The sequence below is a fragment of the Molothrus aeneus genome, chromosome 13 (genome assembly GCF_037042795.1).
Source record: "Molothrus aeneus isolate 106 chromosome 13, BPBGC_Maene_1.0, whole genome shotgun sequence".
Classification (NCBI taxonomy): domain Eukaryota; kingdom Metazoa; phylum Chordata; class Aves; order Passeriformes; family Icteridae; genus Molothrus; species Molothrus aeneus.
In genome coordinates this window covers 10,056,186-10,179,748 of record NC_089658.1, presented here as the reverse complement: position 1 = coordinate 10,179,748, position 123,563 = coordinate 10,056,186, and the positions used below count along the sequence as shown (strand labels likewise).

Here is a 123,563-nt window from a genome sequence, read left to right as displayed (position 1 = left end):
CTTTAGAACATCTTCCAGAATTTCCAGAGTTTAAGACAGTAGGAAGATAAAAATCTTTGGATCTAACTTTAAACCCCAGGTCTTGGGTTTTAATGCCCTGCAGCAATAGCTAAACTGGGATTGGAAGGTCCCAGGGAAAAAATACCATAGAAGTGAAGGTGCTAAATATTCTTGTGGTTAAATCCTTATCCACAGCTTCCAGACCTCAGAATTCAGCATCAGATCAAGGCTGACTGTTACTACATGCAAAAGATACAAGGAAAGTGCTGCAGTTGGAGCAAATCTTTGGTCAGCGTTGTGGTATCTGAGAAACACAGCAACATGTGTGGAAAATAAACTCATATAACGAGGCAGTAAAAACAAGAGAGACAGGGAATATTGCACTTCAGTTTGGATTTATCTTTTCAGGTTGTAAGGCTGAGATTAAAAACTGTAACTATGAATCCTTTGTCTCCCTGACTATAAGAATGTCTTTTTGGTTTTGGTAACTGGTATGGGTTATTAAAATCATATTGAAAAGACAACAGCTATTTATTCCTAGCAATTTTCAAAACAGATCTCTTCAACATCATTCCTTTTTTTGTTTCCTCCTATTCATCCAGATCATATTGAGCTGATTTAAATTTGCAGGAGGAATTGAATGGGATGCGGCAGATACTTGGAAAAAAACCCCGCTCAAACTATCAAATAGTTTGACTACTGCATAACTAATTCCTTTTCTTTTAATTAGTTACAGCAAATGTATTATATATAGCTTACTTTAGGGAAAACAAAGGCTGGGAATACCTTAGCTCAGTCAATAGTCAACTTAAAGGTAAATCTATCCAGACTCTTTTCACTTGGACAATGGAGTATCATGATACTACTGACTTATGAAGGAGATAGGATAAAACCAGAATACAATGACAACTGGATGAGTCCTTCCTTTCTGAATGGAATGGTTGTGTTAGATCTTGTTATTCATAGCTCAATAACCCTCAGCCTTAGGAGATTCTACTTGTGATGACATCAGGATGTTCAGGCTATGTTTATCATAACCTCAGATCTTGATGCAGAATTGTAACAGTACATTTTTGGTGGAGATATAAAAAATAGAGAACTGGTGTGAGAAAATACTGAGGAGACCCTTTTGGTTCATCTTATTTATTACTAGGTATGATGTTCAGAGGTCTCTCTTCTCTCGAGCAATCCATACATTTCTAGTCAAATTTTTTTTACCAAAATACTTAACCATTCAGTGATTTCTTCTGCCTGACTTTAAATATATTCTTTTTGCAAAATAAATTACTTGTAGCATCTTTTCATATAAACAGATGGTTGGATAAGAACCAGCTTTAAGACCTGGATTTGTGGAATCTGTGTGCTTAGTCACCTCCTACAGCTGTCTCCAATTAAATAGGTGTGATACATCCAATATCTACTGCCTCTGTTGCATAGTGTAGGTGTCAAAATGCTCCTGTGATTGATTTATAAAACCTGGGCTCACATATACACATATCACACCATACACTGAAACATTCCTAATGCTGTAAAATAAAATACTCAAAAGGCACAAAATTCTAGCTATCCATCTCATGCATTCATCAGGGGGGAAATCATGAAGAAAACAATAATGATAAAGCTTAGTCTGTATCATGGTACATACGCATTCAACCAAACCAGTGTTTATCAAAGTAAGCTCTTGGCATCTCTGTATAATTCAGTGAGTCCAGGATTTCACCCAAGGTTTAATGTAAATTCCTTCTTTATGGTTCCCTATTATTTACGAGTGTTGAGATTTAACTTGACGTTTTTTCAGTGGCTTTCACTGTACAAGGCAGTAAAGCAGATTGGTACAATCAATGCAACAAATACAAAATAACAAAAGGTGGGACTGTGTATGGCAGAAATGCTACTGGATTACTGCTGTGTATTTATTATTTTATGTTGGGAAACAGCTGGAGTAAGACCTTTCCTAACATTCAGCTAATTATACGGGCTATTGTTACATGTGTTCTAGAAGCAAAATAACCTACAAGGAAACTGCCCTATTCCCCTGTAAAGCTGTGATCCTTGTAAAGTTCAAAACTTACCAGCTGACTCAGAGTAAGAGCAATTCTCTGTAATGATTGCTTTATTTATTACTCATCTTTCAGAGACAGAGACACCACTTAGTCCCAAAAATGTAAGGTTTCCCAGCTGTTTGCCATTTGAGTGGTAGATAAGCATTTGCTAAACTGAGGGAATCTAATAAAAGGGTGTCGGTCCTAGGGAATCTGTGTTAGTAATTGGCTTATAGAGTGAACTCCACCACATTCCCTCACTTTTTCCATTCCCTCACTTACTGATAATGAAGTCCATGATATCCTACTAATTCCTATGTAAATTCAGGCCAGAATAGTAATTTCATAATCTGGTAAGGGTGTGAAAGAAGGATGTGAAGTGCTAGGATCTGAGTGCAGTTCAGCATATCAAGTGCAGGGTTAGAATGAGCATGTCAGCATCATTCCTGAGGCATCTGGTGTAGGCATGGACTGGTAAGCCAGTTTTTCTAATTATGAAAGGAAGAAAAGAAAGTGTCAAAATACCTTTGTATTCAAAGGGCAAATTGAGGCTATGTCAAAACTGCGTTTTCTTTCAGAGCTCCCTCAAGAGAGTTAGGCAAGAAGGGACACTATTGATTTCAAACTGGCTGTAATTTAAAGATGCCTAGACTGAGGGTTACCAGATAGTGCTGTTTGTTTATTTGCAATATGAACCATTCTGCTCCTCTGTACGTATAGTACTGTAGATTGCAGGAGTGATCCCATCTTTCTGGGAATAGCTGTCCTTGCAAGAGTTGAAATGCCTGCCAGTGCAGCTGTTGCTCTGTTAGATGATTATTTACCTGGCTTGTGGCATCAGCAAGGATTGAATTTTGTCAGGGACTGACGAGGGTCAAGCGTTCATATTGTTCTGATCTGCATCCCAACTTCCTGCCTTATTTTGCTTGTCATAACTATCACATTACTAAAATAATTTCTACCCTTTTAACAGTAATGCCAGTTGCTAGTTTTTCATACCTTTGACAAAGACTGTCCATTTGCAACTGAAGTATTCTCCACAAACTAAATATTACTGTTCTGTGAAGCTGGAATGTGGAACATTTGGGAGGTGATAGAAAGAGTGGGGTAAAGAGCTGTGACTGAAGAATCTGTGTATTCCTTCCTCACATGTAAAAGAAGAGGGAAAACTTGATCCTCTGATAGGAATTTGTCTACTGTAGTGGTAAATTGCCTTCATCAGCCTTTTATGATACTGGGTTGAGTGCAGCATCTGTCTAGCTTGTGTACCTCTTGCCTCTCTGTTATCTCTCTCATGCTTGACAACGGGTTATTGCAACAGAGGCCTTTTCTGGAGTAGAAAACTTGTATTGACATGGCTTTGTGAAAGCTTTTCTCACACTGACTATGTGTATTGGCTGAAGTCACTGTGCTAAACTCCACCATGCTGAGGTACAAAGTGTGGTAGTCCCTTGACACTGCAATCAACTGAACAAGTTTTTGTGGGTTTTTTAATCCAGTTGATTGAAAGTCCGAGAATAAGAAGATGAAAATATTAAAGGGAAGTTACTGAAAAGCTATTTAAAAAAAAAAATTTGACATGCAGTTTTTTGCTAGTCAACCACATTTCAATAAAATTCTTCTCTGAAGATCATGCCATTGTTTGTTTGTTTGTTTCATAGCATTGTTAGACACGAACAATAAGTTGGCAGTGCTTGGTATGAATTCTTGGTCTCTAAAAAGTCGTTGATGAATGGTTTATCAAATTGAACATGTGTTCTATAATCTTAAATTACAGATTCATTTTTTTTCTTCAAGTAAGTGTGTTGTGCCCTTCCTCATTATTCCTAATGGTGACTAACCCTTTTTATATCTTTTACTGATGAGAAACCTGTGGAGGAAAAGACAGCTCTCTCAAAGTGTCCTGAAATTTAGGGGTTTGTTACAATTCTGACTCTTCTGTGAGGATTGTGAGGTTCTATCGATAATCCCCAATACCAACATGATTTTGATAGCCATTTCTTCAAAAGCAAAAAAAGGTATAGGAGTCTCACATTATACAGATGTGGAAAAAAATGTGCTAATGTGAAGAAGGACCAGCTGTGTACACATGAGTTGATGTAAGGGTTCATGAAAAATGTTAATTCTGGTTTTTCCAAAATTCTGTGTTTGACTTTATGATCTTAATTTTCTGTTATTTTCTTCTGTATCATATTCTTCTGATACAATTGATAATTGTAATTGCTGATTTACACAGTTGGCACAGCATCTCAAATGTAGCAGGGGATGTCTCAGAAAAAAGGGGACTTTGTTCCAGTACCAGTCTTTCAGCATTCACTAGTGCTGCTTCTCAGGAAGGTTATTGTCTGAGTACACAAACTCTGTACACTTCCGCATGAAGGCAGTGATGGGTTTCCTGAAGTATCCCAAGGGGCTGGTAATGTACTGGCAGGTGCTGGCATGTGGAAGAGAATGGAGAACCAGCCATGGCAAGAGGAAAATTAGGAGCATTAAAAATTGTGGAAGAGAAGAAATAATGGACAAAAGTTGGTGAACTCTCAGGAAGAGGGAGAAAGATACAAGACAGAACAGAGGAAAGTAAGGAGGTCCTAATGTATGCAGTATGTCAGAAGAAATGGGAGCTAGGAAATAGGGGAGCCTTGGAAATCACTTAAAGATACAGAAAGAGATGGAGGAATTTCTCATACAAATCCTCTCTTCTTCTGTCTGTTGCTATTTCAAAATATATCTAAGAGAAATAACATAATTTGGCAAATCAAATATGTATTAGGCTGTAGTGCATGAAATCTTTCATTTCAAAGAGTGTATTTTGGCTTTGGTAACCTTGCAGTGAAGGACTTCTAGGGATGGAATGATTGCTGTACCCCACATGGTGGTGAAGCTTTGTTCACCCAAAATATAAGATGCTGATAGCTAAAAGAGATAAGTTATTTCTAAATTATCCTTTCTACCTTTATATGGTGTGCTATTTCAAGTTTTGCAGGCCTGATTGTGTTGCTTGTGCTTTTCCCTTTGTGACACTCAGCTCCAGCAAAATGACCTGGCACTACTGGAACAGTGCTCATTAGAGTTGGTGCTGAACAGGGCTAACCCAGTCTCTCTTCTAGTTCTTTTGAAAATAGGGCTGATATGTGAGAGAGAATTTTTTTAAATCTATTTTTGAAATTATTATTTTAGCTACACAGAGAAGAAATCCCTTCTTCTCCATGCTTGCCAAAAGAAACTTCCACCCTCTTCACTGGTCTCTGGTTCCTGGCCTAGATGTAAAGGTTCAAGGGAAAAAATATGGCTTCATTAGGGCCACACTATCTGCAGTAGAATCTTTGATATTGAGGAGTGGTCCTTTATTTTCCTTTGTGGTTTGGGATCCCTGTTCCTTTGTGACTTGAAATTTTGTTCTTTTCTATTCCGTGTAAAGAAACAGATGGTCTACTCTGCAAAACAGTGCTATTAAGTCATACTTAATCTTTAAGATTGCAGATACTGGCCTGCATTTAGCAGAAAAAGCTCCCATCAGGATTGGCACAAAGATTTCCATTTAGTGCCTCTGTGGAGTTGAAGATTGATATGTAGGTTCCAAAAAATTTATCTTACTTACAGTCCAGTAAACCAAAGTGGTATTCCTGTAAAATGCTGAGGTCTAAATGTAAATTAGTCTTTTTCCTGTGAGCTTTATTTCTTGTGGATTTATGAGCAAAACTGAAAATAGAGATTTTTCTTTGTTTTAGTGTTGGCCAGTACACCCAATTTTACGATAATGGTGCATTGGAGTATAATCAAAATAGGTGTCTAAAGAACTAGATTGCTTCATGTTTCTTAGGGATTTTTTTTGTGAAAGAGGAGATTTTGGGTTTGAGTGTTTTTCAGTTCCTACCCCGCCCTTCTAAAAGATACTTACACTCTCCCTCTTCAGTTTCGAGAAACACCCCCAGGGCATCCTTTTTATTTGAATTGATTTTCTGGTTGTTTATCTTTTTCAATCTGGTCATGAAAAGCACATCTGGTTCCTATTTTAATCAGTATTCCAGTGGGAGCAACATCATATTATAGAAGGCTAACAATGCTAAAATAATAATCCGTAATGATGCAACTTCTGGTAATTTAAAACTGTTTTATCCACTGTTTGTAGAAGTGTGTTAATGATGTTAGCCAACTGATCTCTTTGTAGATTAAACTCACCCTGGGTCCTCATGACAGAGAATATCTGAATCCACATAGGTGAACCCTTTGAACTGTCAGCAATTCCTGAAGTGTCTGAGCATTTCAGTACTTATAGAAAGTGCAGAACTGACCGTTGTGCAAACTGAAGCAATCACTTGACAAAGAGGTTCGGCAAAACAGCCCCAGTGCTGGTTTAGATGACTTCTGCCTTTTATTTGACATAGTTCTGCCTCTAGAGGTGACAGAGTTGGAGGTCTTGCTCTTGTTTTTCCTCACTTTGTTAGTTGATTCAATACTCAGCATACATGGTTAGACTGCCAGAAAGCGACAGTGGTTGTTTATTACAAAGCTGTGTGCTAGCAGATAAACTGAGATGGCTTGCCAAACCGCCTTCAAGTGGTAGGACTTGTTTTCTGTATTTCCTGTCTTGGTTTAAGCCAGCAACAAAGAGGAAAGACTTCTACTGTTTCTCTAACTAATGCATATTTAGCAGTTATGTAAAAGTGAAACTTTGTGTCTCTGCAATTTCCACAGGAATGGTCCAGCAAAGCAGCTACCCCCAATACTTCTGCTGACTAGGTGTTTGTTGAAGTGTGGACCTCTCAGTCATGTTCATAATGGCATTGCCACTTTAAAGTGTATAATTCTGAAGCCTTCTCCAGACTAGAATTCCACAAGATAGCAGAATAAACTGAAGAGGCTGTCCTTCAAAAATAGCTTTGAGAGATGGGGAAAACTCCTATTCGTTGGGAAAAAATCCTCTGTTATCAGAGCTGTCTAAAAATTTCATTCAGCCTTCCAAATATTTATTGGAACTCTCTCATTGATACACACCTACTTCTACCTTGGCTCTTCAGCAAAGTTTCTCAATGAATAAGGTTGTAGCATATCTTAAATTGGTAAGATCAAGTAAGGAGTGGAATTCTTGACAGGATGATAGAGTTATACATTAATTATTTTAGAGATGAATTTACATGTGATAGTTGATATTTGTGACCTTCTTTCTCCTCTAACCTGGTGTTAGGAAGAGTTAAAGCCCAAAATGAAAAGAAACATTAAAATTTTGCAAAATCAGCTTTTAGATAGGAATGGTTATGTTTTAGAGAACAATAACTGCAGTCACTGTTAGTGGAATCCTTCTTAAGGTCTGTGCTCTTGGTAAGAGAGTGTAAGGAGAAGGTGTACAAGTAAAACTCAGCAGCAGGTTTCTCTAGTTCTCTAAGAAACTCTGCTCTTAATTTGTCAACTTACTTTCCTATCTGTTGCAGTGTGATACAATATCCTGTTTTAGCTATCCCAGTCCTTTCCCAGGTGTGCCAATACCTTCTCCCTTCCCCTCCCCTTGCCTCCTGATGAGAGCTCTCCATCAATCTTGGCAATCCAGAAAGGGCGTTGTCTGATTGGCAAAAGTTCAAAAGATGCCTCTCAGCCCTGGGGTCACTGGGCTACCTAGGTGCCACTTCTCTCCTGAGCCTTCCCCGCTCCTACCTGGTTGGTGGCACACCTACCCCTTCCCTCCCCCTGTCCCCGGGGCTTAAAAGGACACTGGGACCATGTGGTTGGCATTCTGTTGGAGCTGTTACAAGATTCAGAGACCTGTGACCCTGGAATAAAGCTCTGCATTAAACCCTCCGGCAGAATCCGTCTCCTTTTCTCCTTCACCATCGCCTAAAGCCTTTCCACCAGAGGTAAAACTGAGTTCCTGCTTGCCTGGACTTGTTCCAAGTGCCAGCTGCAGCATACAGCTAGCCAAAGGTGTCTCTGGGGTGAAAACCATCTCAGTTGCAGCCTCTGGTCAAGCAGCAAGGGCCAGACGAGCCCAGGCACGTTCCATCCGGTAATATTGGGATCTTATTCCAATACCTATCTTAGGACAACTGTTAGTATCTTAACATTTCCATGGTTTTATTCTATGGAATAAAACAAGCCATTTTCCTCACAGTTTTAAGAGAATAAATTATAGAAAACGTCAGAGCAAAGCAAAGCAATTTTCAGAGGAGCTAAGTTTTTGAAGCTCTGTGTCTGACCTTCTCTGAATGATCTGTGCTCAAGGTCAGAATATCAGGTCAGGAATATCCAATGACTGCACACCAAAGCAGGGATCTGCAATATCTCTCATCACTGAAGTTTTTGGTTTGCATTTTTAAATAAACCTGGAACAAGTGCAGTGTATATATAGTACCACAGCCTTATGCTGGCAGAGGGAATATCTTTGCATAATTTTATTCCAGCATCGTGAATTATGGAGCTGGTTAAACTGGTGAAGTGTTGTATTTTCAGCTACCCATTTACAAGAGAGAATCTCCAGAAGATTATCAAACCATATTCCTTGCTCTCATTTGAAGTTATGCTACATTCCTGGTTGCTTTTGTGAACTGGATTTCATTATTTGTTTAACTTTTTTCCTGTTCTGACACTATGTAATTCCAGTATTTAATCTGTATTTTAAAAACCATTCTCATCTTTAGAATGTTTCATTTTGAAAGGACTTTCTTGAATCAAAAAATATTTTTGTTTCTGCAGAAGGAGGGGGGGGGGAGAATCACTGTACTGTCCCTTTGGCACATTTAGATTTCCCTAGTAGCCAATTTCAAGCTGTGGATAGTGAAACAAGTTTCCAGTCTGGGTTGCTCTTCAAGTTGTAGATGGTGTGCATTGTTTCTGATGTTGAAATTGTATCCTGAATACAAACCAAATTTGTCTTTCCAGATCCTTTCAAGGATTAATTTCTTGTGGTCTTCTTTAAGTGCTTCCTCTAGTATGTTTCTCATATGTATCACAATTTAAGTTCTATATAAATACTTTCAGGATACTTGAGGAATAACTGTAAATAATGAAAGGGAAATAAAGCCTTCTATATGTAGATATATGATTTCTGATATTTAGTGGTTTTCTTCAGAAAAAGAGTTTCCTGACTGCATAGCAAGAGGCATATGCAAGGAGCAGGAGTTCTGAAGAAATGACAGAGAAGGTCCTTGTAACTTGATATCATAGCTGGGGAAAGTGAGGTACAGGGAGGAGATGTTCATTTTCCATGGCTATGAAGTGATGTAGCCATAGATCTTGGAGTTAAGTGCCTCACTGCAGGAGGTTTTAGAATGAGATCAACTGCTTGGGCTGTATCTCAAGTGTGCATTTTGCTTTCTGGTTTTCCCCTCTTATCATCATATTTTTCCTTTTCTTGGTACTATTTACAGAAGAAGATATCTGTTCAATTTTCTATGTACATGTACTTAGGAACAGCATATAAATTGTTAAATAAAACACTTTTCTAGAATGGGATAAAGGCTCAGAAAGTTATGAAGTCATGGAACTTCTGCAACTTTTAAGAACTACTTTTATGTCCCACCTCACCCCCATATATTGGTCAGCTGGTTGCAGCTCAAGCATGTAGTTTTTCACAATTCTCTTCTTGACTTCATTGTCATAGCAGATATTGCCAATTTTTTTCAGAATACTTCCCCTCCTTTTCTCCCATGAAAATAATTAGCTCCACCTATTTTGAAGTATGCTACTGTATTGTTTACAGAAGCCAGCTTAATTTTTCCTTTGGCTCAAGAAGTGTTTGGTTTCCTAAAATTGTTTTTTCTGTGTGCATGGTGCCAATTTGGAGTTTTGCTGAATAAATGAGTAACTAAGTTGTATGATAAGTAGAAAACGTATTAAAAGAAGTATTTGATGTGTACTCACTTTCTCCAAGTAGATACCATGAAATATAAATCTAGGGTTTGTTTATAAAGCAAAATTTCTCATTTTCTTAAAGGGCAATCTATTCACAAATCAGTGGCATAATATAGCCTTTTCTGTTTTGTTGATTTTCTTCACTTTCTCACTACATCTGAGAAGATAGTGGATCACATAGTTCCTCTATTCTGAAACAGAAAACCCACCTGACTTCAATGATTTTCCTTAAGAACTGATGATGTGATAAAGTCACTCTATTTAAAATCCAATATTATAAGATAAGAATATTAAGAGCAGCTTTATTGTACAAAATGAAAGCAGATAAATTATCTCTGCTTTATCAAAGCTTTACACGTTCTAGAAACAGATGCCTTTTTAAACCAATACAAAATTCCTAGATATTAACTTTTCAAACAATAACAGCTGTTAGAAATCAATCCCTTTTGATTAACTACTCTTGGAATACACCAGATTTGTTTTAAAATTAAACACTATCTCAGAATGACTTTCTAAAATCACTCTGTTTTCATACTTAGTCCAAGGAAATTAATGGTAATTCAGAATTCATTGTATATTTAGCACATATTTCATAATAAGGGAAATCTTTTGTAACCTAAGTTAAAATGTCACTTTTGCATTTCCTCACCATTTAAAGGCTGTGTAATGCAGCTTTCCTATTTAATTTTTTATGGCTGTTTTACTCTATTTACAAGAGTGACAAGGGAATTAGGGCTGGTATGGATTCAGTCAATTGTTTTCCTTGATAGTTTAAATTTTTCTGGCATCTTCTTGAAGAAATGAGTCAGTTTAGGAGTTTAACTTGGACTTTCTTTTTAATTACTATTTTTTATTGCAAATAGATGAATGTGTAAATTAAATATTTGGAGATAAAGTTTCAAGTTGTAGGAGAGTGCCTGGTGTCCCAGGGCTGGACTCTGTCCCGATGCTCTGCCACATGCCGGTGTACACATGCAATTCCCTCTGCACCTGTTCCAGCTTTCTGCTATTCTGAGAATACATTTGTGGGTGTGTGTGGCAAGGAAGCTGCTTTTTAAATGGAGATGGATTTCTGGTGCCTCTGGGCAACAGTAACCAATGTATTCAGAGACTGGAATAGCATCATGCTTTCCCAGTCATGATTCATTTTAAAGGAAAAAAGTTAATGATTCTTCCTTCCTTCTGCCACTTCCTTCCCTCCCTCCGTCCCTCCCTCCCTCCCTCTGATGTTACTGCAATCTTGGACTAAAAGGTTTTGGGAATTTGGATGTTCTAATCTATAAATTGATGGTACAGTTTAGTGAGCAGTACTAGAGACAAGGAGCAACGCTGAAATTATATTCTATCCATTACCCTCATGAAAGACACTGATTTCTATTAACCAAAACCAGCTTTCTGCATTTCAGGTGATCAAAAGCAAGATACTGATTTACATAAAGAAGAGGAGGATCTGTGCTTTATTGTCCATCTTGGGGAGTACTGCAGTTCAAACTTTCCCCTCCATATAGAAGCAGCAATGGCTGCATGACTGCACTAATGAAGTTGCTAATTGTCACTGCCAGAGATACTATCGTTTGCAGGGATGTAAATCTTTGCTGATTAACTTTATTACAATGCTTTTCTTTTACTTTGACACTGAAGACAAGTACAGTCCATATTTTAGTTGACACTTTGTACTAGATTCAAGAACAGGAGCCAGTAATATACATGCAGAAGTACGTGCTATCTTTGCTCAGATATTGAGTCTGTATCCAGAAAATAATTGTGTGTGAACTAAAGTGTCAGACCCTCAAATTAATATAATCAAGTATGATTAAATTTGTGTTCAACTTGGATGCTTCCTAAGAGAGCATGTCTGTAATAAACTCTTCTTCTGCCAGTGATCTTTTAAAAGGACTCAGATTGCTGTATTAGTGGCAATAATTATTAATGAAGGATTAAGAACTATAAATTATCTTCTGGCATTCAAACAGATAGGGAGAAAAAAAGCAGACTTCCTATTAATGTGCAAGAAATACAGAAGTGTTCAAAGTCTGGTATTATACGTTGGCACTTTCAGGAAAGAAACATTAAGTAGTTTTAGGTGGTTGCTCTAAGAAAAATAGATCTCAGAAAGATTTGAGTTCCAGCTACTGCACCAGTTCTTTTCTGCTTCCATCTTCAAAGATCAGGGAATGTATTAAAGTATTGCCAGGTTCTCATCACCTGATAGTTGTTCATTCAAAATTACTATAATAATTAGAAACAGAATTTTAGCTCCTTCCTTTTTCTAAGCCTCAAATAGCCTCAGAGAATAGAAGGGCCTTGGAGTGTTTCATAATTTAATGAAAAAATGGAAGCAAGCTGAATTCCTAAAGCCTCTTGGAAGTTGCTCTTTCACTCAAAAGTCTCTTGAAATCTGAGTGGCAGTAATGGGGAACAGAATTTCTGTACCTGTTTTTTGAGGTGTGTTTTTTTTTATGCATGCATATTTGAATGACCAAGATATCACTCCCCACTTTCCAAGACTCCCATATAAAAACTTTTGCCACCATATTAAAAATTCATCAGCTTTCTCTTGCCAGTACTGTTCCTGCTGTTAGTCAGAGGGTTACATGCAGTATTTAATCAGAAAGAAATAGACAATACACGTATCTTCTACTCCTTTTATTCTTCTTTCATGCAAAAATATGCAAAGCACTTTATAGATTACTTCATGGCCAATAAGAGAGCAAATTTATTTTCTAAATTCTTTATTTGGACTTAGCCCATTTCTGTACCCTAAAATTGCTGCTCTAGATGGTTCAAATATTTTGTTAGTACCTCCCAAGCTGAAAACAAAGAGAGACTTTTTTTTCCTGCCAGCATGCAAGTGCTGCTTGGAGAGGTTCTGGAAGCATTCATCCACCGTGTAATCTCTGACAGTGCACACAGTGCTGGTGGAATTTCCTAGACAGGCATGCAACACTCATTTGCCTCATCTCATCAAAGGAGCAGGGGAACTTGACCCATCAAAATTGTCATACTTTTTTGACTAGGTAATTATAAATAAAGCCTCACTTTCAGTTGTTAATAATTCCTCATTTCTTACTTTCATTTGTGGTTATTTCATGGCATGCTGCAATAACTAATGACAGCCTAGGTACTCTGGTTCTTAAATCAAAAACATTTTTAAGAGTTAAATGCTTTCATTTACGTTGGAAAAATCCCAGCAGAGTAAAAGCTTATATAGTACAATTTGTGCATGATACTAGAGCAGACTCAGAGTTCATTCTAAGTTTCTGCATGCTAAGCATCAACTGAAATCAATGACAGCTGCACAAGAAGAGATATTGCAGAAGCCATCCAGAGCTTAATGATAAATAAATAGTAAGTATGAGATAATCTGACTCAACTTCCTTTTAATTAGAAAATTTTGGTTCAGAATTTGGGGTGAAATTGTACCTAGACTTCCATATGACTTTCTAAGGTATGAATTTACTTCTGAATATGTCCTGCACAGCAGGATCAGGTACTCATCTCTAGCAGTTTGCTCATGTGGCTTTTCTTCTACACCTTCAGTTTATAAGTCTGTTTTTGAAATCAGCTCTTTGTACATATGAGATATTTTCAACAAATTCCTCTGAAAATTTATTACAGCAAAAGTGATATTGTTTCCAGCTGTTTCTATCCAGAACTGATATTAAATACTGGAAGATAACACAACCAGATCACTTTCTCTATCTGACTTTGACCACTAGGTCATGGAAATTAATAATGTTCAAAATGTATCTCAGATTGAAGCTGCAAAGGCCAGTCAGATGTATCAACCAGCAGCAGATATTAAAGCCACACTCTGATCCAATTATTACCTTGCACTGCAAAGGAGGCAAAATCTTCTGGAGGGCAATCACAAGGTCTGGTCTGTCTGGGTGGCCTGTATGTCTTCTCTGCAGCTGATCTAGATTGAACATCACTCAAGACGCTTTCAGGTCATTCAGACAGGAGCACATTTCATTCCTTCCCACCACACATTAGGATATTGGTGAGATAAGATGTGGGTAAGATGTTAACAAAGACACTGTCTGAGTTAATAGCATCAGATTTGTTTCAAGTTTTTACTCTTACTGCCATATTTTGCTAGGTCATATAGCTGTAGGTCAAGTTTCCTTACTATTACCCAGCTGTGTGTGGGAGATAACCCTAAGGGTGATATATAAATAACAATGTTGAAAGCACAAGAGCTCCCAATTGCTTGTTCACTGAAAGCAGCCAATTCAAAGTTATTGCTGATAACCTCTAGTTATTGCTGATATTTCTGGTGAGATGAAAATACCAGCAGCCACTAATATGTGGCTGCTTAGACATTTGATCATGAAATAAGGAGTATGTTTTGCTCATATGCAGTAGATAATTTGCAGTACTCTCTGAAGACTTGACTTAAAGAACCCTGTACCTGAAACCACTCTGGAATTGAGGACAGTGCAGTAGCTGAGATGAAGCATACCTAAAGCAGCTTGGTCTGAAAGATTTCCCATACTTGCTGGGAGGCAGAATTTCTTTTTTCAAGGTGATCACTGAACTCCAGGTGGTTTTTTTACTTATTATGTGCTGTACAGTAAAATTTGGCTTCTAAGAAACAAAGTAATTGAGTGAGAATAAATCCTTCTGTTGATAGCAACAATATTGAGTCTGTGGAGGCAGAAGTCTGGGCAGCAGTGGTAGCAGCAAGAAGGTATTAAACTGCAGTAGCTGGCTTGCACAGAACACTCTAATGGTATTTGATTATTGTGGATTGAATGGACCTGAATGCCAGGTAACACATTGACCTGTCTGGAATGGGTGATTTTTGTCTGGCTAAAAGATAGAAAATAATCTCTCAGAAAAGTATCATCTAACATCAAAATATTTGACAAAAGTGCTACTAAAAGTTTTGTTTATAGTATAAGAACTCAGAAATGTTGACTCCAGAAAATGGAAATTATTCTCTATTAGTTTGGGAGTATTAAATGAGCAGAATCAGGAAAAGGAATGTGTAATGAGAGAACAGCGAGCTTTTGTTTGCAAGATATCTTAAAATACAGAAGTCTTCAGCTGTCTAAGGCAAGATCTTATATGTGACAAGAAGTCCTCTGATTATTCCCTAATTTTCAAACAAGCAATACTACCAGAATATCAGATTAAGCTAAAATAAAAGTGGCTCTTTATTCAATATTATTAGGCACCAAAGGACACTGTAGATATTAAATTTTAAAAAGTTCCAAGGATAACTGAAGTAGTTTGAAGAAACTTGTACAGAGCTGTCAAATAGAGTCACTGCCTCTGGTTCCTGAGCCACAAAATGCTTGTGGCCATGAGAGATTTCTGTGGAAATATCACTGTGTGCTTGCCATGTTCTTAGTCTTCCTTAGGCATCCGCTGTTGGTCAGAGCTGGAAATTGGATCTTGCGCTCTGTGTACCCTTGGTTTGACCAAGTACAGCTATTCTTATATTCTTCTGTTGTAGCAGGAAACAATCCAGATATCTTTTATTTTTTGTTCTGCTGAGAGAAGTCAGATTTTAAATAGAGTAAGGCATATGCAGCATTAGAATGTCTGGTGACACTTAGTCATATTGTTAATTTGTTAATTTTGATTTTTAATGTCTTCTCATCTGCTGATAAGCAGACTTGCTAATCTATACATTCTACATTTTAATAAGAAGGAACTGATAGCAAATTTTATTGATTTTTAAATTATCTAGTTCTACTCTTAATCAGAGCCTGCATGATTTGGCTCTGTAGGCTTGTTTTGAAAGCCATCTTTCTCTCTTTTTTTTTTCCTTGAGGATTTGAGAAGATTCAGAGGAACTGAGTGGTATCCAATGGTTGTTCTTTTGCAAGTTGTTGTGACCAAGTTGTTCTTTTGCATTAGAACTGTGTTAGAATGATGTGTTGGTTATGTTGCAAAATATCCTCCTATCATTGATCTTTTCTTGAACATCAAATTTTGAATGCCCATCCCCTGTTTGATGCTTTGTAATTTACTTATCTTGCACTTATTCCTTTCAGTACTAAACATCTTTATGTTTAATATTCCTTGGGTCACTAGTTCTTACTTCTTTTAAGAAATCAATGTTTCTCCAAGACTTATAGGAGCTGCATTGTAAATAATTTCAAATAGAGAAACAGGTGATACAATGTGTTGTAGCCTATGATGAAGTTGAGATGGCCATGATACACAGAGTACCACCATACAATTTCAGAAGGCTTCAACCCATACAGAGGAATGCCTCACCACAACAGAAGGCTTCAAGTGTCTGCTCTTCTTGTTCTTCAGCCACACCTTTCACCCCACCCATGTTCATGCCCTGCACCTGTGTGCCCTCTGTTCCCTGGGTGGTTGCTCAGTGCCCCTGGGCACTCCATGGCTCATTGCTGGCAGTGCTGCTCACCTGCTGCTCACAGCTGCACCCACTGGGGATGAGGCTGGGCCAGCCCCACTCCCAATTACCACAAACTGGGGACCTACAGCAACATTTGCATCATATCAAATTTTGTGTCCCTTACACAGTGAGAAAAGGTAAGTTAGCCTTACATAGGGAGGATAAGCTCTTCAGCTTTTTTTGATGACAAAATAAAAGATTGTGGATATGAATGTAGTAAAGCAGGCTCTCATCTATAGAACCTTTAATGCTTGTTTAATTCTATTTATGTAAGTTATTTAATTAGCCCATCAATACTACTGTTTTCAAATTAATTCTTTTTCTGTTGGGAAAGTAAGGAGTTAAAAAAGGTGCATCTCCAAGCCTAGGCTGCCAGTAGACGATGGCCAGTTGTGATGCAGAAAACCAGATTACAATTTCATTTACACGCTGCCATGCAAAAGAAGCCATTTGGTTTGGGATGCCAAAAGAGTTCAGATACTTCCTGTGAAAGAGTAGTTTAAAATTTCCAAAGCTGCTTTTACAGACTTTTTTTTTTTCTTGTAAGAAAAGGTCTTGTGACAAGTAGTGGCTGCCTTTGGTTCTCTTGATTCTGTTCCACAATAGGCTGTGTGAATGAGGTGTCTGTGTGAGGCAGTTGTTGCAGCTCACTTGAAAGCTGACCTGATTTAATTTTTTACTTTCTTTTCAGAATGGCTTTTGTCATCCTAAAGGGAACTTTGCAACCTTTTCACTAAGCAAACCAAATTTTTCTTTTCCTTTCATTCCTCTTCTTTTTCCTTGTTAGGAACTGAGTCCTGTTGAAAAGAAGGCACTAATTCCTTACCAGTAAGGGAGAAATCGGATAAAATGAAGGCCTGTGAGGCTTCTCTCTGTAGGATGAGAAGTTGTAAAAATACAACTGTATGCTGAAAAGTGACTGTAGAGATGGCATCTTGGGAGTGAGTGGGGGAAGGTTATGTTTATTATCTGTTAATGACTTCCAGATCAAGTTTGCTCAGTTTGTGAGTATAAAAAAAACTCACCCTTTTTTAACTGCCTTCTCTACAGACTCAATTTGGGATTTAAAAATCATGCTGTGCTAATTCTAATCCAAGTATTGCTGTCAGTAATAAAAAGTTTCTTCAGGGTATATTGTGCCTTTAGTTAAACTGTCCATCACTGTACTGTAAGTGAATGCTAATGCTGTTGATGAGAAGCTTATCAAAATCAGGATTTGTCTTGTCCTGATTAGTCTTAATTAAGTCTTATTAACCCTTTTAAACACATGTCTGTTGTATTGGTTTCTGGACTCATCTACTGTGGAGGAATGTCAAAAGAAGAGGAATAAACCCCAGAGCTATTATTTTTGCATTGCACATAAGGGTTGTTGGGTGAGGTCATAGCAGTTATAAATTAAGTCCCATTGACATGCTGGCCATCTTGATAAGTTTAAATTTCTCAAGGATTTGAGTATCTAGTACTCATATATAGCACCAATGAGAAATTCATGGGAAGAGTCAGTATTTTAATTAAGTCAAATGATGTAATTTGAAAAAATGTCAGCTTTCAGACATGTAGGTCCTTCTTTAAATCCAATTGGAATCATAATAATCATAATTGGAATCATGTTATCAGGTAAAGAGCCAGCAATCTGGAAAATGTTGGGGTGCATTTAAGTGTGACCTCTGAAGGTACTTTGATGGCAGCACCACTGAGCTTGGTGGTTATAGTAAAGGAAAAAAGGGATACCAGTGGTGATCTTGCACTCTTTCCTCTCTCTGACAGATATTCAGGGATCCAAATTGTACCCAAGTCTTGTCAACAAAGACCTTGTTACTGACTTGTCAGGCTGCAGGCTCAGCCATGCTCTGAGATGTGACTTTTCCACTGCTCTTCTCACTAGAGTGGCAAACTGGGCTGGATTCTGCCTCTGTCTCTCTTAGCCTGGTACCCTGGGATTATTTCAGGATCCAGGGAGGAGGAGAAAGTGTTCATCTTCTTTGTCATACTTTTCTCCTTTTGTCCCTGTCAGATCATCTGGCACTGTTTGGTGACAGTAACTTTTCTTTGGCCTCATGTTGTTGGTTACTGGTCCTGTTCCATTCTGTCCACTTTCTTCTTTCCAGGGACAACACTGCTGCACAGCAGGAGAGCACTGCAAGGGTTTGAGATCACTCCTGGTTTTAAGAGGCAGTAAAACATCTGTCCTCAGTACCCTGTCAAAGGGGCTCCTCGTTGTTTCTGGTACCAGGGTGTTTCCTCCTGAGCTGAGACCTGCACCTTTGACTTCTCCCTTTGTTCCTCCTGTTGATCAGCCTTTCAGGCCCTTGTCTGCCTGCCTGCTGCTGCACCTTCCCATGGAATTGTGTGCTTTGTGCATGTCATTTCTGCATGCAGTGGGAGATTTTCGTGGAGCACATGGATTCCAGATAGTGTGTGTCCAAACCCCAAATTGTAAGGTTAGATTGTAATTCGGTTTAAATCAGGACATTGCTTTATCCCTTTTCTTTAATAAACTGTCATTTTGGAGCTAAAGAGTTTCTATGCTTATGAGTTTCAAAAAGTCCTGGGCTAGATCTAGACACTCAGTCCTTTTCTAAGATCTTTTTAAGAATTCCAATTAACTGATTTGGAAGCCTTGGTACCTCCTTCCCCCTCATGCTAATTTTCAGCAATCTGGAACATTGTTCTCACACGTATTCTTCTTGTGAGTATATAAATTGTTTTGAAGCCCTATGGGATAATTGTCATTGCTGGAAAACTTTTATTGAATGGTGTTTGTCTGCCAGCATCAGAACTTGAGGAGGTTATTTCATCTTGGCTTTCATTTCAGTTCTATTTTAGCAGTTCTTTGTCTTCAACTCCATCATCTTCTCTGTGCACTGAGCTGCTGTGTTCAAAGACATTTTTTGAAATAAAATTCTTCATTTTGTGGTTCTTTTTCAATGATGTTATTTCTCATTTTAGGAGCTTTTGTATTTCTTTAAGGCAAATGAGACATGTTAGTGGTTATTTGTAATTCTTTTTTGTTCAGTGGATTTCCTGTTATGCAAAAATGTAAAGCTTTTCTCACTGTTCTTCCAAACTTTTGTTTTCCTGTCTTGATAGTTTTGTACATCTGTATCTGCTTTATAACCTGTGGCTAAGATGTATTTGCCCATTTAAGATCTGGCTTTGTCTTTGTGGATGTCTGACAACTTACTGTAAAACTGCAAGTTAGAACTCCTGCTTGCTTGTTTCAAGACCTTCAAGAAGTGAAAAATTTTGCTTTTAACACTTTTTCTGAATGGACACGAGGGTACTGAAAATCTACATAAAAATATCAGCATGTTGTTCTTGCATACCATAGTTGCAGTAATAATTTTATTCCTTTGTTGCTGTAAAAAGAATCCCAGGGGAAGCTTTAAAGCATAAGGCTCACACTGCACAAAGTGCCACGTTTGTTTGTGGAGCACAGGACAAATCACGGTCACAGAATGGTTTGGGTTGGAAGCAACCAAAGGTCATCGAGTTCCAAGCATCCATCCCGGGACACCTCCCACCTGCTCAAAGCCCCATCCAGCCTGGCCTTGAACACTTCTGGGATGAGGCATCCCTGGCAGCCTGCTCCAGTGCCTCACCACCCTCACAGGACAGAATTTATTCCTGTTATGTAATCTAAGCCTGTCTCAGTTTTAAGCCATTGCCCCTTGTCCTGTCACTTTGTTTCTTTCTAAAAGATTAATCTCCAGCTCTTCTGGAGCCCCTTTGGATACTGAAAGGCTTTGCACACACCTCTGCTTTACAGTTATTTTTCCCTTCATGGGCAGGTGGGGTGGGGACAGACAGACAGAAAGACATCCACCTTGTGAGACTGGATAAATACTCCTCTTAACCACCACAGAAATCCAGGATTATTAATGCCAGTCTGTCCAGACACAGTCTTTAAAAAACATCTGAGACAGATCTAAGTATCTGTATTTTATTGCTAGTTTTTTAGTAGATCAAATAACCTTCTTAGCACCATTTTTCATTAACCAATTCGTTATCTGTGGAGAAATCTCTTTGCATAGCCTTTTGTCTGGGAAGAAAAAGTGTGGAAAATGTACTAAGGAGAAATTTAGTCTATTAACAGTTCACTGGAAGGCTGATATGCATCCTAAAGTACAAAGAAAATACTGTGTATGATTTTTATATTTTTGTTAGATGAGGATTCAATTTGCAAAAATCTACCTAAAGATAGGAAATATATGGCAGATGAAGAAATAAGTGAATGTTGTGAATATAGAAATACTGTGCCAAAGGAATCCAAAGCCATAACAGAGGTTTGTCTTACTTACTTCTGATATTAAAAGGATCATACCATGGGTAACATGCTAACAAAAGCCATGATTCTGTCAATATTTATAAACTATAAATTGTATAGTTAAAAATGCTTAACAGAATACAGAGCATTATGGGGGAAAAACAGCAATGCATGTAACTGAAGAAAAACACAGCAACAAAGTGTTTCTTTTCTCCACTGATCTGGCAGTTGCAGTAATATTAGGTGTGATATATTTAAAAAAACTAGGCAGAGAAGCCAGAGGTGAACATCATCTTAAAGTTTGTTGTGTAGGTTAAATCATCAGAGGCTTTAAAGAGTGCTGCATTTATGTTGCAGTTTTCCTTTTATAACTAGTATTTGTGATGGGTTTTTTTTTAATATGTTTTACATGTGGGTTTTTTTCTGTTCTCCTTCCTGACATATTTTAATGCTTTCAATGGAAAATGCTTTTGCCAGAGATAAGATTCAATTAGATTAAGGTAAGGGCATGATTGTAGTAAACTGCAGCCTAAAATGTGATACACTAGTTTAATTCTTGATAAAACTTTATCACACACCTTGATTCTTCTTAAATAGTTGTACACAAAAGTTAGCATTAATTATTAAAATAACTCAGGCTTCCAGGTGTTTATGTTCCATGCCTATTGTCATCTGCAGTTTTTCTGCTTGAAATGGAGAATGATCTCCTGTAGCATATTAGATCATTGCCATCAATCTTTGCCAGAAATTCTGACCCCTTCATATACCAGTACCGCCGTTAAGTAGTACAGTACTTCATTTTGGTGAACAACAAAATCTTAGTTAAAAAAAATCTTAGTATAAATATTTTGTTATATGACTGTAGAATTTCTTAGTCCCTTCTGCTAGTCTTCTCAGTTTGATAATATCCTTTATTGAGATGTCTCCCATTTTTACAGCCCTCTTGTATCGGCTCAGAGTTGAATTCACCTTTGTGCTCCTCAGAATTCAGTGGCCAAAGTCCTTTATCTCCTACTTTCTTCATGCCCACAATACTGATAATGCTGTATCATACCCCTGCACTTGAAGAGTCATTGTCCTCCAGTTTACAAGCAGTGATATCCTTTTGGACTCTCGAACCAACCTGTATTGTGTTTAAAAACCTTTCTTCAGAAGTTTTTGCCAAGGTGGTTTAAACCAGCTGGGGCAGGGAGGAGAAGAATGCATTACTCAAGTCTCACCCATTTATTTTGTTTCCTTTTTCTGCTATGATCCACAATAGCTGGGACAGTTTTCTCTTTTCTAGACTGAGACAGACCACAGTAATGCAGACAATCTCAGCAAGTGGTTTGCCTAAAAGACAGAAACTTAAAAATACAGAAAAAAGGTTTGATTGGTTCCTCATCTTGTTATCCTTTAACCTAACATATGATTTAAAATGTCTGAAGTGAGACTGCGCTTCAGCTTGGTTACTTTATTTCTGTTAGATTTTGGGGAATAAGGCTGAATGAGAAACATAAATCAAACCTCCCAGAATGTAATGAAACTCCTCTCATATCTGGATTCTAGCTTTATATATGGACTTGGTTCCATTATGGCCCTGAATTATACTCTTTGGATCCAAATATCTATAAATCTTGAAGAAGCTTAGAGTATTTTCTGAATTTGGACATATTTCTATCTGGCATGTGTCCTTCTGAAAGTAGAAAGGACCTATCTGTTGTGTGGTACAGATTTTCAGAGCCCTTTGTTCTTTTTATCTTAAAACAAAGAGGTTTCACAAGCAAAGATTTGCTAATTAATTAAATTCTTTCCCTGACACATAGAACTTCTTTAATTACAATGTTTTTGGAGGATTTAATAAAGACTTGAGTTTCTCTGAAACCTTTTCTCAAGGGATTCTTAGCATTTCAGTTTTCTGTATATTGAAGAATTTGCACTCAACACATTAAAGGAAAACCAATTTGCCACTGCTTTTCAGCATATTCAGCATAGGGATGCCTCAGCTCGCTTGTAAAACCTCAGCAGCTTCTGTTACAACAGGCCAGCCCTTATTCAGTGAATTCAGAGGTCAGTTTGTGTTATGGTACTTTAACTGCACTGACTTCAACACATTTCGCAACATCATATAGAAGAGTGGAAAACTTTTTTTTTTCTCAACTTTCAGTGTGGCATTTTTATATTTGTCATTGTTTTTATGAACTTCACAAGGACAAATTGTAAAACTTGTTATTAGGCTGACTAATGGGATAAAAAGAAAATTTTAGACTTCTTGTGAAACTGATTATGTTTTTCTCAGCAGATTTTAGGTGACTATTCACATTATGAGCACAATTCTGTCTAAAAATAAGTTCTGTCCACTTTTTTATGGGTTTATTGAGAACAGAAATTTCCACACCATTCTCCCTTTAATGTGACCACAATGGGCAGTCATAATTTGTCCATTTATAAAAAAGAATAAAGTAGCAAATTGGCCACCATAAACTGTTAGTATATCCAGTTTTGCTGACATGTTTATTGTAGTTTGCAATATGCATGATGTTGATTTTCAAAAATGTTCCATTTTATTTTTTGAGAGTATTAATTATAAATTCATGAATCACAAAAATCAAGACTGTAATACAACTCAGGAGTTGGAAACACTACATAGCACTCATCTATGTCATCCTCAAAAAATGGGAATGTTGAAATTTTTCATAGTTTGAATAAAAGCCTAAAACCTTCTATTCATCATACAGCTGAAGCTGAGCAGGTCAGATAGTTTTTTTTATGCATTTATGGAGCAAAAGACAGCTAATGAACACGTGAGGAAATGTTTAAGAGAAGACCTAGAAAGGGACAAATATGTGAATTTCAGTGCCCCACCTGAAACCTTAAATAGCATAGAATCTCATAAAATAAACATATAACTTTGCCTAAAGTGTGAAAGTATTTTTAGTGTTTTGTTTTCATGGTATGTTTCAAAGGAAATGAACTTGACTCCAAAAAACACATCTAGGAATTAAACATGGCCCCTAATGAACAGACAAAGGAACGAAAAAAGCAGAAGACTTTGCAGCCTTAAAAGTAGAATTCAAAATATAATCCCTCTTACAAAATATTTCCTGAAAATAGGCTTGTGGAGCACAAAAGTCAATTCTGGAAACGCGAGAACTATGAAAGCAAGTCCAGTAGTCGGCACTTTCAAAAATAAATAAAACCATCAGGCAACAACTGTATGCTAATTGCATTTAAGAAATAAAAGACCACCTACATAGAAATAAAATAAATCTCATTAGTGGAGCTAAAGCAGTTAGTTGAGATTCAAACTCTGCTAACCAAAACCTTTAGGCTCACCGGAAGGAGCTTGTGAAGTCACTGCCATTTTCCTTGGGATGGGGAGAGCCCTGCAAACCCCTCTGTGCCCCTCTCTCAGCTCTAGAGCCTGGTGTGCATTTCCTGTCATGGCTGTGCCCTCGTTCCCAACCAGCCAAGCTGGTTGTTCTTGCTGGATGAGCACAGCTAAGGCAGGGAGAAAGGGCACCCAGAGGAGTTGTGTGCAAGGGGCTGATAGCTGAGGATGGTACTAAGAAATCCCATAAATCTTGACAGTGTTTTTCTGTCCAAAAAATTGTATTAATTTAACTATTTAATTTGTTTTATGAAAAATCAGCTTTAGGAAGGCATACCACTGCAATCTTAAAATCAAGAAAGTTAAACATTTTATGACTTTTAGGCAGGACAATAAATTTTGAAGGTTTTCAGTAACAATAGCAAGAGGCCTTTAGGTCCAGCTCCTGAAGCAGCTCCCAGAAACCATCCTATTCCCTCTAGAGGAAGTATTGAAAATCATTTGCAGCCAGTGACCCCTCTCTCCCTGCTGGCCATCATCGGGTTATAGATCTTCAGAAACAAAAGCTGCCCAGGCCCTCACTCACTCTCTCAAATGGCCTTCTGAAAATAAATGAAAAAAAACAAAATAATTTTTTAAATCAAGGCTATTCAAAGCTCCTCATCTGTTTTGCTGCTGACATAGTTAGATTGGCTGTGGAAAGATTGCAGAGGAATTTGACTGGATATATTTGTAGGGCCAAGGTCTGACCATATCCAACTTGAAAAAAAGCCCAATAGGTATTTTTTCCTTGACCTTTAACCCTTTGTCCCCAAATTTTTTCATTCACAGATAGTATTTGGCTCTGACTAAGTTTATGATTCAGCTGTGGAGCTTTAACTTAATCTGACAGAAGTTCTGTAAATCCTTGCTAGATGTTTTTGGTTCTGATTTTAGCTTCTGGTTTTGGTTAGACTTTTTAATTCAGCTAGGAAAGTTAGAGCTTTATGTTCCTAAATAAAATTAGGTTCCGCCCTTCATAAAAAACTTCTTATTCTTGGAGCTGCTATAGATGTTTAAAAGGGTTGCTCTGATTTTTAATTTTTTTCCCCTCAAGTACAGGGTCTTGTCTGAATTCTCTTCTAGATCGAAGCCTGAAAAGGAAGGAGATAGGAAAGAATGTTCCCAGGGACAAAGTCAGTAGAAAGTGCTTCAGCATTTAAGCAGAACAATTTCAGTCTGTTGATAATTGATCAGTAGAACACAATTAAAGAATCCTGCTCAATGTCAAAACAGCTCAGCCAACAGAAATAAATGCATGTATTTGTCACATGAGGGACAGATAAGAAACCAGAAAATGTAGAACAACGTGAATAAACCCTTCCACCATATGGAATTTGGCAAAAAAAAAGGTATTTAATAATATTCCTGAGGAATTACTGTAAGAACTTCATACAAACCTGCTTCAGTATTCCTTGGAAAATTAATTTGTATTTTACAAAAAGAACCCCACACATCTGGCTTGATCATTGGCTGATAAAATATATTTTTATTCCCACCCCAAATCACATACAGCTTGGCTGGAAAGACAGCTGCTTGGGCACTAGTTGTGCTTCAGTCTGAAGTACATCTAATCTTTATTGATTTATTTGATTCTCATGTGCCAAGTGCAGAAAGTTGTGCTTTAGTGGGAAGATAATTTTTTTTCCCTTTTAATATTAATGTGTAATTTTGGCCAACAAAAAAAAAGTTTAGAAGATGATAGCAGTTCTCAAAATGCATTAGACTTAAAATCCAATAAGTATACCCAGTGCTTTTGTATGAATCCTCCTCAGTTTGTTGCTTCTACAGGAAGCACTCCTATTGGAAATCAATCTCAAGCATTTTAATGATCAATTAATTCTGAAAGCTCCTTAATGTCTTCTCATCTGAAGCTTAAACATTTTTTCCTTGTCTACAGTTTTTCCATTGCTGGGTCTGACACCTGTGATGAATTTGGTGTGAGTGCCTTAAGTTACTTGTGAGATTTGGGCACGTTAGCTCTATGTGCAAACCCTCGCTATTTGTTATTGTACTGCTTGAACTGTTTGCAGGGAGTATGAGCTGGGTAAATCCACATTATGCTGAAATCAGTGACCAAACCTGCAGAGGCTTCAGGAGCTCCAGAGAACCTTCACCCACAGGTTTCACTGGTCAGACAATCGTAGGTGACCAGAGGAAAACCACGTGCTCAGGAAGCAGCGGTCGCCAATGTAGCAGCTCCAGCTGTGCAAGGCAGGGCAGCACTGCAGGGAGGCTGCAGAGGAGCAGGCTGGGCACTGCCCACCCTGGGCACAGGGACAGCTGTCTCTGTGAACTCAGGGCTGTCACAGGAGGCTGTGGTCTGTCGTGTCTCAGAGAATCTCAATTACTTGTGACACAAGTCCAAAAGCACAGTATGAGAGATAAGATCATTACCAGAATTAAATATCTTGTCTCTATTTTATGATATTGAATCTCAGAAGAGCATTTGATGAAAGAACTGGCTGAACTGCAGAGCTGAGGGAGGACAGATGTGTTGGCAGCATTGCTTGGCAGTGTTTCCTCTGCCAGTTCTCTGTGCACTGGGAAAATCTGTCAAACAGGGCAAATCTGTATCACAGTGAGCAATTTGCAGTTAGTTTTACATTCCTCGCTGTACTCCTTTCTGCACTGTGAACTAGCCTCTCTTATCAATTCCTAGCCTTCCATCTCAATTTAATGTGCTGCATGATTCACAGCACAGGTTTCATGACATTGTCTTACCAGTCCAGTTTTCATGCTACTGGTACTTTTTAGTATGAGCTCTTTTATAGAGGTTTGTTTTGTTGATGAACCTTATAATGACAAGAATTGGGGAGCACTACTTCAGTCCTGCCCAGAACAGATATAATTTGCAAGGTATCCTTTTTTAGAACAGGATACTCTTGTGAATGTTGTGTATCTTTAACTAGACCTAGTTGGGATTTAGCACACAAATAAGGTTCGTAGTTAGCTGAAAATACAAGTCTTTCACTTGACTGAAACTGTAGTGCAGCAGTTGCTCCAACATATCAAGATGTTATTAAAGAGACACATGAACTTGGAGAGGAATTTCAAAAGGATTATACTGACTGAGTACTCAGCAGTTGCTAAAATAAAAGTTGGCATTCAGATCATATTAACTAGAAACCAATATTCCCAAAAATGTTATGTAAGTAATTATTATATATTAGGTTGCCATATGTCTCTGTGTGTGCTGTGTCCAAGACAGCAAACGTCAAATGCATGGTCCTGATCCCCTCCTGTTGAGTGAATGGTAAAATTGCTCTCGTGCTATTTCAGAGGATGAGCATGTTCGTGTGTAAGAGACACAGTCAGCAAGTGCAGTGATGAAGACATACATGTCAGTGGGATTACCCTAATACAGGGTATTAATATGGCACCAGGCAATGATGCTGCACCCAGATGTCTAACAGTGTCTCCATTCCAGATCCTTTTTGGAAATGTTTAGAGCCCATTTACTGCACACTAAGATTAAACTCCTGATTGAGTGAATTACAGTCAGGCCTTAAGATAAAATTACACTCCATGGATAATCATAGCTTGTGCTAACCTTTATTGGGTGCAGGGGGTAACATAGTGACAAAGGATGAGGAAACGCCTGAGGCACTGAAGGACTGAGGCAGAGAAGGCATTAATAGTAAGAGCAGTTGTTCTCAGGGTACCAAACCCCCTGAGCTGGAGGAGAGGGACAGGGATCAGAATGAGGCACCTGTAATCCAAGGGGAGATTTCACTGCCACTTGACTTCAACACTCACAAGTTTCTGGGGCTGGATGGATCCAAGGGAACTGAGAGACCTGGTGGAAGGGTTCACTGAGCCATTCCATCATTGATCAGCAGTTTCACCAGAGGAGGTTTAGATTGGATATTTGGAAAAAGTTCTTCATGGCAAGGATTGTGAAGCACTGAAACAGCCTGCCCAGGGCAGTGGTGGTGATCCCTGGAGGGATTTAAAAGCTGTTTTGATGTGGCACTTGGGGACATGGTTTGTGGTGCACTTGTCAGTGCTGGCTCAATGGTTGGACTTGATGGTCTCAGAGGTCTTCTCCAACCTAAACAATTCTATGATCTGATTTACCAATCAGCGTTACTTTAGCTATAGAAGAGATTTTTAAAAGGTAGTCAGGAAAAGCCACTAAAAATACAGACCTGGAAAGCCTTGCTTAGGCAATATGCTCATGAGCTGCTGCGCTAGACTTAGACATTTTCATCAAAATCTTCTTGCTTTATTGTTTGAGATACTTGTAATACCTTTGCCCCTTGTCATTGTCATGCTCTGATCACTGGGGAGTTTTACCATTATGTAGAAACATGTCTTTAAAGGTTTAAAAAGCAAGCAAAACAAAACCCCAAATACATTTTTTGTTTGTTTAAAAAGAAACATTTGCTTCCTGTATATAGTCAGTAAATAAAAATGCCTGACTGCCCTTTTTATATGAATTGAATTCTGTAGGTTTTTCCATGGAAATTAGGTCTAAATTTTACTGGGAAAGAGATTCATCAGAAGTTTAGAACTTTTGGTTTTATTCTTTTATACTGTCTTCCTTTTATATCTGTTTCCTTTTCTTTGTTTATGAAAATATAATTTATAAGATTCATTGTCAGAAAAATTTTGAAATGTACTGCAGCCTGTGTGTTGTGGGGAAGATCCTATGACTTTGTGTGTCATGCTCAATTTAAAAAAGAAGAAGAAAAAACCCCCATAATATATTTTTATTTTGCTCATATGCTGATTACTGTTTCAATTAATCCAGCTGAACTGAAGTTTTATGCAAATATCTTAATGAAAGGACTGGTATTTACTGTATTCTACTCCATTTTTATGACAGGATAATAAATAGGAACTCACTGAAGTAAGCTCAGGATTGTATTTTGTTAGGAAGTTAGTAACAAAGCAATACCAATATTTTCTTTAAAACATCAGTGGTTATCTTACACACATTGTTGAAGATACTTTTCTGATTTTTTTACTTTTGGGGGCCCTATAACTACAGGTTTATTTGAATGCACAGTATATCTACTACATTACAAATTCGTTATAAGGTAAAAAAATTTCCAAGATGGCAATAGGGAATATTTAAGATTAGCCCATTTTATTATTCTGCCAATTGTTCAGAACTGTTTCCCCTCTCCCTTGCTTTCCTCTTTTCACATGCATCCTTGTAACTGTCCTGCCTCCAAATCGTCTTTTCATCTCCCCACCTTGTCTCCAGAGCCCATCTTTTTCCTCTTGAGTGTTTGATTTACTTGACCCAAGCATTCTCTTCCACTCTTCCTGGTTTTCAGAAATAAGAGATCTTCTCTACTGATACTACTGCTATGACATTCCCCTCTGAGGTTCCTGAAAAGATCTGGTAGTTTGCATTGGCTGTCGTTCATCTGCTGTGCTCAGATTTGGCAGAGTCTTCTCACAGAATGAGGAGCTTCTGAGAATTTGGGTTTGGCCTGAATTAGCATGGATAATGTACAGAAAATTTGAGAGATCTCTAATTTGATGCAGACTTCTGGACATTAACTTGTGCTTAGCATCACAAAAACGTGCCCAGGGCCAACTCTTGCTGTGTCTTTTATGGCTGCAAGGGCTGTGACACAACCAAATCTCCTCTTTGGTTTTCTTTGGAGAGAGCAGAGAAGTGGAAGTTTGTGCAAGAGAGAGGCCACAGGAGCCTGACTTTCCCCTTGGGAGCAGGGTTAGGACATCTTTGGGGGATCCTGATGTACAGTGCCCTTTCTGCAATCACAACTATTTCTCCTGCTGAGGAGGCAGGTTATGAACTGTGGGTCTGTACTGCCAGAGCAGTTATAGGAGATGGCAGGAGCAGACAGTGGTAGCAAGGTCAGAATTTGTCAGTAATGTCAATGACATTTTCCCTTGGTCCTACCTAGAACTTAATTTTGCTTAGTACAACTCAGTAAATTCTCTCATTAATTATTCCTTCTACATTTTAATTGTTCTTTTACATGGTCAGCAGATCATATTTAGTCCTTTATAATAGTTTTGCATAAAATGAAAATATTCTATGATGTAGATGCACAGCTGGGACTCAAGCATGAGAGTTTGGTGTTTGGATCACTCAAAATCCATTTGCTTCATTATTTGCTCATTCACTTAAGTTGTCACATCATACAGCTCATGAATAGCATTCATTTTTGTTGAAACTTTCATACCGTCACAAAGACACTAAGAAACATCCCTAGGAGAAAAGTCCTACTCAACATAATGTATTCCTAATGCTTTACTTGGCCTGCAGGTGCTCCTCCAATATTATCATTAATTACAACAGTAATTATCCTACTTGTGGAGAAGAGAAAACTTCAAATGTTTAGCAAGGCCCTTCCAATTTTTTGAATGCTTCAGTTTAATCTTCCTTATTTACAGAACACTCCAAAAAAAACCAATGCCCAGGACCTGAAGAGGAAAAGCATTGAACAGCCCTGCAAACACTGCAAGGTACCCTCCCTCCACTAAGGCAGCTCATTGCACACCTCATCTCTCTTTTAATACAGTAATGGGAAAAGAAGAGAGAGACACTGTAACAAATCATCATCTTTATTTCAGTTTCAGTTTTCCCTGTCATTAGGTTTTAGTAAATCAATATTTATACTGAAAGATATATTTAATATGGGGGAAAAAAAGACTTTTATAATCAAAGAGTTTTCTTTTAATTGCTTCTTCAGAAATACATTTTGATAATAGCAACTGCTCATTACAATACAAACCAGAAAAAAGCATTCATGTACTGTGGCATGGGAAGTACTGCCAGTTCTACATGCTCTACATAGTTTCTTTAAAATTTTTACGTTCTTTAGGCCTCAACAAAAACCAAAGCTCCTCTTCCAGGTTTGGTAGCAAACAGACTGTTATTCTCCACTGCTAACCTTTGGCCATCCGTTTGGTAATAAGCTTTTTTTACATTTTTTAGGAAAGTGTTCAGCTTGTCAGTAGGCACCATTGACACAGTGCAGCCACCCCATCCAGCTCCAGTCAGACGTGACCCAATGGCCCCAAACTGCCTAAAAGAAAATAACAGGGGAAAAAAATCATGTAAAATAAACCAAAAAGAGGTACTTTGTCATATATAAAATTTTTATAGAAAACTTAGATGTGTTTTGAGTATTCCCATGTCATCAGACTTTTCCGATGTTCACTTTCTTGTAAGTAACACTACAGCAATTTGCAGTTACTCTTTTGGACCAAAGAAAAGTACTGATGCCTTAAACTGCAATATAGTAATTTCTGTCAGCTCCAAAAGTCCCCTTGTTTTCTAAAGCTTCAGCATCAGCTGTTTTTAGGATCACAGCACAGCTGAGATGAAGAAAGCAGGAGAAGAAAGGAATTGTGTTAGCAACATTCATAAGACATCAGAAGTGAAAACAGAAATACATGACAAAAATAACAAAAGAGGGTTCATAAACTAATTGCACAGGATGTAGGCATGCAAGCCATTTTCTAATGTGGCAAAGACAAATAGCTCTATTCTTCCAGGACAGATCTAAACCATGCTGAAGATTCACAGGCTTCTGCATGACTGCTGAGCATGCCAGTCAAGAAAAGGAGAGTTCAGAGACTCTCAAAAAGTCATAGAGTCATTGCACTCTGTATAAATAAACTCACATAAACTTGTGTTTATGCTGAATGGACATAGTTGGGTATCTCTCTTTAGAGGAACCTCAAGAACTTAAGACTGACAGCAGTAGAGGTAAAGTATGAATGTAGTCCCAAAAGAAAAAAATGCTCTTAATGAGGAGTGTGAACAGAAAGAACAATGACAAAAAAATGACATGCAAAATATAAACCATTCCCAGCCTCAAGACACTGGCCTGCTAGAAATGTCCTAGAGCAAATCCCATGCCGTTACACTGCAAGACTCAGATGCCATCTCATTAGAATTTAGCACTGTTTTCAGTAGTTTGCTTACCTGTGTTCCTGATCTTTACTTGAAAAATGTAGGAAAAGACCATATAATGAGTTACTTTGGGGCTTTTCTAACTTAATGAGAAAAGAACCAGTCAGATTTAGAAAACTCATCTGAAATCTTATTCTTGTGGGAGATATAATCTGACTTACAAACAAATACTTTTGATGTGTTTCCAATAGCCATGCATAGAGAGATTCACCAGCCCTAGAATATGTTAGAGGGAGAGACAATATCATGTGAATAGCATTGGAAAATGACAGCTCATTTGGAGTGTAATTCTTCCTGTGTGCATTTTATGTTAAATGAAACTGGTGTAGTGCTGGGTTAGTAGAGGTTTAGGTCATATTTCAAGCAAGTACTTGCATATGTGTTTGATTCTAAACACACATCTCTTCTTGAACAGAAATACTTTCTTCAGTGTGTCTGTGTGGTGCCACCCTTCATATTGACTCGATTTTATGTTCATTCTGCATTTCCTGTTGGTGTTTTATTTTACTTATTGTTATTCCTGTAAGCCACTCATTCTCTGATGCAATTTTGGTAGTTTCTAGTCCATGGAGTAACCTCCTAAAATGAGCAGGATCCAATCCAGTATCAGTTGTAATCAATAAGGATACTCCCATTGACTTTATAAGGCCCAATCCACTTTTCAGAGTCTGTTAAATCAATTGTCTGTACTCATTTCGTCTGTTACCTCAGACAGAACTTCGTATTTCAGATGGTGTCTGGCTTTTATTTTGGTAGGCAACCGAAATCCCTTCAGAATTGTTCTGAACCTTTTATTGATTTCATAATTCTCTGTGGTCATGCTCATGCCTCATTTTTACTGAGTCATTTTCAAATACTTAGTAGAAATAAAGCATAAAGTAGACAGAAAATATGCCTGTTGCAGAGCTGAAGTCACTGTGTTTCAAAATACTGTGGCTTAACAGTGTCAAATGTGGTGATAGCAGCCACCTGGGGCTGCTGAGGAACCTGATGGGCAGTGCTGCACCATCTGAAAACCAGGTACCTGGTACCACATGGATCCAGGAGGGAGCACCTAATTCTATGTCTGCAGGAGATGTGGTTCCTGGGAGGTTTCTAGATCAAACACAAGGAAGTTCTCTTTGGAACAGGTCTGAAACTGCCTCATTAAAGTTTTAATCAGTTCAGTACTAAGCTGGACCCCTCTTGTAAAGTGGGATTCCTGGCCAGACACTCCTCTTGTGCACTGGGATCTTTTTGAAGAGGAGTCTGAGCAGACAATCCTGTGGATGGGGAGCTGCCCCACGCAGTGGGAACTGTGGGTTTCATGTGTGGGAAAGGCCCCGTGTGTGGCTGGGCTGTGCTGCAGTGCAGGGCCAGGGAAGGCAGCGAGCAGGATCGTGAGGCTGGACTCCAGGCCTGGGGCACTCAGCCCCCAGTCCCAGGTTCTGGCCTTTGCTTCTGGAAATGTTTGTGTATCTTGTTCCAGTCTTCACTGGACATAAAGAGAATTAGCTTATGGGGGTGTAAATGAGTAAAAATATGAATAGTGCAGCAAAGGAAAGAAGAATAAAAGAATAAAAGGAGGGAGTAAATAGGAAATCCCATAGTTTGGTATATGGAAACAGCAGGCAAAACATGGTAGTAGTCCATTTTAAAAATAACTGTGCTTTTAAGAGGTAAAAAAACCCCAGAGCAATATTGTTAATTTGAAATACTTAAAATTATGAAGTAGCTTTTCAGAAGGCATGGAGTTAACACGGTAAGATTTAAATATATAAATGGAGAGGATTGTGCTTATTCTGCTTTGTAATTTAGTTTGCATTTGGATAGCATCTTTAACTGTTTCTGGATTTGTTGAAATTTCAAATTATGCCATGACTGCAGGCTCTGCTGCTTTAAGAAAATCATCAGTGGAAATGGTAAGAGTCTTGATAAAATGCAGAATTGTGTTGGCTATCATAATGTACCTGGATGTAATGTACAATCTGTATCTTTTACAAGCGGTCAGAGAGGATTCATCTGTCTGTCAGGTAAGAGGCATGGCTGGGAACACAAAAATTATCAGGATTTATAGCACCAAAAGATGGAGAGTAAGAAAATGAAAGTAAGTTATGTGCAACACTAAGGACTGAGAGATTTTCAAGAGTACCTAACTTACTCAGGAGCTCACATCAGATTTTTTGTCCCTTAACTATTTAGTAATCTGCTGTGTTACCTGCTTTAGAAGACCAACAGGTAAACCAGCTACTAAGAGCATGAGGAGGGTTAGAGAAAGCACAAGTCTTCAATCTTTGCAAAATGAAAAAAACAACTGACCAACTCATGGTTACAGTTTTCAGCACTACAAACCACAGCAAGTATGGATCCCTTTCTTTCTTGGCAGAGGTTATACAGTAAAACATAAAGATCTAGGCAAAAGAGAAAACATCTGGATATGCAGATTATTCTTCAGAGTTTAAACCTTGTAAGGAGAGAGCAGCAGTAGACTCAGGCAATTCTGTGGAATGTATTTTTGGAAAAGCTTTTGAAAGTTACAGGGTGGCTGTATATCATCGTGAGTAAAGAATGTAATTTATGTAGTTCCTGACCATTTCTATAATCACATCAGCCAAGTCTTCCTGGAGTGACTAGTGATTTTATGTTCTTTAGATTTTTTAATGTACAACTTAAGAAAAGTTAAGACTTTTTTTCCAAAAATTAGATGGTGGCTTAGGCTGCATTCATCCAGAAGAGCTATACACTTTTAGAAATCTAATTACTGAATTAGAAAAAGATTTAATACTAAAATTCTAGAGAGGAAAGATACATTTCTTAGGAAATATTCTTGATGGGACAAGACTGCAAAGAATAATGAACAAACAATTTACTTTTTTCTGTGCAAAGAATACAATACAAAAAACCTGGATGAAATAATTTTAATATATAAATTTGAAGTCATTCAACGTGAATGGCACTCCACTGTGGTACTTAGCTCTGCCATCATATACTGTGGGCTCTTCTGCTGGTAAATCAGAAATCTGATGTAACATGGGCACATCACTTTTTTCCTTTACTATTTATATTTTGCTCCCTGGAACTGAAATGCTCTGATGAATTTTAATTTAATTTAGAAAAAATCCTAACTGCTGCTTTCCTTTTGGTGCTGTGGCTGTCCCCCTGCCTGAGCTGGCTGGAGCTGTGTCACCATGGAAGCACAGAGCTCAGCACAAATGGGGGACACAATTTCCATTCCTTTGCTGAGCTTCCTGCTGCCAGAGGCTGTCACTGCCATGCTCGCTGCTCTACTGGGACATGGCACAGGTAATTCTGTGTTTGCTGGGACATGGCACAGGTAACTATGTGTTTGCTGGAACATGGCACAGGTAACTGTGTTTGCTGGGACATGGCACAGGTAACTCTGTGTATAATGGAACATGGCACAAGTAACTCTGTGTTTGCTGGGACATGGCACAGGTAACTCTGTGTATAATGGAACATGGCACAGGTAACTCTGTGTTTGCTGGGACATGGCACAGGTAACTCTGTGTATAATGGAACATGGCACAGGTAACTCTGTGTATAATGGAACATGGCACAGGTAACTCTGTGTTTGCTGGGACATGGCACAGGTAATTCTGTGTATAATGGAACATGGCACAGGTAACTCCATGCTGCAGAGCACATCTGGCCAGGCTGTACCTGCTTGTTGTCCCCTGCCCAGGGCAGGACAGTTTCCTCCCAGCTTTTCTGAGAACAGGCCCTGTCAGAATGGGTTCCTCAGGTGTGCCAAGTGCATTCATTGGATGGCACTGACTGAGGCACCAGCTCTAGCCAGTTACTGTATCAAAAGCAATGCAGATGTTAATTTAAGGCTCCTGCCCTGCCAGTGGTGCCTCAGAACAGGCAATGCCAATGCCTTGCACAGGATCAAGACTTTGTTGCCCAAGATCTTTGATAATTCAGTAGAGCTCAGTCTCTGCTTCCAGCTGGCGCTGGAGATGGTTCTCCCCTCTCACATTCAGATCAGCACATTCAGTTCCCTTTGAGCAGCTAGGATAACTCTGGTGGAACTGTCCTGCTGAGTGACTGTCACAGCTTATTGTATGATGTGATCACTATGTGATACAATAAACTGAACACAGCCTGGGAGTTACACCCTGGACTGGGTCCCAAGAGAAGAAAACTTGTTCTGCTCAGTTGCTATCAGTCTGTCCAGTGGCTATCAGGTTGCTTTGTGTTTTAGCACAAAAGAGCACATGTATCCCACATGCAAAATAATCTGTCAATGTCTGGAAGTCTTCTGTTCAGTTTTTAGATTTGTACCTTTCTGCCTCAGAAAGACATTTTGACTTTTGCACACATTCCATCTTGTCTGCAAAACAAATCAGACCCACCTAAATAATCCAGTTTCATACTCTATTGATTTACAAACCTGATAAATGGGTACTGCAATTTAAAAAATCCATGAGTGCAGAAGAAAAAAACATATGGTAAATTGCATGCTTGTAAAATTAATATTTTCATTCTAAGCCAGACTAATTTCTAAAGGTGGTAAGGTATCAATTATTTAATTTTTTAAACTTCAAATTGAAACTTTATTTTCTTCAAGACTGAAAAGATGTAGAGAGAGGGTGGGATATCTGCTTCTAAAAGACAGTGAAACAACATTTCTTGACCCAGGCCTGCAAACATTTCCCTTCTGGCAGGGCCATAATGCTCTGGCTTAGGGCTGTTTCCCAAACTAAGCACACCCTTCTCCAAGGAGAAGAAGGAACAATTAGGGGCACAAGTTAGGAGGGTGGCATCACCAGGGAGCCATTATGGGACTGTGGGGAGCAGGTGGGACAGGGTGGCTGGAGCAGAGGCAGGGATAGCCCAGCTGGGCAACTGTTTATTTCCCCCAGCCACTGTTAAAATGATCACCAACCACTAAATTCCTTCTATAGGCACTGGATTTAGATGAAAGGTAGTCTGTCCTGTGATTAAGTATACCAGAAAAAGAGAAATAAGGAAGGACTGAAATGTGTCCATTGTTCGATGCTGACCCTGCTGGAGGGATGAAATGCTGTGTAAGATGTGAGTACTAAGTGCTTGTTTTTACTTTGTGGATTAACACACGATTGTACCAGATCTCATTGTCCCCTGTAGCTGAGCCATGGAAACAACAGCCTGATACCACAACAACCTGTGTGGGGGAGAAGAGAAGGGACAAAATGGCACTCAGAGAATGTGCTTTGGAATTGAGATTGTTTCCTCACGACCAAACTGAGTTAGGAAGGGATCACAGCTGAAAGATTAATGCTGAGGCAGGGATGGGGACTTAATTATATGTGGAAAGCTCAGACAGCACAGAGAGAAGCAGAATGTCAACCCCTGTAACAGCACACTTATTTCTTAAACAGTGAAATGCTGTCCAACCTATCTGATACCCTGGACAACTTATTTTTTAATTGAAAAAATGCAAATGGCATTTCACTACATTTTATCATAATTCCAAGACAACCTAAGATTGTAGAACAGCTCATTTATGCCCTGGAACTCCTGTGGCAGCAGTAGTGAAATGGTTAAGAAACATGAGAAAGGTAGATTTAGATTAGCTATTGGAAAGAAATTCTTTCATATGAGAGTTGTGAGGCACTGGAATAGGTTGTCCAGAGAAACTGTGCTTGCCCCATCCCTGGAAGTGTTCAAGGCCAGTTTGGATGGGGCTCTGAGCAGCCTGGTCTGGTGCAAAGTGTCCCTGCCCATGGCAGGGGAGTTGGAACATGATGATCTTTAAGGACCCTTCCAACCCAAATCATTCTATGGTGCTATAATTCTAAGAAACAGAGAAAAAGTAGCAGTTCAGATAGAACAAGTAAGATGATGTTTTAAGAAAACTACTTATGACTTCTTTTGCAACTTAAAAAAGAGTAGCCAACAGTCTAACGTAACACTTGTGACGATGAGTCAGTCCAAAAGCAAAATCTGTAATAAAGCCATAAACCGTGGCTTTCATCTGAAAGTATTACACAGATGTCAGCAGGGAAACAATTGACCATGTAATGTCCCTGCAGGAGATTAATTTTGTAAGAAGAGACAAGAATACTTTCATTTTAAGATTGCAATAGCCAAGGATGTGATGTTTTCTCCTCAATTCGAACCGTATTCTCCACAGGCGATTACTCTTCCTTGTGGTCAGAACTTACAGGCAGATGTCGACCAGGCGGTCCAGTTCAGGACAGCTGCACTCATACATCTCCCTGCAGCTGATATGGCTCTGCTTCATTAATTCTCCCAGCAGCTGGAGTGCATTGGCAGGTGCTTCACTGCAAATCTTCTGGAATTCCAGCACTCTGGCAGCCTCACTGTACACGTGCTTTGCACGCTGGTATAACTTAAAGGTGGAAACTACACAAAAAGAAAACTGCATTATTATTTGCTACAAAAGCAACATACAAAAACATAACAGAATTGTGGGTTTTTAGCAATTTATCCTTTATATGAGAACTCTCTAGGCTGAAAGTCTTTTGCAAAAGTTCTCCTACATCTTCTTTAAAAGCCCTAATAAAACATAATGTTTAGAGGTTATCAAAATGCAATGTACACATATTTTTTCATTTTGACAGCTTCATGCACATGCTCTGGTTATTTCCTGTGCCACTGAACAGGCTCAGTCTCTCCTCTTACTTTGCAGAGGCAAGGCAGAAGCTTAAGGGTTGGCAGTGACAGCATTAGGGCATTAATCTAAAGCTTTCAGGTTTTCAAATAGCAGCAGAACAGAGGCAGAATAGCAGCAGAACACCTGGAGGGTCCCCAGTGCCCTGCAGGCAGCTGTCAGCCAGCACTTGCTGGCCCAGGGCCTTGTGTGTGGCTGCTCCAGGCCAAATCTGCAGCAACCGTGGAACTGTGCAGATGGACCTTTACTTGGAAAAAAACAACCACCAAACCACAAAAAACACCACCCAATTTTTTATCTTTTTTTTTTCTTTTCTCAACAATGCAGGCTCACTGTGACTGTAGTTAATACTGGATTAAAGGTACCATGAAGAGAACAGGTGCTTTCACTTTGGTTTTCAGGGTTCGTTTTTGGTACAGGTTACTTGCCAAAGTGTTAGTGCTGCCTGTGTGGATGTGAAGAGATGCCAAGCCCAGACAGGTTAGTACTGACTTACTAATATCAAAGACTAGTGCAAGGATTTTGGCTAAATTTTTTCTATTGTGCCATGAAAAAGCAGTTCTGCTGGGAAGGGTCAGGGGGGTGTCCAAACCTGTGTGGCCATCAGCGTAGAGACCTCCACCAAGCCTGAATAATGGGGCACAAAAAGGAAGGAGATCGCTGTGGTTAAAGACAGCACAAGCCACCCATATTTACAGGAAGGTTTGGTTTGCAACTAATATTTGAGAATTGATCTGCTGTTCCCAAGCTCATGCTGTAGTCCATTGTTTTCCTCTCCCAATATAGTTCTGTTTGCTTTAATACCATGGCTACTATTTAGGAAGTATTGTTCACCAGAAGCATGCATGACATAATTTAATTTATGACTAAATTGGTTTGTGTGAGCTGTTTGGGTGGTAAATATTAATGGACTTTAACCTCTATATGGAGCACCTACTGCACTGTTTCCTTATTTTAGCACAGTAAAGCCTTGCTAGAGCACTTCAGAACATCCTTCATCTTCTTTTTTTTCTACATGTAAATTTAGAGAGAAGTTTCTCTCTCAATTCAACTCCTAGTCTCTCTTGCTTTCTAAAATGGCTGATAAAACCCTCAAATAGAGGTAAAATGAGAAGCAAGACCAGCCCTGTATTTAAAATAGAACTTGCTGTCTGACCCAGTCCCACAGAGTTCCTACTTGGCTGTTATGTGGAGACTGCCAAGTTCTGGAACCACTTCTGACACTTTCAGCAATCTAGATTTGCAAATACATGTAGAAATCTTCCTTGAAAGACTGGAAATAAAATTAGGTCCAGTATGAAGTCTCTCATGTTGAACACTCCAGGCAGCAATCCTTACAAACTAAAACTTCATCAGCACCTCTATAATGCCTTTTTTTTTTCTCCAGAGTATTTCACAACTGTAAATGCTGAAAATAGTGCTGAGTTAGAACTAGTCTAAAATGAGACAGAAACATTTAACATAGCAATGTTCTGCTACTGCTGATATTGCTTCTGCTCCTATTTATTTTGTAATTCAATACAGTCTGCTACTGAGAAACCCTGTGCTGTTTGTCTTGTGAACAGGCCTTCTGAAAGCATTTCAAACTAGGACAGAAATGAGAAAATTGAGTGCCCCCCAGAACCATGGACTTGAGAGTATCACACAGGAAGAGCATATTTTAGTTTCTGATTTCGTTGCTGCTGGAGTTAGTTGCTCTGTGTTTTGCAAAGTGGTGCCTCTATTTTGAAAGCTGAAGAAAGGCAGCTTGGCCTATTTTTAAGGATGGTTTCTCTTTAAATATTCTTTTCTTATGAGGCATTGTTTTAGAGCAAGGAGATTTCTAAATGTGCATTCGTTTAGGGAATATCTAAAGTTGCGTGAGAGATTGCCATAGCTCACACTCTCTTGTAAATCACCATAGAACAGTAGTAACCCAAAGAATGAACTGAAAACATGTCTGGTTTCAATTGTCAGGCCACAGACTTGCCAAAGGCTGTGATTGATTCGGAGACCACCCTTTGGCAGAGCAGTGCTCTACTGGCCAGATTACCTTAAAACCTCTGGGGTTGTGTTGTGCTCGTCATGATGGGAATTGGCAGCCACAATGGGCTCTTGATTCTGGCTGTGAGCCAGGGGACCTGAGCTGTGTGCTGGGCAGTGCTGGCTCTGGGAGAGCCTCTCAGTGGAGGGGGGAATTTGCTACCTTGACATAGCTTCCTCTGGCTCCTTCCAGGTAGAAGAGAGTGGTTGTGTGTTATTTGCAGACTCCTTTGCAGACGTTTACCAAATGGGTACCAGTTAAAGGCTGGGATCCTGGCATTAGTTGTTGGTCTGTTATAGGCAGCATTTTATTTCCAAAAAATTATGTTCGTGTTTAAAAATTTTTGTTATAGCTTGCTATTCTTCTCAGGCAGTTTTCTTTTCACGCAGAATTATCTTCAGGATAGCAAACAGCTCGGTACTCCCTAAGCCTTATTCTAAAATAATATGATTCACACATTTTCAGCTTTCAACACCAAATGCCTCTGATAATACAGAAACCTTCTTCTATGTCTTCTGTTTGGATGGGTAGTCCAAACAAACCCTCTTTACCTAACTGAAGATAGAGTACAGATGATATTTCTAAAAGTCACATCTATATTGGAATCTGCTACATTACAGCTTGTATATGAGCTCCATTGTTTCCTAAGCCATACTCACTCGTTTCCTAAGCCAGTCACAGTTAAAAGAAACAAAACCAGAGGGTCCACACCTGATTAGTTTATATCTGAGCCAAGGCTGGAGTGCTCTGAAAGAGGAAAAACAGAAGCCCTCAAAGAAACCCTTGCAGAATTGCACAGAACTGGGTTATATGGTCTCACCTTCTGTGGTGCTCAAAGGAGAGCATAAAAAGTAGGGTTAGGGAACAAACGCCAGATTCTTAAAAGCATGTGGATCCTTAAGGCTACTGTAATGGAATTAAGTAATTAATTAGACCAAAAATGTAAATATACTTCCTAATCCACTCAACTATAATAAAGGCCTGGTTTCTTCTTCCACTTCAACTTCCGAGTTCTCTGAGCTTTGTTCCTGCAGAGGATTTCTGTCAGGTCACCCATGAACAGGTAAATTGAGTTCACTTTCAAACCACCAAATGCCCTTGAAAGAATGGTGCCATTTTCCAGGGCACTAATAGATAGCACTGCAGCAAGAGCCTTCCAAGTTGCTGTGACCCAGCAGACGAATGTTAATGAAAGCTTGTCCAAAATCCATATAAAATCCCTTAACAGACAAAAATCTGGGCTATTAGACCCAAGTAATTTGTGTGTTAACTAAATATAACAGAAATGTTTACTGTGGATTTTCAACTGTATGGTCATATTTTTAATTTTAGCTTTACAAAAATTGTGCAAACCTGTCCAGTCCATTTAAAGGATTTTTTTTTCTGTATAAGTAAATGTTGTGGCTTCTCAGCAACTCCTATTATTTGTTACAACTTCAACTTCAGCAGATTCCTTTCTTTAGACGCTTCCTGTACAATTCTATCTGACCTTTAGCTAAAGACCAACCTCTCCAGGCAATATATTTTTTTCTAGTTGCTTTGGCAGCTTCTAAAGATACATTTCACTGGAGATTAATGAGCTACACATGGCTGATGGGACGTCAGAAATTTACAACCGGAAAAACTCACGGACACGCAGTTGTGTAGGGGACAGTTTCTAGCACCATTACTCACGTGGAATTGTACCCTTCTCTGTTAGGCATCCTGCTGATTGAACATGATGAGGGTGAAGGTTTCTGGCTCATAATGTATATAAGAAAATGCTGCCAGATGGCTTTAATTTGAGCCAGATTGTGAACCCCCTACTTGAAGTGGGGAACAGTTACTCTACTGGGACTGCTCAAGTAACTGTTTGCAATCCAGCTTTCTGAAAATAAACCAGGGGACGAGTCATCACTGGATTCGGTGACACATTTAGCAGACACCTGTTTTGAGATTATGATAACTACTGGTTTAAAGTGATTTTTCCTCCAGAGGAATGATGGCTTTACAGGCTTTTGCAATTAATCTGGACTATTCAGTGCCTGTGCCTAACCTGTGGCACACCCCAAAAGCCTCCATCTTTTAGGTATGGCATCTGCCTGGAGCAGCCACATCTCAGTTTCTGTGGTATGTCCCAAAATTTCTCCATGACATGGATCAGGGTAAGGCTGAACTAGGCACCTGGACCCTTAAACTGGAAAGTGCTCTGAAGTCTGCCAGTTTGGAGGTGTCATGCAGGACATCTGATGCACAGAGAGAGCTTTTTGTGCCTCTGAGCTGCCTGACAGAACACTCGAGACCCCCTCACCTACACCCATCAGTGCAGGGAGTGTGGAAACTTCCTGCACTCAGGTCACCATCAACACCCATGAATGGCTGTTCAAGTACCAGTGGAATTTGCAGCACAAATTTAGAATTCTCTTTCCAGGGGACAAATAGGAGTTAAACAGCCAAATCCACACAGAAAATGGATGCCTACTCCTCCCATGGTGTTTTCATTCTCTGGTTTAAATGTCAGAATTAGATTAATTTTTTTATATGAAGAGGAAAAATGGGTTTTAAAAATACCTCATTTAAGAAGAAAAAACATTTCATGGTTAAAGGAATACAGTGTTTTACAGGAGAATAACCTTTTGTGGCGAAGCTTATAAATACTAAATGTCCCACAATCACCACACATTATGTGTTCTGTGAAGCAGTCAAGTCCAAGCCAAAATTATGGCACAGTGCACCTTAGAAAGTAATAAATATTATTTTTCTAGAGATGTTCAGAAGCCACAAGTGCAATCCATGTGTAAACATTTGCAAGGGAGCTTTAAACTCAGGATTTTGAGTTGACCAAGGAACAACTGCAAGAAGTTTAGAGAGGATTTACACACCATCTGTACTTCTCCAAACATGGGGAACGAATGGGCTGTACAGTGGGGAACTGCAGAAATCCTTGAATACTTGCTGTAAAAGGGATGCAGAGTTGCTGTGGCCTTCCAGACCTGGCCTGGGACTTGACCAAAGCCTGTCCATAGAATGTTCCTTTGAGATGTGGAGTTTTTATCTGGTCACCCTTTCATACTGATAAAACTTTATATAAGTATACAGTACTGTCACTGGAGGAGTAGAGGAGGGGAAGCTGGACTTAAGGCTAAATTAGTATGTACAGAGCACTTTTAGATCCTTAAACATGAGACATAATGCCAATACATTATTTGTATTGTATTTGTAACGATCCCTGGGCATGAAAAGATCTCCTAAATGTTATGGTTTGTTCTTTGTGTTGAGCAAAGAAATTCAATGACACTCTGAAATCCTCTGAAGAGGTTACTTATTTAACAGTATGTTTTCTATCTCACACGAAGAAGCCAAGCATTGTCATTAAAATAGAGTGGGAAGGTGGAGGTGAAGTAAGAAAAATGTTTTCTTCAAACAGCCTCTGATATTCCAAGGCCAACATAATGCGTAATCTGTATAGTGTGTAACAAACCCAGCAGATTTAGATTCTCTCTAGGTCTGTCTTGTTTCTTCTGCATGTTTTACAGAAATCTGTTATTTAATTTTATATTGTACATGCAAAAAGGTTTTCAGCATAATCCTTTTTAATTGGTCTTATCAAATGAAATCACGGTCATGCAAGTTTAAGAGATTCTTTTCAGCAAACATCTGCAAATGGTATTCAGAGCTACAGTATAAAATTTCCTTTGACTTTTTTCTATGGCTTTTATGTCTAAATTTTTCATCTAGACTTTTTTTTTTTTTGAAATCAAGATAACCTGTATAAGCAACTCAATTTTGCAGAACTGTAGAATTTTGTTTTATAACCAGATATAAGGAGTATAAACATCTCTAAGTTAATAGTCTTGCTTCATGAAGGGGAGAGTGCATGGTCTGTGTAAGATTTACAACCTTGCAGCTTCCCAGGAAAACGCTGCAGAGTGCAGGTACATGGTTCATATATTCCTCATGTACAGACAGTACAAAGTTATCAAAACTCTTTCTATGGAGATAAAGAGCTGGCTTAAGATATCTTATTCCATCCTGGTATCTTCTGGCAGTGTAATTAGACAATAAGATAATCTCATACTGTCTGATACCACTGGGGTGCAAAACAAGTTGAAGATTCAGGACCTGGTCCTTGGTTAATATATAAAATTTACAGTCACTCCAGATGAACAGATTATTTAAGTGTCAGTACAGATAGGTATGTTACAGATCTGTATACATCCAATGTACACATTCCTGAATGTAGTCTTGGAAAGGACTGATAAGGATGTAATTTGGCTCCAAGAGAATACAGGTATTAATGCTACAGAATGGAAACAAGGAAGAAGGATTCTGTGTAGTTCTTACAGGAAGATTCTGATCTCAACTGGAAACTTGTTATGAATGCAAACAAATTATTTCATAAATTCTCTATTATTTGGTATTATTAGCAACCCTACTATATGAATCCAGGATTCATTTCATGTGTGACAATGCTCATGACTGCCTGGTATAATCCTAAACAATAATACATGGGAAACACTTTAGATAGCAAATTGTTCATCTCCACCAACATCTTCCTAGAAGAAAAAGAAGTAGTAATAGTAACAGAAACTTTCTCAGGAAAGACTGAGACTTGCTGCCCAGGGACTGTTTTAGGAAGTGATTATGTATTTATCAGTTAAGAACAGAAGCACAAGCCCATCTGTGCTGGTCTTGAACACCAGTTAAGCGTTTTCATCATTTTAGAAACAGTTCAATCAAAATCAAAGTTTACTCAATTATAAGTTAAAAGTTAGAATGAAAATAGCAATTGATGATGGTATCAATTCTTTCACTTCCCAACCAAGATTCCAGCCAAGTGTTCTGGCAAGACTTCCACTTGAACTACTTATTAATGCATAAAACTTTTATATAATACAAACATTGTACAGTAAACCCCACCATTTCATATATGCTCACCATCTTGCATGTTTTGACTAAGGATCTGAGAGTGGAGCTCCTCCAGGCTAATTCCCAGGCATTTACAAATTTCCTCTGCGCTGTAAGGCTCAGGATGTAATACCTCCTCGACAATGGTCAGCATTTCCTCTAGGCTAACTCCTAGCTTGGTTTGCACATCATGGAGTCTCAACATTTTTCTCCACTCCAAGCCTTTTGACTTTGAGAGAAGCTAAAATATAAAATAAAAAAAAAGAAAACAGAAAATATTGTGCTTTCCTGTTTAAAACTTTTAGTTGTCCGTAAGTATCTTTAAGGCCCATTTTCTCTTCTCACTTCTTAATTGAGAACCATCAGAATCTACTTTCTATCAGTAAAGAGCAGACAATACTTATATTTATTATTAAAGGTCTGTGAATGACAGGTATTCTTCCCTCAAATCAGATACTGTCTGTAAAAGCCCTACTGGCATTATTTGTGTGACATCAGATCAGTGATTTATCCTCTTCCATGGACTTTGTTACTTCAAGCACTTACCAACCTTTTACAATCCCATCTGGACAACTGTTTATACAAATGCTATGATGCTGTAACACTAGAAGTCCTTAAAAAGTTTATTTCCATACTATTAGTATTTGCTCTAACATTTCAGTTTGACATTTCCAATACACCCCTGGAATTTTCTGATGAACATTTGAGGTTGTTATTACAACCTTTTCTCATAATAGCCTTAAAAATATGAAAGTGGTCATAAGATTTGTGGGGAGAATAACCATAACCTTTCTCAGTCTCTGGAGTTTTAAGTAAAATTTAAGTACTTTCTTTAACATCAAATTTAAGGAACTTCTGAGCCTTTAAAGGAGTGGTACAGTGTTGGTCTGAATCTGTTCCATTCCTACATGGTTGCTCTGATATTTATTAGTTATAGATGGATCTGCTTTCCCCACTCCTGGCAAGGATACCATGCTTTGTGTATCTTTGTGATGTTTTGGCAGTTGACAGTCGTTACTACAACACACCAGAATCCTGAAAGACAGAATGTCCAACAGGCTTTTCTCTGGAAGGCTGAAATATGTGTTGATGCTCCCATGTGTCTAATGAAAATAGTAAAGCAGCTTTCCTCATAAGGTGAAATATTTAGATGTTATGAATTACAGAAGAATAGTCAGTGGTCATTGACCTAGCACCTGTAATTTCAACAGATTACAAAGTAAAAGAAAGATTAGCAGGTACACAGCAATGTCATTTTACTGGGTTCACAGGCACATGGTGTATGTCCAGTGCTGCACCATTTAAATTGAGTTTAAAACTTCCAAATCAAGCTGTATGTCTGGAAAGAGTTTAAAACAGTATAGAAAGACCAGGGAATTAAATCCTTTTTCTAAACAAATCAGCATTCAAATCTTTTATGAACAAGGCCAAGATTTCACCCAATGTGTTTTATTCTTTTCCATAAGCACCGGTTCAGAATGAGATTGGTTTGAAATAATTTCTCTTGATACATATCTGAAAAGTATTTGCTTTGTTTTGTGCAAAGTTACAGCATGAAATTTAAGCAGATCTGCTGCCCAGCTATCTGGTGTAGATTCTTGCTCTCCCCCAATGGCGCTTTTTTTGCAGGGGCTCTTCCAGATTGGCTTTATTGCAGTATCTAAAAATTAACTACTTTTGGTGCCATCTAGTGACTTGCTGAGATTTATGTGAGTCTCAGCAGAGCAAAACAAACAAAATCCTCATCATATAACTTTGTTGCCATTTAAAACACAATTTTACATGTTCAGTGGTAGAGAAAGAAGCAGAATTGTTTAGTGCCTAATGCAGAAATCAGCGCGAGACAATTTTTTCTGTAAAAGACTGGTTAAGTCACTTCTGGCCTCCTTTTTAAAGGCTCTGAATACCTAGAACTCTACAGCCTTTATGTAATTTGTATTTTTGCTTACTTACTGCTAAGTTAGAATAAAAATCACTGCTTCATTTTAGTTAAATATGTCGTATGCTGGTGCATACACATCTTCTTCAAGGTGCTAAATGAATGGAAATTATTTTCCTCATGCTTTAATCCCAATATTCAGCATCCCCTGGACTTTATTATGAGAAGTTAAACAGAATTTACAAACAATAATATTCTATAAGGCAGCAAAATTTTTTCTACTTTCTTTTTTAATAAATAATCCCCTGCAGAAATATGCCACGTGCATTGTCACATCTGTTCCCATTTCTTCAAGGAAGAGGCTGTATTTCAGGCAAGCCACTACACTGGGGTTTTACAGGTCAAATGTTCCAAATGGAAACTGACCCTGTTGGGCCAGCGGGCATGGCTTTGCTGAAAGGTCTATCCTGCTTAGAGCAAAGTTTTGATTCTAACAGCACTGGGGAAAATATTATGGGGAAACAGAAATAGTTTTTGAAAATAGTTTAGCTGCAGCAGCTTGAATTGTAATGGACATGGAACAGAAATGGGGGGAAAAATCCCATCTCTTTAATGTACAAAAACTAATCCCAATACTTCTCCTACAGTCGGATATTTTCTCAATGATCTCTGACTAGATTGATTAAAGATATGGACATCAAGCAGCTCTTAACTGCCAGGATATAGAATCTTTGGGCATTTTTATTCTTTATTGTTCTACATAGGCACACTGGAAAACTGTGAGTAACTGAGAGGAAAACATACTTGGTAAATGATGGGACAAATATAAGTACAAGAAAGTCTGACTAAGAGTAAGTCCAGGAATACTTTTATAGCAGCATCACTTCCTTACACATAGCATTTCTATAACGCCATCTGAGCCCTGTGCCCAGGAGCTGATGGTGGCTCTGCAGCTGCAGTCACTGCTGGCCCCACACCAGGCTGAGGGTGAAGCAGGGGAGCGATGTCCCCAGCCCCGCTCTCACCAGCTCAGCCGGGGGGAGCTCAGAGCAGTGAGGACAGGAAACGTCTTTAAACTGGAAACTCACTGTGACAGAGTGCAGGAGAGCACTCAGAGGCTGCTACAAGAACAGAGAGAAGGGAAGAGAAAGGCAAAAGAATGATTCTCTACAGGGAAGGGAAAGAAACAGAATCTAAGAAAGATAATTTACCAGGATGATCAAGAACTCGCTGTGGGACAGACTGATGGCAAAATGTTCTACACTAATGCTAGGAGGGATATGTTGTGTTGGCATCTTTACCTATGCAGTAAAGCAGTATGAAATTCTAGAATTACCTAAAGCAGAAAAGGGAGAAAAAAGCCTATCCTAAGGCACTTAGAATGAGAATTTCTTTTAAAGCATCATTGCAAGGCCCAGCATGTTAGTTCATAGTTCCATTAGCTTAATGGTGCTTAAGAGACTTCCCTGTTTCAACTTACATACCTGCCCTCCTTCACCCCACTGTGACCTCTTCCTAAAGACAGTCTTTTCCTGGCTCAATGTATTTTTATAGTGTGTGCAGCTTTCCATCTGGGTAGCATATGTTTAAAAACAGACAGGTGTATGTTGTTAGTCTCCTTACGATCGAGCATCTGCTAAAAGTACATTTTTAGAGATTGCATCATAGCTAACAGAAATGTAAAAGAAAAGATGTTTCCTTACTACCTCTTCAGTATACTGTACAGGACTAATAATTTAAAGCAATTTAGAAAACTGTGATTCAATTCACAAAGTCTGGTATATGGAACAATAACTTCAAAAGCTCTCACAGCTTAATGCACTCGTTGTACAGTGCCTTTTAGAATGGATTATCTGTGAAGACTTTCTATTCTTTATGCAAAAAAAAAAAAAATTACAAAAGAAGTTCCTCTTAAAAACATATATTTTGTCTATTAGCAATCCCAAATTAGAGATTTATCAGTTATAACAGAACTAACAAATAGACAGGTCCTTATCTTCATTTTCTTAATGGCTTAAAAATCTTGTTAACTTCAGTGACAACATCTTTAACTGTGGTCATTGGTGCTATTTGTTTTACCATATCTTAGATACCACTGAAATGCAACTATTCCTTTGATATTTGAGTTTAAAGCCCATTTAAAAAGTCATCTGAAGTCTAGCTTCCCTCCTCAAAAAAATCTCAGCACATTATTTTATAATGCATTTTGTCAATGTCTGATCAGATCTTCAACTACTTTTTTTAGCACTAACTAAAAATTGTAAAAAATTATTTTTTAATGGAATCATGATGCCAATGGATGTTCTAAGTACTTTTGAATATTGATCAGATATTAGTCTGATATTCTGTGGCAAGGAGTTCCACACTGCATTTTTCAAAGCTTTCTTCTAGACTTTGTGACCCACATTCTGTTCTTTCCCACAGCACCCTATGTTGGGTGCAACTGCAGTGAATCTTTATGCTTACTCCTCATTTACTCTTATCAAAGAAAAATGTACTGTCTTCCCATAAAGAACTCAAATGAAACCCTACATCTACATGCTCCTAAACATACAAAATCCAGAATTAAAGCAGAACTTAGATTTCCCCTGTTCAATTTCCATACATTTTAGAGAGAATTTCAAGCTGTAAACTGGCAGTACACCCTAAATGTTGGGGTTTCATTCAAGCCTGTTTTCGAACTTTATGCTGAGACACATGCTGCTCTTCAGCATTTCTAGTATTACTTCCAGGCCTCCAACTCCTAGCTTGGATGCTCTCTAAATTCTAGAAAATACACATCTATTGCCACATATACATATAAACATGTGACCATACTGGTTGCTTTCCATTATTTGTCATTATTCAGCTTATTCAGCTTTAATTAGAAACAGTCTATCTTATTAACTGGGAATATTTTTTAATGAAAAATAGACTTATTTCCTCCACTGAAATACAATAAAAATAAATTTAATAGAACTAAATCACATAATCTTCTATATAAGGACACAGTCCTTGCACTTCCATTAAGCACAGCAGGAGTTCTGTTCCTGCAGATTGAAGTGTCTGGAAAGAAAAATTATACTAAGAGTAGCACCTAGCCAGGTGTTAAAGACACAAATGGTCAGAAGTGGAAAAAAGCACATATTTAGATGAATGTTTCATTAGAGTTTGACACAAGCCATGCGTTACCTTTGTAGCCAGCCGACACTCCATTACCCTAATATTGTAATGAGAAGTTGCTGCTTTATTCATTTCAACACAACTGTTAGCAATAACAAACGTTGCTCCACTTGGAAGTCTAACATCAGTTGCCCTCAGTGGACTGAACTCTATCAACTTGGCCTATTGAAAGAAAAATGAATGGTTAGTTTTAATTTACTACTAGCTAACAGTGCACTTAGTTCTATAAATCAAATGCAAATTTGCATGTTTTTTCTCTTGAAAATCCAGGCACAGTTAAGGAAAGAAAACTGACATGAAACAGCAAGAGAAAAGATTTAACCTCATTGGTCAACTTACACATACACTTCAAACCCTTCTCTGTAGCTGGATTTTAAAATGTTTCCATTAAGTCTTTGGGTTTTTTCAGCATTTTACAGAACCCCACCCAACCTATTTTTCTTGCCTGTTTAAGACAACAGTTTCACTTTGATCTGCAGAGAAGTACCAGGCCTGGTTGAAGCTAATGTGCATGCCCCTAGAAACAAGGGGCTTTGCATTCCCTGCCCCTTCATCACTGTCCATCTCCCCCTCAGTCTTCTCATTTTGCACTGCAGCAAGATTAGTACACTGAGGTACAGTATGGGACCAACATTTTCAGACTGATTTGAGGCAGTGATCATGGTACATACAGACAATCAAACCAAGAAACTAAATAAAACTAAGTGTAAGAATGTAGTTACTGTTTCCTCCTTTCTGACATGAGACTGCCTTGCCTCAAACATGCTTACACAAGCTGTGTAAGATGTTCCCAACGTTTGTGACCTTTTCATGGAATAAGTTAGGCATCCATTAATTAAATAATTCAGGATGTAATGTAATCTAGAGATTAAATTCACATCTGGTTTTTCACTGGGGTAAGTTGTAAATCATGTGCCCTGTTTTGGCTTCTTAGAATAGACTGTAACTGTGCAAGCAGGGACATCTTACTGGTTTTGGCATAGTTCACCCCCAGAGAGTCCCTTGAGCAGCTAGAGTGCTAAATAAACAATGACAAATCTGCTTGTACATTATGTACAGCATATGTGTTACTCCCTGCCATTGAGATTCTGGACCCCACCACAGAATTCCTATCAAGACAGACAGACTTGCTTACATTTAAATATACCCTTTAAGATCTGCTCCATTAGACCAGAATGTACCACTAAGCTGGTCTAGTGTCCTGATTCTGACAGTAGCCATAAATGGCTATTTAGGGGGAATATAAAGATAGAACATATACAAAGCAATCTTTTCTAGGGGTATGTTTTTCCAGATTCCCATAAGCAAAGATTACAATGGTTATACTTACACTGGAAGAAGCATCTATTAAATTAGATAGCTACATACAGTTTAACACTCTCTTAGTGTATCCACAAAGGTCTTTTTTGAATCCTTTTAAAGCTTCTGTCTTCCACAATGTATGGTATTTCTCAATTTAACAATGAATGTTTTGGAAAAAAAACCCAAACTTCCCTGTTTGTTTTTTACAAGCTGCTTGCTAATGTCATTGTGTTTCTATTAGTTCTTCAGTTATGAAAAACATTGAATCCTCCATTTACCTTCTCTTTACTTGTTTAGGGAATCTGCAAACTTCAAAGTATCACCCTCAATTCTTCTTTTTTTCCAAGCTGAAAAGTTTTAAATTGTTCAGACAATGCTCATATATTAAAAAATTGCTTTGATAAACCTCAGTGTCCTTTATTGTACTTTTCTCTTTTTTTTAAGATGGGCAGCTAAAGCTTCATTCAGCTGCAAGTACACTGAAACAAGGATTTTTTTCTGGTTTGTTCACAATTCTTTTCTCATCTGTGCTAATGTTTTCTTTGTCTTTTTGGTCACCACTGCTATATATCAGAAAAGCTTCCACTTACATAATCTTGTCTGTGTATGGCAGGAAAATCTGCTGCTTCCTTCTTTCATTATTCATGTCACTGTGTTTTTACTACTAAAAGTGAAAACATGAAGGAAAGGTGTAGAGTAGGTACAGTGATGTGAAATTGAAAATACATGTGTCTCATGATGGCATTAAATGTTTGGTGTAATTCTAGGAAATAGGTTTTTTTCTGTGTAAGGCAGTCCAAGACATGTCATTAGGAACAAAAGCTGTAGAGATATAATGCCACAATCATAAGGAAAGTAAAGGTTGTTATGAAACACTACATTAATTCCAATAAAAGTACTTTGACAGGTCTGAGGTTTGAACAGTTGCAGTCCTGTGCACCTTCTGGGACAGCAGATGAACCTCACTGTAAATTCCACTGCAAGCACTCATGCATAACTTGGCAGGTCCTGTTTATCACAGCTAGTTCACCTTCTGTCACCACGTTTAAGACTGCTAAATGCCTCCTACATCAAAATCCAGCCACAGAATTGTCTGGAATTAGCAAAACTGGTGAAAAAAAAAGTCTCCATTGTCTTTGTAACTGAACCTGGCAAAACTTCCTAGAACTGTTTGGTTATAAGAAGTTTCAAGAAAGCATTTTTGTAATAATTATCCCATTTGCACTGAATACAAGGCATGCCGACCATTCAGATTTCATTATATGGGAAACATTCTAAGTTCAGCATGAATTAGCCAAATAGTGGAACCTGGTGCTCTTCTAGAGTACATCTTTCCCCCACATCTTTTCCTTCCTCCTTGCCATTTCTGATTTTCCTCATCATATCCATTCAAACTTGTTATACTTGATTGTACCCAAGTTTGTAAGTTTAATTCCTGATTTATTTGTATACCAATGGTGCTTATAACTGCTTATTAGGGTATACCAGTTTCTAGTCTTGTCTTTCTTCTAGATACTAATGAAGTAATTTTTTTGCTTACATAAATTAATACTACATTGTTAGATTAGATTACAAAGGTACACATACAGTTCCTTCTTCTGCCAGAAAAGAGATTGACTGGTCCATTCCTCCACCTTCTGTGCCAATGTAACGTTCGCTCTTTGTGCAAATTTCTGCAAGTTCCACCTGGAAAAATATTAACATGTGAACCTTCAGCCACAGTTAAGAATGATACTTTTATTCTGCTTACATATTAATTAGTGAGAAAACGAAGGAAACAATGTCAGAGTTCTGAAACTATTATCTCTTACAAGTCAAATAACATAAGCTGCTATCAACCAGGATGCCACATGGCCCCTTTTCCCTTTTGTTCTGAAGCAAAAAAGAACCAACTACTCAGCCTCCAGAGGACCCACCACAGCCAAATGCTTTTCAGAGTATCCTTGTTTAGACACTTAACTCTTGTAGCTGTCTTCCTCCCACCTTCCTTGTGCACTTCATATCCTTCCATCCCAATAGCCAATGATTTGTTGATTTAATTAGATGAATCCATCTACATGTGAATCTCAGCAAAAAATTGCAAGTTATTATTCCAGATTGTTTTAATGTACTGATTCCGTAATCAGGAATTACTCCAAAACTGTTTCTCACTGCAGATATTCAAGTCAGTGATGCTTGTTGTGTCTCCTTGAGATACTGTACTCTGCTTATCTGAACTAATTCATAGCTATATGTGATGTGCATTCCTTTATGACATTTTGGGCATATCTTTGTGCATTCTAATACCTGCAGGTCAGAGGATACTAAGGGAGGGTGGAATATCAATGTCGTAACTGTCAAAACTAATAATTAACAGTAAAGTTTTCAGCTATCAGGCTAAGTCAAAACAAAACACAAGAGAAACTTTGGAAAATGGTCAAAGAACACAGAGTAGTCAAAAAGAAGTGGATTAAGTATTTGTGTCCACCTATTATGACCCGTAGCAATTTGTTTTTCTAAGCACAAGGTAACCCCAAGGAAGATGGGAAAAGAACTTTAGAAAAGCCACAGGCCGTTTTCCAATGGCAAAGTCAGATTCAGATTCCACAGTAAGGATGCAGCATTACAGGACTGAAAAAAGCTAAGCAGCAAGACAGGGACACTAGCCAGCACACAGCTGTAAAAGGCAGCAGATAGAGGCAGTAAATCACGATGCTCAGAGAGGTATGTGCAGGGTGCCTGCCTGCTTGCTTGCTCAAGTCCTTTAATGGCCCCACTGACACAGCTGTAAAATTGGTGCTTAGATGAATGTAATCAGGCTGAACTGTTTGCAAATGCACTAACAGCCAATTTACTCAGCTCACAGTGCAGTTATGGCCAATAAGCCTAAGGCTGATAAGCAGAAGTTATCAAAAAAACATTAACAAAGTTACTCTAAAACTATGCAGAGTGGATCTCTTTGACTCAAACATGGTAAAAGACAAGAAAAATACAATTAACGAGAGAACATTAAGAGTACAATCAGCAAAACTACTCTCCTTTTTGGCACTGCCTTTCCTTTGTGCATTTTAAAGATGAGCTGAAACAATGTTTCTTTTATTTTTCTTGAGAAACCATAGAAACTTTCAAACTATAGAACCTATAGAAACATTGTGGCACTCTCTCTTTTTAACAAAACCCATTTCCCGGGTTAATGAAACTTCATTTTTCCTCCCTGCCCCATGTTCACTCAAGTCCCATTTCCAGTCCGAACCTCAGATCTCTTCATCCCATCAATGAAAGTTTAACATCTAGTTACCATATCTCCCTGCTCCACTATGAGCTGAAAATAATTCTGAATGAAATGCTAATGAAGGCAATGATGCTTTTTCACATTTCATGCTAAAATACTCAGCAACAGCTCCACAGAAAATAATAAACCTCCAGACACAGCAGTTTCTAGATACTCACTCCTTTCTACATATGAAGGTGTGCCTATTTACAAACATCTGTTACCTGCATGTTTCAGTCAGTTCTGCTGAACCTGCCTTTTGTCTCTCTGAGAACACAGCAATACCACATCCCTAATTTTTATTGCCACTGGCAGGAGCTTTCAGACTGGAGCTTATGAGTATTACTCACTGTGTGAGAAGAACCACGCTGGCAGATGGGCCATGTGCACTCAAGTAGGAGCTGTGGCTGTGCAAACCTGGCCTGAAGCTCCTGAGGTACTCCCAACATAAATTCTGTTCTTGGGTACAGCTGCCTGAGCTATTACTTCATCTGCAGCTGCCAGATAAAGCTTGGCAAAGTCAGAAATGAGGCATTTCACTCTTCACTTTGGCTGCATCTCTATCTCCACGTACACATCAGCTACCACTTGATTGCCTAAATTGTTTAGACTTGATGAGCCTAGGCTTATTAAATGAGTATCAGGAGAAGCCTTGCAGAGGAGGAATGTTAACAATTAGGACAGTGCCACTCCCCTGTCCCTTTACAAGGTCTGGTGAACTGTGCCTGGTTGAGCAGCAGGCCTTGCTGGGTCCCGGCTCTCCAGCTGTCCAGCTGCGTATGCCGGGCAGGCAGCGCTGCTCCAGCTTGAGCAACTTCTGTTTTGAAACTTAGCAAGGATTGGCAGGACCACCAAGTAGTAACTGGCAAGGGTTGCAAAGAACCCTCCCACAAGAAAGCCCAAGGCATCCCTGAAATATTATTTGGTTTCTAATTTAAACGGGCCCTTGCTGACACAGGCTGGCTTTAATACTAGGATGAGAAGCATGTGAATGGAGAGGAAATTGTCATCTGTATAGAGAGCAGTTTCTACTTACTATTGAGACAAATGGGCAAATGTTTGCCTTTTGCTAAAATGAGTGAAAGGGCAAAGTTTCATTGGAAACTAATGTGAAGACTAAACTAGAGAGCCTTGTGTACATATTTGATACTTGGAAAAGGATGGCCATATGACTGAAACAGTGAACTGAATTTCAGGAGGTCTGGGCTCAATTTTTAGCTCCACATTAAGTTTCTTGTGAGTCAGGGAAAGTCTCTTTAATTCATCACGGCTCCATTTCCTCAGTAAAATGAGGAGTATCTTCCCCCTCTCTCTAATTAGTAATTGCTACTTGGGATTCTTACATGATAATGCTATAAATATGTGTGACTTCATTACTAGAAAGTGAAAAAGTCCCCATTTTATGACACAAGTTCTTAGAGTTCAGACTTCCAAGGAAAATATCTCTAAGGAAAAAAGAACCATGTAATAAAAGGAAATAGCTTTTGCCTATCTCAGAGCAATGCCTTGTCTCCATTCAACTTACAACACCCAGAAGCTCTTTAGGGCAGGGACTGTTTGGATCATCTGCTATTTATGCCTTTTCAGTGTATGTCTGACCTGTAAAAATACAGAGCTTCTCAGATCCCAGATTTCATTGCATAACTTGGCAACATCTCAAATGTCTGCCTGAACAATACCTGAGCACAGAACTTCCTTCTGGATGCACTGCAGTTTCTGCAGAGAAGTAACTCAGAGCATTCTCACAGTCACGTTTAGGGGAACTGCACCACAGCATCACCTGTCAGCCTGGTAGGTTAGAGGGGCCTGACACTCCTTGGCAGACTTCCAGTTACAATTGTTATGTGTATAAAATAAACAATGTTAGCCTATTGAGTTCTGCAGAAGTCCTAGAACAGGCTTTCTCACTGAACTCAGGCAGACATTTGTTCCTCATGAGGCACCATGAGAAATACGGAGAATGAGTAAACGCCATCTGCACATAGACTCCACTTGCATCCTGCACATTTTGATTCATATGACAGACCACTTTGAGCCAGCCACAAAACATAGCTTGTTCTATGCACTCAAGGTTCATTAGTATGCTTTTCCATCCCTAAAGCAGTATTTCAAAAATACTAGTAAATCACAATTTAAATCTTCATAAAATTTTACATAGTTTACTTTAAAGCATTCCTATAAGGCTGCTGTTATCTTCAACTTAGAGACAGCACAGATACTTACATGATTTGTTGAAAGTCATGTGAATCAGTCACAAAGATGAAATGAGAATTCAAAAACCTCCCTATTTCCAGCATTGTGGCTTATTCTGTAAGGAATATAGTCTCATGGAAACAGCTGCAGGGTAGATGTAAAATTTTATTCATATGATGGTAAAGAGAAGGGGAACAGAGAGATACTAAAATCATAGTTTAAATGGGTCTGAATAGTAACATTATGACTCTGCAAAAAAACTACTTAGATAAATTAAAAATTTCCTTAGCTCACCTATTGTGAGGTCTACATATGTTACTGCCCTCTGAATTTCTGTATTATTGTTTCAGGCAGTTGTTCCAACAGGACTAACTAGACCAGCTAAACTATATCATGCAGATAGTAAGCCCTAAGCTGTCATCTACACTATTAAACAAGCAAAGTGATATATTTAATACAGTAATTCAAAAAGCTCAAACATCAGGAGATGTTTCCTTTGATCTGACCCCCCTGCAAAAACCCCCCAAAGAACCCAACAACCTAGCTAAGAAGGGAAGTGCATATAATCACAGAATATCCTGATGTGGAATGAACCCCCCAAGGATCTTCGAGTCCCTCTCCTGGCCCTGCCCAGGACAAGCCCCAGAATCCCAGCATGTGCCTGAGCCTGTGCCTGTAAGTAAGGGCTTGTCAGCTGGCTAAAATTCATTAATAGACTTGAGTCAGAATAAAAATATAGAATATATTCTATATAATATATAAGAGAAAAGCAGCCTCTGTGGATCAAACCAATACCATTTCCAGTCCTATATCTTGTAATTGAATGTGGGCTCTTAGTATGGACCAAAGGCCAATTAAAGATCTTATTTCCCCAGGACTTTATGTTGTGATCAGGAGTTCCCTAACCTGAATGTCAGTTCTGCACCCTTAGTTACCAACAACAGATTTTTATATGTGAATTTGTCCAGACTCCCTTTCAACTCATGCATAACTTTAACATGTAGATCACCCAGGAACAAGGACTTCTACACCTTGTCAGGTGAAGAACTGTCTCCTTTTTTTAATTATGAATGTGTACCTGATTAGCTTTATTTCATACCTGCTGGCTCTAAACACTTGAGGGAGCAACAAACAATGATTCCCACCCACTCAATCAATTAAATTCATCATTTGATGGATCTCTGACCCTTCCTCCTTTAGGAGATTTTTTCCAGAGTCCTAACATGCTTTTTTATGGTAGTCATTCTGTAACTTTAATTGTTCCATGTGGCTTTTTCCTAAATCTTTTTCAGTTTAACTATCTTGGTTGGTAAGAAAGGAGAAAGGCAGACTTACAGCTCTTCCTAGACACCTTAGGGAAAATGTCACTGTATCATTTGCAATTTTAATGTGACAGATGAGCCACATAAAATGTGTGTTAATTAGTGTTAACATAAGCACATTGTAATGCAACCTCAAGCAGTTCAGCACTACTATTCCACCCCTTTCCCTGAGGTTGGCGTACCAGAGTCATTATGTGACCACATCTGTGCAAAGTCCCTTTGTTTAAACCTGGCAATGACATAGCTGAAGCCACCTGTTCCCTTCTGCAGACTGTAGGGAGGTGGGTGAGTGGAGCAGCTGGGATGGAGACTGAAAATACCTGCAGTTATTCTAGCAGTACCCCGAGCTGCTTCCCACTCTGGCTTTGTTCAGCCTCTGAACACCGGGGAGGGATGAGCGTAAGGTGGCAGCAGCAGTAGCTGGCAGGTGAGTAAAACCTTGAAGTCTCCCTGGTGATCTGTCAAGAAGCACTAAATATTGCAGCTTTTGAATGCCAGGCCAAATGTCATCCACGCAAACACTACTTTTATAGCTGTTGGCAAGTACACGTGCCAGGTTGGCTGTGCTTCCATGGGAGATGTTTAGAATCAATGAGTTTCATGATATATTAACGTTGGGTTTTTACAAAAAAAGATACAGCACAATAAATTAGAAAATCCATAATTAAAACAATATAAAGCCACATCACTAGGAAAAGAATCTCAGCACATACAATTCACTAACAAACAATTAAGCTTTAAGAAATTTATGTAAACTAATTACTTAAGGAAGCTGCTCTCATGTTTTAGACAATGTTAGTTGGAGCACTAGGAAATATCTAAAATTAACAGTTTTCAAAAGGTATTTTTTAGGCTGTTTGTTTGAGAAGCTTAATTCTAAAGTCTGTCCAGAATGTATCCTACTGCAGAAGGTAACACCCTAGCAGGCAGCTGCCCCCCCTGTGCAGACCTAGGCTAGCTTTTGATCTAAGACTCTACTAACTACCCCTGCTTTTTGTTTGAACAATTTAAAGTTCTCCCTGATAAGAAGCAAGTCAGTCTTGGGTTACGAAGAAAGAAATTACTACCACTTAAATCTGTTTTATCTTTGAGTCACAAGATTTCCTATTCAGCATGCAGAGAGTCTAATCTGGGAAATCATATCAGTGGATATATAATTTAGTCTGACAAAGAAAGGTTGTGATTTTTTATTATTAGTTGCCTTATGTGTAGTTACTCTAGATGGAGAGATTTCTTCTAATAAGAACTCATCAGTAGCTCTGCATCATGTTACCTTGTTTGGGATTTTTAATGGAAAAAGTGACTTTTCAGAAAAATGATACTTTTCACTAATATGTGCTTTTTTTCTACTTATATTTCAATATGAAACACCTCAAATTCAGGTTTAGATTTACAAACTGAGTAAATCTAAACTGAGTCTTTTTGGTCTTTCAAGTCAAAGAACTGATAAATTATAACCCACCCCATACAGCTCACTTGATTCTCTGTTGCCCCATCATTTATTTTACTTTCTATCTGTTTGATGTTAGTGATAATGAGCATGAAGACCTAAATGTAGAAAGGTATTTAGATATCCTAGGAATAATGAAAGTGAACAGATGATCATTTAATTATAAAAAAAAATTCCTAAAAAATAGAAACCTAAAGAATTATCTGAATGAGGACAGATAAGGGAGCTTCACCTTTAGTAGTCCTATTGCTAACAAAGAGGCCAAGGGCCAACTGCTCTGATTTTGACTCATGCAATAATGGGTCTGGACAGTGTGTAAACTGTGACAGAATTTGTCCCTTATATAACTGTCACTGTTAATATGTTCCAAATCAGTGATCAATCCCTTTCAATCTCCCACAGCCCTTCAAAGAAGTAAACTTGTGTAAAAGTAAACCCCTTAAAAGAGTAAGACAATTAGTGAGTAAGAGACAGGCAAATATTTGTTAGTAAAACAGAATTAGTGTTGCTTAGTATTTTTTTGGAACAGCTCACCCTACATTACACAGAAACTTGATATACACAAATCCAGAACGACAGCAGCCAAAATAAAGCAATCTTCTCCATAAAATGATAGTATTAAATTACATCTGCCTCAGTGGTTTAATGTAGTTCATTTTGGCCCAAGTTAAGTGTGCTAGATTTTCTATGCACTACAGTGCAGTAGTAATGGTAACTAATCTTTAAAATTTAAAAAAAAGGCATTTTTCTTCTTGTTTTAAATTTTATTGCTTGTGACTGGAAGGTCCATGAAGAAAATGCATTTGTTAATATAAGTTATTTTTAGCACTGTCATTTTCAGTGCTCCAGAATTCTCTTCATCATGCAAATTTAAGTAACTGGAGTATTTAAATATCAATTCAGCCAAAAGTGCTGTGCATATATTTACTCCCTCTATGGAAATAGATTAATGGTCCCCCAATGAACATTCCTTAACATTTCAGCAAGTTAAGAAAAGTCAGACACAATCTGCTGCTTTCCTTTACAACAATTAATGTTGGTAATTTAATGGCAAATGTAGTGTAGATTTTCTGTTAAATTCTACAGAGTTTGGTTCACAATACACATGACTGAAAATGCAGAAGAAACATTTATAGATAAAGATGAGTGGTTTACAGTAAGAAGGAAACATTATCCATCATATAACACATTTCAACTCTAGTTAGACTGTAATTTTTTCCAATCTGTGCACATTTTATATATATGAATACAGGTATAAAAATAATTTCTGAAATATAAGGTACTGTGTTTCATTTAGTAAGGCATAAAATGATGATCAGATTTTTAATGTTATTTTTACCACCAGGAATGCCTTTTTTTTTAATATCTCATCTTGACTAGGAATAGGTTGCTGAAAGTTACCATCTGCTTCCAGTTTGCACATAAAATTCCAATTAGCTGAACTTCATATATGTTTTGCAAGGTAATTATGCTTACTTTTTTCCAGAATGGGAATATATTTGTCAGATAGTATCTGGATGTCCTCATAAGCACAGCAATCTTAGCTTGACTTTGTCTGCCCCCTAACATGCTCAAATAGAAGATTATCAATTAGGTTGATGAGAGATTATGGCCTTTGATTACCACTGCTCCAAAGTACTCTGTTTCCCCTTGATTACAAACATACAGTCAAGCTTAACAAGAACCCTGTTTTTCAGAAAGGAACTTTAGCATTTCTCTGTATTAAGAGTACTTTAAAATACAGTATCTACATGCCATTTCTTGTGTAAACAATTTGGTTTCTTACATAATTGTCCTGAGCATGTACCTATCAAAGATTTTGATAGATCAAGAAAATAAATTATAAAAAGAAATATTTTAAAAATAAAATAAATTATAATCCAATCCTAAGGAGTATTATCAGCACAAGTTCCTCATTTTAAAGTCACACTACCAGTGTGGCTACTCACAGACAGCTATGGATTAGCAGTGGTAAAGGGCTCAACTCAAGCCATTTCATTATTATACAGAGGCTTCAGAAACCAAGTAGAAAGGATTCCAGATGGCCTTTCTATTCTCCCACTGAAACCAGTGACAGTAGCAGGTATAGCAACTGTTGAAATACTGTTTAAAACTGTTTAAAAACACCCACACTCTAATTCATCTGAGCCATAGTTTGGGAAAAGTGAAACCAATGGACACTGTGCCATTACAGGTTAGGTTTAAGTCCTTTTTTTACTCTGTCTGATTTAGCTTTTTCTCAGTCCAGATAAAGCCAAATATGATTCCCCTTCCTATGCTTCCTATGCTTCCTATTTCACATTAAATTAGATAAACCCTATTCAGTTTTGATCTCTTCTTCCCAATAAGTATGTGCACAGATACCCAGCCTTGATGTAACAGAAAAATGTTAAGGTGGCTGAACAGACCTTACTTTCACAAGACCTAACATTTGACAACAACATTATTATCACATCTTTGAAGTAAATCTAGTTACCAGTCCTGAGTGATTTTCTGTACTCATTAATTCCTACCACAAAACACAAAGCTGGGACAGTTTAGAGCATTATTACGTTTCCTTTACAAAAAGTATCATGTCCTGATGAAAAGTTATACAAAAGATTGATTTTGTAAGAGTGAAATAAAAATCACTTTAAAATCAAGAACTACTACTTCTGAGCATTGCTGCTGTTTGAGTGATGCCAACACAGCCTTAGAGTGGTATCCTGTTTGGAGGAGAAAAATGGATTCTTTTTAAAGATTGCATTCTACATTTTCCATCTTGTTATTTGAATGCTATTGCACTGCTGCAACTGGTTAGCACTGCACATCTGGCTGAATTGTCTTGAACTGGTATTTTCCCTAACTATTGTGTATGTGTATGATGTTTTTTTTAAAAAAAATATTGTATGCACACTGAAACAATGCCCTGTTTCAGACTGCTACACACAATTAGTGAGAGCATGTTTTTTTCTGATTTTGTTTTCAATGTCAAAAAAGTGCTACTTTTAAAGTAAGCCACCATGAAATTCTAGCCATGCTTTTACAATGTTTTTTAATTTTGTGGGGTTTTGGCTCTTAATCTCATAGGTCTGAACCTCACACTGGAAGTGTTATCTCATAAAAGCTCTAAATTTCAACGGCTTTTACTCTACAGCAACTATTTTAAACTTACATTTATCAGGAAAAAGAGCATGTAACTAAAATATTCTCATAAAAATAGTTTCACAGAAACAAAACAGATAAATGTTCCATTCAGTAAAAGGTCATTTTTTCATAACTTTGGCTACAGAAGCCCTACAGTTCAGCCAAATTTGATTCCAAAGCCAAAAGTTTCCTGTCTTCCTGCTACAAACCATCACATTAAGATTTTGTGAAGTCCATCAGACTAGTGAGGGGCAAAAAGTCAATATTTTCTCATAAAATTACCATCATAACCAAATATTGTTACTTATAAATACCACAATTTACAAGTTTCACAACTATAAAACATTTGGAAAAAAAAAAAAGATGGATGGGAGGGGTAAAGTGATATTTCTTATTTAAAATAAACACATCAATATCCAGAGCCTTAAAAATACACGGTCCTAGTTAGCTTTCTAATAGAAAGGATCTGGAAGGCCCCTACTTGTGCTCAGCTAAGAATTTCCCTGCCATGGGGGAGCTCCCTGCTGACACAGAGCCAGCAGGACTGGATCCTGCACAGATCCCATTTGACACCAGCACAGGATGCATTAGGAGCTGGCAAGAAGTGGCCAGAGCACGTTTTATTCTTCTGAGGACTCACATGCCTAAATTGCTCTAATTTATACTCTGACTAGCCCTGCCTTTTACAAGGCAGTTCTGCTAGGCTAAGCATAAATCCAGTGCAACTCTGGATTTAGCTACATATAAGAAGTCTCTAATGGTAAATCATAAATTAGCAAAAAACACTGAATGAGTTTTTATATAAGATCTATAAGATCTGGGGCAACTTAACGCCTGGACAAAAGCAATCAGTCTTCAGAGCTGTCACCCTCTCTCCTAAGCATGACAACCAGGTGCCTTGGTTTATGCAAGCATACAAAACCTTGGATATGTTCTTAACTGCTCCTATGGAGGATATTGAGAAGCCTCATCTGTACATTAATTGCTCATTTTTCATTGTAAGTGCAAAATATCTGGCTGCAGGCAGCAGGGTTCCCTGACAAAAATGTGCAATTGTGTCTCTTGCGTTTGTCCAACTGTATTTCAGACACAAGCTTAACTTTCAGCACATTTTTCAACTAGCAAGAAGAGGATTGAACAGGACACATGAGGAGAAGAAAAGACACTCAGTGGAGTCTCTGTCTTCCTTCTGTTCTTCCATAATTTTCTATGAAAATGACAGAAGGAGTTTTGCACCTTTCTTTACAACAAATCTGGCATAATGCTGGCTGGTACTCCCAAGCCAAGTGTAGGTTCAGCCCAAGATACACACTGTATCATTTGTTCTCTGAAGAACACTGTGCAGAATTGGAATAATGAAAACCTGGCTTCTGGTTTTCCAGATACAGATTTTTACTACCTAGTAAAATGTGGGCTTTCTGACCTCTGCCAGTTTTATGCTTGCGCAGATACCCAATTTCTGAACATGTGCACTCCAGTGATTTTGCTCAGTTGTTCCCAAGCTTCACTCTTTAGGTGACCACCATCAGAGACAGTGCTGACTTGTGGTAGGACCATCTATGCAAAACCAGAAGCTTCTTGTCAGGCCAGGTACACATTCAGTCACCTCCAACCCTTTAATTACAGTCTCACTCATCCAAGAAGGATCCCTAATTCTGTGTTTTCATCTACCACTGCTCTCACCTCCCAAACCAGAGCCTCTCTTACAGTGTCCAATCCCTTACTGACCTTTGATCAAACACCAACACCAGTCAGGGTGACAGTAACTGTAGCCACATCCTCCTACCTAAAAAGCTTCCCTGACTCTCCAAACCTGCTCCTTTCTGCCTGAGCCCTGCCTGACGCTCCTGAAGGCAGCCCTGGGAGCTGGACAATGTGGGATTGTGCACTCACTGCTGAGAGCGTTCCTGCAACTGCAGCCTCATAGACAAGTAAATCTCAACAGATCAGCAAAAACCTCCTGTGTGGATCTGTTCACCTCATGGCTCAGAGAAGTGCTTGTTACAAGCAGAGTTAACAGCTGCCATCATCATGTGCCACTTTCAGTTGGCTTTGTACCACAATTTGGGAATGTCTGTCTTAGACAATAGGCACAAATATGTGTAACAGTCACATTTAGATCTGTTCTTTTCTCTTCCTGACAATGTTCTAATTTAAGATCCTAGTTTCACTTAACCAGACATTTTTAATGGAGAGAACTTCATTCCAATATGGCACCTTCAAGGACCATGACTCCTCCAGAAATCTGTATTACGCAAGCCAAACAGTGCTAACAGTTGTACTGCTAACAGGTCACATACTTGGGGTTTGTTTTTAGACTAATGTTTGTTTAAAAGTGAGGAATACATTTTGGATTGTAAATATGTGTTACAAAAAAACTGTGAAGAGAATAAGGAGAGTCAGATGGAAGAATTTTACCTCTACTTTGTGCTGATTACATAATTTATCAAGAAATTGTTCCACAGGCCTCCAACAGATGCTCTGTTGTTAAAGCCATGAAAAGTCATTCAGGGAGAGAGTAAAGGCCTCGGGGGTGTGGTCCACATGCTTCAGCACATATATCCTCAGCCCTGGCCTGCAGATACCACATCTGGTCCAGGCATGGACCTGATGGTTGGCCAAGATACAGGCTTACAATAATGCTCCTTTTTTCAGCTTTAATGTAAGCCTGTTTTCTTGCCAAATTCAAATCCTGCCAAAATTTGGCCAAAGATGTTTGCTCGATTGTGCAATATCTTAAGTTTATATCCAACAACTCTTTGCAAAAACAATTGTATCGTGTTTTTAATGTTTACAGGCATTAACAATATTTAATTTTAAGTAGAATTTTACTGCTGACACTCTCATGTTTTACAGTAAATTACCTTAGAGAGGGTTTTTCCATTAGCTCTGAGTGTCACGAGTCCTGCACAGCACACCAAAGCACTGGAGCTAGAGAGACCAGAACTTGGAGGGATGGTTCCATCTAGCAGACAATTCATTCCAGTTGGGTTATTGAGACCAAAATGTTCCTAACAATGAAAAAATAAACAATCTCAGTTTCAAGTACAGACTGGCTCAGGCTTGCAATTATCTGATACTTAGAAAGAGAATCCTTCTGTTGAGTTGCTGGAAGCAAGGACCTGCTTCTGGTATCTCCAAAATAAAGCAAAAGCAAAATTTTCATTCTATTCCTTAGGAACAAAGCCAATGGTGGGGCTTCAGCCAAAGGTATGTCTGCAATGGCTGTACACAAACATATAACTACCCCAAGCAGAACTCAGGATGGGCTGCACGCCCAAGAATTTACCAGCTTCGTGGGTGGGTTTTGCAGCAACTGGCTCTGCTTTGAGCTGCTGTGGTGACAATGCAAAGTTACCAATCCTTTTGTATCCTACTTTTGTCCTTTTCTCAACAGCTCTTCATTTAGGCACCACAAAGAGCTCAAGGTCCAATTTATGCTTCACTTCCAAGGCTGGCACGTGGTATTAGGGAGCCACATGACACTGAGGGGGAACCAGTAGCCATGCAGTGTTTTCCAAGCAGATACTTGTGTCCTGAAGCACCCACAGGACTGAAACTGGGAAAACCACAATGGTACTTAAGGAACTCTGTGCTTTAGGGTCACAAAGACACACCTACCAGTGGGGATTTTCTCTGGCATGCTGTTTTTTGAATGAAGTTTAAAATATTCTAACATACATGAGAGATACCACAGATAATACATTTAATCCAGAAGTCATAAATCCTCATGCACATATTCTTTTAAATATTCTTTAGTTCCTTTTTCTTTTTATTTATAATCACTTTTATATAAATTTCTCTCTGCTATTAGTTTGAAACAAACATGCAGCACTTATTAAAAAATCATTGTACATGGGGGGTATATGAATAGCTAACTTCTGATGCAATTGATACGTCAATAAACTGTTACAGTGCCAATAATCAGAAAAAAATAACAGTATTTCCATGGAGAAATGTCCATCTTGAAAAGATTTCTACTACTTCTCCTGAAACAACTTCACAATGGTAGAGATCAGCAAACACAAAGAGCGTCCTTTAAAGTCTTTTACCATCACTTCAAATTATATTTTGAATTTCCTGTTTTACAAATAAAGGAAATTCATATCTAGCATACTATTGCTGCCCATGCCCCTTCATGAAGAACACTAGACAGGCTTGTTCATAAACAGAAAATGCTTGAGTAACCAAAAACTGATCCACAGTTTCTGGATCGTCTTGAATGTGAATCAGGCTCGCAGACTTATCACGCGATGTTTAAATAGAAAACGTACTTCAGTTTCAAAAATGAAAATGGACTTTGCCAAGTTCTGCAACAGTCCTGTCCCAAAAGGATAGCATGCTCAGCTTAATATAAACAGATTATCCCGCTGGACCCTCTGAGTACTTGTATTTCAGACTTTCTTAAGTCTGTAACATTTATGCTTATTTTCTGCCAGTACCAGAGTCTGCAAACCTGCTTTGCAAATTAACCTTCAAGTATGAAAGCTTGTCCTTAGGAAACAGATCTCAGTAGCAGACTGAAAAATAAATAAAGTCAATTGGTCATGCAAGTCTTAATATAAGAAAGGATATATTGTAAAGAAACCTAATCTATATCTCTACATTCAGTGCAGTTTAAATGCCTGTATTACTGAGCAATACAAAATTGAAAATACTCATGTTACTGCACACATAAGTAATTTATTTGGGTCTATGCATAGGAGCAGGGGGCGGTTTAGGACCTGTGAATTGTAATAAAGTGATTTGTGGCACTGATTGTTCTGAATATTGTATTTTGAAGACACCAGTGGCAGGTCTGAGGTAGGCTTTTCAGCAGTCTGCAGTCCTTATCTATTGGGACATCCTGTGGGGTGACCTAGATGGCCTATCCTGAGGAAAACTTCATGTGCTTTAGAAAGCACATTTACCCATCATTTGGGCTGGCTGTGGCAACCTGTTCCTGACCTGCCATCACTGTTTATTCCATCTGCCCTTCCAGAAATATCATTAGATTCACATCAAGCAGAGAAGACACCTTTTTTTTTCCCCTCAAAGGGCCATGAATTCTGTGAATTCTGTGCCTCACCTGCAAAGACCAGGTAAGATTTGCAGGAGCCTCGATGGGGAATTAAGGCTGCCTCCCAGGACCAGCACCTGCTTTCACAAGAGCTGGGTCTTCAGGCCAGGCTGGAGAGGGAGCTCCCCAGGGAGATAAACCTGGAGTGGGCAGACAGGAAAACATCTGGGATGTTGTGCTCCTGCCTTTTCTGTAAGTGTGCCCCCTCCTGCACAGCTGCACTTCTAACTCAGGACATTCTGAAAATCCCATTCAAGTTCCAAACCCTGAAAACCAGGATGAGTAATGGTTCTTAATGGATTATTTCTTCTGTATGCTGTTTACTTGGCTTTTGCATTTTCTTTTGCCTATTGCATGAGTCAGCTTCACTCAGCTGCTGTGCACAAATTACAGGTTTTCAGCTTTAATGGAAGTTCATTGTTTTTAAATGCTTCCATGGAAAGAAAAGGGTTAAGATATGATCTTCATGTCCTGAAAAACAAACCTCTAAACCTTTTTCAAAGCAGATCTTAATTAAAGAATTCCATTGGAAAGCATTCCTTTTGACTTCAAAATACAGAAAAGTCATCCTGATAATGTTTGATCACGACTTTCCAAAGCAATTATTTGCTATTGTAATTTGTTTTATAGAGATGAAAATAGTGCTCTGCCAATATTTTAAAGCAAACCCAGTCATATCTCCTCTTCAAGTTTTAACATTAAAATACTTAATGTTAAAAAAAAAACTGTAGAATGCAGGAAAACATTTCAAGGGTAAATAGGTATTCTTGTTGTATTTTACTTCTACATTAATTTCATAAATTAAATGGATTTGGCTTACCTGAATACCCTTCAGTCCACACAGGAAGTAGTTATGCCACTGAGGTTTGGTTTTGTTAATCTGAATGTTATTAACACTAGTACTGAAATCCCTGCAAAAACAGAAAAACCTTAAGGCTTTAATTTGTATTAAATTTAGTTTGAAAAAACATGGCTTGTTACTGCCACCTGCTGATGGACAAAACTGGCTTGATGGTTTTCAGTGCAATGTTTTCTGGCTTGGTTTCTTGTTTGATCTTTTTACATATCTTCATTATTAATCATTTCTATATGGTTATTTTAGATGAAAGCATAAGAATTCTTGAGTAAGTATAAAGAATATATTAAATAAATCCAAAAATTAAGCTGCCTTTGACATCCTTAATTAAGGCAGGATGGCTTCTATCATGTATGTGTATGCTATCATGATTTCTTAGAAGTGGAAATTCAAATAATCATATCTGTCAAACCATGACTAGAGACAGATAAACTTCAGGCTCTCTGGTAATTCCTGCTCAGGATTTCATCTTCATTACCTTTGCTCTGAATGGCACTTCACTAAAACAAGCCTAATGCTCCAGATTTATATTATGTATGTTACAAGACAAAAATATTTAGTTTAAATATTTTATCTGTTTCCTCCTGGACAATTCCTACTCCACCTTTCTTTCAAAGTAATAAAAATATTGAGCTTGAATGTTCCTAAAGAATAGCAGGTGCTGTCAAAATAGGCATGGGTGACACCCAGAGGCCTCAGGGAGGTGCAAGTTTTTTGGCAGTCTGTACCCTTGAACACCCAGGAATTTCATCTTCTTGATGTTGTGACAGCAGGTGCCCAACACAGAAACAGCAAAGGCACTGAGAACAGCAAGAAATCAAATTAAAAATATTCAAAATTTCCAGACTAACATGTGCTCTACAAGGCAAGGTCTGCTATATGAACAGAGGCAGCTGAATTCCTGGAAATATTTAACAGGAATAAAACCAGTTTCAAGAAATAATACTTCAGGGGACAGTCTGCAACTCCTAAAAGGATGGAATTTTTCCTTCTTACACTGGTCCTAGTAAACTACATAGATTATTGATTTCCTGGGTTTATTTTTGTCCAAAAGGACATGACTGATTAACACCTGTAATGGATACCAGTGAAAAGATGTTTTTATCAGTTAATTATTTTGTTACCCATGGAGAAAAAGTTATACAAATCTAAAGCATCTTTAGACATTCAAGTTCAGCCTTAATTGCAGTGCAAACCCATCAGGTTGGTGTACAGTTTAATGTGCAAGCTGCTATCTTAGTGCCACAAACAGGATTTTATCAGCAATGCAGCAGCAAAGATTGCACAAAGCCAGAGTAAGAAATTACTAGGTTTTGCTGAGGAACACAAAAGATATGAAAGGGAGTATTGAGATTAGAGTACTAGGGACATTTGAGAATGGCTGTAAATTCTCCCAATTTGAGATTCATGTGTATTTAGAATGATCTCCAAGAGAATAAAATTTGCTTATGGTTTTTGAATAAAATAAACCCCCCACAAGGTATTTGTAAAATAGAACATACTTGTCATAAGTAATGAAGATTTTAAAATTCTGTGTTTGTTTATGCTTGCTTCCTACAATAATCCTAAATTATTGTTGTAAAAAACAAGGCTGGTAGAAAGCAATAGATGAAGGTGATTAAGAGAAAAGGAATCTTAAGCCTTCTTTGCCTCAAATAATTCTAAAATATTTTATCTTCATAATTCATTTTACCCTCTCAGACAGAGTAAAATTTCAATGAACAAGAAGACACATATTATGATTATATATTTGCTGGTTGTCAAGATAAATTAAGATAATGACTTCTTAAAATGCATTTTGCTATTTTTTGTAATCTTCTCACATAGAAAATGGAAGAAAAATATGGCTTTGATTTTGGCAGGTTTTATATGGACATAATTTACACAAACACAGAATGTGGGACTGTCAAAATCCCCAGAATCCTTAAGTCTATTTTTTGTTATGATATTCAGTTTTTTATAAAAAATAGTTCCTAAATATCCAAGCTTTATCTTAAATCAGTAAATCTTCAGGCTTGCCTTTGAACCTCCTACTGAAAATGAGGCCATTTAATATAAGAACTTTATAACAAAATAAAATAAAATATTGGGAAAAACATACCCATGAAATAAAAATACTCTGATATTGTCTGTTCCAGCCTTTCTGTTTTAAAGAATGCTTGGGGGAAAAATGCCAGTTCTTCATAAACAGACATAAAAACTTCAATTTTTCTGTATAATTAGAAGAGATAGGATTTTTAAGTAGTGTGTCTGAGGTGGTTTTTACTGCTTGAAAAGACAATAATCCTTATTTTTGGGAGATCAATTTGGCTCTTTCTCACAGAACCTTATTGTCTTGCCAATCTGTTAGTTTATCTGTTTGAGTCTTCTGTACAAATACCCTGATTTAAAAACAAACAAAACTTTTAGGTGTTGTCGCGAGATGGAAACTGATTGGTAATTACCATCCTCTGGTACTTCTGAAGGCACTTTGAGAAGTATAATGTCAGATATTCTCTCTACACATACTTCTCAATTTCAAAGATGTTTTGTGAAGGGAAGGTATCAAGAACTTCAAAAGAATCTAAGTTTTGAATACCTTTTTAGTCCAAATAACATAAAAGGCATCAGATCAGTTGAGATAATTTATGATAAAAAACAAGCAGGTGCTTTTTCTAGGAACCTGTTCTCTGTTCTATTTCTACTAAAAGTTAACATGAACCATCAGGGTGGAAGAGTGCAACAGAACTGTTCCACAGTTTACCAGTTCACAAAATAAGAATGAAATAGGAAAAAGTAATTCTACAGAGGATTCTGGTTAGTCCTTGGTCACCAAAGGCCTCTCGATACACATTCACCACAGGCATAAATCCACCAGTGTAACAGGCTGGGAAAAAAAGACATACTGTCATCAGTTTTGTTATGTGGTGTAACATTCAAAGTGTTGAAAAATATTTCTTTGTTATGAAATTATGGACATGTTTTAGCTTTGTTTTTAAGCAGCAGTTTCTCAACAAAACCAAGATGCTTAATGCTGTGTTCTGAGATCTTTTGTTGGTTTATAGTTTAAAGCATATGATTTTAAACTGAAACCAGGGCAGATGTAAAAATATAGTGACAGTGTGTGCAATTTAAATTCAAAGGTTGTAATTCTACATTTTGTGGAACTGTCCTGAGAAGGCCATTTCAATTGCAATATAATGCGGCAAAGCTTGAAGACTGAGTGAAAATGTTTACCTTTCTATTACTGCTTTATTTTGTGTTCACTATAACAACTTGTCCTAGTCAAAACTATTGTAATTCTGAAGCTATTGTCTCTTGCAGAATGGTTTTGCAACACAGCTTAAGCCCTGGCGGGAGGTTGCTGTTGAAGAAAGAGAAAAGTCCCATGCATACCTTCCATTTCCCTTCCCTGTTCACCACTGCTTTTTCCCACTGTTTACCCCAGGTCAGCTTTAGTGCTGAGTGCATGGCAATTCACTAAAATGACAGAAAATTATCCAAGCAAAAAATAGAGAAAGAGTGAACTTTACCTTAAGATCAAACAAGTACTCTACACCTGCCAAAAGGCAGAGGCTGAGTTGATCTTATAAGCAGGTACAGGGAAACTAGAGGTAAAAGAAGTCAAGCCATTGCTTTTTGGCAGTGGCAAACTCCTAATTCAGCCCAGCTATAATGTGAAAACATATTCCACAAAGTGAAAAATCTCTGAGTATTTATACTTAGCATGGAAGTACAAATTCCTTTGAACTGTCTAAGTCACAGGCAGCAGTTCAGAATGTGTTTATAACAAACTGGGCTTTAAGCAGGAATTAGTGCTCAAGTATTTCCCACTTTTGACAGTGTGTTCCTGTCCCTGTGCTGCCACACACTGTGCTTTCAGGAACTAATTTACCAATTAAGCCAATGGCTCAATAAAAATGGCTTAAACTAAGCTTTTGCTGATTCTCATTTTTGGAAATGCCCACAAAAGCTCATGTGGGTGAGTGACCTGATCTGAACTGCCATGCAACTACACAAATATCAGTCTGTGACAAAAAGGCAGAAAAACGTGCCTGAAGTTGAAAAGAGTGGCAGGATTATTTCCCTATGTTCAGCACTTGTGAGACCATAGCTGGAATATTGCATCCAGTTTTGGGGTTTCCCAATACATGAAAGACATTGGCAGGGAGTTCAGCAGAAGGCCAACAAGATTATTTACAAGGGATCTTCAAAGGTTCTTTCCAACCTAAATTGCCCTATAATTCTGTGAACAACAGCTGTGGAGGAAGTGGAAGTGAGGGAATACAGGTTTTTTGAGCCAGCATTGTTGCTAAAGCTGTTGTGCTGTGAAAACACAGGCCCAGGTTCTCCAGAGCAGGGGAGTGTTACCTTACTTTTGCAGTAATTGATTACAAAACATTTCAGTCCCTTCTCCAGGGGACATGGAGCTGCTGCCAGTTATGGGGATTAGATCAAGAAAGATGAGATAAAAGAAGGGAGGACAGAATTGCAGAATTTTAGAAGGATTGAAAAATCATAGGCCTTACAGAGTAATATGAACAAACAGGTGGGAGACAGCAGCTGCAAAGCTGTTGCTCTGAACTAATAGACATGGCATGGAGTCAGTCTGTGGGATTCCATCTGCTGATATACATTGTTTACACAATCAGACTCTGTATTGCAATGGAAGTCTGTCAGATCTCTGAAAAGGTAAACTGTATTGCAATGCATGAAGAAGTTCATAAAAAATAATGAATAAACAAAGTAATTACATACAAGTACGAAGAATTGGTATTTGCCAGTTGCACAACTTGAGTTTGTGCAGGTTCTACTGCAATCAGGATATCTTGTTCTATAGCCATGGGGAGCACAGCATAACCACAGTAGTCTATGTGTTCTCCTAGCAAAGAAACAAAGAAAATACTTTGTAATAATTCTTTCTAGAATAGCAGTAACACAATTTCTACAGGGCTTCAGTGTTGTTTACTGGATGAGACAATTTCTTACTGTAGTTTCAACTCTTATTACCTAAAGTTTGGGGTACATTTCTTCCATTTCTTATTACTTCACAAAAAGTTTTTATTTCTTTAGTGATTTTTATCTATTGCACCTGTTTATAAATGTTCATATTTTAACACTGGCTTACAAAAATTCTAAAAACCCCCACCATGTTGATTACTGTCCAAGAATGAGAACTGCGATGTACATACAATTTCTGGAGCTTTTTCCAAGAAGATAACGACTATATTTAAATAATTATTAATACAGTGGCATACAACACATAAAGTAACAATCAACTAGAAAATGTATGTAGTAAACATCTCTCCCTTGGGAACAATTCCCAGTTACCATATGCTGTCCATTTAGTCTATATGAGATGTTCACACAACACAGAGATAAAAATTAACATTAACTGCATAATAAACTAATTGACTTTTACAGCTCTGTTTCTCAGGATCCTTTTACTACATCTTCAAATGCGTAGGATTATTTTATGCAAGAAACTCAGCTCCAGTGAGAACACAATCCTAACACGACAGGGAAATCTAAGAAAATAAGGCTGCTACAGAAATAAAAGTAAGTCCTAAACACAAAATAATTGTGAGTCTCTAGCCTGTCAGTGAATCACATCCACTATTTTAAGTTCTGTGGACACATAGCTATGTAAAAAGTAAACAAGAGATATGGTAGAATCATTTCATGCTTTATCATGTATATTGTTGTGGAGCTGGTTATATTTGGTAACTTTAATTAATTAAAAACAAAAAAGCTGTCAAATTACTCCACTTTTCAAAACCATCACTACTCTATAAATGTTTTTCTCCAAAATTGATATCCATGTAGAGTTGTTTATAATAAGATACAGTAAAAACTACTAAATTATATATGATTTTCCATTTGTCACAAGAAAATTCTCTGAAAAAAAAAATTAAGACCAGCATTTCCATTCTGTGTTTTAAACTACTAAATTTCCATGATGACAGATGAAGTAAAACAACATAAGGTTAATTTTTCTCTTTTACCTATTAAGTTGACTCGTCCTGGTGCACGAGCATAAAACTTGGGAGCTGATCCAAACTTTGATATAAACATCTCCTTCAGTTTCTGCAATCTGAAAGGCAGGTTAGAAACATTTAGAAGGACACAGGAAGCTTCAATGCTTCTTGAAGCAAATTCAGTTCAGCTTCCTGAAGTATGTGGAGTTTTCTCTGCTACATCAGGAGTGACATTAAGCTGGTTATTTGTGCTTCACGTAACATTGAAGACTCTACTTAGATTTTGATTTTTATCAATTTTCATATTTGGCACTACTCCATCTTTGTATAAATACACACACAGAGAACTAAAATTCCAAACGTCAGATTATCCCCATGACTTATGACAGTATTTACTCCACAGGATTCCAGCAAAAGTACTTCAGGTTTTCCATTTAGAGGTACCTGATGTGCTACTGAAAGTTCAAAGCAAATAAACTTTGTCATATTGCTTTACTTCCTGCAACTGTAAAGGTACCAACCTTCTGCCTGATGTTTGCAAAGTTGGAACACTTTAGTGTGTCATGCAGAACAGTAGGAAAACAAGGGCTGAGAACAGATGAAGCAATTTATTTTAGTGAAGCATGGGAAACTTGATAGTAATTCATTTTGAAACTACCTTAAAGCAAAATTTTAGTCTACTGACAAAAATCTAGTAACAGGAACCCTGATAAGGTTTCTACATTTAATCTAAATCTAGAACTGGAAACCGAGTTAATGCAAAGTAGAAGTAAGAAGACTGCAATGAGAAACAGATGTTAGAAAATTCCACAATTACTTTGTATCTACATCTTTGTAAAGGCTGTGTTACTGTTCAGCTACATTTATGCAAATGTTTCATAAGGTTTTATAAATGGAAAGCTACAAAATATACAAATATTTGTTGTGATATTTTTAACAGAGCTTTCAGTGCCTATCTTTGTGCCCTGTTACGAAGCTGTATTAGGTCTGTGATTTCCCCTTCTTATAATCTCCCCTAGTATTGACTGGTATATTGCTCATCCAATTAGCAAAAGCAATTTCTGCCATTTCATTGTTCAATCCCTTCTCTAGATCACATTAATAATATTATAGTCCACAGGGGAATCTGTTGGCAGAATTCTAGGTGTTAACTTTATTCCTTTTTGTTTCAGTATTTAGAATGCTGCTTTGTTTCACAGATATTTTTATAGTAGTGTTGGTACCAAGAGACAACAAACAAAGCAGTCATGAGAGCATGTTTATCTAAGTGCTGACTGATCTCTTTTTTTAATGTGGATTTAACAAGCAGGCGTGATGAAAGGCTATTTACAGGCTTTGGCCTTGATGTTGCAAGACACACACTGCATTTCAAGCACCTCCATCAAGAAGAAAATTGTCAGAAGCCTTAAAGCAAAGGCACTCCTCACAGCTTCACACTTCCAAGTCTGGAAATGCTGGACTCGTCGTTTCCGTGAGATTTACGGTGCAATCGTATGCAAGTAAGCGGCGTTTTAAGAAGTGCCCCTTGTGCAGCGCTAAGGCAAGCGGAGAGGTTCGTGTGTGTGTGTGTTCATTGCACACACCGAGCAAGCGGAAAGGTTCGTGTGTGTGTGTGTGTTCATTGCACACACCGAGCAAGCGGAAAGGTTCGTGTGTGTGTGTGTTCATTGCACACACCGAGCAAGCGGAAAGGTTCGTGTGTGTGTGTGTGTTCATTGCACACACCGAGCAAGCGGAAAGGTTCGTGTGTGTGTGTGTTCATTGCACACACCGAGCGCAACTCCGCGGGCAAGGAGCGGGCGCTGGCAGGTGCCGCAGCCACTCCCAGGACGGGCCAGGCTAGCGCTGCTCCACGGCTTTTCCAGAAAAAAGGACGAGAGAATAATCAGCATTCCCCAAAAACTCTAGGGGGAAAATGACGTAGGCGAAATGATGAATGACTAAACGAATGAATGAACGAATGAATGAATGAACGAACGATTCCTCCTGCTGCCCCAGCGCCGCCCTGCGAGGGGCGTCAGGGCGGGCCGGGATGCTGTAGGGCCGGAGCCCGGCGCGCCCCGGCCAGCGGGAGCTTCCCGAGGAGTCTTTGGTCGTGTCAGGGAAAAACCTACGGAGTGTGGACGCTACGAGTCCACACCTCCTCGCACCTCAGCCCGGAGCATGAGGACGGGCTTTCCCACCCATACTCCCAGCCCCCGCGGCCGCCCGCAGACCGCCCACCCGACCCGGGATAAGCGGCGGCGGGGTCGGGGAGCGACCCACCCACCTGGGCTGCTCCACCAGCTGCACCGGGAGGACGCTGGGGCTGTCCCCCGCCATGGCGGCTGCACCGTGGGCCCGGCTGAGGCGGCTCCGGCGGGGCCGCGGTCACGGGGCAGGCGAACGCCGCGTCCTTCCGGGCGGCAGCGCCGGCGGCCCGGCCCCGTCCCGCCCCGCCGGCCGGCTCGGCCCTGGACACCCCGCGGCCCGCTCGGTCTGGAGCCGCTCCGCACTCGGCCCCGCGGCCGCCACAGCCCAGCTGGGACGGGGACGCTGCTGCGACGTGCGAAAGAAATGTTTGGGGTTTCCCGGTATTCCTGCCGGTGCTCCTGCAAAATGCACGTGCGGTAAAAATAATGGACAGTCACATCCCTCATGGCCTGGAGGGATGGGTGTCTCTGTCCCCGTGTTTTATGCGGTGTGTGGTTCCTCCAGCTCCCCTCCCAACAGGCGGCCTCGTGGCTCCTGTTACCCCCGGATTAATGGCTACAGATACTTGCAAGGAACTGAGCATTTCAAAAGTGCTCGCAGGCTCACTCACTCAGTGTTTTGGTGTATATCTTTGTCCATTTTGGTATCTATTTTACTGTTACTCATCCCATTCAGCAAGCTTTAAGTGCTCAGACTGAAGGAAGCACAATAACAAATATCATTGTGGGTTTTCTTTTGAGGTAAAATATTTATTTCGCCCTTAGTACAGTTGTAGAATACAAACAAGCTTTTAAAAGACTTGCCAGTAGCTGTCGGGAAAAAAAAAAACAAACAACCAAATAAAAACCCACTATCAGAAACCATAACAGTATAAAATTACCAACAATAGGAAAACCTAGTAAATATTGTAGATGCATCTGTGTGTCTGTGAGAACCCCAGGCCTTGTGGAGATGGGGAGGCAGAGCTAGTCACTTGGGGGTTTTGCCTCACTCAGTTGAAGGCAGCAGCAGAAATTAGCATGTAAAAATCTTTATAAAGCCATTGCTTTACAAGGCCTGTGGATCTAAAGAGTTCAGGCCTTTAAAACTGATATAATTTTTTTATGGTGAACGCATCCCAGGTAAACAGTTCAGCAGCACTGAGTAAAGGAAAATGAAGCTGAGCAGTGATGCTGGTCACAGCAACAGGCCGAGCTTTCACAGAATGGGTCAGGGTGGAAGGGACCACCGTGGTTCATCTGGTCCAACCTCCCTGCTCAGGCAGGGTCATCCTAGAGCACATGGACCAGGGTTGTGTTCAGACAGTTCTGGAATATCTCCAGTCAGGGAGCCTCCACAACCTCTCTGGGTAATCTGTCCCAGTACATGGTCACTTGCACAGTAAAGTTCTTCCTCATGCTCAGGTTGGCCTTTCTGTACATCATTTTCTGCCCGTTCTTCCCTGTTCTATTTGATGGCACCACAAAGAAGAGCCCAATTCCATCCTCTTGACACCCATGCTTTACACAGGAGCCCCTCTCAGTTGCCTCTTCTTGAGGCTGAACTGGCCCAGCTCCCTTAGCCCTTCCTCATGAGAGGTATCTCCAGACTCTTGGCCAACTTACTAGCTCTCTGCTGGACCTGCTCTAGGAGTTCCATATCTCTTTTCTACTGTAAAAGTCATAACTGCACACAGTTCTCCAAATGCGGCCTCATCGGGGCTGAGGGGCAGGATCACTTCCCTCGACCTTTCCAGAGACTCGCCAGTCACCAGACTCGCAGCCTCCCGGGGGAACCCGGGCTGGCAGCGCCGAGCAGGACCCACGGCAGGCGGCCCCGGCGCCAGCACGGCGCACTCCGGGCAGAGGCAGCGCCGGCCCCGGAGGTTCCGGCGCGCAGTGCCCAGGCCCCGCCCGGCCGCCGTTGCCAAGGGCCGGTCGCTACCAGAGGGAGGGAGCCGGCGGCGGGGCGGCGCGGATTGGGCTCCGAGCGCCCCGGGCCGGGGGCGGGAGAGGCGCGGGCGGCAGCGGGTTCCGGGCGGAGCGGAGCCACATTGGGCAGCGCCGCGCGGGCTTCTGGGAGAAGGGGCCGTCCCCGCCGCCGCCCCCCGCCCGTCCTCCGGCCAAGATGTCTGACATGGAGGATGATTTCATGTGCGATGATGAGGAGGACTACGATCTGGTAGGGCGCGGGGCGGCGCGGGGGCTCAGCGGTACAGCCGGGGGTGCCGCCGGCGCGGCGGCGCTGCGGGCCGCTGCTGGTGCGGCGCACCGGCCGCAGCGGCCGCCCCGCCGGGAGCTGCCCCGGCAGGGAGCGCGGACATCCAGGATGAGTTTCCCTCGCGGGGAGGAGGATGCGGGCAGGGGCTGCGAGGGGCGGGTGCTGCTGTCGGAGCAGCCGCTCGGCCGCCTCTCCGCGGAGCAGCAGGCCAGCCCCGGGCGGGCAGGTGGATAGGCCCGGGCTGGTGCCCCGGCCCCGGGCTGGCCCCGGTGTCCCCGCAGGGCTCCCGCTGAGGGGAGGGCTCCGGCGCGCTGCCTCCTCCCCTCTCTCCTCCTGCCCCGGCCCAAGTGTCGGGCACGGAGTGAAGTGATAAAGTTGCCCGCCCTTCTCCCCACCCGCGACTGCGAGAGGCCCTTGGGGCAGATACCGCTCGTGTCCTTGTGTGAGCCACAAACTGGGGAAAAGTAAGGGGAAGAGAAAGGAGAGTGAGGAGAAATGGCCTCACGGCCGGTTTCTGATCCAGCGCGCCGAAGGGTGCACTTATTTCTAACTTTTTGTCTTTATAGTCTTTGTAACCTTTCTACCACTCCCTTTTTGGTTTTAATTGTAAGGTTTAGGAGTTTTCGTGTCACGTTTAGTTAAATGTTAACATCAAGTTTTGTCCTAAGCTTTTAAAGTTAAAAAATTGCTGCTTGTCTGATTAATTATACTTATATTGCTCTTACGTTATATTGTAGCTTGAGGTTTGCTTGTTTGGGTTTTTTTTTCTTTTCTGAACTTTGAGTGGGTTTTTAGAACTAGAGACTCTTTTTTTTAAAAAAAGCTATGTATGGTAGAAGATTGAGAGTCTGTTTAATTAATTTCATCTAAACCTGTGTTAATAGTGTTGCAGTTTCACTGAAAAACTCCAGACACTTGCTTCTGGAAGACTTGTTTTCTGACACATTATTTGGTAGTCATTGTCACTTAGGAATTCACTTAAAATGTTTACCTAATTTCATTTGGAATAGTTTCTGGGCAGTTTTTGTTAGGAACTGCTTAGACTGGTTGGATGACAGTAGATATAGAATAAAAGCATCTGCTTTTGGTTTTGAGGGTTTTTTTCCATTCATGTAAGAGTGCTTGCTTGACAGGCATTGTCATCAAAACCCTGCAAGCTGCTCAAGTCACTATTCCAAAAACTGTTTGTGTTCTCCTTTCAGTCTATGAATGAATTCACATACTGTAGAGACAGGGTTACTGAAGGAAATACACAGAGACCATTAAAAACATTTTGTTCCAAAATTAATTTCCATTCATTTTTATTAACATTGAAATTTGTGTCCTGATGTGAAATACTGTGGTGGTTTTTTTCCATGTGATACAGTCAGAGGAATATTAAAGACAGTGGAATTCATGTTCCATATCCTTCCATAACATGAAAGCTGGGCATGTAGAGAAACCATTGGAATTGCATTTTTCAATCTATACAGATATGAATAAAAGTGCAGTTCAAACTTACACTGCTTTATGTCAGTTTTCTCGAAGAATAATTGGTCTAGTGCTTTTGTCTGTGTTTGTTTCTTCTGAAGTACTTTATTTCTCATTGGAAAAACCTTCCTGAAGCACCTTGCTTGTGGCAGATTTCCACTTCTGACTGGGGTTACTTTTACTGGAACATTTTCATTCTCATTAATTACCCTTAGCTCAGACCTTTCAAAAATCTTAAAATACTGCTTGTGTTAGGAGCACATTAGTTTTTTTCTTTTCAGTGTGTAACACCCATGTAAAGCATCTACCAATACCCAAGCTTCAGATTTTTAAAATTTTATTTCAGTTCATAATTGATGGGAGAAAAAACCCAAGAATTGAAGAGTAAAAACATTCCAGCTAGATTAGTTTCAGCATTCTGGGACTAACAAACCATGATTGACTGTTGTTTTCAGAAATGCTTGAGGCTGTAATTGTAGTGTTCCACAGAACTGTTTCAGGAAAAACTTAAAGGTCCTGAAGGTAGGGCCTGATTTCTTCCTTTCATGTTGATAGCTTGTTAAATTAAGAGAAGACTGTGAGGTGATTCTGGAGTTGAGCATCAGGGCTGCTGCAAGAGGCTTTGCAACAAAAGAATGAGTACAAGACATAATACTCCTATCAGTGCAGAATTGAAAGTAAAAGAGCACATGTGAGTGCTGTGAATAAGAACCAGGGGAAAGGCAGTGATTACAGAAACAGTCAATGAAAGAAGTAGCTATTTTGTCAAAATATGGTGAAACTAGGTTCAGGTCTCCCAGGGTAGGTGCCATCATAACAATTGCAGTGAAGACTCCCCAAAAAAATTAATTTTGTCAGCTTTTATTAGAAGTGATTATGGCTGTTCCTCTTCAATGTGCACTTGACCTGCTGATTATGTAGACCCAGTCAGTTAAATTTCCTTAAGTATGCAAATGTTTCACACTTGAACTGACATGAGAACAGATATTCCAAAGTCCCAGATCTTTCCCAGCTTCATTGTGGAATTTTATAGAATTAGAGTAATTACTACACTGTTAAACAATTGAAGACTATCCAGGTTGTATTGGATTGTTTCTGTTTAGTTTTTCAGTAGGCAAAAAGTCAAAGTTTTACATGTAAATGACCTCAGCCACTCCTACAGAAATGGAGTTTATTCACTAGAATCTTGGTATCAGGAAGAAATTTCATTTATATTTGTGGGTAGATGAACCTAGATTCACAATTTGCTAGTAATGTGCTGTGACAGCTTTGATTATAACATGAATTATTCCACTTTATGCTTCAATGAACAGAATAATGTTTACTGGTCATTATGAAAGCCACTCAATTTTAATTTTTAGTTTGGTGCTGCTAGGTGCCTTTCATGATTTCAGTACAAGTTATTTTTACTAGATCCAGCTTGAGGGTGAAGAAGTACAAAGAGGGAAGGACCATTGTAAATTCCATTTTTGTTTTCAGTCTGGGACAAAAGACTATATTTAGAATTGACTTGGAGGCTAAACTCAGTCTTCCTCCAGAAATTGATTCTTCCAGGCACAATGACAACACATTGACAGTTGTTGTAGTACATCTACTGGTTTACTTGTTTTGTTTTAAATAAATAAGGAATCTGTGGTGTTCTTAATGAGTCATCTTACTGTATTCTGAAATTCAACTTTAAAATTAATCTGAGGAAAGATTGGACAAATATATTCCCAAGCAACTGGTCTGTTTACCTTATGAAGTTATATTGTTGCAGTGACTTGTGGGAGACCTGTAACAATTCCAATGAGCCGCCATCAGTTTGCACCCTGTGAGATGGCTGCAGGTTCTTGAGGATTGGCACAACTCAAATACAGCAGCATCCCTTCAGATTGCTGAGGATTTCCTGTTTCAGGATGTGATGATATCAGGACATAGGCAGCCTTACTACTTATTTCAAACTGCATGAGTTGGCTGTCTCTTTCTTTCCAACAGGGTGAAAAACAGAGTCCTTTGCAAAAGGAATTTTTGTTTGTTACCAAATTTGATAAGCAATCTCATCAGTAGACAGAGACATTATTCTGTCTTTTATTGCTGGATTTTAATAGATACAGTTGAAATTTCATGTGGATGTTGTCTCCTCTTCCCAATTGCTCATATTTCACTATTATCATCATTTTATGAAATACGTATATATGTTGCAAACAAGAATGTGGTAATGCTGTAAAAACAAGTATTCAGATCTACCAAATCAAGCATATCCACTTGGCCCTCTTCTGTTTCTTAGTGAAGTTTAATTACAGTAGTATGTGATTTAAAAAAAGTGCACTTAGCAGAGGACATAGGATGTACTGTTCTCTAAATTAGTTATTGTTTCATATTTTATATGGATTCAGCATGTGTTGTGATATTTTTATGCATTCTCTTCAGACTCCAAACACAGAATTAATATATATGAGGTTTATTTTGCTCATTACCATAATGTCTCAGAAGGAAGTATTGAGGCAAAAAGCCTGAGAATAATTAGTCAGTAAATTCTTTCTATCTAAACATTGACAAGTGTTGGTAAGTTCTGGTTTTTCGTTGGCTTCTTTTGACAATTATTTAGGGCTATGTTTAGAATGGTGCTCTCCAGGATCTGATATGCAGTTGGGTGTTAAACAGACATAAATTTCCTCTAAGTTATGTTGGAAACTGGACTTTCAGAAAACTACAGAGCTGCACAACAGAAGTAGAAAGAAAAGGCACTTTTGTACTCTTTATACTCATAATACCAGGTTTTTCTTTCTGCAGTCTCCTGTCTCATTTCTGTGCATCTTCCAAATGAAAAAAAAAAAAATAAAACAAAGGCAGAACACTGTTTTTCATGGAACTCCTGTGACACCATTGCAAATCGCTGGTTTCACAGACTTCTATTCCTGGTGTCAGCCCTGGTGTGAGCCAGCAGGCACTGGATGACTTGCAGAGTTAGGGAGCAGCAGCAGAGCAGAGACCTGGAATGTGAAGAAAAAGAAACCAGGACTCCCAATGCACGGCCGAGCGGCTGCAGGCTCCTTACACAAATCTCACTCTGGTTTTTACTCTCGGGGTTTGCCTCTGTTTTTTTCCTCTTTGCTCTTTGCATTCCAGTCTGATTGCTCTCTTTATATTCATGTGCCTGGATACCAACTGGCAAATGCAGGTAGAACCTGGTAATTGCTGCTTGTCCTGCTGCCTGCAGGTGAGCAGGAGCAAATGCAAAGAAAGTTGTGCATTAGACCTCCTAATGCCATGGTTATGAAACAAAGTTAGCTGAAGTAAAATCAGATTTGTACCGGATTTGTTCTCAGAAACAATTGCACTTCATAAAAAAATAAATTGTTTGAGTCAGCCAAATGGATGAAATTTGGTAAAATCACCAGCAACTGGCAGTTAACAGTAATAAGTATTGCAACAATGTCCTTGAAAGATAATTTTTTACAGAAATAGAACTCTTTGTATTGTCTTTTTTCTGGAAAGTTGCCTGTATATAGCTGCTTTCCCCATACTCCTTTTATTAAAAAAGGTTGGCAAAGTAGGAATTCAGTTCCTGTAGTGGTGGCAAATGATAAACAGAGGAGCACAAGTTTAGGTAAGAAGTAGATGTAGAAATTAGAGAAGTGCTTCAGGCAAGTGAGGAGACCAGAAAATTGGTAACAACAGTAGTTTTCATAAAATACTTGTATCTTTGTTTTTATTGATGTAGAACTTTACCAGGTCAGTGTGCCACTCTGACAGATAGAATGCCACACATGTACACTGAGATGTCCCTGATACACTGTTATGGTCTCCTGTCCCTGTCGCTGTTCTGGCCCCGAGCACAGGGGCCGTGCCTCAGGACCTGTAATCTCTGGAGGCCACACTGACAAAGCTCCTGCCCCAGTCCTCAGAAAGCAGCAAGGAGCCCAAGAGCCCAAGGCACTGCCTGCTGCAGGGATGGGAAGGGGCAGGCTGGGAGCAGGGATGGGGAGGAGCCGGTGCTGGATGCTGTTCCCGTGCCTTTGCTGCTGGACACACTGCAGATGGGCCCGGGCTCTGAAAAGGATGACTAAAGCTGACTCGGGTGAATTGACTTCTGTGTGTGCTCATTTTACAAGCTGAGGCTCAATGTTTTAAAGCTGTTTGCTAGATAAAATTCAATGAAAACTGAATATGTAACATAATAAAGACTTGTTAAATAAATTGGTTTCTTGATACTAATTTAACTTTTATTAAAACTATTTGAAAGAACAATATTCCAGACAGAGTAAACTTCATCAGAGGTTTTATCTCTGTTACAGTTGAGCTAGTGTAGTAATTTCTCTTCCTCCAAAAAGCAATGGGATGGCCTAGGATTGAATATAACTGATTACATTTAGAACATTAAGATTTTCAACATAGCAATGCTTAAATAATATCCTAACTTATTTAACTGCATTTTTTCAAGCTCTTACCAGGGCTTTCAAATTTCTTGAGTGATGATAAAAACCCTAATTGTTTGTTTTGATGATCCTCAGAGGAAGGAACATTTCAATGGGTTTCAAAGAGCAATGGGTGCAACTCAGTCAATGCTTGCTCAATGAGCAACTCAGACTGCTCTTTTTTTTTCATTTGTACTTATAATGTTGATGTTCATTTGAAAAATATAAACAGGACCTTAGTTTTAAAAATTCCTAGGCCTCTTACTTTTTTTACATCAGCTAGAGATAAATTATATCATCCGGCTGCTTTTATATCTCAAAGTTCTAATTAAGGATGTTCGTCACTATGCAAATTGTTAAGTCTGGATGCTGTAGTGGAAATTTTTAGAGTTATGTAGAAATCCTATTTGTAAACCATATATTTCTACCTAATTTGCAGCAAACTTTCTACCTATAAGATCTGAGCTGGGGAAGTTGTTCAGGCAGGAACTAGGGGTATTGAAAATGAGGGTGAGGAAAGGCTAGGCTCTTGTTATCTGAGTTTATTGTTAAAAGAACTTTTCTGTTTTCAGAACTGAGAAGGAAATTAATCTTTTTCTTAATTGGATCTTTCAGGACACAGCTTTATACTTTCCTCCTTTTTTGCTTTTGGCAGAAGCTTAATGTTCTTGCATTTGTATCCTAGTGCACTAAGCCATCTCTGCATCAAAAGAAGACAGAGTGCTTGTCCTTCTGAATATCAGCACTGGCATAATGAGCATCAGTGCTTGAAATAAGATTCAGTATCTACATGGCTGATGTTTGGTTTTTTTAACATTGTCTAAAGATTAATGGCATCAGCTCATACTTAGTTGGAGGTTTTAAAGTTTTCACAGCCATTAAGTCTAAATATGTCTTTTTAAAAATAAACCACCTTACATTTTCTGGAAGTAGGAAAGCCTTATCTCCATTACAGCTTTGAGTCCATATCATCATCCTAAGTCTGATGCACATAGGCATCAAGTGAAGAAAAAATATAGCTGGGAAAATGTAAACCAGTACTTTTTATGAATTTCAATGCATTTCTACTGGGGGAAAAAATATCAATAGACTTAACACTTCTTTATTATGTATTAATATTATGAAATTATCTTTATGGGATATTTAAGTAGCATTGAGAAAAATTATCTGAAAAAAGGCTTTCTGCATGAATCCACATCCAGAATCATTGCCAGAGCTAAGATGAAAGTTCAGATGTTTCTGGCTTGAGGCTAATGGAGCACGTTGTCTCCTAAAAGGAATTAATTTAGTTTGCTTTCCTTTTATCTTTGCAAACAGACACTTCTGCCAAAAATATTCCCCATTGTCCAAGTTGAGCATTAACAAGACATCAGCTGATTACACATATCTTAAATGCTTTGTTGTTTATTTTTTGGCAGCCTGTGTGTATAAGGTGTCTGATACAGCTGTTGACATCGGGTGTGTGCCCATAGCTGCTCCACTGGAGTCGGATCGATAGGATAAGGAGTTTACAAAAACAAGCCAACCAAAATGAGACACTGCCCAATTAAATAAGACACTTGCTTCCTGTTTTCTTTGCTGTTTTCAGTATCACATTTTTATACTTCTGTGGGAATTCAGAAAACAGGTTTGTGGAATTCACAAGACTTTTCAGTCCATTCATTCTCACTAATGATAGTACTTCGTGGGTGAAAATAAATACATACCTGGGCAACTTGCCTACATGTTACAAATAGAAACATTAAAAAGTAGAAGGAAAAATGTCTCAAGTACCATGTTTATTAAAACTTGGTTTGACTGTGGGCTCCCATAATTCATTTTTACTTTAGAACTTCAGCAAAGTTAAACTTTGAGAGATTGCTTGCAGTGCAGGGAGGAGAGAGCTAATTTAAAACTTGTCTTTTGTCTCATCTTTTTTCATTCCTTCCTATGGTTTTGGAGGAGTCCATTAATAGTAGGAATATACAAATGAACAAAAGAATAAATGTGCCTGACAAAGTACAGCAAGAGTAAAATCCACCCTAAAGGAAGGAACCTGACTGTGCATTGCTTATGTTGGTGCAAGGGAAAGTTACTTTGACAGCAGCAACTTTGAGATTTAAACAGATTGTGTTGGAACAGTTCATCTCCTAATAGCCAAAATCCTGTTCAGAGAAGTTAGCTTGAAAATGCAGAGGTGTGAAGTGGTTTTAAATCATGTAAATATCAAATGAAATTATTATTTGAACTTTATTAGTGTTTTGTAATTTGGACATGCAGCATTGTCCTTTAGCAAAAGAAGATAAAATATGCAGGGATTTTTCATCAGAAGTAGTCTCAGAGTACTTCCTAAAAAAATTAAGTAGCAACTGTTAGAAGTAAATACTTCAGTTTCTTTGGCACTAGTGTGCATGATGGATAATTATTTGATTAAATTATCGTGCCCCAACATCTTTGGCAGCATTTTTAGCATTTTCATAATCATCTCCTGCTTCTCAGGGCATAGGCAGCTGGTGTTATTGTCATTATTCTTTTTTTAAATTTCCTTAGACAAGGATGAATCGTTGTGGCATAGAAAGGCAGATTATAGAGGGATTCATGGAAGTATTTGATACCCTCCATGGCTGAATCATTCCTTGTGTGACAGCTCACCAGAGCCTCTTCTGTGGCTACCAAAGGCTGCATCATTGAGTGCCTTCAGGAGGAGCAGTGGGCAGTGTGTTCTCCCCCCTCCCAGGAATGCCATGTGCTCTTGGGCCTCTGTGCTGAAACTCCAGCATTGGCAGAATTTCAGTAATACAATCTGTACTTGTCATAAAGGTGAAGTTGGTGGAGCTATGAGTTCATGAACCCAGAAAGAAACCTGCTGACAGCAAATGTTGGTGGATGGTGAACCTGGCCTAGGAATGGGAGAGAGGGAGAATCATTACATGGGTCCATACCTGTTCTGTGCTCTGAAACCAAACACTGCCTGTTCATACACAAGCATTCTGTGCCAGTTGGAGTACTATCTATTACAATTTTTCAGCAGATTTTTTTCTGATTATTATTTCTTTTTTTTTTTTTTTCTCTGATTATTATTTTTTTCTTGAAATGTAGGAATATTCTGAGGACAGCAATTCTGAACCAAATGTGGATCTGGAAAATCAATACTACAATTCCAAAGCTTTGAAGGAAGATGACCCCAAAGCAGCATTAAGCAGTTTTCAGAAGGTTGTCTGTCTTTATATTCTATCTCTTCTTTTTATATTAATTCACATTTTAAAAATTTGGTACTATTTGAGTTATTTTCTGAAATTTTAAGAGTAGGATTTATCTTTTAAATTACTAATGTGCTAAGTTTATTATTGAGTATCTTAAACTCCTGGCTGACTGCCTTTCAGGATCATTCTTAGGGAGAACAAATAGGACATGGTATAGTCTTATCACTGATCTGACTTTTTAATCTTCAGGATTTACGAAGTTAATTAAACAGTTCTAAATGTGTTTTCATGCATCAACAATAGAAACCAGATCCATTTAGGTTTTTTTAAATGAAATGGTGTTTTCCCCAGTGTCTTATGTAACATTATATTTGCTTTGCTATCTGATTCCAGACCTTTAAATGTGTAAATACTAACTAACACAGTTTCTTTTCTTCATCTCAGTTTTAAATTTTTAATGTTTGCACACTGCTATAAGAAAGCAGTATGTAAGATGCAACTTTTAAAAGAAAAAATAGATTTTTGCATCTCTTTGCTCATTTATAGTGTATAGCAAAACTATGTACATGACTTCAAAAAAAACTTTCTAAAGTTTTTACTTACAAAACATTTTCTTAACTATGCTGCATTAAAACCTAGAAGCCTTTCTCCTTTGTGAAGGAATCTTCTTCATAGTAATTCGGAAGGGCTTTTTAACTTAATTTGGTCAAAATTCAGTTGACTCAGTTTTGCAGGAGGTGTTACAACTATTTTTGCTGACACGTTTATGGAGCGGTGTTAAAATTTAGTGTTTGGCAATAAAGTGTTTGCTGTTAGATGATAACAACAACAGCAGCAACAATCATGTTCACCCTCCCTATGTCAGCTAAGTTGTGAAAACTGAGGAGATACACTCTCACTTTTTCAGTATTAACAGGAAAGAATAAAATTGAAGAACAGGGCAGAGTCAAACATTACTTTGTAAGAAGCAAAGTTGTGGGGGTGGGAGGGCATGTATGGGATATGTATATTTTAGACAATTCAAGTTTGAATAAAGCTTTTATAAATATAGTTTTAAAAATTCTTCTTTTTCAGGTTTTGGAGCTCGAAGGCGAAAAGGGAGAATGGGGATTCAAAGCTCTGAAACAGATGATTAAAATAAACTTTAAATTGGTAGGAATTACATCTATCACTTGGGAGTAAATAGCATAAATATGTATTTGATCCAGAGATCTTAAATTAGTGTTCTAATTTATGGCTATGACAACTAAATTTACCAGAACTTGCTTTTTACAGCCTTTAATGGCTTCTACAGACATGGCAGGGAAATTATGTGGTGTTTGCAAGACAAAGGCAAAATGGATGCAAAATAACTGCTCTAGTCAGCTGGTACTCCATGAAAGTGTGAGGCTCAGTCCTTGCTGTGCTGAGGTGTCACACCACTGACAGTGGTCACGTTTCTCTGTGTGTACTGCACCAGGACAAAACAGAAAAATTTACATGCTGTGTATGCAGCCATTCCAAAGAGTTGTATGCCCAGCTCTGTTTTCTTCATTGAGATGAATATTTTAGATGTGTGTTTTATGCAGTCCTGAGGTTATTTCTGATTCTGCAGGTTATGAATGAAGTGGTGATATGAAAGTTTTAATAGCAACCACTACTGCATTGTCTTTCTTTAAGCTTTTTTTTTTCCTGCATGTAAACTTGCAAGATATCTTAGATTCAACAATTAAAACAAAAATTATAATGTGATTTTGTTTTTCTTTTAGACTAACTTTCCTGAAATGATGAATAGGTATAAACAGCTATTGACCTACATACGGAGTGCAGTTACAAGGAATTACTCTGAAAAATCCATCAATTCTATTCTTGATTATATCTCTACTTCCAAGCAGGTTGGATCATCAATTCTTTCATCTTCATAGTTTTCAGTTTTGCATTTTTAACTGTGGACATTTTTTATGTTTGGTTTGGGTTTTTTTGATCTTAATAGAGGAATTTTGAGTATTCATTTACTGTCATATGTAAAAATATATTTCCCACAAGTAGTGGATTCTGTTAGCACAGATAAATCTTCATAAAGTTGTCCTTTTTGACAACATTTACCTGGAATTTCTATTTCGTTTTTAGCATAGCTACACAATAGAAGTGCCCTCTCAAATATAATTTTAAATTAAATAATGTGGGGTTTTTTTTATTTTGGGGGGAAAGGAGAATCTTTGCAATGAAGTGTTGGTGTGAAATACTGCCTGTCCAGTGCACTGTGCTGCTACATGTCCATAGATACAGAGCCCAGCTCCTTTTGTGTTGTTGTAGAAGATTTACAAAGAAAAGGGAACTCCCCTCACTGACTACCTAAAGTAGCACCTTCATATGGAGGATCATTGGTCTTCAGTGCTGAGTCCTTGGTCATTATCACAATCCTGTCACTCTTAGAGGTGGCAGTTCAATGCTGGGTTACTCTGAGGTCTACAGGATTATCTCAGACTGTCCCTTCTTGGCAGAGCTCAGTGTCTCTGGTTTGTAGTTGAGCCAGACCTGGAGGGACAGTCTGGAAATCTTAATTTGATATATAGTCACAGATTTGTTACCCCCAAAGGAACAGTGGCCATGAGCAATACTAATGCATTCTTTGTAGAACCCTTGTAAAAGGTAACACTCAGCATTTTAATTCCCATTTCAGATGGGGGTTTTTTGGTTTTATGCCAAGAATTAGTTTGATGCACTCAAGAGCTTTCTTCCACTCAGCATTGCTACTCCAGAAAGAAGAAGGCATCTTTTCCTTTGACCCTATTCCTCTTTTTTGTAAAGCATATTTTCTTTTTGATATGTAAATTATTTTTATTCTTTTAAGTGGGAGCAATATTGCCCGTGTTTGTTACAAAACATCAGAGTTCTGTTCCTTGGTTATATAAGATGGGTTTTATAAGGTGGCTTTCATTTTTCACAGGTGGGTACAGATCTTAAAATGTGAATACTTTTTAATGATACCTGTTTCATGAAAAAAAGGTAATGTAGTCAGTTTGGTTATTTTAGAAGCTGTTTGCAGTTTAAATGCAAACATTAAGTAAGATGCAGATACCTTTCTTATTTTGAAGTTCAAGCATGCACTTTTAGTTTGTTCACATTGACTTTATTAACAGGTACAAATTTGCTGTTTACAATTATAGAATTCTGATTTTTTATGTCAGATGGATTTGCTTCAGGAATTCTATGAAACAACACTTGAAGCTCTGAAAGATGCTAAGAATGATAGATTGTGGTTTAAGACAAACACAAAGGTAAAATATATAACTTCCTATTTTTTGCTTTTCTTTGACACCTTCAGCTAATTCTTAATTTATAAATTATAATTGTGAAATTTTAATAGACCTCAGTACTTCAACTTTCTTTTCATTACAGCTTGGCAAATTATATTTAGAACGAGAAGAATATGGAAAGTTACAAAAGATTCTGCGTCAGCTGCATCAGTCATGCCAGGTACCTTTATATTCTAAATCACCGTGCCTTAGTAAACAGCATTGATGCTTTTTTTTTAATGTATCTGTTGTTGGCCTTTGAGGCATTTTGCTGAGCTTTAGTACAGAGGGAAGAAATACTGTGCCTGATTTTGTTATGTGCTTGATAACATGAACAAAAAATGCTAAGTGCTTTATTCTTTCCTTAAAGATGATTTTAAATAATTTTAAATAATCTATAATGCATGAATATTCATTTTAAAATATAGCAAAGATTCCAAGTGAGCTTTATTCAAAACTGAAAGTGCAGTTGTTACTTTCCCATCTGGAAGGGGAAAAAATAAATTAGCCATGCAGTCTGCTGTGCTTGTTTCTGACACTTTTCCTCCTTCAGTATGAAAATAGGTTACAAATATCTGGGAAATGGTTTTGTTAGAGGTAGCAGAAGAGTCATATGTGTTACCTATATATATGTATATATATGTATGCATTTGTGTCAGTCATTGTATTTATATACTTAGAGTGTGGCTTAAGGAAGGTGGAAAAGAATTAAAGTTTTGAGAAAAACATTTAATAGGAAATAATGATGTTTTAAATAAAGGGCTTCAAAATGTAGCCTGTGGTAAGTTCTTTGAGTACTATGTTTTCTGTAAGTAGTTACATCAGAATTTCAGAGTTTTAGGAATATCCTTGTTTTTGACAGGAAATTACTGCGAGTATTTGGTTATCAGTGTTTTACTAGTATAAAACTGAAATTGCTGTTCTCTTAAAATTTCACAGTATTTATTACTTAATCTGTCCTAGACTGATGATGGGGAAGATGATCTAAAAAAAGGTACTCAACTATTGGAAATCTATGCTTTGGAAATTCAAATGTATACAGCACAGAAAAATAACAAAAAACTTAAAGCACTATATGAACAGTCATTGCACATCAAGTCAGCCATTCCTCATCCACTGATCATGGGAGTTATCAGAGGCAAGTTCACCTTGAATTTTTCATTTGTCTTCTGTTGCAGAGATTTGTTCCATGAAAATCTGATAACCAGTGGTTTTTTTCCAGTTCCACCTATAAAGACAGAGGCTTCTGTAGATGCAGTCTCATCATTTTCTTCTTGCAGGACATCAGCTCTGCAGTTTTGGTGCTCAAGTACCAGAGGCACTGGTCAGAAGGGCAGGACAGTTGGCTAAATAACTGTTAGGAGAGAAGCAGTAGAAAGACAAGAGGAGGACTTGCTGTTTGACCAGAGGAGGCAGCAAAAGAAGAATGCAAAGGCATCTGCAGGGCATGAAAATAAAGGCTTGACAGGACTGCTGGCAGAAGGGACTGCTGGCAGAAGGGCTGCTGTTCCTGCAATCTCCTTTTATAAATTTGTGTCTTACCTCACTAAAACTCAGCAGGAACCAAAGGGCTTTAATATGTGTTTGAAAATATAATTCATTATCTGCAATAATGAACTGTAGTGGAAACAAGCCGTGTGTCTTGAAAAAAACCAGCTTTCTTCAGAACACTGTTTTGCCTTCCTCCTTTCCCTGGTGTAGGTACTGCACAGACAATCAGGCAGCAGTGGGTACTTCAGAAATAAGAGGATACAGAAAGTATTTCTCATTTTTGCTGTGTGTTTTTGCTTAACAGATAGGGAAAATTCCATAAATATGCAAAGTCTGTTGCCACTGAAATGGAGATAAATTCTATCTCAGTTTTTGCAGTATTTTAAGATAATGGTGATGTAATTATTGGCTATGAGGATTAGTGTTCTTTAAGTTCTATGGTATAGGCTGGGTTTTGTTTTTTCTTCTTTGGAATGAGTTTATTCAAATGGCAGTGCTATATGTTAAGACCTTAATGCTTTTTTTTCCTAATGATTTCTGAGAACCAAATCACTTCTGAAAATGTTTCAGTAATCTGTTTAGAAATAGCATGGAACTTGAGTACAATTATTGTAGTCAGCAACAAGCACACAGTGTTCCTTTTCATCTCTGTTTTCTTTTCAGAATGTGGAGGCAAAATGCACTTAAGAGAAGGAGAGTTTGAAAAGGCACATACTGATTTTTTTGAAGCATTCAAGAATTACGATGAATCAGGGAGCCCCAGAAGAACCACTTGCTTAAAATATTTGGTCTTAGCAAACATGCTCATGAAGTCTGGAATAAATCCATTTGATTCTCAGGAGGTATTTTTTTCTTTCTCCTTCACACACACACCCACCCCTCATCCCCTCACCCTTTTCTGAATATATAGAGAAATTACCCAAAGGATGGAAATGGAAAAAAAAATCTGAATTTGCATATTATGCTTTCTGTTCTGTGTAGGCTAAACCATACAAAAATGATCCAGAGATTCTAGCAATGACGAATTTAGTAAGGTAAGATTTTCATTTTTCTGGAGAAGGGAACAAAATGATAAAAAGAAAAAAGATATATTGTCCAAACTTGAAAGGGAACATTTTTAGAAATGGTGTTTCTCTGCACAGTTAACACAGTTATTCATAAATATTGGGCAAATATTCAAGGATTGTTTTTCTTTAGAAACTTCTTATGAGAGATGATAGTATAGATGGCACACTATGTAGGGGTATCGAAGCTGTGTACTTTTCCCACTTTATGGTGTGACAAAACTCTCTTTTCTCCCCTTAAATAAAGTTGTCCCGTCTTGTACTGCAACTGGTCTTTTTAGGCTCTGGCTGATTACATAAGAGAAATTGAGTTGAGTGATATCTCATACCAAAGCCAGTAGAATCATTTGCTGCATGGATATATCATGAGTTCCTAAGTTAGGAATATGAAACTTAACTTTCAGTGATCTCCTGTATCCTTCAAACAAGTGAAAATCAAAAGAAAGCCTCATTATCTCTTAGGCACCTCATTACCTCTACCTCACAGGCAACTGTGAGAATTTCCAGTGTATGAAGATCATTAGGTCAATGAACTGAGGCAGGTTTTTGAAGCTCACCTACTGTATCCTCTCTGGCCTGCCTCTGCTCCTTTTCCCATCTTTTCCCTACATAAGAAGTAATGTCTGCTCTCATTTTGAAACAGTTGATCCTGTGTTGGAACAAACTGCTGTGATACTGCTGTTGTGCTTTACCATTGTATACATACAAATTGTTTCTGAAAGTGAGGACGTTCATCCATTATTGACATGGTGATTGAATAAATTATTTGGCAGTTTAGTAAGGGACTATTTCCAGTAATTCTTTCCACTTTAGATGTGTTTTTTTCTAATTCACTGTCATAGTTTCATATGACTTTGAGGCAGAAGGAACTCCAGATGGCCTTACCCCATCTGATTTTATTCATGTTTCTCATTTATATCTTTTATCTTGACATTTGAGTATAACTCCTTCTTTAAAATTAATAACACAGTTAAAGCAATATTGATAAGGAATGTGTGATGATAAAATTAATTTCAAATATTACAGTTACGTTTTTAATCCTACCTATACTCTACAGTGGGAACTTGCATGCTTTACATATGATGAAAAGACTTGTGAAATAAACAATAAAATATACTGAACTGAAATTTCTTTTATTATGAAGTAAAATTTACTGGTTTCATGTGATACAGTCCATGCCATTCACATAACTATTTATAAGCTGCTGAAGTTCTGCCTTAAACTTAACAGGTCTTTTTCTTGGCCATTTTAATAACAGATGAATCTTTTTTGACCAGTTTCAAAGCAATCTTAAAATGTACAGAATATGAAGGACAAATAGATGTTGTTATTAAAATGTTTGATATTAGTATTAAACAGAAGTTGAAAGTTTTGTTTTGAAAGAATGTTTTTCAAGAAAAAGGCCTTTCTTCAGAGGTTGCAGCTCTTGGCCTTTAAATGATGCTATGGTGGCACCTTCTTTTTGCAATGCTTTCTTAGATGACAGGATCGACTTGTGAAAGGACATATACACAAACAACCTATAAGTAAAAATCTAAAAAGTAATATTATGCCAAAATTAATGATGAATAATCCTGGAAGTCTTTATTTCTTTCACCTTTCAGTATTTTTAGCATTCAGCTTAAGCTGGACATTGTAGAGACAGCACCAGCCCTGTAGACTCTTTTTAGCTCTTATTTGTTCCATAAAGTATGACTTCATGAAGCCAAAATTCATGTAATGATACTTTTCAAAACAGGGTATTTAAGAATAGCTTCTTAAAGTACAAAAGTTTTGATATTGAGTGCACTTGTGGAACAACTCAATGTCCATACCAAACCTCAGTAAATGTTGCTAAAATTGAGACAGGAGAAAGGTCATTTCTGCTGCATTTCATCTTGAAATCGAGTTTTTGCATATAAAGGTTCTGAACAGAAATATTTTCCACCAGTGCTTAATACATATTTTTTTAGAAATTGTGGAACTTAATCTTATGAGTCTGTTTTAATTTTAAAATGAGTAATTCAGTCCCTTGGTTTTTTTCTGAAGTGCCTATCAGAATAATGACATCACTGAATTTGAGAAGATTCTGAAAACAAATCACAGCAACATCATGGACGATCCCTTCATAAGGGAGCACATTGAAGGTATTTTAAAGGCTGTTACATTAATTTTTGTTTTCACTACTTAGTAAGCTCCTTTTTTTTTTCTTCCCCCACCTTGGTTTATTTTTCTTTTTGGCACTAAGAGTTCCTTGTAATTACTTGTGGGTTATTCCTTTACAAGTTATTTAGAAGTTGGTCAGGGCTAACTTGCATCCAGGCATGTGGCATGACTGCAAGGATATACAAAGTTGATGGAGAAAGTTCTAGAGGAGTGGATATTATTGTAAGATATCTATGGTGGTGTTAAGACACTCGAATACTTTGAGTATTGTTTTTGGAATAGTGAAATGAGAGCAAGCCTCATCTCTAAAGATGGTTTGTATGAGTCTCACCCACTTTGATGTTTGCTAGTTTATAATTTACTGCTTCAGATTACACAAAATACAAAATACATAGACAACGTAATGAAGGTTGCACTAATAAATATGTAGTAATATTAAATTAAAATTAAATATTATATATATAATTTAATAGATAATATAATAATATAATATATAAAATTTATAATATATATCATTTCTATATATTATAAATTATATATAATATATAAAATTTATAATATATATCATTTCTATATATTATAAATTATATATATATAATTTATAATATATATATAATTTAATTTTCATTTAATATAATGTTAAATGAAAAGATGCATACTTTTCATTTCTATCTTGTAAACAATAGTTGGAGTTATAGTACCTCTCTACTTAATAGAATGGGAGCACATTAACACATGCCCTTCTGTTCCATTAATGTGACAAAATAAAGTTACCTCACCCATTTTTCATGTATCTGAGGATTCAAGAGTCTCTTCACTTGAATACAGTGCTCAGTTCTTCAGCTAACTGTTGTTTTCAAGAGTGAGTCTGACTGTGGCAGTGCAGGATCATTTAGCTGGATAGTTACCTGAAAGAGTTAAATCCAGAGACCTGGTTTCCTTATACTTGTTTGTAAAAGAGAACAGGGCAAACAGCAGGGGAAACTAAATATAACCCAGTGCTGCTGTTCCATTTGGACTGCTGGTGAGCTGCAAAGTGTTGGAGGGAGACTTGGTAAGATCAGAGCTGGATGCTCATGGAGGAAGGTGTGCCAGAACTGGAGAGCAAGAGCAGGAAGCTGAATTAAGGCTTTGAAGGGAATTGAGTGTCACTCCTTATATGCTACTGATGTCTCACCATGTTCACTCTGCAGTGATACACAACTTGTTCATAGTTGTGTTTACATACCTTGCCTCGTTGTTTTAATCTCCATAGTTTATTGAGACACATAATCTGGTGTTCAGTGGCATATTATTATATAAACAGTCCTTCTTTAAACAGGTAAAAATGAACCTAGTTTTTTTTTTCTCTGTTAATTTATAATTTATGCTTTCATTTTATCCCAACTGTCTTTAATAATGTAAAAATTTATAAAACGACTGCACTATTTTATCTAAGCAAAATGAGCCTTTCCATGCAGACCATTTTATACAACTTCAGTTCCTCGTTGTAATTACACCATTAGGCCCTGACTTTTAACTTTAAATGTGAATACTCCCCATGAAGTTAAATGCTCAGACATTTTAAATTGCATGGCTTTAAGCCCCTTTTCACTTTTGTACACAGCAAACATTCTAGCCATAAATTAGGGGGGCAGACATACCAGGCAATGATTTTTATGATCTATCCCGTTAACTTGAATAAATAAAATTTTTACCAGAGAAAATGTTGCTCCATGTTGGAACAGTTTTCAGCTCTGTCTGTCCACCTTCAGAGTTACATATTGCTTGGGTCCCTGGAAAAGGAGGGTCCTTGTTATTTTGCTGGGCTTCCCCACCCATTGAATTACACTAAACACCATGGTCTTTGAAGGTAGCATCTTTCTGGATGGAGTGCTATTGCAGCTTTATTTCCATACTGTTGTTTTTACACTGTTTATGTTTTCTTCTCTTACAGAGCTTTTGCGAAACATCAGAACACAAGTGCTTATAAAATTAATTAAGCCTTACACAAGAATACATATTCCTTTTATTTCTAAGGTATGTGGCAGTAGCCTTGCATTTGCTTAAGTAACTGTGAATAAAAGCTTTTAAATAAATACAGTGCTTCCAGAAATACAACATCTAAAATACACTCTAAACCATGAAGTACTAATGATGCACTCCTGGCAGCTTTGCAGTGCAAAAATGTAAATTTCAAGTGTCATCCAACTGCTTATTATAATATGTACTATGATATACTTCTAAAATACTCGACTACCATATTCTACTTGGTGTAGAAAAATCACATTTCTTAGGAAAAGTATAAGAAGTGAAATTTGTATAATAAAATGTAATTATGAACATAAATTTTATGGACTTTAAAATTTTAACCTCTTTTGCTCATAAGCTATCATCACATGTTTGTGTTGTATGAGTTACAGAACTGTGGTAGTAGAACAAACCAAGTATTAGCATAGAATCCCTGATTTCACTGCCTAATCTGCAAAGAATGAAATAAAAACCCAGTGGTAATATATGACTATTCCCATCTCCTGTGGATCTGTGATTTTGCCTGCAAAAATTCACAGCATTACAAAATACATCATGAAATATTAGGGATGCCTGTTTTTTATGCTTAAATTCCTTTTAGAACTCAGTATACTCTTTTTTTAGCTAGACTTAACACTTGCAGAACTTGCTTGAGCCAGAAGATGCAATTATGTCTCTAAATGGTTTTGAGTCCAGATCCATTCTTTTCTGATAATTATTGTCTTATTTTATTTCCTAGGTTTTTGTGGTTGTGGTTTATTTTGTTGTTATTTGGTTTGGGATATTTTTTATCTGTTTGTTTTTTCAGTAAGTCAGTAAAGGAGCTCATTTCTGGAGCTTATAAAATTTTGCTTTTGCCTCTTCAGCTTTTTCTGAGAGGTTACTGGTCTCTTGATTCTTGGCCATGTGTCCTTTGGGTGGAGGTCTTTTGCTTAATTGATCATTACTGAATTGATACTTATGAACAGTACGAAACAGAGGTTAAACTAAATTCTCTATAAGAAAATAAAGATTGGGGGGTTTTAATGTTGCAGAACATAGTAACAGCATAATGAGTTTTATTTTTGTTTCAGGAGTTAAACATAGATGTAGCTGATGTGGAAAGCTTGCTTGTGCAGTGCATATTGGATAAGTATGTACCTGATTCTTGATTATTGATCTTTGATTACTTTAAAATAATCGAACTGTAGAAGAGGCAACAAAACTATTTTGGGGCATTGTGGTAATACTGGTTGATTCTAGAAGTGAAAGGTAATGGTGCTGACTTTGTATTTGCTTGGTTTCTGAGCAGTAAAGTATGTTTGAAGGATGGGAACCAAGAAAATTATACAGAGAGCATCTTCTTTATTTAATTCTTAATTAAATAATAAATTCCCTGAATTATTATGAAATTAGGAAAGTTGTTATTCTATGAAATTATGGAAGTTATTATTCTTAGTAATTGCTGCTTACACCCTTGTACATTTTTGAGTGCATTTTCAAGTTGACAGATCGGTAGTCTGCTCTCTTAACTAGAAGAATTTAACTACAACTTGTAAAACCTATTTTTCTGGAGAGTAACTTGTTATAACTACTACAAATATATAATCCATACATGGGCTTGTATTGTTTGACTTCTCTTCACATAAATCTCCATTTTTCATGATTCTTTGACTTTCAAGAACTGTTTATGTCCTATTGCTTCAGACTTTGTGTGGGGTCATAGCCAAGCAGATAAAACATGCATTGCCCAATGAATTAGTTGTTTGATTTCCAGTCATGACAGCTTAATAGGCAGTACTGCCCAGGACAATAATTATAAAAGTGCTGAATTCTGAAATGGACTTTGTGCCTCTCTTGTAGAAGACCTCTTATTTTACCTCTGATTCATTGTTAGCTCCTATTTCCATGTCCATTAGCAATTGATAGTTTTTGTTTATTTACTCCTAGCACTATACATGGCCGAATTGATCAAGTCAACCAGCTCCTAGAACTGGACCATCAGAAGAGAGGTGGTGCACGTTATACTGCGTTAGATAAATGGACCAACCAACTAAATTCTCTCAACCAGGCTGTAGTCAGCAAGCTGGCCTAACAGAAAACAAGCTTCTACAAACCTACTTAAGGCAACAGTGCAGTGATGTAAACCTTAAAAGAACTGGGAATGGCAAAACTACTGTCGGTTGGTGTGCCCTGAAATTATTGGAGTTATGGCAGAAGTGCTTTTTTGATCAGCTGGTTTGTGTTTTGCTGCTGCATTTATCCCAAGAAAAAAACAGCTTTAATCTCCAGAAGAAAACCAAAATGCCACGGGATTTATGCTGTATTGACATCTTGCCCTAAACATACAACATCCTAGTAATTTGTCAAGGGGCAATTAATGACCAGAGAGAAGATTTTTGTCATGATTTTAAGTACACTGACACGTTACTGTTGGTTAAATTTAAATATGTTTTACCTGCAGAAATTCTCTCACAGAAATAACCTGCAATAACTTGAAATGCATACCCTTTTGAACACTTCCTTTTCTCATGTATAAATTGAAATGTTTGCTGCATTTTGCAAAATGTCAATTCTCCAAAAATGTGTCCATATATTTCTGTACCTGCAGTGTAGTAAAGGTTTAGAAGAAACCCCATAATTATAGTGGCATACTGTCACTTAGGTTTCAAGCAGCAAAATAAACAGTGCAGTTCAGAAATTGTACAGTTTGTTTCTTGATGTGCTTTCATTATACTTGAATTTTACTTGTGTTATTTTTAAAGGAAAATAGGTATTACTTGATCTCACCACATTTGTGAAGGACAATATGGACATTCTAAGTCTGATGCCCTTGGTATGTGTGCTGTTGATTTTTCTTTTTTTCCCCCCTTGAAATAATGAAACATAAATACTAAAGAGCTGACATTTAGCAGTGTTGCTAACTAACTTTTAGCTTCAAGATGCCAAACTATTATCAGTCCTCTCTAGTTCTGTTGGTGGGTATTTGGCATTTCTCAGGGATATTCTTGGGTTTTATTTTGCTACTTTAAGAAATGAGATTTTCCATGCAGCTCGGGAATAGATGCAGACCCTGATTGTTCTCTCTCTTTGCCAAATCTGTGGTCTTTTTGAGCAGATTCAGTGTACACAAAATGACACTGTGTGTATGGAGTGGGGACCAAGTACAGTGACCTTGCTGGTAATGGAATCTGTTCTGTCCCAAACATTTGAATGCACTGCAATCCCTTCAGAGCTGCTGTTCCCTACCACAGTAAGCCACATGCCTTTTGTGGCCTAAGATTTTGGGATCACCAAATCATTTTAAAATAAATAAAGTGTTGACCACAGCAAATTTTATTCCTGTAGCAGATTGGAGCTGACAGAAAAATTCTCTTGCAGGTCTCCGAAATGTAGTAAAAAGGGTCAAATTTTCCATAAATGCAAGTATTCCAGTTTAAAGCAGAGAGTAGTGATGGTACACAAGCAATGCCACACACGGGCATTGTAACAGTAGAAGGAAAAGTCTGTATGTAGAGTAATTAACAACACCTCAAAAATAATGAAAAAGTCTAATAAGTTACAAATGTTCATCACATACATGCAAGGCAGCGTGGTAAACTCAATGTTCTAGGGCAGGATTTAAATTGGTAACAGGGTATAATTAAATAGGATAAAATTAACTTCAATCTGAGGAATAGTTATATCCCTTAGAAAATGATTTTGTTCTGCAGTTGTCAAAGCAAGTGATTTTTTTTCCTAGTGTTTACACCATAAAACTTTAATGTGTACCATGAGTAGCATGATATTGAATCTTGGGTGAGAATTTCTTCTTCACTCATGTATTTTTTTATGAATAGGTGTTTTTAATTTATCCATTTACTTAAAGTAATAGTAAAATTTAAATTTTTAAGCAAAGTTTTTTTTCTTTTGTAAAATTTGTATATAATATTTGACTAAAGCACCTTGTATTTTGTTTCCTTATAATGCTGTGATGTGTAATGTAGTTTTTACTTTGAAAATTCCAGTAATACCTGGTGATGTGAAATTGAACCTAACAACAGTGCACAATCCTTGGGACCCTTACCTACAGATCCAGTGATTTTATATTGGATAGCAGATCTTGCAGGGTTCTTGCTCCCATGGGGACAAGGGATTGTCACAGCTCTGTCAAGGTTTTCCTTCCCATGGGGACAGGGGACAGTGTTTGAGTGTTTGTTTGAGTAATTTCCTTTCTGTGCCATTTCCCACCTCCCTCGCTGTGGGAAGGAACAAGTCCTCTCTTCTAAAGGAGGGGGAAAAGGAGAACTGTCCATAAACTTAAAATCACTGAAAATAAAAGTCTTCTTGACTTTGTCTGTTGTACCTGATGTAACCTCTTCCATCCCAGATATGTCTGCTGGGGAGGCATTTTGGCATTCTTGGATTTTTTTCAAGAAGGAAATGGGAATACTGCAGTACATCTTGTCATGTCCATCTAGTTCCTGTGTTTTATCTTTTTCTTCTGAAGGACTAATTGTTGTAGGACTATTCCAAGTAGTGAAGGACTGTCATTCTGAACAGTGAGGGCTAGCAATGTTTTTAGACAGAAAAAGGGTCAGTCTCCCTCTAAGAAATGGTTGTGTGTTTTGGCATTCTTCAGGTCTTACTGATGTGTACAGTGCCTTAGCATCTGTGTTCTAGGCACATAAGGAAGATTTATATCATCCCTAAGGGATTCTGCCCCTTTTCTGAGTTCACACAATTCTTAAACTGGAAGATGAAGATTTTCTCTGGGGAAATACTGGGAAGCTCTGTTGTCATACAACTGCAGCAGAAATAAATCACCAAGAGTTGCTATAGCTCACCTTTAGTCCCTGGTAGATTTGGTTCTGATGTCGTTTCTGTCTCCTCAGGAAAAGTTAACAAGCACTTGAAGGAAGAGGGTGAATGATTTTTTTTTCCTGAGAACCCCACTGCACTGCAGGTTGTTTGAGACATGGTAAGCAGCTTCACTGCATTCTCAGTCTTGGGTCCAATCATTAAATTCCTACAATTATTGTTAATTGTCAGACCCACACTTGTCACAAGTTCTTGGGTGATTTTATACACCTCTTGTTGCTGCTGGTACAAGACAAACTGGCATTTTAGCTAGTTACCATAACACTGTTTGCAAAAGAACATTTTAATGGCTGTTGTAATCTTATGTAAGATTACAACAGTGATTAAGCTGTGTATCTATAAACCCTTCTTTTGAGTTGCTGGCAGCTTATGCGTTACAGCTGAACAACAGGCAGATCTGGGAGGATGTGGGTGCTATGTCTGCGTTTTAGATTTTTACTATTATTTTTAGTCAAACATACTTTGAAGGAATGTATTCTTTGTGCATCTCAAAGTCCTATTCTAATGGATTGGATCTGAAACCAATTTATTTTCATTTTCCTTTTAAAAAGGTCTGAAAATACATTGAACAACACAACAAACCCCAGAAAAATGGCAAGGCAGCTGAAATGCACCTAGCAAAATAATATAATGAAGTTATTTGAATTTTAGTCTGTAAATAAACTCTGATTTCATAATTACTCAGGAGTTGTCAGCTGTAAAACATTGTCTGTAATTGAAGATTGTATTTTCATATTTTTTTCTTTGAGAGGTATTGAATTAATTTGAGTAGGAACTGTGTATATATGGAGTAGAGCAAAAGGACATCACTTGGGACAGTACCCCTTGCTTTCTCAAAAATACAGGCTAAATACAGAACTAAATTTCTTTATATAGATGGTAATATGGAATTTAAATATAAAAGTGTAGCTGTTACTTTATTATTTTCAAAGTGCTAAAAATGTATTTTAGAACCAGGTTAGTGAACTAGGTAAACTACATTACAAGCTAGTCAACTATTTAAATGTTAATTAAGATATTAAGAAAGGATTATCACCATTGAAATGCCTCTGTGTGGTAAGGTAGGTTGCAAACTATCTGTGATAGAATAATTGCATATGTAGTGCTAAATTTTAGATGTAATAGTGCAAGCATTACAGCAAGGGTGAAGGCTGATCCTTCCCTGGCTGTGTGAGGAGGGGTTGCATGGCAGCTCTGTCCTGGCTGGCTCTGCTGCCTCTCCCTGCAGCTGCTCTCGGTGGGAGTGCTGGGCTCTCTCTGCCTGCTGCCAGGCAGTAATCGCTGGTGAATCGTGATTCTCAGCTTCCTGGAGCAGCTCCCAGCTCACCTTCCCACTTTGGTTCCAGTTCTGTTCCCTGCTGGGGCTGCCTGCAGGACACCACCTGTCCCATCGCCACATACGGCTTTATGTGCCAAGATACACTTCGCTCTGTGGACTTGTCTTTTGCAGTAATTATGCTGAAGATTTTAGTCCCAGGCCAGTAAAACTGTCATTTTGGGGTCTGCTTCGTTCCTGCTCCCTTTCCCACTTGCTCACCATGGCAGCCTCCAGCCCCACTCGTGCTGCTGCAGTCCCTGTTCAGGTGCTGCTGTGGAGCTCGGTCTGAGCCTGCCTGGCCGTCAGGGGGAGGCTGTTACTGAGCAACCCTTATTTCATGCTTCCATGCCAGTGCCACTAAGCCTTTACAAATGTTCAAGCTTTCCATATGAGAAGCTGCCTTGACTTCAGTGAGATGTGTGTAATCAAATCCTTGTGTTTCACAGGACTTTGTACCCACTAGATGTAAACAGAGCCCATATAAATAAGGGTGTGAGTAGCCACACATGTGCTGTTAGATTCGCTTGTAATCCTATGATTTGAATTCTGAATACAGTCATTACCAAGTGCCTTTCCATTTTACTGAGATATTTTGGTTTAGTCTCCCATTTTTTATTTTTGTGTCGACCTAGATTTTCTTCTTCATTTGATTTGTTTCCTTCATTGTGTTCAGGAAGAATATCTCCACTACCCAGTAGATGCAGCAATAAAGTCAAAAACTTAGTAGCAAAATTGCAGTCAGCACCTGCTGAGTTCCACCATCATTTTTGCTTATGAGCTAGTCACTTACTCCACGTTGCAGCAAAGAAATACCAATAATTGTTTACAAACTGCCAGATTTGAGAACTGGACCCTTACAATTGAGTATGAAAAGTCGGCTGCCAAGGATGTTCAAATTCAGCCACGTGCAGCTACCAAGTGTTTTAAAATTCAACAGCGTTTGTAGAATTTTTTGATGGCTTCCTTAGGAATTTTGACACTGTCAAGTTCTCTTACACAACAGTTGATCAAGATGATGTTGTAACCAGATACCCTGGCATATTTGTGATAGCTGTAGATAGAGGATCTAACATAACTGGTTCTGAGTGCTTTGGTTTGTTTTTCTTTTTGGTGATAACACATTTAAATTTCAAGGGAGACTTGAGTTTTATTCACCTGAGTGACCACTCAGGTCAGCCAACATGACTTTCTGTATATTGTACAGATTTATGTAGATATGATGTCTATTTAATCACTGCCCAGTTTAGATCTTAGACATTCCTGTTATTTGAGTGTGCATAACAGCCCTTTCAAGTGTGACCTTTCTGTTGGTATGTATCTTGGGAACAAAAGAAGAATTTCATTACGGACAGCCTTGCCATAATGAGTCATTATTTTTTAAAAACACAGCAACTATCTTAAGCAAATGTCATAATATATATTCCATGGTCAGCATCAATTTGAACAAATTAAGCTGCATTCCACACTGAAACACTGGTGTGATAATACAAGAAGATGATTGTTCTAGTTGTTTCAGTGGGATTTTTTCACTGTTTTCTGTCCAGTCAGGCAAGTTCTCCCACATTGGAGATGAAAAGTTATTAAGTTTGAAATAAATCTACGTAATTTCACATAAATAAGTGAAACACGTTCAACTGCTAGAATTTTTCTCAACTGCTACTTTTTTCTCAGTAGAGATTTGTTGTTTAAGTGAGATGAAGTTTAGGTAGCTTATGTTTCATAATTATTTATCTGTAGATTTCCATCTCATATTTAAGTTCATCAATTACTGATGAAATGCTGTTCCATTGCATCAGCTGAAAGCTCTGTGTAGAACCAGCTTAATACCCAGTTTTACTTTCATGACTTGTGTTGAAATAACAAATCTCATTGTGTAAAAGCCCCTGGGAACACAACCTCATAACCTCACATTAGTCTGTCTTACCACCCAGCATTATAAACACTTATGTGAGTTCTGCTGACCATTTAATCTTGTCAAGAAAAGCGCTGGGTTACAGAAGTGCATATAAAGCATACAACTGCTGCAGCTTCTCCAGTTCAGATGAGATTTCTGTATCAGTTAGGACACTGCAGCAGCTCTCCTGTTCTCTCCACTGGTAGTAAAACTGTACTCACTGAAATTAGTAGAAACCTGAAAGTTCAGTTTAATTGGGGTTACAACCTGGCCCACTCCCTTTCCCATATGCTCAGTGGGACCTATGAATTTGTGTACTGTGACCTCATGAAAACTTAAATCACAGAACATACGTAATGTTGCAGATATCTAGGCAAGAGTTACCTTAGATGGTGATCCTGCTGATGTGGATGGAATAGCACAGAAGGCAGTGACAGTCTGCTCAATTCTCTGTTCATCTCATCTGTTCACAAGATGAGATCTTGCTGTGCCATGCAATAGCCATCTTCATAATCCCATATGGTACATATTAAGTTATAATGGTGAAGAGCAACTCCAAAGAAAGTACAGAGATTATGTTGGTTTATCCAATAAATAAAATTTTAAGAGGAAAAATTGTTATGTTTTATCATAAATCTGGAAAGATTAATTATAAAGTAAAGGTTCAATCTGGGAAGCTATAGCAAGATTAGTCTGTCAAGACATTCTTGATAGCTTCTACTACTGTCAAATTCGGATACAGGCTTTCTTACTTGATTCTTTAAAAAGCAAGCCATTTATTCCTCAAAAGAACCTCTATCAAGCAAGAACCTGACTCATGTATTAATAGGTAATATTTTTATAATGTATTTCACCTGGAAGCACTCAAGAGCCTGATCTGGGATATCCTTTGTATATTTCTTTCACAAAGGTACTTAGTCTATTTCTGCTTTATTTTTCCCCTTGCCATGAATCAACCAAGTTGTAAATAAATCATGCTTCATTTCCATTGAACCCAAGGCAGCAGACCTATTAGTGTAATGAAACGTGGGGACATCCCCCGCAGAACACACGTAGGGGATCGTGTGTTGTTACGGGATCATGTGCAGCACAGGCTCCTACATGCGTTTCCCATTCTCCTGGCTCAGGTGAACACGGTCTCACGGATTTCGCTGGCGTTACTCATCATTCACCACATGTTAAAGCAGGGCAGCAAAATAAAGGAAACGTCACACAAGCCGTGCCAAACCTCGGGTCTCAGAATCTCCCCGCGCTGCTGCCGCCCCAGTCCCTGCACACACGGGACCCGCTCCACAGCCCAGCCCTGCACTCCAGACGCTGCTGCGACATTTTTAGATTTCTGCCTCTAAATAAATCACAGGGTTTTTTGATTTTTTTTCCCTCGGTGTTCCAGATAATTTCAAGGACGCCGTCGGCCTGAGCCTCCCCTAGCGCCGCCCGCGAGCAGACGGGCCCGCCGCGCACCTGCCGCCCTCGCTGGCCGCAGGCGAAGCGGCCCCGGGTGGGGGGACAGCGCTCCCCGCGCTTATTCCCGCAGGTTTCCGCTACGCTGCTGTCACGGCCTCGTTTGTTTTTGGGCGGCCGGAACGCGGGAGGGGAACGCCCGCCGTAGCGGGGAGCGAAGGCGTTCCCGGCCTGAACCCGCCCGGCTTCCGTCTCAGCTGGTCCCTCCCCGCCGCCCGTCCCGCCCCGGCCGTGGCGTAGCCGGTCCCGGTTCCCGTGATAACCGCGAGCGGGGCCGGCACCGCTCCGGGCGTGTGCGGAGCGCGGCGGGGGAAGCAGCGCCATGGGGGAGGCGGCCCGGGCCCTCCGCCGCCCTCATTAGAGCCGTCGCCCGGCGCAGCTGGAGCCATGGACAAAGCGGACAAGGTACGAAGAGACCACGAGCGGCCGCGGCGGGAGGGGCGGCGGTGAGGGCGGGGAGCGGAGCGGAGCGGGCCCGGCCGTGCCAGCCCCGGCAGGGCCCCGGCAGCGGCCGAGCGGCGGGCAGCGCACGGCAGGGCGGGGCGCGGCTCGCGGCCTGCGGGGCGGGGGGCGCCGGGACCGCCCGTGAGGGCACCGGGACCGGCCCTGAGGAGCCGCCGCCCCGCGCCGGCGGAGAGCGGCCCTCGGGAGGCGCAGAAAGGGCGTTCTGCGGGCTGGAAGCCGGAGCTCGGTGTGTGCCCGCCGCCGCCGTCCCATCGCTGGGCGGGAGGCGTCAGGCCGCGCCCGGCCTCGCTGTCCGGGGGAGCCGGGAACCCGGGAGCGGCTGCCCTGGGAATTCCAAGGAAATTCAAAACTCGGGTCTGTTGTTCACCCCCCTGTTCCTCCAGGCTTTGTTTCAAGCTTAGGGAAGTATCGCAGTTAGTGACATTTAGGTTAAGCCTGCCTGGTCAGTAGCAGAGACTTGGTTTCTGGCGAAAGAAGCAGGTTTCTGTGAGAACTTAACAGCACAATCGAGGTGTCACTCTTGTTGATTCCTGTAAATGTCACGGTTGGGCTGAAGTTTTCAGTGATAGGACACAGCTGATGGTCTCCTCATAGCTCAGTGGGTGTAGCTCACTAATTCTACAGGTCGCTGTATTTTTTTCTTCCATATTAAACTTGGCTTTGTGAGGTAATCGCTTTGCCTTCTTTTTATGAGCTTTTATTAGTGTAGGTATGAAGAAACAGAAGCAGGGACTTAAGAATTCGTATGATTTGTTACATATGTGCAATAAAACATTTCATCATCTGGAGGTAGTTCTAAAAGATGTATCTGAAATGAATGATGTCATCTGCTAGAGCCCGATATTACTTCTAAGCTTCTGTTTCAGCAGAATGTGTTGAAAATTGGTGATTTACAGCTCTTTGTTTCCTAGTTTTTAGCTTTGGTGTCTCCAGGGGTTCTAATAGTAGGGTTAAGGAATAAAATAACACAGGTTCCTGTAGCAAAGTAGATAATGACTAATAATGTACTCTGTAAAGATACACTGCTTTTCATTCTGTACATATATCTAAGGAAGTTTGTGAACAGTGTGTGTTATTACAGTATGGCTCCCACTGTGGCTTTCTTCCTGGGCTTTTTTGGTGTGGTAATAATTTTAATTTTTAATGCTTTTTATTTGCTCTCATATAGAAAACCCCATCTTATTCTGTAAAATTTACATTAGTCCAATCTGTAAGACTTTTTGGTTTAAAATCTTGGATTTTGGTGTGGTGGGGTTTTTTCCCCCTTTGTTTCATCTGCAATTAGTACTGCAGTACGCTTGTGAAATATTTATTCCTTGTTGCTCGAGCTCTTCAGTACTAGAGGTTCACACACGTGTCCTTATCAAACCACTCTCTTTTCATCTGTCAAATAGTTCATGAAAACAGAGAGTTCTTATGTTATTTACAGTATAAAGTGTTGACTTGGAGTGATTGTCTTAACTAAGTGCAGTATTTCAACTTGAAGGTGTAGTTAAGCTCTGAAGTAGGAATCATCTTGTTTATTATGTTTGCAGCATATCAGGTCCTGTTGGTTCCTTAGCCCCTAGTGAGGCTTCTAGGCAGATAAATAATGAATACCTGATTAGTTTCTAAAATGATTCAACAATTGTGTTGCTTTTGTCTGCTCATTATACAGTAGCATCTTGATTAGGAGACTCCTAGATGCTTTGGGTCTGACCCTTTTGTGCTGTAAGAATTGAATGTAATAATTTCTTACCAGTGTAAGTGTTTGGTAAGGTTGCATCAGTTTTGGGAGCCGTCTCATTTTTTCGTTATTTGGGCTCCTTTCTGTGCCTGTACTGCATGACATCTGATAAATGAGCATTAAAGCCTCCAAATGTGTGTTAGCAGTACTGATTCTGTCCTTCCTTTCCCTCAGAATGCTCTCTCAGGCACAGTATAGTAACTGTATGTGCTTTAGGAGTAACTGCTGTGGAATTGGAGTATGAGCAGCTAGGACTATTGTGCTGTGTTAGCGTGGTATTTCAAGAGTAAAGGAAGATCACAAATGCTTTTGATGGGTAAACAGAGTTTTGTGGTGTTGGCTTAGTGAATAAGTATGAGATTTCTGGTTGCAAGATCATTTGGGCACCTAATTGATAAAAAAGATGTTTCTTTTGGACTGCCTTTAAGGTTTCTGTTACCTAATGTTTGATGTGATTTGTTATAATATGCTCAGTGATATTTTGGCAGCTGACAGAGATGAAAATGGAGTAAAGCTGCTTAAGCCCAATTATTTTATGATAAGAGTAGTTGTAATTTTTGTAGTGGGTGTGTAAGTTTACTTCTGTCTACACCAGAACAAAATTTTTCCCATTAAAAAGTGTATGGATTTCAGCAGTGAAGCGTGGGTTATTTTCCTAAAAGAGAGAAAACTCAGCAGATGATGCATTCTGTTGAAGCAGAATATGACAGAAAACTAAAGAGAAACAACTTCCCCTTTCAAAGGTACTGCTGTGCTTTGATTTTTCTCAGTCTTATACTTTTGTCTTGCTCTGTGATTAAGACAGTTGGTTCCTTTAGTACAGTTGAGAAATCAGGTGAAGTTGCAAAATCAGTGACCTGTGTTTTGTTTTAGTATTGCTTAAAGACAGCCTGTTCTGCTTACCTCTGCTATTCGTGACCACTCAACAGGTGGCTTGATAATATGATTGTCATAGGAGTAGATCTAGATCAATGTTTTGTGCTCTTTTATCCTGTCCAGTTTCTTTCAGTGTTTCTTACCCATGGAAGGTTTCTCAACTGAGGAAAACTGGAAAATGTCTGGTTTCCCATACATTGCTTTCTTTTGAATCTTGAAAGTGCAGAACGATTTTGGATTTTGTGAGTTTTGTGTTGTCTCATTTTAGAATATGTTCTTTGGTGAATTTAAGTGTTATTGATGTGATTCCATGAATATCTTAACTGTTTGAGTACAAAATTATTTATCATTGACTAGTTCGTGGAGATCAGGAGACTGATTTGCATAAATGGGCTGGATTTATCCTTTTAGTACACTATCTACAAAGTACTCAAATATTACTACTTCATTTGGATAGTATGAGTTTAGAAGTTTGTACTCTTAAATGCTGTAAAGTAGGTAAGTGAAAAGGATCCTTTTGGTAGCTTTTTTTGTGTCTTTGGACAATCTTTGTGAGTATTAAATTTTAGTTTGCCCCCTCCCCTTAGAATAGTCTGGCTTTGAGTTTAAACATGCCAGCTTGTCATGTTGTGCCACTTGCTTGTTTTCTATATATAGGTAAAAATGTTAAATATTTAGCTTTGTTATGTTCTGAATATGATACTTAATTCTGTTAAAGGGAAGAGAATTGTGCACGATTCCCTTTTTATGAGCTGAGGGAAAAGGGAAAAAGTCACTTCATAGTGTATTTGCTTTAAGTGCTGTGTTGAAATGACTATGTTAAATGTAAATAGGGAAGATTAAATTTTGTGCTTCGTTAAATGGCCTGCTGCTGGTGTTTCCAGTTGGACTGCATATTTACCATTCCCGAGGTATCTGCCACTTGGAAGCAACTAATTATAGAAACAATGACTTCCATATTTGTAACGTTTATCTTAAAATAGATGAACTGTGACTTGCCTTACTACTAACACAGCCTTTAAATGATGAAATCCAGAATTCAGAAGCAGGATTGTTTTTCTTAAAAAAAAAAAATCCCAAAAGTTTGAGCTCTGTTTTTATTTTACTTTGGGATGAGACTTCTTGTTTCCAGACTTTGAGACAGTAAACCAGCTGATTTTATTATACCCCTCTGAGATGTGGCATCTGTGTCTATTTTCTCACCCTGTAAATGGTGAGATTGATATCTAAGCAGTCTCCTCTGAGAGCAGGATGACAGAGATCCTATTTAATGGAAATTGCTGAATGATATTAGGCTACAATGAACAAAAACTTTTCTAAGATTAAATGTACAGTGCTATAACTATAGGACAAAGTTTACCAGTCTGTTCCTGCTTGTGTCATCTTCTGTCTTTGCAGCTGTTGATGACTACAGTAGCTTTTATATAGGAAACAAAGGAGCTCTTCAGTATATGTGCTGTCTTGAAAGACTTGTAATTGTTGGACTGAAATATGTAATGAGCTGCTGCAAAACGTTTTGTAAATTGAAACTAGGGGTATCTACAAAAGAGGCTTCTGTCTCAATCTTGGTTTTTTTTGAAGGGGTGTGTTTCCATTAATAGGCAGCTGATTGAAAACCTGATGTTTCAGCATGACTTAAATTTATATTTAGAATTGAGTTTGGTTATCAAAAGTTGATTCCAATAAAGCTTTGTTTGGTTTTGTGATGTGAAAGGTTGAACAAACATGAAAAAGTTGCAGTCAAAAATAAGTTTGGTCTTGCAGTGTTTTCAGTGTTTGCTTTTAGATGGCGTGATCAAACCACCTTGCATTTACTGATGGCAGTGGCAAAGCAGTAATTTGTTTTAGAGGATGCAGACTAGAATAAATCTCAATGCTGTGAGAGCAATTAAAGCATAAGCTTGTATCACAAGTGCTCTGTTGTAAGGACTAGGCAAAGTGTGGCAGCCTTCTCCCAAATCTTTTTGTGTTTGACAGATCTTTCTTGTCTGTGGCTACAAACCAGTGGCATGATCAGTCCTGTTTGTGCTGTTCGTGTGCACTTGGCACTCCACTTGTACTGTGTGGGTGAAATCTCTGAGGAATTGTGTTCACATATATTTGCATGCACTTTGTTTTATGCATTTTCTTGTTTGCTTCTGAAACAAAAAGGAGCTTGTCTTGTGTTCTGGGTTTACTTCATTTGTTATTGGTTGCATTTTCCCCTGAGTCTTAAGCATGTCAGTATTTAAAAAACCAAGCCCACCACCAAACTGCTTCTTTGGCATTGTTGTTTCTGTGGCTCACCAAAGGAGCCTTTCCTGTTAGAAAAAATTACAAGTTTCAGTAGGAGATACCTTCTGTTTGTCCAGTGCAATGAGAAATTAGTAGCACCTTCACTTGAGACTAAATTGAGTGATGGTTCTTTTTTTTGTTTCAATTTTTCTCCTTGCACTATGAAGGAAGAAGACCGTTTATCAAAAAGAGGAGGTACCTTGCTGTCTGTCCTCACCAACATTTCCTCTATGGTCCTAAAAAGGTCTGCTAAGATTTGGACAAATTACTTAGCGTTGCTTTTTTGTTTCCCTCACTTGTCCAGTGAAACCACTGACCATCTGTGAAATGTGCTGAAATGCCTGGAGAATCACCCTGCAGAGTTGATTCTGTTGATGTTTTGGTTTGGTTAGCAGTCCGACCTGACTTAGTACATTTGTTTCCCCTTTTTGCTTTAAGGTCGGTAAATTTACTGCCCTCATCTGAACACACAGCCTGTGAAACACTCTTGAAGTATTTTTGAAAGCCTGGTAAAATGTTCTAAGGAAGCAATATGTTGAAGTTAATTTAGTTTAGTTGGTAATACACTTGGGCTGCCTTCTGTTTTCTACCCCAAAGTGAAAACAGGGCCCTGTTGTCTAATGAAATGTATAAATTATGTGAGAATTGGATGTATTATGCTTGCAGAATCATTTTGAAACACCTGTACTGAGGTTTCTAAGTTTTCAATTGCTGTTTTGATGAATTGGCATATATATGTGTGTGTGCATTACAGAACAAAATGCAAAATCTGAAGGCAGAAGTTTGCCCTAAATCCTTTGCCAAAACAAGTTTCTTGAAAGGATTAAAAAAACCCAACTGCCATAAACCAACCAAACCTGTAGGTGCAGACTAAACTGCGCAAGAGAGTGTTTCAGGTGTAATGCATGTAAGAGGTATGTGAAACAGTTCTGATTCCTTTGAGTAACAGACACTCCTCAAGTTCTGCAAGCAAAAAAAAAGGATTTAACTTTCAAATGCACCCAGATGTGTTTATGATTACAAGATCTGCTGTATCTTTATTTTACCACTACAGGTAAGCTAAACTTGTTTTGAGCTGTACAGAAAATGATAATTAAATATATCAGGTAATTGCTCTGTCATAGCAATAGTAATCATAACCTGTATAAGGGACTGACAACAGGAAAGGAAGAATTAAAGTTGTCTTTCTAGTCTGGGCATCTCTGAATCGTTTGAACTTGATAAAACCAAGCTGAAGAATGTGCATTATTTTCCTAAAATAATGAAATTACATTATAAGAGTGAGTCTTGTGGAGGTTTTTAATAAATATAAAATAAACAAACAAAAACCCCAACATACCCTTTTTTTGCTGGGCAGATTTAAATAAGTCAAATTTTATCGAATCCACTTTGGATGTAAAAGTAAGGTAGGGATTATCTTTGAGAATTGAAATATTTTGCTATGGCAGCCTTGCAGGTGGGAATCACTCACTTCCTGCTTGGATCAGCTACAGCTCTATTTCTAATATCTGATGTGAAAGACTGTTCTCTCACAATCCTAATAATGAGTGATGATATAGCACAATATCACATAAATCATTGTCATGAGACCATTCTGCAAGAGATTTGTCAATAAAGAATGATTTTTGTGTTTTCATGTAAATCTCCCAAATAAGGGAAAGAGCAGACAGCCACATAGGAGAGATCCTTAAAATGGGAAATCTGGTCCCAATATGAATGACAAATAGAATGTTTTGACTGTTTTCTGAGCCAGTACTAGTTTATTTTTAGTATCTTGGCTAAAGTTCACTTGGCACGTTGTGGTAGGATAGTGACCAGCAGGTTAGGAATAGTTGTTTGGCAGTTTTCAGTGTTTCCTTAGGAATGCCACATTTTATAAAACACTCATGCCAGTTTTACTCCTGTGTGTTCTGGGATGAAGCACCCTTGGTGTGTTCCTTTAGCGTTTTGATTGCTCATTGATTAGAGCAGGTGCTAATGACACTGAGGTTGTGGGTTCAGTCCCCATATGGGCCATTCATTACAGAGCTGGGCTCAATGACCCTTGTGGGTCTCTTCCAATTCAGAATAATCTCTGATCTAGTTTTATAGGCCAGCCCATAAGTGAATTTATTCTTAAGCAAATATTTTTGCCTCACAGTCTTGAAATAGCATGGAAAAAACCCTCTTAACTTTCAGGGAGGGGATTCAGTGTTGGTATTTCTGGTACTTATTATGTCTTTGCTGTACATAAAAACTTTAAAAAAAAATGATAAGAAGTTTTTCTCTTGTGTTGAGGAGAATGCCTTGGAGCTTTGCAGAGGGATAGGCGAGTCACGAGGCAGCTGAGGGATGTGCCCGAGGCCAGAGAGGAAGCTTGGGGTAGAGCTGGGTTTGATTTGTGTTGCACAAGTTCGGTGCTGCTGCTGCAGCTGCCCCACAGCTTCTCCTCTGAATGGAACTTCAGGAAATAGAAGAGTTACTGTAGAAGAAAGGAATGTTCACCCTCTACTAATGATAAAGAAATGCATTTAATTGATATGAAGGTAATTGTTCTGTTGTATGGCAGGAGTGATACTCCTGTATCTGTGATTCTAGAATCAGACTGCCCTGCATTGGAACTGATTTGAAAACTCGTTTGGTTCCAAACCCCTGCCATGGACAGGGACACCTTCCACTACACCAGGTTGCTCAAAGCCCCATCCAAGCTGGCATTAACGCTTCTAGGGATGGTACATACTTTCATATATTATATTCCATATATATAAATGTCCATACTATAGCCATAAACACTTTCAGAACAGTCATTAAGATAAACTTTCCTGCCAAGAACAGTGTATCTTGTCAGTTTAAAAGACATTTTTCATCGGGACAACTGTATTTTCAAAAAACTTTTGAACTTGCCCTTCCCACCTCTTTCACTCCCGTGCTAACCAATATGGGATCTTATTTAAGTAGAAGTACTTTGGGGACTTGGAGGTTCAGATATTGGGTGGGAAGGCTGTCTCAGGATGGATTGTGGATGTGACACAGAGCACAGGCATGGAGTGAGAAGTGTGTGGTGGGTGTGGGACTACTTGCTATGATACTTCCAGAGCTCCCATTTAACTGTTTCAGCTCGTGTGGATGTTCTGGAGGCGGTAGCAAGGATAGAAGACTGTCCTCAGCAAACATTTAGGATTTCATCTTTCTACTATAAGAGCATGTACTCATACAGGTTATGTGTTACCTTTGAGATTATTTTGTAGGCATATGGAAGGAAAAATGTCTGGAGTTCTTGTCTGCTTTAGAATAAATCTTCTTAGTATTTGATAGTCTGTGAGGTAGTAATCTGAGACACATATAATTAGGCTGAAATATTTGTACAAAAAAGATTATTTTCATCAGAATGTAAGTTATAGTGGAATGTAGAATTTAAGGGTTCTTTGGTTCTGCGGTTGTTTTATGGAATACAGCATTTTTCGTTGTTTGAGTGGAAGATGCAGCTATGTTGTACAAAACCATCTTAAATTAAGGATACCTTCAGGATTGAGGGAGATAGTTTTCTTTAAAAGCACAGTTTAAAACTGATTTCTGAGCCCTCTTCATGACGACCTTTAATCATAATTTTAACACTTTAAAATACATCCAAGTTGTGCAGCTAGAGTGTGTGGGGAGGGTTCTTCTGTGGTGCATCATCTCTTAGCAGTTAAACTACGGTTTAGTGCTGAAAAGTCTTTTTTATAATTGCCTAGAAACATGGTCAGTTTTGTAGAGCAGGCCAGGCATTACTACATCTTCCATATGTTGGTTTCACTTCTGAAAGCCTACACAACTGTGCTCCACATACAGTGCTAATTTGGTTTCGTTCTGTGCTCCGACTCATATATCCTCTGCAAGATCTGGGCTTCAGTCCCTTTTAAATTAATTAGTGCTTGCATTGCAGTTGTAAAGGTTAACACAAATGCTGAATGTTAGTGATCTGTATTACACCCTGCATTGATTGGAAGGATGCAATAAGCTCTTGCCAACTGTTTTCCACCTCTCTTGGTGTCCTGCAGAAATCCTGTAGCCTTGTCATCCGTTTGCCTGCTGTTCATGGTTCTTGCGTACAACTTTATCAATCTAAATTTTCCCAAGCAATTTATGATTGTAATTAATGAAGGCATTATTTATTTTCTCTTAAGAATGTCAAGCTGTCAGCTGAAGTAGAACCATTTATTCCTCAGAAGAAGGGTCCAGAAACACTAATGATCCCAATGGCACTTCCTAACGACAGTGGAGGAATTAATGGCATGGAACCAACTCCAATCCCTAGCTACCTGATCACTTGCTATCCATTTGTACAGGAAAATCAATCCAACAGGTAATAAGTGGTTGTCATCTTCATGGAAGATGATTGGGTTTTAAATGGGTTTAAACGTGGAGGCTTGAAAAGAGTCAGTGATTATGGGCTGTATATTAAGGTTTTTGTTCACCATGTTTAACCCTTCATGTATGAGGAGGAAGTTTCTCTGCCTTCAGTCTTTTAACTGTGTTCTTCCCTTTGCTTTTCTCCAATCATATTCTTTGTTACATTTTGTTTTTTTCTTGGCTATGAAGGTCTGGTACAAATCCCTCCCGAAGTCACCTGCTGTGCTCTTGTATCATCTAGGGCAGTCAGGAGGTTTTTTTGTCTGAATATCTGAATGAAGCCAAGCTTTGGGTGTCCTGCTTGGGTCCTGCCATGGTGAAACATAGCATGGTGCCATGTAGCTGATTCAGTATTATGTGTAACTGTATCCAGTTTTCTTCACGTTATTAGTGGAGAATATGTTGAGTTTAGGAACTTATTATAATAGAACTGTTATTTTTGAAGGGGTGATCAAGGCCTGAATTTTCTTTAAGAGGGGGAAGACTTACTGAGCAGTTTTCTTGCCTTTTGTTTGTTTTTAATAGGCAATTTCCATTATATAACAATGACATCAGATGGCAACAACCCAGCCCAAATCCTGCAGGACCATACCTTGCTTATCCTATAATATCTGCACAGCCACCTGTTTCTACAGAATATACTTACTATCAGCTGATGCCAGCACCCTGTGCTCAGGTCATGGGTTTCTATCATCCTTTCCCTACGCCCTATCCTGCACCCTTTCAAGCAGCAAATGCTGTAAGTGCAGTAACCACAGAGTGCACTGAGCGTCCCAGCCCCTCAGGCCAGGTCTTTCCATTGTCCACTCAGCGGAGCAGAAGCAGTAACAGGGGACCAGTCATTCAAAAAGTAAGTCTGCTTTTGAATAGGATAAGTAGAATTGTATAAAGAAAATGTCTTTGCAGAGGAAGCACATATCTCATTTTTTATCACATTTTTTTTGTGTTTGTGGCAATGTTTGAAAGCAGCAGCAGCAGCTACAGATGCACATAAAAAGTAAACGTCCTCCAGTGAAAAATGTTGCCACTCAGAAGGAGACCAGTTCATCAGGTCCTGAGAACAGATCAAAGATTGTTTTGTTGGTTGATGCATCACAGCAAACAGGTAATTTTATTTTTAAGTTCTGGGTGTAGGAAATAACTAGAACTACGTGTCAGTTGTCATCTTTTCTAAAAGAGGGTGGACCTGATTCAGGTGCAGCTTTTAAGAGAAGTCTTTGCAGCTCAAAAGGATAATGAATAAAAGGTGCTGATGGTTGCAGATACCTTCTCAGTATGTCACCTTATAATGTTGCAGTGACATGGTTCTCCTGCAGAAACTTTGCCAGCTCTTGAAGGAGTTTGTTATCAATAACAGTTGGACCTAGATGTAATTTAAATTAAATGCTGATTTAATGCAAAGACTGGCTTTTTCTATTTGTTTTTATGATGTGTAGCTTTTTCATGTCTCTTAGGAACTCCTGCACAAGTAATTTTATTTTTATTGTTTCTTGAAGACTTTCCTTCAGATATAGCCAATAAGTCACTTTCTGAGAGCGCCTCCACGATGCTTTGGAAGTCAAAAGGCAGGCGCAGGAGAACCTCTCACCCTGCTGCAGAGTCCTCCAGTGAGCAGGGAGCAAGTGAGGCAGACATTGACAGTGACAGTGGCTACTGTAGTCCCAAGCATGGCAATAACCAGGCTGCAGCTATGGCTTCAAGAAATACAGATTCATGTGCAATGAATGTATGTAAACATAACTGAGTAACTTAACTATATTTGTAGCCTACAGACTAATGAAAATTACAAAAATAATTTTTTTTTTTTTTTCCTTTTCAGGTTGTAGAACCATCGATAAATACAAGTAAGCATTGCCTTGACTGGTGAGCTGTTTAAAATTTGGCTGGGTCACATTTGTGTTACCTCTTGATCCACTTCAGCATGCTGCTCTAACTGATCAGATACTTCTGAGGATGCATCTTTACTGTGATTTCCAACCACCTCCACTAAGACACCTGTTACTTGCTGAATGAACAAGTATATAGCTATCATTAATAATTTATTAACAGCTGTCTTTCTTTAATGAGTTTAAAAAAAAAAAGCTAGAGACTCCAGTGGCAGCATTCAGACAAAGCTGTGCTCCTGTTTAGTTTTTCCTCAGGGGCTGCAGTACATACCTGGGTAGTAACAGACCAAGGGAGTTCTTATTCTCTATTTCAGAAGCACTGATACTTTTTAGAAGCTTTACATATACCATGAACAAATAGTTTGATTAGTCTGGAAGTAGTAGGGGATACCAGGCACTGCTATTTATGACTGAACAGAAATAGATATGAATGTGAACCTGAGAGTTCCTTTCTCACTGCTTTGTGGTGATCAATTCTTGGCAGCTTGAACGTTCCACAAAGGTAACTGCCAACATCTGAGAATAGCTACGGAAGTCAGTGTTGTCACAGGAGAATTAGACTTTCTCCAAGAACTTTATTTGTATCAGGATTGTGTTCCTGGCTCTGGTGGCATATGAATCACTATGATATGTTCCGGATACTAATTCAGTTTTTCATAGATGGCACTTCTCTTTCAGCTGGTATAGGTTGGACTAATGTAAATTCCCAAGCAACTCAAAAAAAACCTTGGATTGAAAAAACTCCAACCTTTTCTAGAGGTGGAAGACAAGCTGAGCAAAGAAATAATCCACAGGTATGCTGCCAATGGTTCTCAATTGAAGTATTTGGGGCTTTTTGAAATATGGGGAAATAAGGAATTTGGAGGGAATTATAAAATTAACATTCAGAAGCTATTTAATGAAAACAGCATAGAAAGTTAACCTTAAAGTCTATTTGCGTGTTTGCTCATTTTTAAGTGGTATGTTTTGTAAGTTAGCTCTATATCATATATATAGATATATAAAATTTAATATCCTTGACAGTTCTCTGCCTATAGCCTGTGCTTTATCTGTATCTGCCTAGGGAGAACATTGGATATATAAAGCAACCTGTGAAATGACGATAGTGTGGATGTAGAAAAGTTGGTTCAGTTTTTGACCCATTCACACTTCAGAAGAAAAAAAATTCTCAAACTTTCTAAAGAAAGATTCTGATGTGTTGGTGAACTAGAATCCTGTGTTCTCACACTTGTTGTCTTCAAAACTTCTTAAAATTTACATTAGCATACCATTTTTAAACATTTTTTATTTTTTCTTAATGGCTTAAAATTCTTTTATGCTGAAGCTTGAATATATTTCTGTAGACTTCCTTCAGTTGGGACAGGATTTCTGCTATTAGTATGTGAGGAGAATGGAGAAGGTTGTCTTCCTAATTTTGAGAGATTTTACTGGGGCAGGTGATCCAGAGGGGTGCAAAGAAAGCTGAAACATTTGCCTGTGTTTGAACATAGGTTTTGCTTGATTTCTGTTGTTATTGCAGACAAGAAATCTGAGCTCCAAGTGAGGGCTGTGTATAAACGTGCCTGTTTGGGCAAACATATGTGAGCCAGCTTGGCCTGTTTAGGTTTTTAGATGGAATTCTTAAATTGTCTTGAATCTTCCTGTTTGGTAACTGTGGGTTTATTATAGAAAGAAGTTTGTGGATGCTTGTATCTGGCAGTGTAGCAGTTCTGAATCTTTTTATAACCTGCTGTCAAATCAGAGGCCTTGGAAGCCACTATTGTTAGTTTATGGCATTGGGGAGAGCAGGAAGAACCAGACTTTCTTTCATCCAGTCACAGTTTAGGCTCTAAATCTAGCAGCTATTTTAGATATTTAAAAACAAAGCTGGCACAAAAAGTTTTAAATGAGGCTGCCTCAGCCAAATTCACTGTACCTCAAGGCAGAATTGTCCTAGAAACTATTTTCTGTTGAAACTAAATTGGTATGAGGTCTGTAGGAAATTTTCTTGATAAATAGGTAAGTATAAATGTGAAATTCAAGTCATCCACTGGTTTTTGCCAACTACTCGCACATGGGTTTCCACCAACCTGTCACATAATAAACAGAAGAATCCTTATGCCACTATGCTGCTGTCTCTGGCCTTTAGAGAATTGTGTGCATGGGCATTGTCATAAAAAATGTGTTGAAAAGGCAGTAACTGCATGCAGAATAATTATGTAGTAGGAGGAAGTTCTTTGGAGTGATCATGGTTACAGACAGTTCCTTGGGGTTCATGGCTGTTAGTCACCAGCAGCTCCTGAGTTTCTTCATATTTGGCCAAAATAAACCTTTCTATTTAAGTTACAAATTTAAAGATTAACTGTCTTGAGGGGCAGGAATAATCTGGTACTGTCTATAGAATTTTTGTGCAGGCTTTAAAGAAAAATACAACCAAAAAACCACACCAGAAAGCCTCACCAAAAAAAAAAAATCCACAACACCGAAGCACAATTTATCCTCTAAAAACTGTACCTAGTTGCTGATTAGCAGGGATGAGACAGGTTTATGTGCATGCATGTACATAGCTTGAAATACTGAAATTACAAAATGCCAATCACATTTGTGTTTTTCAGTCTGGCTTCAGATGCAGAGACCACAGCACATCTTCAGAAAGAATGCAGAGTTTGCAGAAACGACACGAAAAACCTTTAGCTCCGAGCCAGGCGAGCCGAGCAGAGCAGAGCCCTGAACCTCTGTATTTTGAGGTACTGGTGTATGAAAACCCTTTCCACATCGTAGCAATGCCAGTTGTGTGCGGAATAAGTGTTGTTCTCAGTGGGAAGTTACAAAATGTTTCACTCCAAGAGGTGTACAGTCAAGGTCACTAATTTATGAGATGATCCTCACATTGTGTACAGAAAGAGACTGGTATGTGGATGTTGTGGAAAGTGCAGTAATTTAGAACACTGTGGTTGACAAATTAAATAAGCAGCCTTCAAGTAACTTTTTCTGTTCACTTGTGAATAGAAATTGGTGTGTTCGCTGGCTTATCCCCTCTAATTCTAATAGGATTTTTTATTTTGGTGTAAAGAAGAAAATTTTTCTTAAAAAAATACTATTTGGATACAGAAATGCTTTCCTAATTTTTCATTGTTTTTTATTAGTGTCCCATAATCCCTTCTAGCTTATGTGGGACTTAGGCATTCAATTTATTTTTCTACTTTAGGCAGTTTCAGTTGATGCTTCTCAGGTGACCTTGGTTCCATCCTTTTTATTCTTAATTTCTGCATTGTTTAGGATGAAGATGAGTTTCCAGAGCTAAATAGTGACAATGGCAGCAGCAAAAGTAGCAGCATCCAGCAGAAGATTTCACCCAAAGTAGTAAGTAATTATTTTCTTTTGCAAAGCATTGTCTTTTGAAACTATTCAGTTTGTGTAATTTTTTTAGGAATCTCTGCTACAAGAGTTACGTGTCAGTAATTGTGATGATCTTGGGGTTTTTGTGTTACCAGCCTTGGATGCTAAAGAAATGCCAATTAAAATAAGTGGTGAAGGGAACCCATCTTAAAAAAAAACAACAACACAACTTCAGGATTTTTCTCTTTTAATGAGATTGTAAGATACATGTTGCAGGCACTCAGTATCACAGACTGTCCCAGGCTGGATCATGATGCTTTTATGCAGACATCTCTTAAAATTGTTAAATCTGCAAATATTTAGTAATGGTGTCAGTTTTTCAAAATAATTACAGTTTGTAGTTTCTTTAATTTCAAACTGCATCTGCTTTAAGGCTGTGGGAGCGGTTGTTGGAAAGGTGCTTTTTTTAGCATGTGATCTACTTAAATATTTTGTTGCAGAATTGTGCCTATAGACTGCTTAATCTATTTGGCTGCTTTCCAGGAAAGTCAAGGCCTATGTGAAATCTTGGGGAGGGGGAAATTCTTTATTTAGTAATCAGATTGGAAAACCTTCTGAAGCCATCATTGGAGCTAAATAGAATAGCTTTCCTGTACTAAAATGAAATATAAAGTAGTTTTATTAATTAGCTTGTGTCATCTAGCTGTAATTAATTAGGATGTCATACTGGTAATCAAAACCTTGGATGATTTGATTCTGAAATGCCCCATATTTGGTGGCCTGTAGAGAAAGGTCTTAACTGTGGGTTTTTTGCATTTTGTTTA

The 123,563-nt window shown here is 38.5% G+C and overlaps 3 protein-coding genes across 4 annotated transcripts in view; 2 read left to right on the top strand and 1 right to left on the bottom strand.

Moving 5' to 3' along the window:
• Positions 1 to 30,418: 30,418 nt before the first annotated feature.
• Positions 30,419 to 77,262, bottom strand: GALK2 (galactokinase 2). The gene is made up of 10 exons (XM_066558697.1): positions 77,146 to 77,262; positions 74,904 to 74,992; positions 73,657 to 73,780; positions 68,884 to 68,974; positions 65,869 to 66,015; positions 53,251 to 53,349; positions 50,371 to 50,523; positions 45,351 to 45,561; positions 37,941 to 38,142; positions 30,419 to 30,898 (listed from the first exon to the last, which is right to left on the bottom strand). The coding sequence occupies exons 1-10, from the start codon at positions 77,196 to 77,198 to the stop codon at positions 30,691 to 30,693; spliced, it is 1,377 nt and encodes a 458-aa protein (XP_066414794.1). The 5' UTR covers positions 77,199 to 77,262; the 3' UTR covers positions 30,419 to 30,690.
• A 1,834-nt stretch (positions 77,263 to 79,096) lies between these two features.
• COPS2 (COP9 signalosome subunit 2) lies at positions 79,097 to 100,993 on the top strand. 2 transcript variants are annotated; one of them, XM_066558782.1, is made up of 13 exons: positions 79,097 to 79,229; positions 88,217 to 88,330; positions 89,395 to 89,472; positions 90,069 to 90,194; positions 91,491 to 91,580; positions 91,702 to 91,779; positions 92,562 to 92,736; positions 93,753 to 93,931; positions 94,071 to 94,123; positions 96,182 to 96,279; positions 98,235 to 98,317; positions 99,382 to 99,440; positions 100,238 to 100,993. In XM_066558782.1, the coding sequence occupies exons 1-13, from the start codon at positions 79,176 to 79,178 to the stop codon at positions 100,380 to 100,382; spliced, it is 1,332 nt and encodes a 443-aa protein (XP_066414879.1). In that variant the 5' UTR covers positions 79,097 to 79,175; the 3' UTR covers positions 100,383 to 100,993. The 2 variants fall into 2 exon arrangements, with proteins under 2 accessions (XP_066414879.1, XP_066414878.1); XM_066558781.1 differs by having other exon boundaries at positions 91,470 to 91,580.
• Positions 100,994 to 108,055: 7,062 nt separating this feature from the next.
• SECISBP2L (SECIS binding protein 2 like) overlaps positions 108,056 to 123,563 on the top strand; it is a 28,067-nt gene continuing 12,559 nt past the window's right edge. The window contains exons 1-9 of the mRNA XM_066558577.1: positions 108,056 to 108,228; positions 117,310 to 117,488; positions 118,061 to 118,385; positions 118,505 to 118,640; positions 119,032 to 119,261; positions 119,355 to 119,379; positions 120,100 to 120,215; positions 122,016 to 122,147; positions 122,680 to 122,763. Of these exons, the coding sequence (XP_066414674.1) occupies positions 108,211 to 108,228; positions 117,310 to 117,488; positions 118,061 to 118,385; positions 118,505 to 118,640; positions 119,032 to 119,261; positions 119,355 to 119,379; positions 120,100 to 120,215; positions 122,016 to 122,147; positions 122,680 to 122,763 (1,245 nt within the window). The 5' untranslated portion in view covers positions 108,056 to 108,210. The remainder of the gene's footprint in view (positions 108,229 to 117,309; positions 117,489 to 118,060; positions 118,386 to 118,504; positions 118,641 to 119,031; positions 119,262 to 119,354; positions 119,380 to 120,099; positions 120,216 to 122,015; positions 122,148 to 122,679; positions 122,764 to 123,563) is intronic.

Coding starts and splice junctions, on each gene's coding strand:
- COPS2 (XM_066558781.1), top strand. CDS start 79,176: ATGTCTGACATGGAGGATGATTTCATGTGCGATGATGAGGAGGACTAC. Junction 91,581..91,701: donor GGTTTAAGACAAACACAAAG/GTAAAATATATA, acceptor TTTTCATTACAG/CTTGGCAAATTATATTTAGA. Junction 94,124..96,181: donor GCAATGACGAATTTAGTAAG/GTAAGATTTTCA, acceptor TTTTTTCTGAAG/TGCCTATCAGAATAATGACA.
- GALK2 (XM_066558697.1), bottom strand. CDS start 77,198: ATGGCGGGGGACAGCCCCAGCGTCCTCCCGGTGCAGCTGGTGGAGCAG. Junction 68,975..73,656: donor AATACCAATTCTTCGTACTT/GTATGTAATTAC, acceptor CTGTTTTTGCAG/GGATTTCAGTACTAGTGTTA. Junction 66,016..68,883: donor GTGGACTGAAGGGTATTCAG/GTAAGCCAAATC, acceptor TTTCATTGTTAG/GAACATTTTGGTCTCAATAA.